At 46.1% G+C, this 128,578-nt stretch overlaps 8 protein-coding genes, 4 long non-coding RNA genes and 1 pseudogene across 25 annotated transcripts; 11 read left to right on the top strand and 2 right to left on the bottom strand.

Moving 5' to 3' along the window:
- Positions 1-2,689: 2,689 nt before the first annotated feature.
- On the bottom strand, positions 2,690-8,255 carry LOC146762212 (uncharacterized). Its single transcript, XR_014943282.1, has 5 exons — positions 8,162-8,255; positions 6,791-7,801; positions 5,386-5,487; positions 3,972-4,077; positions 2,690-3,019 (listed from the first exon to the last, which is right to left on the bottom strand). It is a non-coding gene; the product is annotated as an uncharacterized LOC146762212 (long non-coding RNA).
- Positions 8,256-8,697: 442 nt separating this feature from the next.
- Positions 8,698-18,430, top strand: LOC146762211 (uncharacterized). Of its 5 annotated transcripts, none has more exons than XM_085539206.1 (8): positions 8,698-9,031; positions 11,476-11,701; positions 14,199-14,447; positions 15,130-15,332; positions 15,799-15,891; positions 17,146-17,252; positions 18,176-18,248; positions 18,374-18,430. In XM_085539206.1, the coding sequence occupies exons 3-7, from the start codon at positions 14,416-14,418 to the stop codon at positions 18,224-18,226; spliced, it is 486 nt and encodes a 161-aa protein (XP_085395332.1). In that variant the 5' UTR covers positions 8,698-9,031; positions 11,476-11,701; positions 14,199-14,415; the 3' UTR covers positions 18,227-18,248; positions 18,374-18,430. The 5 variants fall into 5 exon arrangements, 3 of the variants coding, with proteins under 3 accessions (XP_085395332.1, XP_085395333.1, XP_085395334.1); XM_085539207.1 differs by having other exon boundaries at positions 11,414-11,701; XM_085539208.1 differs by lacking the exons at positions 8,698-9,031; positions 11,476-11,701 and adding an exon at positions 12,466-12,827.
- Positions 18,431-18,800: 370 nt separating this feature from the next.
- On the top strand, positions 18,801-21,497 carry LOC146762210 (rho GTPase-activating protein 32-like). The gene is made up of 6 exons (XM_085539273.1): positions 18,801-18,866; positions 19,368-19,449; positions 19,918-20,061; positions 20,496-20,598; positions 20,756-20,888; positions 21,390-21,497. The coding sequence occupies exons 1-6, from the start codon at positions 18,801-18,803 to the stop codon at positions 21,495-21,497; spliced, it is 636 nt and encodes a 211-aa protein (XP_085395399.1).
- Positions 21,498-22,836: 1,339 nt separating this feature from the next.
- Positions 22,837-24,301, top strand: LOC146762209 (rho GTPase-activating protein 32-like). The gene is made up of 3 exons (XM_085539205.1): positions 22,837-23,033; positions 23,395-23,543; positions 23,794-24,301. The coding sequence occupies exons 2-3, from the start codon at positions 23,417-23,419 to the stop codon at positions 24,210-24,212; spliced, it is 546 nt and encodes a 181-aa protein (XP_085395331.1). The 5' UTR covers positions 22,837-23,033; positions 23,395-23,416; the 3' UTR covers positions 24,213-24,301.
- A 980-nt stretch (positions 24,302-25,281) lies between these two features.
- Positions 25,282-26,200, top strand: LOC146762208 (uncharacterized). The gene is made up of 2 exons (XR_014943281.1): positions 25,282-25,361; positions 26,100-26,200. It is a non-coding gene; the product is annotated as an uncharacterized LOC146762208 (long non-coding RNA).
- Positions 26,201-31,014: 4,814 nt separating this feature from the next.
- Positions 31,015-33,728, top strand: LOC146762207 (rho GTPase-activating protein 32-like). Its single transcript, XM_085539272.1, has 6 exons — positions 31,015-31,080; positions 31,599-31,680; positions 32,149-32,292; positions 32,727-32,829; positions 32,987-33,119; positions 33,621-33,728. Exons 1-6 carry the CDS (start codon positions 31,015-31,017, stop codon positions 33,726-33,728), a joined length of 636 nt encoding a protein of 211 aa, XP_085395398.1.
- A 1,339-nt stretch (positions 33,729-35,067) lies between these two features.
- On the top strand, positions 35,068-36,532 carry LOC146762206 (rho GTPase-activating protein 32-like). Its single transcript, XM_085540844.1, has 3 exons — positions 35,068-35,264; positions 35,626-35,774; positions 36,025-36,532. Exons 2-3 carry the CDS (start codon positions 35,648-35,650, stop codon positions 36,441-36,443), a joined length of 546 nt encoding a protein of 181 aa, XP_085396970.1. The 5' UTR covers positions 35,068-35,264; positions 35,626-35,647; the 3' UTR covers positions 36,444-36,532.
- Positions 36,533-37,512: 980 nt separating this feature from the next.
- On the top strand, positions 37,513-38,431 carry LOC146762205 (uncharacterized). The gene is made up of 2 exons (XR_014943686.1): positions 37,513-37,592; positions 38,331-38,431. It is a non-coding gene; the product is annotated as an uncharacterized LOC146762205 (long non-coding RNA).
- A 4,814-nt stretch (positions 38,432-43,245) lies between these two features.
- Positions 43,246-45,959, top strand: LOC146762204 (rho GTPase-activating protein 32-like). The gene is made up of 6 exons (XM_085539271.1): positions 43,246-43,311; positions 43,830-43,911; positions 44,380-44,523; positions 44,958-45,060; positions 45,218-45,350; positions 45,852-45,959. The coding sequence occupies exons 1-6, from the start codon at positions 43,246-43,248 to the stop codon at positions 45,957-45,959; spliced, it is 636 nt and encodes a 211-aa protein (XP_085395397.1).
- Positions 45,960-48,146: 2,187 nt separating this feature from the next.
- LOC107308721 (rho GTPase-activating protein 32-like) lies at positions 48,147-51,067 on the top strand. Its single transcript, XM_085540843.1, has 4 exons — positions 48,147-48,566; positions 49,127-49,328; positions 49,688-49,833; positions 50,154-51,067. The coding sequence occupies exons 1-4, from the start codon at positions 48,533-48,535 to the stop codon at positions 50,600-50,602; spliced, it is 831 nt and encodes a 276-aa protein (XP_085396969.1). The 5' UTR covers positions 48,147-48,532; the 3' UTR covers positions 50,603-51,067.
- Positions 51,068-62,771: 11,704 nt separating this feature from the next.
- On the bottom strand, positions 62,772-121,295 carry SMARCD3 (SWI/SNF related BAF chromatin remodeling complex subunit D3). 9 transcript variants are annotated; one of them, XM_085540838.1, is made up of 13 exons: positions 121,167-121,295; positions 108,526-108,743; positions 105,446-105,488; positions 93,526-93,648; positions 90,465-90,587; positions 89,434-89,529; positions 88,834-88,935; positions 86,671-86,832; positions 85,740-85,837; positions 76,838-76,973; positions 68,350-68,472; positions 66,890-66,991; positions 62,772-66,791 (listed from the first exon to the last, which is right to left on the bottom strand). In XM_085540838.1, the coding sequence occupies exons 2-13, from the start codon at positions 108,732-108,734 to the stop codon at positions 66,738-66,740; spliced, it is 1,371 nt and encodes a 456-aa protein (XP_085396964.1). In that variant the 5' UTR covers positions 108,735-108,743; positions 121,167-121,295; the 3' UTR covers positions 62,772-66,737. The 9 variants fall into 9 exon arrangements, 8 of the variants coding, with proteins under 8 accessions (XP_085396964.1, XP_015708285.2, XP_085396966.1 ...); XM_015852799.3 differs by lacking the exon at positions 121,167-121,295 and adding an exon at positions 120,990-121,146; XM_085540840.1 differs by lacking the exon at positions 121,167-121,295 and adding an exon at positions 120,679-120,850.
- On the top strand, positions 79,575-82,286 carry LOC146762203 (uncharacterized; annotated as a pseudogene).
- Positions 121,293-128,002, top strand: LOC107308716 (uncharacterized). 2 transcript variants are annotated; one of them, XR_004306249.2, is made up of 2 exons: positions 121,293-121,433; positions 124,125-128,002. It is a non-coding gene; the product is annotated as an uncharacterized LOC107308716 (long non-coding RNA). The 2 variants fall into 2 exon arrangements; XR_001552876.3 differs by lacking the exon at positions 121,293-121,433 and adding an exon at positions 122,629-123,465.
- The last annotated feature ends 576 nt before the right edge of the window (positions 128,003-128,578 follow it).

The raw sequence follows: 128,578 nt of genomic DNA, 5'->3' as shown, positions 1-128,578 counted from the left end.
TAACCCTAACCCTAACCCTAACCCTAACCCTAACCCTAACCCTAACCCTAACCCTAACCCTAACCCTAACCCTAACCCTAACCCTAACCCTAACCCTAACCCTAACCCTAACCCTAACCCTAACCCTAACCCTAACCCTAACCCTAACCCTAACCCTAACCCTAACCCTAACCCTAACCCTAACCCTAACCCTAACCCTAACCCTAACCCTAACCCTAACCCTAACCCTAACCCTAACCCTAACCCTAACCCTAACCCTAACCCTAACCCTAACCCTAACCCTAACCCTAACCCTAACCCTAACCCTAACCCTAACCCTAACCCTAACCCTAACCCTAACCCTAACCCTAACCCTAACCCTAACCCTAACCCTAACCCTACATCACCACTTTCTGGACCAGCTACACTCACAAACAACATTCAGCACAAAACTGAGCTACTCTGCCATAGTTCACACACAACATGACCAACTACAACAACAAGGCAACCAGCTCCAACAAACTAAGTTCACCAACAACTGCACTGACCATGTGACCAACTACACACACAATCTGACTTACTGCAGCTACAACCAAACTCAGAATCAACCTGAACAACTACAACAACTACATACACTGAACTAACAGCCCTTCTAGTGCTACCATGCCCCACTTACCTGTCACACTTACCTTAGATTCTGCTCCATCGCCTGCAGATGACAATTAACGACACACCACAACTGTTTCTTTATTACAGCTCCATCAACACAATATACAACTCATACAATAGTACAAACACAATACAGCAACAACATCATATTTACAAGCACAAAGTGGATACAGCAGTTCAGTACATGGCACAACATCCAGATATACAGTACAAATAGCACAAGATCCCAGTATTGAGTACAAACATCAGCACAGTCAATACAGAGCACAACACAGTTTACAGGCGCAGCATTGATACATTGAGAACATGGCACAGCACAATGTTCAACCATCACATCAACACATAGAGCACATTGCACAATACATTTTACATGTACAACATCCATATACACAGCAAATTGTCCATCCCGGGTTACAGGCGCAGCATCGACATGTCGAGTACAGGGCACGGCGCAGTTGACAGACGCAGCATCGAAATATACAGAACATTGCATGGCACAAGGTACAATTACAGCATCAGCACATTACATACACAGCAAGGCAAAATTGAAATCAATAATACTGAGTCCATTCATGTTTGTGTTAAAGCCGATTTGATTAACAATAATTGACTGCAAAGCTAAAGCCAATGTGGCACATTCAAAATAACAGCACAGCGCTGAAACCAGCGTAACTCAAAATGGCCGCAAGTCAAAGAGTGGCCGGGAAGCAACTCAGCTCCCTCAGGCCTTAAATGTTGGTTACGGGGCTGGGTTAGCCCGGATAGAAAAAAAATGGGCTAGCCCAGCCCCGTAAGCTTGGATAAATAAAGCCAATTTGGCTAAAATAATTTGATTTCAAAAATATAGCCAATTAAATTTGAGTTAAATTTGAGTTAAATTTAGTTTATATTAATTGATTACAAAACTTAAGCCAATTAGAATTAGATAATTAGATTGCAAAGCAAAATCCAATTTGGTTGACAATAATTGAATGCAAAGCTAAAGCCAATTTGGTTGACAAAAAATAATTGCACACACTGAAATCAGTGTAAATATCATAATGGCCACAAATGGGCGCAAGTCAAAGAGTGGCCACAAATGGGCATGAGTCAAAGAGTGGCCGGGAAGCAACTCAGCTCCCTCAGGCCATAGATATTGGTTACGGGGCTGGGTTAGCCCGGATAGAAAAAAAATGGGCTAGCCCAGCCCCGTAAGCTTGGATAAATAAAGCCAATTTGGCTAAAATAATTTGATTTCAAAAATATAGCCAATTAAATTGAGTTAATTTGAGTTAATTTGAGTTAATTTGAAGCCAAATTTAAAGCCAATTTAGTCGATATTAATTGAATGCAAAACTTAAGCCAATTTGGATTAGAAATTTAGATTCCAAAACAAAATCCAATTTGGTTGACAATGACTGAATAGAAAGCTGAAGCCAATCTGGGTTGAAATTAATTGACTCCAGAACAAAAGCTAATTTGGTTGACAAAAAATAATTGCACATGCTGAAATCAGCGTAAATCTTATAATGGCCGCAAATGGGCACAAGTCAAAGAGTGGCCGCAAATGGGCACGAGTCAAAGAGTGGCCGGGAAGCAACTCAGCTCCCTCAGGCCGTGGGCGTTGGTTACGGGGCTGGGATAGCCCTAATAGAAAAAAAATGGGCTACCCAGCCCCGTAAGCAAGGATAAATAAAGCCAATTTGGCTGATATTAATTGAAATCAAACCTTAAACCAATTTGGTTAAGGTTAAATAATAGCAAAGTTAAAGCCAATTAGTTTAAGATTAAATGATTGCAAAGCTAAAGCCAATTCAATGAAGGTAGATAGATTGCAAAGCTACAGCCAATTAGATTAAACTTAAATGGTTGTAAAGCTACAACCAATTTAAGTAACATTAAATGATTGCAAACCTAAAGTCAATTTGATTAAAAATAATGGCAAAACTAAAGCCAATTTGATTAACAATGACTGATAGAAAGCTAAAGCCAATTTTGTTAAAATAATTAATTGAAAAGCTATAACCAACTTGATTAAGATTTATTAACAGCATATCAAAAACCAATTTAGTTGCAGTTAAATGATTACAAAACAAAACCCAATGTGGGTGAAGTTAATAGATTACTAAGCTAAAACCAATTTGTTTAAGTGTGATGTCAAATCTAAAACCAATTTGGATAAGGTTAACTGAACGCAAACCTTAAACCAATTTGGTTAAGAGAACTTAACTCAAAAGCTAATTCCAATTAAATAGAGGTTAATTGACTAACATGTAGCTGATGTGCTGTTGTGATGGATCGTCAGCCCCACAAAGCTTTATTGAACGCCTGCATGGCAGCATGGAGCGCTGCATCAAAGGGGAACATCCATCAGCCAGGGAATATAAGGGCCCTGAGGAAGAAAAAGAGATAGTTAGATCGATGGGCTGAAGCCAGTGGGACATGAAAATGTAAAATAGTGGGCAAGGCCCAATAATCTGCTACAAAAAACACCAAAATGGAGCAAAAAGTGCAAAAGAAGAACACAGACAATGCCAAAATGAACAGCAAGACCCAAAAGAGCAGCACAAAACACATCAAAACAGAACATAATACAACACAAAACACTGCAGAGAACAGCAATAGGGACATAAAGGCGCAACAAAATGATGCAGGAAACTGCAAAATGGAAGAAAGCACCCAAGAGAATATCAAAATATTGGGCAAGGCCCTACAAAAGGATGCAGGGAACACTGAAAAGGAGGGCAAAGCCCAAGAGAACAAGAAAAGGAGCAGCAAAATGGACTGCAAAGCCCAAAAGAATGATGCAATGGATGCCTAAATGGACAGCAAAGTCCAAAAGAAGGATGCAATGGATGCCTAAATGGACAGCAAAGTCCAAAAGAAGGATGCAATGGATGCCTAAATGGACAGCAAAGCCCAAAAGAAGGATGCAATGGATGCCTAAATGGACTGCAAAGCCCAAAAGAATGATGCAATGGATGCCTAAATGGACGGCAAAGTCCAAAAGAATGATGCAATGGATACCTAAATGGATGGCAAAGTCCAAAAGAATGATGCAATGGATGCCTAAATGGACAGCAAAGTCCAAAAGAATGACGCAAGGAACGCCAAAATGGAGGGCAAGGCCCAAGAGAATGCCTCAAAGAATGTCAAAATGGAGAGCAAGAAAAACACTGCAAGAAACAACTGAGCAACAGCAAAGACCAAACACAAAGACAACACAGTAGGACAAGCACAGACAGCCCATAGGACACCACGGAGTGCAAAAATGAAGTCAAAACCACTAACCTCGCATCTCAGTACATAACAAGTAAAAACCAATTGCTGTGTGCTGCCCTTACCTGCTGGGCTGAGAGTTACCATCAGCAAAGCTGGGTCCAAGCAATGCAGGTTTCTGTTCCTCGCTGCTCTCATCAGGAGCCGCACATCTCTGTGCTCTGCTGGAACCTGTTGGACACAACATGACAATGAAGGCACTGGGATACAATTAATGTTATTAGGGATATAATTAATGCTATTATGGATATAATTAATGCTACTTTTAAGTCTAAATTTGCAGTAAGTTTAACAATTGTATCGCACACTACGATCATAATTAAAGTAACTTTCACATAAAGCACTGAGCATCACTTTTATGACTGCATTTATCATAACAGACACCTTTAGTACTGGGTAAATATTAGGTAAATATCAGTTCCATTAACAAATACAGGTTACAGTCATTATCATTACAACCCGCATTAAGCCGGGGGAGCAGATCAACATTAACACAAACAAAACATTAACACAAATCCCAAAGACAAGCAGAACAACCACAGAAAGGCAGCCAAGGGTAAGGCAAGTGCAAAAGAAAGAAGGAAAGCCAAGGGAAACCAAAGCAAAAGCAACAGCAAACAGACCATTATAGGAAACACCAAGAACAAAGGCCAAAGGGAAAACAGCGTGGAGAGCCAAGAGAAGAACAAAGGGAACAATGAAACAGAGGGCAAGGCCCAAAAGAATGCTGCATAGAACTGCAAAATAGAGCAAGGCCATAAAGAACACTGCAGGGAACATCAAGATGGAGAACAAGGCCCAAAAGGGCACATACAACATCAAGATGTAGGGCAAGGCCTAAAAGAACGCTGCATGGAACTGCAAAACAGAGGGCAAGGCCCAAAACAGCACTGCTGAAACATCAAGATGGAGGGCAAGGGCCAAAAAAAGATCACGTAAAACATCAAGATGGATGGCAAGGCCTAAGAGAACATCACACAGAACATCAAGATGAGGACAAGGCCCAAAAGAACACTGCAAGGAACATCAAGATAGAGGGCAAAGCTAAAGAGAAAACTGCAGCAAACACCAAGATGGAGGGCAAGGCCCAAAAGGGCACTACAAGAAACATGGAGATGGGGGGCGAGGCCCAAAAGGGCACTACAAGAAACATGGAGATGGGGGGCAAGGCCCAAAAGGGCACTACAAGAAACATCAAGATGGGGGGCAAGGCCGCAGAGAAAACTGCTTGGAACTCCAACACGGAATGAAAGGCTGAAGGGAATGAAGCACCAAAATGAACAACAAGGCCCAAAGAATGAACAGAACAGCAAAATGAGAACAAAGGAAACACTGCAGGAAATGCTGGAGAAACAGCAGAGAACACAGGAAAAGAGAATGCAGAAGGATGAGAGCAGACATTATCATTATAATAATGGAACATTACCTTCAATTTCAGTATGGAACAGGTAAAAACCAATTGCTATGTGCTGCCCTTACCTGCTGGGCTGAGAGTTACCATCAGCAAAGCTGGTTCTGGAGCATTTCAGGCAATGCAGGTTTCTGTTCCTCGCTGCTCTCAGCAGTAGGATAGAATCCATGCTATTAGGGAAAGAATAAATACTATTAGAAATAGAAGAAATGCTATTTCTAAGGTTAAAGGTGCAGTTACTTTAAAATGATATTTTGCACTATCATTAGAATGAAGGTTACTTAAAAACAAAGGGTTAGATTTACAGATACTCTACAGAAAACTGCAATTATCACTAAATTTCCCATTAAGGCCATAAAGTTCCTGCAATTATCCCATAAAGGTCCCTTCAGGTCAACATTACCATGAATGCTGCCTCCCACCAAACCCCATAGAGCCAAAGGCAGCAGAACAAGCACAGAAAGCCCCAACAAAAGAAAAGCAAAGCAAACACCAACAGTAAGGCAAGGGCAACAGTAAGAGAACAGCCAAGGGAAAGCACAAGGGAAAGCAACAGCAGGGAGAGTGGTATGAAACACCAAGAACAGAGGGAAAAGGGAAGGCAGCGTAGGAGGCCAAATGGAAACAGCAAAAGAACACTGCAGGAACAACAAAAAGGAGGGCACGGCCCAAGAGAACATGGCAGGGAACAGCAAGATGGAGAACAAGGCCCAAAAGGGCATTAAAGGAGCATCAAGATGGAGAGCAAGGCCCAAAAGGGCACATACAACATCAAGATGTAGGGCAAGGCCTAAAAGAACGCTGCATGGAACTGCAAAACAGAGGGCAAGGCCCAAAACAGCACTGCTGAAACATCAAGATGGAGGGCAAGGCCAAAAAAAGATCATGTAAAACATCAAGATGGAGGGCAAGGCCCAAGGGAACATCACACAGAACATCAAGATGAGGACAAGGCCCAAAAGAACACTGCAAGGAACATCAAGATGGAGGGCAACGCTGAAGAGAAAACTGCAGCAAACACCAAGATGGATGGCAAGGCCCAAAAGGGCACTACAAGAAACATCGAGATGGGGGGCGAGGCCCAAAAGGGCACTACAAGAAACATGGAGATGGGGGGCAAGGCCCAAAAGGGCACTACAAGAAACATCAAGATGGGGGGCAAGGCCCAATAGAACATTGCAAAGATGATCAAGATGGAGGGCAAGGCAGCAGAGGAAACTGCTTGGAACTCCAACATGGAATGAAAGGCGGAAGGGAATGAAGCAACAAAATGAACAACAAGGCCCATAGAATGAACAGAACAGCAAAATGAGAACAAAGGAAACACTGCAGGAAATGCTGGAGAAACAGCAGAGAACAGAGGAAAAGAGAATGCAGAAGGATGAGAGCAGATATTATCATTATAATAATGGAACATTACCTTCAATTTCAGTATGAATCAGGTAAAAACCAATTGCTATGTGCTGCCCTTACCTGCTGGGCTGAGAGTTACCATCAGCAAAGCTGGGTCCAGGCAATGCAGGTTTCTGTTCCTCACTGCTCTCAACAGGAGCCGCACATCTCTGTGCTCTGCTGGAACCTGTAGGACACAACACGGCAATGAAGGCACTGCCCACATCTGCAGGGAGCTCATAGACACAGCACTCACCTTGGGTTTGGTAGGGAGGGATGTTGGAACCACTGGGGCCCCATGAGACCCCACTGGAACCAATAGGGCCCCACATAAGACCCCATTGGACCTTATAAGGTCAACAACCCAGTGCAAGACCAACCAAGGTCCTGAAATCAAACAGTCTATGAGTCCAGATGAGATGCATCGCAGACTGAGAAGTGGTGACAATGGGGTGCAGTCCGGTGAGCAGAAACACGGCCAACATGGCACTCCTTTGTAGGAAGGTAGAAGGGATGAGCCCAGGAACGGCTGACCCGTCGGTCCCACTGCTGTGCTGGGAATGACCACAAAGAAGATCCTCATAGAAGGACCCAGGGCTCACGGAAGGTAGGAGGTGATGATGGAGATACTCATAGAAGGACCCAGGGCTCACGGAAGGCAGGAGGTGATGATGGAGATCCTCATAGAAGGACCCAGGGCTCACGGAAGGCAGGAGGTGATGATGGAGATCCTCATAGAAGGACCCAGGGCTCATGGAAGGCAGGAAGGGATGATGGAGAACCAACACGGCCTCACCAAGGGCAAATCCTCCTTGACTGACCTCATAGACTTCTATGATGGCACTGATGCATCAGTAGACGAAGGAAGAGCTGCTGATATCAACTACTTAGACTTCAACAAGGCCTCTGATGCAGGACCCCACACCGTCCTCATGTCCAAGTGATGAAGACACCAACTGGATGGGAAGATGATGAGATGGATGAAGAACTGGCTGTAGAAACGAGTCCAGAGAGCAGCAGCCAATGGCTCCGAATCCAGATGGAGATAATGATGAACAACGTCCCATAGCAGCCAGCATTGGGGCTGATACTCTGCAATATATGAGCATAGAATCAAATGATGATCAGCACTGAAGACCATCACGACCATCTCCATTCAACCCTCCTGCTATGGGGACATTACCCAACCACCACACCAAGGTCCCACAGCCTCAAACTCCTCTAGGGATGGAGCATCCCAAAGTGACCCATTCCACCCCCAAACCCTGCAATAAAGAAGGGATTGATCACCCCATTGTGAAGGCTGAGCCCTCCATCCAAAGGAAGGAGGCTCTAGATACAGCTCCTTCTCATACCGATCCATAAGTGCTGTTAGGAGCAATCTAAAGGACAAGACATCAGTCCAGTAATAAAGAAGAAATTCCTTACCCCATTGCAAAGCCAAAGACTCACCACTGACCCCAAAGGAAAGGATCTCCAAGCAGAGTCGCATCCCATATGGTATCCAGAGCTCAAAAGCAGAAGGAAGGAGAATCCTCTCCCTCAATGCTCCCATAGGAGCACTGAGCTGGAACTGATGCTGACCCCTGCCCTTCCCAGCCCTTAAATACGAATCAAGGAGGGGAGGAGCCAGGCTCCAACCAATCACAATCCACCCCTCAACGGCCCCCACCTGTGCCCATGGGGTGGGCCCCTCTCCTCAGCAGGTGCCCAATCAGGATGTTACATAACAGCTCCAATCAAAAACAAACACAAAAACAAAGCAATAACAGGTTAATAATTATATTTATTTGTTCTTAAAGGGGAGGGTTATGGATAGAGGAGAAACGACAGCACAGTATATGGACACGGGGGTGCAGATCTCAGTGTCGCAATGGGGTGACACTGTGGGCACCGCTCTGGGGTTGATGCTGGGGGGACGTTGGGAAGATGGGGGGTTATGGGGGGGGGACATTGGAATGATGGGGGGTGATGGGGGGGATGATATCATTATATAATTAGGGTGATATAATAGAAATGCTTAGTCATGGTTGGAAGCCATGATGGGGCGGAGACACAGCAGTACAGCCCAAGTGCAGGCAACGCATCCGATTGGCTGAAGGGCTGGCTCCGCCCCCTCCTGGTGCTCATATAAGGTCTGGCACTGGGGGGGGCAGCAGTTATTTGCTGGAGCTCCTTGCTGAGGTCACATCTACCCACATGAACCCACATGAAGAAGCTCTTCTGCTCTGTAGCTGCCTTGGACCAAGAGCTGCTGGATGGAGCTCCAGGACTTGGCTTCTCTGCCATCACATTGCTCCACCTAGAACAGCACTACAGGAGGTCAGTTCTGGTTCTGATACTACAGTAATGCTGAGATGATGGGGGGCAGAGATGGTTGGGGGGCAGAAATGGTTGGGGGGGGATGTTGAGGTGTCTGGGGGGGGGGACACGGAGCTGATGTTTGACAGTTAAGCTGTATGTAGATGTGGAGGTATCAGTGGAGTTACACAAGGAGCCATGTTGGAAGGTGACAATGAGTAGATGAGGGACTGAATAATGAAAAAGGGATGTAGTGACCATGAGATGGTGGAGTTTGAGATCCTGAGTGGAGGAAGCAAAGCAAAAAGTAGGATTGCTACCCTGGACTTTAGGACAGCCAACTTTGATCTCCTTCGGGACCTACTTGGGGCTATCCTGTGGGCCAGGGTGCTGGAAGGCAAGGGGGCCTGTGAGAGCTGGATAGCGTTTAAACGGCTCTTCTTCCAAGCTCAGGATCAGTGTGTCCCTGTGACTTAGAAATCAGGAAAATGTGCAAGGAGAACTGCATGGATGAGTAAGGAGCTCATGCGCAAGCTCCGCAGAAAGAAGAAAGTACATGATATGTGGAAAAAGGGTCTGACCACTTGGGAACAATACAAGAATGTAGTCAGGGACTGCAGAGATGCAAACAGGAAGGTGAAAGCCCACCTGGAGTTGAATCTAGCTAAGGAGATAAAGAATAATAAAAAAAGCTTTATTAAATACGTTAACAGCAAAAGGAAGGCTAGGGAGAATGTGGGCCCCATACTAAGTGATGGGGTGCATCCACGGGTGCTGAGAGAGCTGGCAGAGCTCATTGCTGAGCCGCTCTCTGTAATCTATCAGAGGTCTTGGAGAACTGGGGAGGTGCCTGAAGACTGGAGGACGGCCAATGTCACTCCAGTCTTCAAAAAGGGCAAGAAGGAAGACCCGGGTAACTATAGGCCAGTCAGCCTCACCTCTGTCCCAGGGAAGGTGATGGATCAGCTTGTGCTGGATGCCATCTCCAGACAACTGGGAGAAAAGGAGGTTATCAGGAGTACCCAGCATGGGGAGGTCGTGCTTGACCAACCTGGTGGCCTTTTATGAAGATGTCACTAGCTGGGTGGACGGGGGGAGGGCAGTAGATGTAGTCTATCTTTATTTCAGTAAGGCTTTTGATACTGTCCCCCATGACATCCTTATAACAAAGCTGAGGAAGTATGGGATAGATGAGTGGACGGTGAAGTGGGTCGAGAATTGGCTGACTGGCAGAGTGCAGAGGGTTGTCGTTGGCGGTGCAGTGTCTGGCTGGAGGCCTGTAACTAGCGGCGTGCCCCAGGGGTATGTACTGGATCCGGTATTGTTCAACATCTTCATCAACGACCTTGATGAGGGGATAGTGACCACCCTCAGCAAGTTTGTGATGACACGAAGTTGGGAGGATGGGCTGACACGCCTGAAGGCTGGGCTGCCATTCAACGAGACCTGGACAGGCTGGAGAGCTGGGCAGTAAGAAATCGGATGAGGTTTAACAAAAGCAAGTGTAGAGTCTTGCACCTAGGTAGAAATAATTGCATACACCAGTACAGGCTGGGGGAAGACCTGCTGGAGAGGAGATCTGCTGAGAGGGACCTGGACGTCCTGGTGGACTATAGATTAACCATGAGCCAGCAGTGTGCCCTTGTAGCCAAAAAAGCCAATGGCATCCTGGGGTGTATTAAAAAGAGCATGTCCAGCAGGTCGAAGGAGGTGATCCTCCCCCTCTACTCTACCCTGGTGAGGCCTCATCTGGAATATTGTATCCAGTTCTGGGCTCCCCAGTACAAAAAAGACAGGGATCTCTTGGAAAGAGTCCAGTGGAGGGCCACTAAGATGGTGAAGGGCCTGGAGCATCTCCCCTATGAGGAGAGACTTAGGGAACTGGGTCTGTTTAGCCTTGAGAAAAGAAGGCTGAGAGGGGACTTGATCCAGGTTTATAAATACCTGAGTTGTGGGAGCCATAGTGGTGAGTCTGGTCTCTTTTCAGTAGTGCGTGGGGATAGGACTAGGGGTAATGGGATGAAAGTACAGCATAGGAAGTTCCGCACAAATGTGCGGAAGAACTTCTTTACAGTGAGGGTGACGGAGCACTGGAACAGGCTGCCCAGGGAGGTGGTGGAGTCTCCTTCTCTGGAGATATTTAAGACCTGCCTGGACGCCTACCTCTGTGACATGGTGTAGGGAGCCTGCTTTGGCAGGGGGGTTGGACTCGATGATCTCTAGAGGTCCCTTCCAACCCCTGCAATTCTGTGATTCTGTGATTCTGTGAAAACATGGCATTTGAGAGTCTATAAGAAACGAACTTATTCTAGGAGAGAATCAGAGGTTTAAACTCTTTTGTTCAAAAGACAAGTAGTGCATGATATTTTTATAAGCATTGTGTCTGACCTTCTCAGCTGTTAGAATTTCCTTGACAGTAATTTCTCCGGATGTGATCAGAAAACCTTTTGTTCTGTCTATGGCAGCATTCGAGGCATGATACTCAACTGGGTGATATGGAATTCACACTGTCAACTCCAGTGACAAGAAAAGTGGCATCTAAGAAGCGTGCAAACACAGAGAATGTTGATGCAGAGTCAGCGTTAAGAAATGAGCTGCCCTTTGCACTTCCTGCTCCAAAGGCCTTCTTTTCAAAGAGCCAGGCAGAGAAGCAAGTAGAAGGCATACCCTTTCAGGCGCCTGCTTCCAAAGGTATGTTGTATCTAACAAATGGAAACCTAGAACATGTGTAGCTTAGGAATTTTTTATTTTAAATATGAATGCAATGCTTGCAGGTCCTAAAGTTCTGAAAGATTTCAGTGTTTGGTTTATTTGGTGACTGCACATACAGCCACCAGCCTGTGCATCTGACAGTGCACTGCAAGCGGTTTAACCATCTATCAGGGCACGGTGCTCGTCTGTTAATGATAGAAGTTCTGGCAGTGTCACAAGGAGCATGCCTTGAGATGCATTCAGATCATGAGACAAGTGCTGTGTTCCTAAAACTACCATGTGGTTCCACTTTCCATCGAGATCTAGTAGATAATTTCTTTAACATTCATCATGAGGGTTTTGGTTTGTTTTTATTTTTTTTCTGGGCTATTATATTGAGTGAAAGAAAAGGGTGTGCTTTTATTTAAGCATGCTTTTAATTGCATCTTGCTTCTAAATTAAATGTAACTACTGGATTCCTCATGATAGCATCCCAGTACTTGCGTGTATCTGTTCAGCATGGCAATGGCAATATGTGACTAACAATGCAGACACCTCCATCCATGTGCTGTACCATAAACGTGTCCGTGCCATCAGCACTTCCAAGTTCAACCCCAACCTCCAGCCCCAGCCCGGCCACCATCGCACTGCGGCACGAGGAGCTCACCCTGACCGGTGTCTGCCCCTCCCCCGGCCTCCCATTGGGCAGCGGCAGCTCCGCCGGCTCCGATTGGCTGAGCCGCAGTGCGCGGGAGTGGCCGTTGTGTGCCGGCCGTTGGAGGAAACCGCGGCACAACGGGAGCGAGTGCTGAGGACAGCTCCGCCGGAGGAGTGCGGCACAACGGCACTGGGACGGGGAGAGGAGCCCTGCGCAGCTCCGAGCACACTGCCCTGCCCTCCCCCGTGGCAAGGGCGGTTGGGATGTGGAGTGTAGGACTGGGATGGGGGATGTGGCTGTGCGAAGGGCCGTGGCCTTGGGATGGATCGAGGACTTGGGTCCCACACGGCCACAGCACTACTGCCAGCGTCCAGGCTGTGCCCCCCCAGCCCAGCACTGCTCCCAGTGCCCCCGGGCCCTTTCAACACCCAGACGCAGCACTGAGGTGGGCCTGTGACTGATGGGCAGGTATGAAGCTTTAAGGGGTGGTGTATAGAGTGATAGAGGGTTGTGGGGGCCTTAGGGTGATATGGGGCTACTAGGTGCTCTCAGGGGACATGGGGTGGAATATGTAGTTGTAGGAGATTGTGGGGGTGTAGGTGTGGTATATATATGTTCATCTATGGGATTGTACATATGAAAAAAATAGATCCATGCGTGTTCTGGACTGCACTGAAAAATGGGTGGCCAGCAGGGAGAGGGAGGTGATCGTCCCCTCCTGCTCAGCTCTTGTGAGGCCCTATTTGCATCACTGTGTCCAGGCCTGGGAGGGATGTGGAGCTGTTGGGGTGGGTCCAGAGGAGGGCCACTGTGATGATCAGAGGGCTGGAGCAGCTCTCCTATGAGGAAAGGTGGAGGGACCTGGGCTTGTTTAGCTTAGAGAAGAGAAGGCTGCAGGGAGACCTCATTGTGGCCTTTCAGTACCTGAAGGGAGCATATAAACAGGAGGGGGAATGGCTGTTTACGAGGCTGGATAGTGATAGGACAAGGGGGAATGGTTTTAAACTGAGACGGGGGAGGTATAGGTTGGATCTTAGGAACATGTTTTTTGCTCAGAGGGTGGTGACGACCTGGAACAGGCTGCCCAAAGAGGTTGTGGATGCCCCATCACTGGAGGCATTCAAGGCCAGGCTGGATGTGGCTCTGGGCAGCCAGGTATGGTGGTTGGCATCCCTGCACCTAGCAGGGGAGTTGAAACTAGGTGATGGCTGCGGTCCTTTGCAACCTGGGCCATTCTATGATTCTCTGATTTGGGGGGATATGAGTCTATAGGGTGGACAATAGGGGGATGTGCTCTCAGACACTCGTGCAGCCCTGTGTACACACACACGCGTGTGCAGTTCCATCCAAGCTTTATTCAATCCTGTGTGCACTCACATGTGTTTTGTATTGATTTCCTGCTGAATCCTCCTGTCGACTTGTAGTTAGGCTGGGAGTGAAGGGGAGCACTGGGTAGCTGTTTGTGTTCCTTGCTGTGTGCTGCAGGGTTGTGCTGGCAGCGGTGCGGTTGGTTTGCTTTTCCTTGGGAGGGTGGGATGGAGCTTAGCAGGCCCGGTTCTTTTCTCAAAGGATTCTGATCCTCCAGTGTCACTACACCAGGGAGTGCACGATCTAAAGGACTTCTGGGTTGTGATAAACTCGTATCTTGGCAGCTTCTATTATTTCTGGTTGGGTGTTCTAGTGCAAGCCATCTGGGAGACATGATTTATCGTCCCCGTAGCTAACACTGTGTGGGAAATTTTGACCTGCTTTGGCTTGCCAGTGCTATCTCCTGTCTCCACTTGTCTGGAGCCTCCTTGAAATGTCTGCCTAATGTGGAAATATTTTCTTCTTTCCTAGCTTTTGTGGTATAAAGAAGCACAGAAAGGTGCTGGAACAGCTTGTTCTAGATGGCATCTCCAAGCAATTGGAGAAGAGGAAGATGTTCAGGAATAGTCAGCATGGACTGACCAAGGGCAAATTGTACTTGACCAACCTGTTAGCCTTCTACAATGGCATCAGCAGCTGGGCAGATGGCGGGAGAGCAGTGGAGGTGTCATCTACCTTGCCTTGAGCAATGCTTTTGATACAGTCTCCCACAAGATCCTGGTAATGAAGCTGAGAAAGTGTGGGATAGATGAGTGGCCGGTGAGGTGGGCTCAGAGCAGGCTGATTGGCCAAGCTCAGAGGGTGGTGATCGGCGGTGCAGAGTGCGGCTGGAGAACTGTAAGTGGCGGTGCTGGGTCTGGTCTTGTTCAACGCCTTTGTCAGCGACCTTGATGAGGGGGTAGTGTCCACCCTTGGTAAGTATGCCAGTGAGTCAAAGCTGGGAGCAGTGGCTGGCACACTGGAAGGCTGTGCTGCCATTCAGCAAGACGTGGGCAGGTTGGAGAGCTGGGCCAACAGGAAACTAATGAGGTTTAGCAAGAGCAAGTGTGGAGTCTTTCAGCTGGGAAGGAATAACTGCAAGTATCAGTGGAGGCTGGGTTGTGATGTGAAGAAGCATCATTGCTTTTTGCAGCAGGACAGTATTACAGAAGAGGGAAAAAGGTGCCGAGTGTAAACTGGATTTCTGTGATTAGTAAAGTTGTGCTGAGAACTGGGCAGACTGTTGCACCTGTGAATGTGTGCAAAGCCTGCCGACAGAGAGAAATAACTTTTCCCTGCATGTTGAGCTTGTTTGACGTAGGTCATTGCTGGGTGAGCTTCTGCTTTAAAGCATCAAACTGTATAAACAATTCAGTTTTAAAAGCAAGCTTGCCAGTTCTTTTTTTACCAGTGAATTTTTCAGGAAGGAAAGCTTTGAGATGCTGTTTGCTAATGGAAGATGGAGAGAGGAAAAGCAAGAGAAAGGCATGCTGTGCATAGCTACCACATCCCATCTGCAGTGTTCTCCCCCTGTGCAAATGAGGAGCAGCACTTCAAGCTTGGCCTGGACCATGGGAAGGGAGCTTGCAAACATCCGGGCCAACCCCAAACGAGTTAGTTCTGCAGGTTGGTTGTTTTCTGCTGTTTGTCTCACATCCTGTTGCTCAGCGGTAGATTTGTTCATGTTCAGTGCCAACAGGAAACTCTCACAGCATTTTTGTTTCTGCTGTCCCAGCGCTTTGATCCCTTGCTGCTGGGATGGGGTGTTTGAAGAATGATGCATGTGTTGATGTCCAGCCTGGCTTTGAGGATGAGTTTGCATCCCTGGTGTGACTGAGGGTCGGAGCGGGCCAGGTTGAATCCGGTGCACTTTGTTCTTGTTATTAGTGCTTAGTTCTTAGTGCTTGCTCAACTTGTTCTTGAGTTGGGGTGAGAGGATGAGGCGTAGGAACAGGAACTTCTTTGGTCCATATTAACTCCTCCCTTTTTTAATTAGGAATAGGTGTGGGTTATTTTGTATAAAGAAACAGACTCATTGCGAAGCCTGTGAATGAGTTCGTTCACGCCTGCTGATTGGTGCTGCTCCCTACAGGGAGCTGCAGTGGAAATGGTCACCTGTGGTCCGATGTGTGGCCCCTCCCACGTGCTCAGATCAGCCAAGTTGTCAAGGCCTGGCTGTTGGTCGGTAAGTTGTGCCGAGGTCAGAGAGTTGGATTTTCCGGGTTTTGAGACATGTCTTCCAGTTGCACATTGTGTTATTTCTGATTTGTTGACCAGTTGAGCACCAGCCCAAACTGGGGATCTAAGTATTAACTCAGAAGGAATGGTTTAGATGCTTGAGCTTGGATTGGAAACGCAGTGCCAAGGGCTGCACACAGTTGTGGCAGTTGTGAGAGTAAGGAAATGGCATCTGCTGGGTGAGTGCTTTGCTGGGTGGGCATCCCCCTGCTTACGAGGAGGCTCCACCAAGGGATGTGGATGCATGAGTGTGTGTGAGCACACGGGGGGTGCGTGGACACAGTGGCACAAGTGTGTGCTTGCACAGGGCTGTGCTGAGGAGTTGGGTTGCACACAGGTGCACACAAAGGGATGTTTTCTGGTAGGTGTTGGCTTGTATGTGTTCCCAGGGATGGTTTGCACACGTCTGTGAATGGAAATGAGCACACACGTTGCGGTGCATGCACATGGGTTTGCAAAGCAGGCAGGGTGGCGCACAGGTGTGTGTGTGCACGTGGATGGGTAGAAGTCTAGGGTTGCAGGTTGACCTCTGCTGAGGTGAGTGGGGTCTCAGGGTGTTGCTCAGTGGTAGATTTGTTCACACTGAATGGAAGGCCCTGCAGAAGTCTGGGTAGGTGATGTCAGTTGATGTTCCTTTCCTCACCCGTGCTGGGAAAAGCAGGGAATGGGACTGGGGGACATCCCAACGCTGGGATCCTGCCTCAGCAGAACTGAATGGCTGTTCTAATCCACGTATTTTAACCTGAGTGAATCTGACACTAACGAGACGGGGAGGGGCCTGTGGGAAGAAAATGTATGTACCACAGTTTGTGGTGCAAGTTGTTCTAGGAGCAGCTTGTAACAGTGCCCAGAAGGCTTCCTTTTTGATGGGGAGAGGATTAAGTAGGTTATTTGAATGAATCTATTTCCTTTCTGTTCATCTTTCATACTACCTCTCAAAAACTGTCTGTGGATTCTGTCATGGTTTTGTGCTGTTGCTGTCAATATTCTACATCATAACATCATGTGCAGTATGAATCATTAATTGAGGGTATAAATAGTGGAATCATGTACAAAGGAAAAGGGTTAAAGAGAAAGTAAGTTTATGTGTGGATTCTGTGAATTCTCAAGTAGTATTTCTTGCTAAAGAGAATTAGTGTGCACCCTGAGCTTTCATATGTGCAAAGGATCTTGTAATCATCACTGTCTGTGTTTCTTTTAGACCCAGAGATGGAGCAGAGTGGAACACAGACTTGGGTGAATCTTCATTCAGGAGCAGGGACACGTAGTGCTCATCTTAGGTGTCTGGCTAACAACAAGAGCAGAGAGGTAAGTTTCACAAGGTCACGTGCCCATTTTATTTTATTTTTCATTCATGATGCATAGAGGCGTTCCCCAGACAAAGTGAGCATTTGTCGGCTGGACTTTCTAGAAATGACCTAGGCAATGAAAATGGGATTGAAGCATCCCAAAGAGCCCTGCAAGAGACTGCTGAGAGTTATTCTGGCACCCTCCTTTGGAAACATCCGGTGTCTGTCAGTTCTTCAGCTGTGCCCTAACACCTCCCATTGCGCTGCCACACCAGGATAGAATTCCAAGCCCACACTGAGTTCTGGAATGTTGTGGTGTTGTGTTGGAATCAGAGGTGACCACGTGGTGTTGCCTCCCCGCCTTGTGGGGGGTCATGGTGGACCAGGCTGTTGGCCCTTGGTGATGTCATAAGCGTCTGGAATGAGGGGAGGAGCGGTGCGTTCTGTGCTCCTTTGTGGGTGAGCTAGTGGTCGGAGTAGTTGGTTGGTTTGTTGCTCTTGTGCCTTTAGTGCCTTTAGTGCCTTTAGTGCCTTTTTCTTCACACCATCGTGCGCAGCATCTTGTAGGTAAGCTGAGCCAACGTGGGATGGACGGGTGGGCAGTGAGGTGTTGAGAACTGCTGGCTGTCGGAGCTCACAGCACCATATTACTTACTCTTGACCATCAGACGTAATTTTCCCCCGGTACACACGTTCCAAAGGGGGTATTCGTAAAGGTGGCACCCGTTCGGTGCTTCTTCCGTCGTCGTCTTTACTCAGTTGTGGAAGCATCGTAAAGTTGCTGGGAGGACAGGCATCACGTAGCCTGAGACTCAGCATGTCTTGCAGCAAGGGGATGGGACGGTTGTGCTGTGTGCGTTATTCCATGGCTGTCTTAGCCCTGCTCGCTGACCTGCTCTTTCTCTCTCCTCTCTTCACCATCCGCCCACTGCCTCGGTGCAGCTTTTGCTCTCATTACATCTGAGCAAAGCGACAAGGAACTGCTGCAGGTAGCTTGAGGTGATCTCACTGCCAGGTACGTGCCATGTTTTGTCCCCCTTCATGGTTTTGCCGCAGGGCATGCGAGGGTAGTTCTGAAGAAGTGTCCCCATACTGTGCTGTGTGAACAGAGAAAACAGAAGTGTTTCTGCTCTGTTCCAGCTCTTCACACTTGCTGTGATGGGTGTCGCGTGCAGTGGGATCAGCCGCGAGCCTGAGGTGGCGGCGACGGAGGTACAGTATGAAGCTCTGGCTGGTCTTTGTTCCCTGTGTTGAGCCAGCAGAGGGAGCTGCAGATGTACTCTCCTGCAGGAAAGAATGGGCCAAAAAGGGCCTGGCCACCTGTCTGCACCAGTGCCACTGCTGATTAGTCTGGGTAGAGAGAGATGCATCTTTGCATGGCCTGGCAATGCACGCCAGGAAGAGAAACAACTGTGATGAGATGTGCAGCTCCTTCTGAAGTGCTCCCGACAAGGATGGAGCGCATTTGCTGCAGCTTTCTCTGCAGATGTGCTCCTCACCTTGAAATCCTCCTGGTTTGTCCTCAGCTCCTGACCAAGGCTTGTGCTCTGTTTTGCAGGCTGATAACATGCGGAAGCCGCAGCTGGAGCGTGCGGTGTCATCTCTTAACGTTCCGGCGATTGCGGCAGCCCATGTTATTAAGAGCCACGTCACCCAGGGGCCGGATGAGCTCTCCCTGGAGGTAAGCAGTTCCAGGCGTTCCTTGTTGTCATGCACGGGAGAGTAGTATAGGGTGTGAACGCCTTTCGAATACTCTCAAGACTCCTTCAAAATGTCTCCCTTGCTGTCAAGCTTGAGGATATTCTGCAGCAAAGAATCAGGCAGTTATTTGAGCTGTGCTGAAGCTGGGATTGATGTTTCAATCTCTTGCAGGTTGGAGACTTGGTGTGCATAGTTGCTATGCCACCAAAGGAGCTGAGCCCCTGGTGGAGAGGCAAGCGTGGCTTTGAGGTAGGCACACGTTTCCGACTAGAGAGCACAACTTGAGTAGAGTCAGGAATCTCAGACTGGAGCTGCTCTGCCTGCACAGGACGGCTTCTAGACGCAAGCAGTTGCCCTGTGTCGGTGTCAGAGGACCTTCCCTTTGGTGCTGAGCTTGGGCTAATGCCCACCTGTCTTTTTGTTCTTGTTCCAGGTCGGGTTTTTCCCTGGTGAGTGCGTGGAACTCATCAGCGGAAAAGTTCCCGAGTCCCTCGTCAATTCCTTGCCAAAGCCAGGTACGTGTTTTACATTTGACAATGCGGATTAATAAAATGGGGACACAACTTGGCTTTCAGGGGTTTTGTTAATGCCCGAGATGAGCAAGCTTAGCAAGAGGACTGCATTAAGCGGAACACGCAGAGATCTGGCCCAATCTCACTGTGTTTATTCTTGGGCATGGGGAAGTCACAGAATCCTCCTTGAATGGCTTGGGATTGGAAGGGGCCTAAAGGATCCTCAGGCTCCAAGGCCCCTGCCTCAGTCTGGGTCGCCAGCCTGTGCATTTAGCTGGAGATGAGAGCAGGCTGTATGGGGCCCCTTCTGACCTGGCCTTGGGCAGTTGCAGGGATGGGGAAAACCGTTCTTGCGTGTCCTTGTTCAGAATGTTCTTCCTGTTGTTACGTGCTCGGTCGAATGTGTTATGATCGGCCTCGTCCAACCGATCCAAGCCTGAAATGAACTGGTTTCTTTGTTTTGTTGTGCAGTGCTGAAGAAACGGGGCAAGCTCAGTACCTTCCTTCGTTCCTTGGTGAAGGCCCGCCCCAGGAGAGCAACGGAGCCGGAGCCAACGAAGGAAGGGGTGTTTGGCTGTGACCTGGGGGAGCACCTTCTCCGCTCTGGCCGTGATGGTAAGGAACAACCCATTCCTGAGATCTTTCTCCGTTGGGCATCTAAAGTTGAAAGGGAGATCATATCCAGAAATTGTTTCAGCCTGAAAACGTAGGAAGGCTTCTAGCCACAGAGAGCATCCTGCATCCTTTCCCTAGCTCTTCTGGATGTGAGATTGGATTCTTCCATTCCCCAGGGAGCTGTGATGGGACTTGCAGTGTCTGTGGCTTTGCCAGAATTACTTTCTCCAGGCTGTTGATAGGTCATGGCATTTCTGGAAAGCCAAGAACGCGTCTCTGTGCACTATCCTCACAGCTGTCTCTGCCAGCTTTCTCCTGTAAGGAGGAAGCAAGCGGTAGCCCGGCTGGGCTTAGAGGATGGGATGTGAGAAGAGCACGGCCTGAACCAGGACTTAAGTAAGAAGCTGAGCTAACCGCTGGCTCTTGTTCTGTAGTCCCCCAGGTCCTCCTGAGCTGCGCTCAATTCATTGAGGAACATGGTGTGGTGCGGGGGATATACCGCCTGTCCGGCGTGGCATCCAGGATCCAGCAACTACGGTAAGAGTGCTGCAACTGACACAGCTGTCAGTAGGGGCCCGTGCCATGCTGCAGGCGTTCAGAGGAACCTCTTCCTTTTCTTGACTGTATGTGTGTCTTTGGACTTGTTTTCCTCTTTCTCAAAGCCCTCTGCCCAATTCTGTGTCCTTCTCTGCAGCCATGAATTCGATACGGAGCAGGTTCCCGAGCTAAGCGTCCGAGAACTTCACAGCGTGAGCTCCCTGTGCAAGTTGTACTTCAGGGAGCTCCCGAACCCTCTCCTGACCGACCAACTGTATGACAAGTTCTCGGTAAGCTCAGGGCAATGTCTTGGAAATGACACATACCTGTTCCCTGGGCGTCCTGGCTAGTGGTTGCAGCAGTGCCCCAGTTCTGAGGTCTTCTTTCTGTTAGCCCCATGAGGCATGCCTTTGCCACATCCTGCCTCTCACTGATGCCACTTGTGGTGGTGCCAGGAGGTGCTTATTTAAGCTATTCACAATGCTTGTGAGAATTCCCTTTCCTTTGCTGTTCCCCAGCTATTGGTAGAATGGGGTTAATAGCAAAGTGGACTTGGAGAGGAATGCCTGCTGCGAGGAGCTGTGCTGTGCAATCAGGCAGTAAAGCCCCCAGAGCTTGCACTGCTTGACCTCAATGACACAGGCTGTGTGCCGCTGTGTTCCCCTGATGCCTCTTGGAAGGCATCGAGTCTGCCTCGGTGCTGACCACCAGCGCGCTGTCCCCATGGTTCCCAAACCTGTGGCAGCTCTCCAGCCTGACTGGTGTCTGAATCCCTTCCTGCCTTTTTCCAGGACGCTGTTTGTGCTGCCACAGAGGAGGAGCGGATGCACAGAATGCAGGAAGCCATCCAGCAGCTGCCCGCTCCTCACTACAGGTCAGTGCTGCGCTCGGTCTGCTGAGCTCAGCCCTGCTGCCTTTCAGAGGGCAATGATGCGATTCCAGGTGTTGCCTCACACCTGCAACATCATGCCTGTGCACGCTGAAGCGGCTGAAGGCTGCATTGGGTCAATGGATTGGGTCAGTTCCTTGGCACGGGGGTACGATTGGTGCAGCCAATGGCTGCGGCTGTGCTTTGCAGGGCTTGGTACTGCAGCGTGGTGCCATTGGAAACGTTTTATCTACTTCATATTCAGGGACAGTAGCAATGACAACCACTAGCATGAAGTGAGGTTTGTTTTGTGCACTGCAGCACCGCTTGCTTTTTGGTGCTGAACATCTGCCTCTCTTGTTTTCCAGGACGCTGGAATACCTGATGAGACACTTGGCGTCTCTAGCCGGGAACAGCTCCGTCACCAACATGGACGCTAAGAATTTAGCGATAGTGTGGGCTCCAAACCTTTTAAGGTAAACTTCTTTTTCCGTTTCAACACCATGCTTACTTCTGCTCTCTCCCAACCCCAGGGGCACAATTTCTAGATGACAGTTTCTGCTCTCATGTTTAGATGGGTCTATTGTGTCCTTGAACTTCCTTGAGAATTTTGTCAGTGGCATTGCTGATGGCCCACTGCGGAAGTCTCCAGAGCCCAGTCTGACAGTTTTTCTCTGCAAAAATTCATACTTGGGGAAATGATCTTGGGGAAATGATTTGTAAGATCTGCCTTTTCTTCAGATCCCAGCAGAGCCAGTCTGCCTGCGCCAGCGGAGAAGTTGCCTGTATGGAGCTGCAGACGCAGTCGGCTGTTGTTGAGTTCATCATAAGCCACACAGACGTCATCTTCTGCTCCAAATCCACACCAGCCGTGGGAGAGGGTGAGCATCTTCCTCCATTAGCTTGATCTTGATCTGACATCTTGATCCAATCCAGGCCTTCTCTAAGACCTCTGAGAATGCTCTAACTGTCGAGGAGACAACAGGCTTCTGGGCTTAGATTAGAATATGGCAGCCTGTTGCTATGTCCTTAGTGTGTCCAAACCCAAACCTTACATGGAGAAAACTGTCACAGCTGTTAAGATGTTTTGCCAGCAGGTGATGCATGATTGAAGTGTGGCAGCGAACCTTTCTGAGTTCCCTGCCCACTAGTTTTAATAGGGTTTTCGTTTGCCTATTTTGACACATTGAGCTGCTCTTAATTGTGGCTGTGTCCTTTGCCACGAGCATACCTCTAAGCACATGGTTAGTTTGAGCTCCTCGTCTTCCAGTGTCTCGGATAAGCAAGTCTGAGAGAAATGCAGAACTGGGATGGCTGTGCTGCTGCTGTCTGATCCTCCCTCTTACCTGTGGTTTTCCCTTGCAGGGCACAGTTCTCTGGCCGGGCTAAAGTCTGTGTGGGTGTCTCCTCCTGCCACGAAGCTGCTCACCGTGCAGGAGGCACAGGCTGAGAGAAACGGCCAGAGCAGCTCTCCCACTGTGACACAGAGCAGCGAGATAGAAGAGGAGGAAGCCCCCGCAGTTGTACAGGGGAACTTCCACACAGTAATTGATTTTCCATCTAAAAGGTAAAGAGGACTTCCCTTTCCAGCCCCTATCATCATTGGTCGGTTGGGCTTTATTGGTTTAATTTTTGTCCATTATATATATATGAGCCTGCCAGCTCCTGTCCTGTCCTGCTGTGGAGCCTTTGCTCACATGCTCCACATCTTGCTTGACATGGTTGAGAGAAATGTAGCCAGCAGGACTTGAGGGCGGAGCTGTAGGAATGGAAGCGTCCTCTGCTGTTTGAAACAGAGCGCGTTTCTAAGCTGTGTTTCAGCAGAAAGCAGGCAGTGCCAGGAACGGGCAACTGTTGTCAAGGGCTCGGAGCAGCTCTTCCTTCACCCTACACCACGACTGACAGCATGCTCTGTTTTCTCTCTCCAGAGCAAGTTCTCCCAGAAAGAGGATGGAGTCATCGCGCTGCGGCAGTTGGTGTTCCTGCCTCTGCCTGCAAAGACCATCACCTGTGGCCGAACACCAACTGCAGCGCAGTGCCAGGGAGCCATCAGAAGCAGAAGTCGTGGTCCTGGCAGGTAAGAGTGCAAATCCAGCTTTCAAAACACTGCTTGTGAGCAACACAGCTAGAATTCATGCTTTCAGTGGGCTTGTACCTCCTTCACGAGGAGGATCCTGCACGAGGATCACTTTCAAGACAGTGACACTGTTGTTAGAAGCCTATTTGCTTCTGCCCACCACCCATACATAGCCAAATGTCAAGAACCTCTTCCATGATTCATCTTGCGAATGTTCGACACTAACCGCTGTGCATCTACTCCTTCCTAGGTGACTCCAGCCCTCATGTACCCCAAAGACTCAGGGCATGTGACGATGATGCATCCTGTGCTTCCATCAATGGAGAACTCATGGGAAGCACAGGATGCTGCAGTTCCAATGAAAGCCTTCCATATGACAGCAGTGATCAAGAGAAGAACGTCATCGAAGTTCAAGCCCTCATTCATCCCATCCCTGCTGAAGCTGCTGACCTGAGCCTGCCAGACACCACAGGCACCAGCCTGGACCCAGTGCTTCTGCAGTGCAGCCCAGCCCAAGCACAGCCTGAATGCCCCGACAGCAGCAGCACCATGCAGGCTCAGGTCAGCGACACAGAGGAGGTGACGAGCCCCTTGGAGGGGGGCATAGAATCAGGCCACCAGGCCCAGGCTCCAAGTAACAGCAGGAGCTCTGAGCCACTCCCTCCTTAACAACAGAGGATGAGTCCCATCTTAAAGCCTGGACCTCTCACGCCCTCCTTTGTCCCATTGAATAAAGGCACGCTCGTGCTCAATCAACACTTTGGCTGCATTCCGAGTCTTCATTCACAGGGACTGGGAAGAGTGCAAGAAACAGCAAGGCAGCTCAGCTTGCAACGCTCTGGCTGTGGGGTGCATGCAGCAGAGCTCTGGATGTGTTCACATTTTGCCTGACTTTGGGATGCCTGCAGTGAGAGCTCTGCTACCATTTTTTATGGCAGCAAATAGTCTCTAGCATCCTGGATACTGCTCATGAAAACTGCAAGCCTCCTGGCTGTGGCTTTGTGATGCTTTTCAGTGCTTTTTTTTATTGCTTTTTGGATGCTCTTCAACGCCGTGGCTGCTCCCTGACACCTCTGTCCTCCCACCGTGTCCATTCCTGGCTCCCACCTGTGAGCTGTCCCTGCAGATCATCTCCAGCCCTGCCATCATCGCGCTGCGGCAGGAGGAGCTCACCCTGACCAACATCAGGCAGTGCTGCCTGCCTCTCTCACTCTCTCGACCAAGTGTAACTACACTGTCGTGGAGACAAATGCTTTCTGTCACATCCTCTATCTCTGCAGACATTTACTGGTAGGCGGCTCTTGCAGAAGAAGATTCAAGCAGCACAACCTTTTGCTCAGCTACAGCACATGAATGCTACCAAAGCAGAAACAACCCACAAGCTCTGGGTCTGTTTTTCTTACGAAGGCATGCACCGACAGCGTTTGATGGTACCCACCATCCTTGATTTCCTTCCCTGCTTCTTGTCTGATGGCACTGCTGAGCCAGGAACAAGCTGCCCAGTGTGGCAGAGAATGGTGCAGAGCTGTGCTGGAACCTCCTCCCCTTCCTCTGCTGCAGCTTGGTGTGCAACCTCACCCACTTCTCTGACAGACCTGCTGATCCCACGCATGCCATTGGGATGCTCTGGCACGGGATGTGCCTCCAACCCAAAGCTCATTCCCACCTCCCAAGGAAAAGCAAAGCAACCCAAGCATCTCCAGAAAAACTGCCCAGCAGACAGCAGGGAATGCAGACAGCTTCTGGCTGCTCCCCTGCACTCCCGTCCTAAGTAAGAGGCCCCACGAGGACTGGCTGGGAAATCAGTGCATGACACACGTGAGTGTGCACAGCATTGCACAAAGCAGTGGGGTTCCATGAGTTTGTGTGTTTGTGTGTATTTGTGCACCAATGGTGTTGCACACACATTTGTGTCCATGAGTGTACAAATCAGTGGGGTTGCTCAGGTGTGTGTAGGTCAGTGGGTATGTGTGTAAGGACGAGCCTGCACGTATATGTGCGTGCACAGGGGTGTGCAGAGTGTTGGAGCTGCGCAAGGACATTGTGGTACCGGTGTGTGTGTGCACTTTGGGAGTGAAAGGAAGGGGATGCACATGTGTCTGTGTGTGTGCGCACAGGGCTGCACCAAGGGATGTGGTTGCATGAGTGTGTGTGAGCACACGGATAGTGCGTGGATGCGGTGGCACAATTGTGTGTTTGCACAGGGGTGTGTGAGGAGTTGGGTTGCACACAGGTGGAGACAAAGGGATGTTTTGTGGTATTTGTTGGCACATATGTGTTCCCAGGGATGGTTTGCACGTTTGTGAATGCTAAGGAGGGTACAAGATGCGTTGCGTGCATGAGGGTGTGTAGAAGGGGCAGAGCATTGCACATGTGTGCATGTGCACGTGGATAGGCGGAAGGCTGGGGTGCGGGCTGACCTCTGCTGAGGTGAGTGAGGATTCACGGTGTTGCTCATTGGTAGATTTGTTCACACTGAGTGCTAACAGGGAACTCGCACACCCTTTATGTTTCAGCTGTGCCAGCACTGTGATCCCTTACTGTGATCTCTTGCAGGAATCAAGCGTAGAGCAAAAGGGATGTTTGGGCCAGGTGACCGCAGGAAGGCTGGCTGTTTTAGATGGTGGCAGCTGATGGAAACAGGTGCTCTGGAGACAGTTCAGCTTTTAACAGAAGTCGGGGGACCTGCAGCAAGAACGACTAGGTTCTTGAATGGCTTCTAACATGCACTCTGAGTAGGTCTGTCCTGCTGTGCCATCTCTGCTTCGTTTTGATGAAAGCATTGTATACAACCGCGTGTTGGGCCTGTTTTCCTCTGGAAGGAAGAATTTTAGGTGCAGTTCTCAGTGAGAACGTCTGCTAGGATTTCTGTGTAAGTTAAATCTGAACTACCAGAAGGAGTGCTGCAGGGAAGGGCCCTGCCTCTGCCAGTAAGTTCCTTCTCAGCTCTCCACGACGGACCCCACTGTGGAGATGAGTGTAAACGAGGGCAGTTCAGAATCATCTCTTGCCAGCTTGATGTGCTGGATTTTGAGCTTGTGAAGCCTGCTCTGTCTTTCTGTGGTGTTTCCTTCTGTTCTAAAGGAGAAGGGCAGCATGGTGACTTTTCTCCTGCGGCTTGCAGCTGCACTCCTTGGCACAGCGCTTTGCTTCCAAGCAGCAGATTATTTTGCAGACTGGGGGTGTCTCAGATTCAGCCTTCTATTCCTCTAGTCTGAGAATCATTTTATTTTGAGGAGGAAAGAAAGAATGTGGTTTAATCATAATGACAGTTGAGTGTTAGCACAGTGAGGTGAAGGAGGGCCCCAGAAGCAAATTTGGTGCTGTTGAAGCACTGTGCGATGAGAAGGTGGGAGGTAACACGTGCTGGCAGATGTGGGAACTACTTTGGGATTGAGGTGTGGAGGAAAAGAAAGGCGATGACGGAGCTGATGGCAAAGAGTTTCCTGGGGAGGCTTGGTGCTTGCTTGGGGATGGATCTGATCAATTTCTTGTGTGCTGGTGTCCAGTTGGGCTTTGGAGAGCAGTCTGCATCCCAGGGTCTATCTGGTTAACTCATGCTAACGGCATGAGTTTCATGAGGGCCAAGTGTCGGGTCCTGCATTTTGGTCACAACAACCCCAGGCAACCCTACAGGCTTGGGGAGGTGTGGCTGGAAAGCTCCCAGAAGAAAAGAGACCTTGGTGTGCTGATGGACACTCGGCTGAATATGAGCCAGCAGTGTGCCCAGGTGGCCAAGAGGGCCAATGGAATCCTGGCTTGTATCAGGAATGGTGTGGTGAGCAGGACTAGGGAAGTCATCCTGCCTCTGTACTCGGCATTGGTGACTGGAATAGGCTCCCAAGGGAGGTGGTTGAATCGCCATCCCTGGTTGTATTTAAGAGCCATTTGGATGTGGTACTCAGGGATATGATTTAGTGTAGGGCTTTTAGAGTTAGGGTACTGGTTAGGCTGCGGTTGGACTTGATCATCTTCAAGGTCTTTTCCAACCTGAGTAATTCTACAATCCTATGGTAGGACCGGGGCTTGGGCCAGACCAGGGCAAATCCAGAGACAGGAGTCCAATGGATTTGAGACCTGACTTGAAGCCTGTGGGCATCACCCAGGACTTGGGGTGAGAGGATGAGGCGTAGGAACAAGAACCTCTTTGGTCCGTATTAGCTCCTGCCGTTCCCTTTTTTGTGGGGATCAATGTGGGGTATTTTTGTGTAAAGAACTGACTCATTGTGCAGCCTGTGAATGAATTCATTCTCACCTGCTGATTGGTGCTCTTCTCTAGATGGAGCTGCAGTGGAAATGGACACTTGTGGTCTGATGTCCGGCCCCCTCCCACATGCTCTGATCAGTTGAATTAGCAAGACCTGGCTCTTGGTTGGTGAGTTGGCTTTTGTTGGCTTGGAGACACGTCTTCCAGTTGCACCTCGTGTCATATCTGTTGTGTTGAGCTCTCGAGCTCCAACTGCAACTGGGAATCTAAGTATTAACACAGAAGGAGTAGCTTAGATCTATGTTTACCTTGATTGGAAATGCAGTGCCAAGGGCTGCACACTGTTATGACAGCTCTGAGAGTATGGAAAAGGTATCTGCTGGGTGAGCGCTTTGCTGGGTGAGCATCCCCCTGCTGAAGAGCAGGCAGCTGTTGTGTTTGTAGACAGAATCATCCGTGGGGATTGGAGGCGTTTCCAGCCTTCCAGCTCTTGGCTGTTGCTGTGAGAGTAGAGCTTCCTGCCCAGAGAGAACGAGCAGCAGAAGGGATCCAATGAGAGCAGCTTTAGAAGCTTTTCAGACAAAGCAGGTGGATCAGGCTGTGGCCTGTGCCTGTGCTTTGGAGTGAAGCCAGCAGGCTTTACTTCAAGCAGAATGATCTGTGGGTGCAGTGTCCAGCAGTGCAAGTGGCCAACAGCTGGAGACAGCATCACCTTGAGCAGCACTCTTGAGGGAAATGCTCAGTGTGAACGAAGGCCACGAAGAAGAGAGTAGCTTGTGGCTGTGTTCACAGGGTAAGGTTTTCCTTCCTGAGCTGTTACCTCTCAGGTGCTGTGTGAGTCTTCTGCAGTGTGCCTACAGCTGTGCGATGTGCTCTGCAGGAAGCGCTGATGTTGCGCTTGCAGCCCTGTCTTTCATGTCTCGTGTCCAATTACACATGTTGTTTGAAGCACCACCTTAGAGGCAGCCTTGATTTCTGCAGCCCCGAGCTTTGTGCAACGAGAGCTCTCCTGCTTCTCGCTGTGATGTGAGACTGAATGGAAGGCCCTGCAGAAGTCTGGGTAGGTGATGTCAGTTGCTGTTCCCTTCACCACCCGTGCTGGGAAAAGCAGGAAATGGGACTGGGGGACATCCCGGCAGTGGGATCCTGCCTCAGCAGAACTGAATGGCTGTTCTGATCCACGTATTTTAACCTGAGTGAATCTGACACTAACCAGAGAGGGGAGGGTGCTGTGGGAAGAAGATGTATGTGCCGCAGTTTGTGGTGCAAGTTGTTCTAGGAGCAGCTTGTAACAGTGCCCAGAAGGCTTCCTTTTTGATGGGGAGAGGATTAAGTAGGTTATTTGAATGAATCTATTTCCTTTCTGTTCATCTTTCATACTACCTCTCAAAAAACTGTCTGTGGATTCTGTCATGGTTTTGTGCTGTTGCTGTCAATATTCTACATCATAACATCATGTGCAGTATGAATCATTAATTGAGGGTATAAATAGTGGAATCATGTACAAAGGAAAAGGGTTAAAGAGAAAGTAAGTTTATGTGTGGATTCTGTGAATTCTCAAGTAGTATTTCTTGCTAAAGAGAATTAGTGTGCACCCTGAGCTTTCATATGTGCAAAGGATCTTGTAATCATCTCTGTCTGTGTTTCTTTTAGACCCAGAGATGGAGCAGAGTGGAACACAGACTTGGGTGAATCTTCATTCAGGAGCACGAACACGTAATGCTCATCTTAGGTGTCTGGCTGACAACAAGAGCAGAGAGGTCACAAGGTCACGTGCCCATTTTATTTTATTTTTCATTCATGATGCATAGAGGCGTTCCCCAGACAAAGTGAGCATTTGTCGGCTGGACTTTCTAGAAATGACCTATGCAGTGAAAATGGGTTTGAAGCATCCCAAAGAGCCCTGCAAGAGACTGCTGAGAGTTATTCTGGCACCCTCCTTTGGAAACATCCGGTGTCTGTCTGCTCTTCAGCTGTGCCCTAACACCTCCCATTGCGCTGCCACACCAGGATAGAATTGTTGGAAATAGACGTGACCACGTGGTGTTGCCTCCCCGCCTTGTGGGGGGTCATGGTGGACCAGGCTGTTGGCCCTTGGTGATGTCATAAGCGTCTGGAATGAGGGGAGGAGCGGTGCGTTCTGTGCTCCTTTGTGGGTGAGCTAGTGGTCGGAGTAGTTGGTTGGTTTGTTGCTCTTGTGCCTTTAGTGCCTTTAGTGCCTTTAGTGCCTTTTTCTTCACACCATCGTGCGCAGCATCTTGTAGGTAAGCTGAGCCAACGTGGGATGGACGGGTGGGCAGTGAGGTGTTGAGAACTGCTGGCTGTCGGAGCTCACAGCACCATATTACTTACTCTTGACCATCAGACGTAATTTTCCCCCGGTACACACGTTCCAAAGGGGGTATTCGTAAAGGTGGCACCCGTTCGGTGCTTCTTCCGTCGTCGTCTTTACTCAGTTGTGGAAGCATCGTAAAGTTGCTGGGAGGACAGGCATCACGTAGCCTGAGACTCAGCATGTCTTGCAGCAAGGGGATGGGACGGTTGTGCTGTGTGCGTTATTCCATGGCTGTCTTAGCCCTGCTCGCTGACCTGCTCTTTCTCTCTCCTCTCTTCACCATCCGCCCACTGCCTCGGTGCAGCTTTTGCTCTCATTACATCTGAGCAAAGCGACAAGGAACTGCTGCAGGTAGCTTGAGGTGATCTCACTGCCAGGTACGTGCCATGTTTTGTCCCCCTTCATGGTTTTGCCGCAGGGCATGCGAGGGTAGTTCTGAAGAAGTGTCCCCATACTGTGCTGTGTGAACAGAGAAAACAGAAGTGTTTCTGCTCTGTTCCAGCTCTTCACACTTGCTGTGATGGGTGTCGCGTGCAGTGGGATCAGCCGCGAGCCTGAGGTGGCGGCGACGGAGGTACAGTATGAAGCTCTGGCTGGTCTTTGTTCCCTGTGTTGAGCCAGCAGAGGGAGCTGCAGATGTACTCTCCTGCAGGAAAGAATGGGCCAAAAAGGGCCTGGCCACCTGTCTGCACCAGTGCCACTGCTGATTAGTCTGGGTAGAGAGAGATGCATCTTTGCATGGCCTGGCAATGCACGCCAGGAAGAGAAACAACTGTGATGAGATGTGCAGCTCCTTCTGAAGTGCTCCCGACAAGGATGGAGCGCATTTGCTGCAGCTTTCTCTGCAGATGTGCTCCTCACCTTGAAATCCTCCTGGTTTGTCCTCAGCTCCTGACCAAGGCTTGTGCTCTGTTTTGCAGGCTGATAACATGCGGAAGCCGCAGCTGGAGCGTGCGGTGTCATCTCTTAACGTTCCGGCGATTGCGGCAGCCCATGTTATTAAGAGCCACGTCGCCCAGGGGCCGGATGAGCTCTCCCTGGAGGTAAGCAGTTCCAGGCGTTCCTTGTTGTCATGCACGGGAGAGTAGTATAGGGTGTGAACGCCTTTCGAATACTCTCAAGACTCCTTCAAAATGTCTCCCTTGCTGTCAAGCTTGAGGATATTCTGCAGCAAAGAATCAGGCAGTTATTTGAGCTGTGCTTTCCTGCCAGCTGTGCTGAAGCTGGGATTGATGTTTCAATCTCTTGCAGGTTGGAGACTTGGTGTGCATAGTTGCTATGCCACCAAAGGAGCTGAGCCCCTGGTGGAGAGGCAAGCGTGGCTTTGAGGTAGGCACACGTTTCCGACTAGAGAGCACAACTTGAGTAGAGTCAGGAATCTCAGACTGGAGCTGCTCTGCCTGCACAGGACGGCTTCTAGACGCAAGCAGTTGCCCTGTGTCGGTGTCAGAGGACCTTCCCTTTGGTGCTGAGCTTGGGCTAATGCCCACCTGTCTTTTTGTTCTTGTTCCAGGTCGGGTTTTTCCCTGGTGAGTGCGTGGAACTCATCAGCGGAAAAGTTCCCGAGTCCCTCGTCAATTCCTTGCCAAAGCCAGGTACGTGTTTTACATTTGACAATGCGGATTAATAAAATGGGGACACAACTTGGCTTTCAGGGGTTTTGTTAATGCCCGAGATGAGCAAGCTTAGCAAGAGGACTGCATTAAGCGGAACATGCAGAGATCTGGCCCAATCTCACTGTGTTTATTCTTGGGCATGGGGAAGTCACAGAATCCTCCTTGAATGGCTTGGGATTGGAAGGGGCCTAAAGGATCCTCAGGCTCCAAGGCCCCTGCCTCAGTCTGGGTCGCCAGCCTGTGCATTTAGCTGGAGATGAGAGCAGGCTGTATGGGGCCCCTTCTGACCTGGCCTTGGGCAGTTGCAGGGATGGGGAAAACCGTTCTTGCGTGTCCTTGTTCAGAATGTTCTTCCTGTTGTTACGTGCTCGGTCGAATGTGTTATGATCGGCCTCGTCCAACCGATCCAAGCCTGAAATGAACTGGTTTCTTTGTTTTGTTGTGCAGTGCTGAAGAAACGGGGCAAGCTCAGTACCTTCCTTCGTTCCTTGGTGAAGGCCCGCCCCAGGAGAGCAACGGAGCCGGAGCCAACGAAGGAAGGGGTGTTTGGCTGTGACCTGGGGGAGCACCTTCTCCGCTCTGGCCGTGATGGTAAGGAACAACCCATTCCTGAGATCTTTCTCCGTTGGGCATCTAAAGTTGAAAGGGAGATCATATCCAGAAATTGTTTCAGCCTGAAAACGTAGGAAGGCTTCTAGCCACAGAGAGCATCCTGCATCCTTTCCCTAGCTCTTCTGGATGTGAGATTGGATTCTTCCATTCCCCAGGGAGCTGTGATGGGACTTGCAGTGTCTGTGGCTTTGCCAGAATTACTTTCTCCAGGCTGTTGATAGGTCATGGCATTTCTGGAAAGCCAAGAACGCGTCTCTGTGCACTATCCTCACAGCTGTCTCTGCCAGCTTTCTCCTGTAAGGAGGAAGCAAGCGGTAGCCCGGCTGGGCTTAGAGGATGGGATGTGAGAAGAGCACGGCCTGAACCAGGACTTAAGTAAGAAGCTGAGCTAACCGCTGGCTCTTGTTCTGTAGTCCCCCAGGTCCTCCTGAGCTGCGCTCAATTCATTGAGGAACATGGTGTGGTGCGGGGGATATACCGCCTGTCCGGCGTGGCATCCAGGATCCAGCAACTACGGTAAGAGTGCTGCAACTGACACAGCTGTCAGTAGGGGCCCGTGCCATGCTGCAGGCGTTCAGAGGAACCTCTTCCTTTTCTTGACTGTATGTGTGTCTTTGGACTTGTTTTCCTCTTTCTCAAAGCCCTCTGCCCAATTCTGTGTCCTTCTCTGCAGCCATGAATTCGATACGGAGCAGGTTCCCGAGCTAAGCGTCCGAGAACTTCACAGCGTGAGCTCCCTGTGCAAGTTGTACTTCAGGGAGCTCCCGAACCCTCTCCTGACCGACCAACTGTATGACAAGTTCTCGGTAAGCTCAGGGCAATGTCTTGGAAATGACACATACCTGTTCCCTGGGCGTCCTGGCTAGTGGTTGCAGCAGTGCCCCAGTTCTGAGGTCTTCTTTCTGTTAGCCCCATGAGGCATGCCTTTGCCACATCCTGCCTCTCACTGATGCCACTTGTGGTGGTGCCAGGAGGTGCTTATTTAAGCTATTCACAATGCTTGTGAGAATTCCCTTTCCTTTGCTGTTCCCCAGCTATTGGTAGAATGGGGTTAATAGCAAAGTGGACTTGGAGAGGAATGCCTGCTGCGAGGAGCTGTGCTGTGCAATCAGGCAGTAAAGCCCCCAGAGCTTGCACTGCTTGACCTCAATGACACAGGCTGTGTGCCGCTGTGTTCCCCTGATGCCTCTTGGAAGGCATCGAGTCTGCCTCGGTGCTGACCACCAGCGCGCTGTCCCCATGGTTCCCAAACCTGTGGCAGCTCTCCAGCCTGACTGGTGTCTGAATCCCTTCCTGCCTTTTTCCAGGACGCTGTTTGTGCTGCCACAGAGGAGGAGCGGATGCACAGAATGCAGGAAGCCATCCAGCAGCTGCCCGCTCCTCACTACAGGTCAGTGCTGCGCTCGGTCTGCTGAGCTCAGCCCTGCTGCCTTTCAGAGGGCAATGATGCGATTCCAGGTGTTGCCTCACACCTGCAACATCATGCCTGTGCACGCTGAAGCGGCTGAAGGCTGCATTGGGTCAATGGATTGGGTCAGTTCCTTGGCACGGGGGTACGATTGGTGCAGCCAATGGCTGCGGCTGTGCTTTGCAGGGCTTGGTACTGCAGCGTGGTGCCATTGGAAACGTTTTATCTACTTCATATTCAGGGACAGTAGCAATGACAACCACTAGCATGAAGTGAGGTTTGTTTTGTGCACTGCAGCACCGCTTGCTTTTTGGTGCTGAACATCTGCCTCTCTTGTTTTCCAGGACGCTGGAATACCTGATGAGACACTTGGCGTCTCTAGCCGGGAACAGCTCCGTCACCAACATGGACGCTAAGAATTTAGCGATAGTGTGGGCTCCAAACCTTTTAAGGTAAACTTCTTTTTCCGTTTCAACACCATGCTTACTTCTGCTCTCTCCCAACCCCAGGGGCACAATTTCTAGATGACAGTTTCTGCTCTCATGTTTAGATGGGTCTATTGTGTCCTTGAACTTCCTTGAGAATTTTGTCAGTGGCATTGCTGATGGCCCACTGCGGAAGTCTCCAGAGCCCAGTCTGACAGTTTTTCTCTGCAAAAATTCATACTTGGGGAAATGATCTTGGGGAAATGATTTGTAAGATCTGCCTTTTCTTCAGATCCCAGCAGAGCCAGTCTGCCTGCGCCAGCGGAGAAGTTGCCTGTATGGAGCTGCAGACGCAGTCGGCTGTTGTTGAGTTCATCATAAGCCACACAGACGTCATCTTCTGCTCCAAATCCACACCAGCCGTGGGAGAGGGTGAGCATCTTCCTCCATTAGCTTGATCTTGATCTGACATCTTGATCCAATCCAGGCCTTCTCTAAGACCTCTGAGAATGCTCTAACTGTCGAGGAGACAACAGGCTTCTGGGCTTAGATTAGAATATGGCAGCCTGTTGCTATGTCCTTAGTGTGTCCAAACCCAAACCTTACATGGAGAAAACTGTCACAGCTGTTAAGATGTTTTGCCAGCAGGTGATGCATGATTGAAGTGTGGCAGCGAACCTTTCTGAGTTCCCTGCCCACTAGTTTTAATAGGGTTTTCGTTTGCCTATTTTGACACATTGAGCTGCTCTTAATTGTGGCTGTGTCCTTTGCCACGAGCATACCTCTAAGCACATGGTTAGTTTGAGCTCCTCGTCTTCCAGTGTCTCGGATAAGCAAGTCTGAGAGAAATGCAGAACTGGGATGGCTGTGCTGCTGCTGTCTGATCCTCCCTCTTACCTGTGGTTTTCCCTTGCAGGGCACAGTTCTCTGGCCGGGCTAAAGTCTGTGTGGGTGTCTCCTCCTGCCACGAAGCTGCTCACCGTGCAGGAGGCACAGGCTGAGAGAAACGGCCAGAGCAGCTCTCCCACTGTGACACAGAGCAGCGAGATAGAAGAGGAGGAAGCCCCCGCAGTTGTACAGGGGAACTTCCACACAGTAATTGATTTTCCATCTAAAAGGTAAAGAGGACTTCCCTTTCCAGCCCCTATCATCATTGGTCGGTTGGGCTTTATTGGTTTAATTTTTGTCCATTATATATATATGAGCCTGCCAGCTCCTGTCCTGTCCTGCTGTGGAGCCTTTGCTCACATGCTCCACATCTTGCTTGACATGGTTGAGAGAAATGTAGCCAGCAGGACTTGAGGGCGGAGCTGTAGGAATGGAAGCGTCCTCTGCTGTTTGAAACAGAGCGCGTTTCTAAGCTGTGTTTCAGCAGAAAGCAGGCAGTGCCAGGAACGGGCAACTGTTGTCAAGGGCTCGGAGCAGCTCTTCCTTCACCCTACACCACGACTGACAGCATGCTCTGTTTTCTCTCTCCAGAGCAAGTTCTCCCAGAAAGAGGATGGAGTCATCGCGCTGCGGCAGTTGGTGTTCCTGCCTCTGCCTGCAAAGACCATCACCTGTGGCCGAACACCAACTGCAGCGCAGTGCCAGGGAGCCATCAGAAGCAGAAGTCGTGGTCCTGGCAGGTAAGAGTGCAAATCCAGCTTTCAAAACACTGCTTGTGAGCAACACAGCTAGAATTCATGCTTTCAGTGGGCTTGTACCTCCTTCACGAGGAGGATCCTGCACGAGGATCACTTTCAAGACAGTGACACTGTTGTTAGAAGCCTATTTGCTTCTGCCCACCACCCATACATAGCCAAATGTCAAGAACCTCTTCCATGATTCATCTTGCGAATGTTCGACACTAACCGCTGTGCATCTACTCCTTCCTAGGTGACTCCAGCCCTCATGTACCCCAAAGACTCAGGGCATGTGACGATGATGCATCCTGTGCTTCCATCAATGGAGAACTCATGGGAAGCACAGGATGCTGCAGTTCCAATGAAAGCCTTCCATATGACAGCAGTGATCAAGAGAAGAACGTCATCGAAGTTCAAGCCCTCATTCATCCCATCCCTGCTGAAGCTGCTGACCTGAGCCTGCCAGACACCACAGGCACCAGCCTGGACCCAGTGCTTCTGCAGTGCAGCCCAGCCCAAGCACAGCCTGAATGCCCCGACAGCAGCAGCACCATGCAGGCTCAGGTCAGCGACACAGAGGAGGTGACGAGCCCCTTGGAGGGGGGCATAGAATCAGGCCACCAGGCCCAGGCTCCAAGTAACAGCAGGAGCTCTGAGCCACTCCCTCCTTAACAACAGAGGATGAGTCCCATCTTAAAGCCTGGACCTCTCACGCCCTCCTTTGTCCCATTGAATAAAGGCACGCTCGTGCTCAATCAACACTTTGGCTGCATTCCGAGTCTTCATTCACAGGGACTGGGAAGAGTGCAAGAAACAGCAAGGCAGCTCAGCTTGCAACGCTCTGGCTGTGGGGTGCATGCAGCAGAGCTCTGGATGTGTTCACATTTTGCCTGACTTTGGGATGCCTGCAGTGAGAGCTCTGCTACCATTTTTTATGGCAGCAAATAGTCTCTAGCATCCTGGATACTGCTCATGAAAACTGCAAGCCTCCTGGCTGTGGCTTTGTGATGCTTTTCAGTGCTTTTTTTTATTGCTTTTTGGATGCTCTTCAACGCCGTGGCTGCTCCCTGACACCTCTGTCCTCCCACCGTGTCCATTCCTGGCTCCCACCTGTGAGCTGTCCCTGCAGATCATCTCCAGCCCTGCCATCATCGCGCTGCGGCAGGAGGAGCTCACCCTGACCAACATCAGGCAGTGCTGCCTGCCTCTCTCACTCTCTCGACCAAGTGTAACTACACTGTCGTGGAGACAAATGCTTTCTGTCACATCCTCTATCTCTGCAGACATTTACTGGTAGGCGGCTCTTGCAGAAGAAGATTCAAGCAGCACAACCTTTTGCTCAGCTACAGCACATGAATGCTACCAAAGCAGAAACAACCCACAAGCTCTGGGTCTGTTTTTCTTACGAAGGCATGCACCGACAGCGTTTGATGGTACCCACCATCCTTGATTTCCTTCCCTGCTTCTTGTCTGATGGCACTGCTGAGCCAGGAACAAGCTGCCCAGTGTGGCAGAGAATGGTGCAGAGCTGTGCTGGAACCTCCTCCCCTTCCTCTGCTGCAGCTTGGTGTGCAACCTCACCCACTTCTCTGACAGACCTGCTGATCCCACGCATGCCATTGGGATGCTCTGGCACGGGATGTGCCTCCAACCCAAAGCTCATTCCCACCTCCCAAGGAAAAGCAAAGCAACCCAAGCATCTCCAGAAAAACTGCCCAGCAGACAGCAGGGAATGCAGACAGCTTCTGGCTGCTCCCCTGCACTCCCGTCCTAAGTAAGAGGCCCCACGAGGACTGGCTGGGAAATCAGTGCATGACACACGTGAGTGTGCACAGCATTGCACAAAGCAGTGGGGTTCCATGAGTTTGTGTGTTTGTGTGTATTTGTGCACCAATGGTGTTGCACACACATTTGTGTCCATGAGTGTACAAATCAGTGGGGTTGCTCAGGTGTGTGTAGGTCAGTGGGTATGTGTGTAAGGACGAGCCTGCACGTATATGTGCGTGCACAGGGGTGTGCAGAGTGTTGGAGCTGCGCAAGGACATTGTGGTACCGGTGTGTGTGTGCACTTTGGGAGTGAAAGGAAGGGGATGCACATGTGTCTGTGTGTGTGCGCACAGGGCTGCACCAAGGGATGTGGTTGCATGAGTGTGTGTGAGCACACGGATAGTGCGTGGATGCGGTGGCACAATTGTGTGTTTGCACAGGGGTGTGTGAGGAGTTGGGTTGCACACAGGTGGAGACAAAGGGATGTTTTGTGGTATTTGTTGGCACATATGTGTTCCCAGGGATGGTTTGCACGTTTGTGAATGCTAAGGAGGGTACAAGATGCGTTGCGTGCATGAGGGTGTGTAGAAGGGGCAGAGCATTGCACATGTGTGCATGTGCACGTGGATAGGCGGAAGGCTGGGGTGCGGGCTGACCTCTGCTGAGGTGAGTGAGGATTCACGGTGTTGCTCATTGGTAGATTTGTTCACACTGAGTGCTAACAGGGAACTCGCACACCCTTTATGTTTCAGCTGTGCCAGCACTGTGATCCCTTACTGTGATCTCTTGCAGGAATCAAGCGTAGAGCAAAAGGGATGTTTGGGCCAGGTGACCGCAGGAAGGCTGGCTGTTTTAGATGGTGGCAGCTGATGGAAACAGGTGCTCTGGAGACAGTTCAGCTTTTAACAGAAGTCGGGGGACCTGCAGCAAGAACGACTAGGTTCTTGAATGGCTTCTAACATGCACTCTGAGTAGGTCTGTCCTGCTGTGCCATCTCTGCTTCGTTTTGATGAAAGCATTGTATACAACCGCGTGTTGGGCCTGTTTTCCTCTGGAAGGAAGAATTTTAGGTGCAGTTCTCAGTGAGAACGTCTGCTAGGATTTCTGTGTAAGTTAAATCTGAACTACCAGAAGGAGTGCTGCAGGGAAGGGCCCTGCCTCTGCCAGTAAGTTCCTTCTCAGCTCTCCACGACGGACCCCACTGTGGAGATGAGTGTAAACGAGGGCAGTTCAGAATCATCTCTTGCCAGCTTGATGTGCTGGATTTTGAGCTTGTGAAGCCTGCTCTGTCTTTCTGTGGTGTTTCCTTCTGTTCTAAAGGAGAAGGGCAGCATGGTGACTTTTCTCCTGCGGCTTGCAGCTGCACTCCTTGGCACAGCGCTTTGCTTCCAAGCAGCAGATTATTTTGCAGACTGGGGGTGTCTCAGATTCAGCCTTCTATTCCTCTAGTCTGAGAATCATTTTATTTTGAGGAGGAAAGAAAGAATGTGGTTTAATCATAATGACAGTTGAGTGTTAGCACAGTGAGGTGAAGGAGGGCCCCAGAAGCAAATTTGGTGCTGTTGAAGCACTGTGCGATGAGAAGGTGGGAGGTAACACGTGCTGGCAGATGTGGGAACTACTTTGGGATTGAGGTGTGGAGGAAAAGAAAGGCGATGACGGAGCTGATGGCAAAGAGTTTCCTGGGGAGGCTTGGTGCTTGCTTGGGGATGGATCTGATCAACTTCTTGTGTGCTGGTGTCCAGTTGGGCTTTGGAGAGCAGTCTGCATCCCAGGGTCTATCTGGTTAACTCATGCTAACGGCATGAGTTTCATGAGGGCCAAGTGTCGGGTCCTGCATTTTGGTCACAACAACCCCAGGCAACCCTACAGGCTTGGGGAGGTGTGGCTGGAAAGCTCCCAGAAGAAAAGAGACCTTGGTGTGCTGATGGACACTCGGCTGAATATGAGCCAGCAGTGTGCCCAGGTGGCCAAGAGGGCCAATGGAATCCTGGCTTGTATCAGGAATGGTGTGGTGAGCAGGACTAGGGAAGTCATCCTGCCTCTGTACTCGGCATTGGTGACTGGAATAGGCTCCCAAGGGAGGTGGTTGAATCGCCATCCCTGGTTGTATTTAAGAGCCATTTGGATGTGGTACTCAGCGATATGATTTAGTGTAGGGCTTTTAGAGTTAGGGTACTGGTTAGGCTGCGGTTGGACTTGATCATCTTCAAGGTCTTTTCCAACCTGAGTAATTCTACAATCCTATGGTAGGACCGGGGCTTGGGCCAGACCAGGGCAAATCCAGAGACAGGAGTCCAATGGATTTGAGACCTGACTTGAAGCCTGTGGGCATCACCCAGGACTTGGGGTGAGAGGATGAGGCGTAGGAACAAGAACCTCTTTGGTCCGTATTAGCTCCTGCCGTTCCCTTTTTTGTGGGGATCAATGTGGGGTATTTTTGTGTAAAGAACTGACTCATTGTGCAGCCTGTGAATGAATTCATTCTCACCTGCTGATTGGTGCTCTTCTCTAGATGGAGCTGCAGTGGAAATGGACACTTGTGGTCTGATGTCCGGCCCCCTCCCACATGCTCTGATCAGTTGAATTAGCAAGACCTGGCTCTTGGTTGGTGAGTTGGCTTTTGTTGGCTTGGAGACACGTCTTCCAGTTGCACCTCGTGTCATATCTGTTGTGTTGAGCTCTCGAGCTCCAACTGCAACTGGGAATCTAAGTATTAACACAGAAGGAGTAGCTTAGATCTATGTTTACCTTGATTGGAAATGCAGTGCCAAGGGCTGCACACTGTTATGACAGCTCTGAGAGTATGGAAAAGGTATCTGCTGGGTGAGCGCTTTGCTGGGTGAGCATCCCCCTGCTGAAGAGCAGGCAGCTGTTGTGTTTGTAGACAGAATCATCCGTGGGGATTGGAGGCGTTTCCAGCCTTCCAGCTCTTGGCTGTTGCTGTGAGAGTAGAGCTTCCTGCCCAGAGAGAACGAGCAGCAGAAGGGATCCAATGAGAGCAGCTTTAGAAGCTTTTCAGACAAAGCAGGTGGATCAGGCTGTGGCCTGTGCCTGTGCTTTGGAGTGAAGCCAGCAGGCTTTACTTCAAGCAGAATGATCTGTGGGTGCAGCGTCCAGCAGTGCAAGTGGCCAACAGCTGGAGACAGCATCACCTTGAGCAGCACTCTTGAGGGAAATGCTCAGTGTGAACGAAGGCCACGAAGAAGAGAGTAGCTTGTGGCTGTGTTCACAGGGTAAGGTTTTCCTTCCTGAGCTGTTACCTCTCAGGTGCTGTGTGAGTCTTCTGCAGTGTGCCTACAGCTGTGCGATGTGCTCTGCAGGAAGCGCTGATGTTGCGCTTGCAGCCCTGTCTTTCATGTCTCGTGTCCAATTACACATGTTGTTTGAAGCACCACCTTAGAGGCAGCCTTGATTTCTGCAGCCCCGAGCTTTGTGCAACGAGAGCTCTCCTGCTTCTCGCTGTGATGTGAGACTGAATGGAAGGCCCTGCAGAAGTCTGGGTAGGTGATGTCAGTTGCTGTTCCCTTCACCACCCGTGCTGGGAAAAGCAGGAAATGGGACTGGGGGACATCCCGGCAGTGGGATCCTGCCTCAGCAGAACTGAATGGCTGTTCTGATCCATGTATTTTAACCTGAGTGAATCTGACACTAACCAGAGAGGGGAGGGTGCTGTGGGAAGAAGATGTATGTACCGCAGTTTGTGGTGCAAGTTGTTCTAGGAGCAGCTTGTAACAGTGCCCAGAAGGCTTCCTTTTTGATGGGGAGAGGATTAAGTAGGTTATTTGAATGAATCTATTTCCTTTCTGTTCATCTTTCATACTACCTCTCAAAAAACTGTCTGTGGATTCTGTCATGGTTTTGTGCTGTTGCTGTCAATATTCTACATCATAACATCATGTGCAGTATGAATCATTAATTGAGGGTATAAATAGTGGAATCATGTACAAAGGAAAAGGGTTAAAGAGAAAGTAAGTTTATGTGTGGATTCTGTGAATTCTCAAGTAGTATTTCTTGCTAAAGAGAATTAGTGTGCACCCTGAGCTTTCATATGTGCAAAGGATCTTGTAATCATCTCTGTCTGTGTTTCTTTTAGACCCAGAGATGGAGCAGAGTGGAACACAGACTTGGGTGAATCTTCATTCAGGAGCACGAACACGTAATGCTCATCTTAGGTGTCTGGCTGACAACAAGAGCAGAGAGGTCACAAGGTCACGTGCCCATTTTATTTTATTTTTCATTCATGATGCATAGAGGCGTTCCCCAGACAAAGTGAGCATTTGTCGGCTGGACTTTCTAGAAATGACCTATGCAGTGAAAATGGGTTTGAAGCATCCCAAAGAGCCCTGCAAGAGACTGCTGAGAGTTATTCTGGCACCCTCCTTTGGAAACATCCGGTGTCTGTCTGCTCTTCAGCTGTGCCCTAACACCTCCCATTGCGCTGCCACACCAGGATAGAATTGTTGGAAATAGACGTGACCACGTGGTGTTGCCTCCCCGCCTTGTGGGGGGTCATGGTGGACCAGGCTGTTGGCCCTTGGTGATGTCATAAGCGTCTGGAATGAGGGGAGGAGCGGTGCGTTCTGTGCTCCTTTGTGGGTGAGCTAGTGGTCGGAGTAGTTGGTTGGTTTGTTGCTCTTGTGCCTTTAGTGCCTTTAGTGCCTTTAGTGCCTTTTTCTTCACACCATCGTGCGCAGCATCTTGTAGGTAAGCTGAGCCAACGTGGGATGGACGGGTGGGCAGTGAGGTGTTGAGAACTGCTGGCTGTCGGAGCTCACAGCACCATATTACTTACTCTTGACCATCAGACGTAATTTTCCCCCGGTACACACGTTCCAAAGGGGGTATTCGTAAAGGTGGCACCCGTTCGGTGCTTCTTCCGTCGTCGTCTTTACTCAGTTGTGGAAGCATCGTAAAGTTGCTGGGAGGACAGGCATCACGTAGCCTGAGACTCAGCATGTCTTGCAGCAAGGGGATGGGACGGTTGTGCTGTGTGCGTTATTCCATGGCTGTCTTAGCCCTGCTCGCTGACCTGCTCTTTCTCTCTCCTCTCTTCACCATCCGCCCACTGCCTCGGTGCAGCTTTTGCTCTCATTACATCTGAGCAAAGCGACAAGGAACTGCTGCAGGTAGCTTGAGGTGATCTCACTGCCAGGTACGTGCCATGTTTTGTCCCCCTTCATGGTTTTGCCGCAGGGCATGCGAGGGTAGTTCTGAAGAAGTGTCCCCATACTGTGCTGTGTGAACAGAGAAAACAGAAGTGTTTCTGCTCTGTTCCAGCTCTTCACACTTGCTGTGATGGGTGTCGCGTGCAGTGGGATCAGCCGCGAGCCTGAGGTGGCGGCGACGGAGGTACAGTATGAAGCTCTGGCTGGTCTTTGTTCCCTGTGTTGAGCCAGCAGAGGGAGCTGCAGATGTACTCTCCTGCAGGAAAGAATGGGCCAAAAAGGGCCTGGCCACCTGTCTGCACCAGTGCCACTGCTGATTAGTCTGGGTAGAGAGAGATGCATCTTTGCATGGCCTGGCAATGCACGCCAGGAAGAGAAACAACTGTGATGAGATGTGCAGCTCCTTCTGAAGTGCTCCCGACAAGGATGGAGCGCATTTGCTGCAGCTTTCTCTGCAGATGTGCTCCTCACCTTGAAATCCTCCTGGTTTGTCCTCAGCTCCTGACCAAGGCTTGTGCTCTGTTTTGCAGGCTGATAACATGCGGAAGCCGCAGCTGGAGCGTGCGGTGTCATCTCTTAACGTTCCGGCGATTGCGGCAGCCCATGTTATTAAGAGCCACGTCGCCCAGGGGCCGGATGAGCTCTCCCTGGAGGTAAGCAGTTCCAGGCGTTCCTTGTTGTCATGCACGGGAGAGTAGTATAGGGTGTGAACGCCTTTCGAATACTCTCAAGACTCCTTCAAAATGTCTCCCTTGCTGTCAAGCTTGAGGATATTCTGCAGCAAAGAATCAGGCAGTTATTTGAGCTGTGCTTTCCTGCCAGCTGTGCTGAAGCTGGGATTGATGTTTCAATCTCTTGCAGGTTGGAGACTTGGTGTGCATAGTTGCTATGCCACCAAAGGAGCTGAGCCCCTGGTGGAGAGGCAAGCGTGGCTTTGAGGTAGGCACACGTTTCCGACTAGAGAGCACAACTTGAGTAGAGTCAGGAATCTCAGACTGGAGCTGCTCTGCCTGCACAGGACGGCTTCTAGACGCAAGCAGTTGCCCTGTGTCGGTGTCAGAGGACCTTCCCTTTGGTGCTGAGCTTGGGCTAATGCCCACCTGTCTTTTTGTTCTTGTTCCAGGTCGGGTTTTTCCCTGGTGAGTGCGTGGAACTCATCAGCGGAAAAGTTCCCGAGTCCCTCGTCAATTCCTTGCCAAAGCCAGGTACGTGTTTTACATTTGACAATGCGGATTAATAAAATGGGGACACAACTTGGCTTTCAGGGGTTTTGTTAATGCCCGAGATGAGCAAGCTTAGCAAGAGGACTGCATTAAGCGGAACACGCAGAGATCTGGCCCAATCTCACTGTGTTTATTCTTGGGCATGGGGAAGTCACAGAATCCTCCTTGAATGGCTTGGGATTGGAAGGGGCCTAAAGGATCCTCAGGCTCCAAGGCCCCTGCCTCAGTCTGGGTCGCCAGCCTGTGCATTTAGCTGGAGATGAGAGCAGGCTGTATGGGGCCCCTTCTGACCTGGCCTTGGGCAGTTGCAGGGATGGGGAAAACCGTTCTTGCGTGTCCTTGTTCAGAATGTTCTTCCTGTTGTTACGTGCTCGGTCGAATGTGTTATGATCGGCCTCGTCCAACCGATCCAAGCCTGAAATGAACTGGTTTCTTTGTTTTGTTGTGCAGTGCTGAAGAAACGGGGCAAGCTCAGTACCTTCCTTCGTTCCTTGGTGAAGGCCCGCCCCAGGAGAGCAACGGAGCCGGAGCCAACGAAGGAAGGGGTGTTTGGCTGTGACCTGGGGGAGCACCTTCTCCGCTCTGGCCGTGATGGTAAGGAACAACCCATTCCTGAGATCTTTCTCCGTTGGGCATCTAAAGTTGAAAGGGAGATCATATCCAGAAATTGTTTCAGCCTGAAAACGTAGGAAGGCTTCTAGCCACAGAGAGCATCCTGCATCCTTTCCCTAGCTCTTCTGGATGTGAGATTGGATTCTTCCATTCCCCAGGGAGCTGTGATGGGACTTGCAGTGTCTGTGGCTTTGCCAGAATTACTTTCTCCAGGCTGTTGATAGGTCATGGCATTTCTGGAAAGCCAAGAACGCGTCTCTGTGCACTATCCTCACAGCTGTCTCTGCCAGCTTTCTCCTGTAAGGAGGAAGCAAGCGGTAGCCCGGCTGGGCTTAGAGGATGGGATGTGAGAAGAGCACGGCCTGAACCAGGACTTAAGTAAGAAGCTGAGCTAACCGCTGGCTCTTGTTCTGTAGTCCCCCAGGTCCTCCTGAGCTGCGCTCAATTCATTGAGGAACATGGTGTGGTGCGGGGGATATACCGCCTGTCCGGCGTGGCATCCAGGATCCAGCAACTACGGTAAGAGTGCTGCAACTGACACAGCTGTCAGTAGGGGCCCGTGCCATGCTGCAGGCGTTCAGAGGAACCTCTTCCTTTTCTTGACTGTATGTGTGTCTTTGGACTTGTTTTCCTCTTTCTCAAAGCCCTCTGCCCAATTCTGTGTCCTTCTCTGCAGCCATGAATTCGATACGGAGCAGGTTCCCGAGCTAAGCGTCCGAGAACTTCACAGCGTGAGCTCCCTGTGCAAGTTGTACTTCAGGGAGCTCCCGAACCCTCTCCTGACCGACCAACTGTATGACAAGTTCTCGGTAAGCTCAGGGCAATGTCTTGGAAATGACACATACCTGTTCCCTGGGCGTCCTGGCTAGTGGTTGCAGCAGTGCCCCAGTTCTGAGGTCTTCTTTCTGTTAGCCCCATGAGGCATGCCTTTGCCACATCCTGCCTCTCACTGATGCCACTTGTGGTGGTGCCAGGAGGTGCTTATTTAAGCTATTCACAATGCTTGTGAGAATTCCCTTTCCTTTGCTGTTCCCCAGCTATTGGTAGAATGGGGTTAATAGCAAAGTGGACTTGGAGAGGAATGCCTGCTGCGAGGAGCTGTGCTGTGCAATCAGGCAGTAAAGCCCCCAGAGCTTGCACTGCTTGACCTCAATGACACAGGCTGTGTGCCGCTGTGTTCCCCTGATGCCTCTTGGAAGGCATCGAGTCTGCCTCGGTGCTGACCACCAGCGCGCTGTCCCCATGGTTCCCAAACCTGTGGCAGCTCTCCAGCCTGACTGGTGTCTGAATCCCTTCCTGCCTTTTTCCAGGACGCTGTTTGTGCTGCCACAGAGGAGGAGCGGATGCACAGAATGCAGGAAGCCATCCAGCAGCTGCCCGCTCCTCACTACAGGTCAGTGCTGCGCTCGGTCTGCTGAGCTCAGCCCTGCTGCCTTTCAGAGGGCAATGATGCGATTCCAGGTGTTGCCTCACACCTGCAACATCATGCCTGTGCACGCTGAAGCGGCTGAAGGCTGCATTGGGTCAATGGATTGGGTCAGTTCCTTGGCACGGGGGTACGATTGGTGCAGCCAATGGCTGCGGCTGTGCTTTGCAGGGCTTGGTACTGCAGCGTGGTGCCATTGGAAACGTTTTATCTACTTCATATTCAGGGACAGTAGCAATGACAACCACTAGCATGAAGTGAGGTTTGTTTTGTGCACTGCAGCACCGCTTGCTTTTTGGTGCTGAACATCTGCCTCTCTTGTTTTCCAGGACGCTGGAATACCTGATGAGACACTTGGCGTCTCTAGCCGGGAACAGCTCCGTCACCAACATGGACGCTAAGAATTTAGCGATAGTGTGGGCTCCAAACCTTTTAAGGTAAACTTCTTTTTCCGTTTCAACACCATGCTTACTTCTGCTCTCTCCCAACCCCAGGGGCACAATTTCTAGATGACAGTTTCTGCTCTCATGTTTAGATGGGTCTATTGTGTCCTTGAACTTCCTTGAGAATTTTGTCAGTGGCATTGCTGATGGCCCACTGCGGAAGTCTCCAGAGCCCAGTCTGACAGTTTTTCTCTGCAAAAATTCATACTTGGGGAAATGATCTTGGGGAAATGATTTGTAAGATCTGCCTTTTCTTCAGATCCCAGCAGAGCCAGTCTGCCTGCGCCAGCGGAGAAGTTGCCTGTATGGAGCTGCAGACGCAGTCGGCTGTTGTTGAGTTCATCATAAGCCACACAGACGTCATCTTCTGCTCCAAATCCACACCAGCCGTGGGAGAGGGTGAGCATCTTCCTCCATTAGCTTGATCTTGATCTGACATCTTGATCCAGTCCAGGCCTTCTCTAAGACCTCTGAGAATGCTCTAACTGTCGAGGAGACAACAGGCTTCTGGGCTTAGATTAGAATATGGCAGCCTGTTGCTATGTCCTTAGTGTGTCCAAACCCAAACCTTACATGGAGAAAACTGTCACAGCTGTTAAGATGTTTTGCCAGCAGGTGATGCATGATTGAAGTGTGGCAGCGAACCTTTCTGAGTTCCCTGCCCACTAGTTTTAATAGGGTTTTCGTTTGCCTATTTTGACACATTGAGCTGCTCTTAATTGTGGCTGTGTCCTTTGCCACGAGCATACCTCTAAGCACATGGTTAGTTTGAGCTCCTCGTCTTCCAGTGTCTCGGATAAGCAAGTCTGAGAGAAATGCAGAACTGGGATGGCTGTGCTGCTGCTGTCTGATCCTCCCTCTTACCTGTGGTTTTCCCTTGCAGGGCACAGTTCTCTGGCCGGGCTAAAGTCTGTGTGGGTGTCTCCTCCTGCCACGAAGCTGCTCACCGTGCAGGAGGCACAGGCTGAGAGAAACGGCCAGAGCAGCTCTCCCACTGTGACACAGAGCAGCGAGATAGAAGAGGAGGAAGCCCCCGCAGTTGTACAGGGGAACTTCCACACAGTAATTGATTTTCCATCTAAAAGGTAAAGAGGACTTCCCTTTCCAGCCCCTATCATCATTGGTCGGTTGGGTTTTATTGGTTTAATTTTTGTCCATTATATATATATGAGCCTGCCAGCTCCTGTCCTGTCCTGCTGTGGAGCCTTTGCTCACATGCTCCACATCTTGCTTGACATGGTTGAGAGAAATGTAGCCAGCAGGACTTGAGGGCAGAGCTGTAGGAATGGAAGCGTCCTCTGCTGTTTGAAACAGAGCGCGTTTCTAAGCTGTGTTTCAGCAGAAAGCAGGCAGTGCCAGGAACGGGCAACTGTTGGCAAGGGCTCGGAGCAGCTCTTCCTTCACCCTACACCACGACTGACAGCATGCTCTGTTTTCTCTCTCCAGAGCAAGTTCTCCCAGAAAGAGGATGGAGTCATCGCGCTGCGGCAGTTGGTGTTCCTGCCTCTGCCTGCAAAGACCATCACCTGTGGCTGAACACCAACTGCAGCACAGTGCCAGGGAGCCATCAGAAGCAGAAGTCGTGGTCCTGGCAGGTAAGGGTGCAAATCCAGCTTTCAAAACACTGCTTGTGAGCAACACAGCTAGAATTCATGCTTTCAGTGGGCTTGTACCTCCTTCACGAGGAGGATCCTGCACGAGGATCACTTTCAAGACAGTGACACTGTTGTTAGAAGCCTATTTGCTTCTGCCCACCACCCATACATAGCCAAATGTCAAGAACCTCTTCCATGATTCATCTTGCGAATGTTCGACACTAACCGCTGTGCATCTACTCCTTCCTAGGTGACTCCAGCCCTCATGTACCCCAAAGACTCAGGGCATGTGACGATGATGCATCCTGTGCTTCCATCAATGGAGAACTCATGGGAAGCACAGGATGCTGCAGTTCCAATGAAAGCCTTCCATATGACAGCAGTGATCAAGAGAAGAACGTCATCGAAGTTCAAGCCCTCATTCATCCCATCCCTGCTGAAGCTGCTGACCTGAGCCTGCCAGACACCACAGGCACCAGCCTGGACCCAGTGCTTCTGCAGTGCAGCCCAGCCCAAGCACAGCCTGAATGCCCCGACAGCAGCAGCACCATGCAGGCTCAGGTCAGCGACACAGAGGAGATGACGAGCCCCTTGGAGGGGGGCATAGAATCAGGCCACCAGGCCCAGGCTCCAAGTAACAGCAGGAGCTCTGAGCCACTCCCTCCTTAACAACAGAGGATGAGTCCCATCTTAAAGCCTGGACCTCTCACGCCCTCCTTTGTCCCACTGAATAAAGGCACGCTCGTGCTCAATCAACACTTTGGCTGCATTCCGAGTCTTCATTCACAGGGACTGGGAAGAGTGCAAGAAACAGCAAGGCAGCTCAGCTTGCAACGCTCTGGCTGTGGGGTGCATGCAGCAGAGCTCTGGATGTGTTCACATTTTGCCTGACTTTTCCCTGCCCCCTAGTTTTCCTAGGCTTTTTGTTTGCCTGTTTTGATACAGTGAGCTGCTCTTAATTATGGCTGCCCTTTGCCACAAGCATACCTCTGAGCACATGGTTATTTTGAGCTCCTCTTCTTCCAGTGGCTTGGATAAGCAAGTCTGAGAGAAATGCAGAACTGGGGTGGCAGTGCTGCTGCTTTCTTATCCTCCCTCTTACCTGTGGTTTTCCCTTGCAGGGCACTGTTCTCTGGCCAGGACCAAGTCTGTGTGGGTGTCTCCTCCTGCCACAAAGCTACTCACCGTGCAGGAGGCACAGGCTCAGAGGAGAGGCCAGAGCAGCTCTCCCACTGAGGCATGGAGCAGTGAGATAGAAGTGGAGGAAGCCCCCGCAGTTGTACAGGGGAACTTCCACACAGTCATTGATTTTCCATCTAAAAGGTAAAGAGGACTTCCCTTTCCAGCCCTTATCATCATTGGTTGGATGGGTTTTATTGGTTATATTTTGTCCATTATATATATATGAGCCTGCCAGCTCCTGTCCTGTCTGACTGAGGAGCCTTTGCTCACATGCTCTGTGTCTTGATTGACATGGTTGAGAGGAATTTAGTCAGCAGGACTTGAGGCGGAGCTGTAGGAATGGAAGCGTCCTCTGCTGTTTGAAACAGAGCGCGTTTCTAAGCTGTGTTTCAGCAGAAAGCAGGCAATGCCACGAACGGGCAACTGTTGGCAAGGGCTCAGAGCAGCTCTTCCCTCACCCTACACCACGACTGACAACATGCTCTGTTTTCTCTCTCCAGACCAAGAGCTCCCAGAAAGAGGACGGAGTCACCAGCTGGCAATTGGTGTTCTTGCCTCTGCCTGCACAGACCATCCCCCGTGGCTGAACACCAACTGCAGCACAGTGCCAGGGAGCCATCAGAAGCAGAAGTCGTGGTCCTGGCAGGTAAGGGTGCAAATCCAGCTTTCAAAACACTGCTTGTGAGCAACACAGCGAGAATTCATGCTTTCAGTGGGCTTGTACCTCCTTCTGGTGTTCAAGCCTGTGCCTGACTTCTTCAGTTGACCCCTGTCTTTCCCAAATGAGTCTCTTGTCAACACACGAGCTTGGACCTGAACGAGGATCACTTTCAAGACAGTGGCTCTGTTGCTTGAAGCCTATTTGCTTCTTCCTGCCGCCACTCTATAACCAAATATCAACAACCTCTTTCATGATTCAACTTGCAAACGTTTGACACTAACCCTTGTGTTTCTATGCCTTCCTAGGTGATTCGAGCCCTTGTCAACCCCAAAGATCCAAACCAAGTAGTGATGTGCAGTGTGTTTCCATCAATGGAGAGTTCTTATTAAGCATGAATCACTGCAATTCGGATGACAGCCTTCCACATGGTAATAGTGATGGACACAAGGGGCTCATCCACGTTCATGCTCTCATATCTCCTGGCTCTGCTGAAGATGCTGACCTGAGCCTGCCAGACACAACAGTCACCTGCCTGGATTGTGACCCAGCGCCTTTGCAGTGCTGCCCATCCCAAGCACAGCCCGAGTGCCCCAACAGCAGCACCACCATGCAGGAGCTGGTCAGCATCAGTGAGGTGAAGCTGAACATCTTAGATGGGGACTTAGAGCCAGGCTGCCAATCCCAGGCACCAGGCAGCAACACCAGCTCTGAGCCACTCTCACCTTGCCAAGGGGAGTCCCATCTTCACCCTTGACCTCTCAAGCCCTCCTGTCTTTTATTGAATAAAGTCACTCTCATGCTCAGTCATCGCCTTGACTGCATTCCGAGTCTTCATTCACAGGGATTGGGATGAATGCAACAAACAGCAAGGTAGCTCAGCTTGCAATACTATGGCTGTGGGGTTCATGAAGGCAGAGCTCTGGGTTCCCATTTTGCCTGGCTTTGGGATGTCTGCAGCAAGATCTCTACCATTTTGTATGGGAGTAAATAATCTCTAGCATCCAGGTTGCTGCTCATGATAATTCCAGTCTTCCTGGCTTTCGCTTTGTGATGCTTTTCAAAGCCTTTTGATACTCTTTGATGCCTTGGCTGCTCCCTAACACCTCTGTCCTTCTGCCATGTTGACTCATGTCTCCCACTTTTAAGCTGGCTTTGCAGATCATCTCCAGCCCAGTCATCATCACGCTGCAGCAGGAGGTGCTCACCTGGCCCAATGTCTGGCAGTACTGCTTGTTCTGCAGATGAGCAGCTGCCTCCTCATCTCTTCAGCTGCAGTAGCTTTTCTCAGGGAAGTTAGATGCAGTCATGCTCCTCTGGATTTGGTGTGTTAAATCCATGCTGCATGGCAGCAGTCAGTGCAATACAGAGGTGTTCTGTGTGCCACAGCATTTCTCCAGGGGCTGCCAAAGGTAGAAGCACAACACAGCACCATCCTTCTGACAGTAATGTCTGTGAGTTTTAGACATGTGAGCACTGCATCATCCCCAGCGTGTCAGTGCTTTTCCACACCAACCTGAATCTCACACTCTGCACTGAATGTAACTCTGCTCTTGTGGAGACAAATGCTTTCTGTCACATCCTCCATCCCTGCAACCATTTGCCGGTAGGCAGCTCTTGCAGAAGAATCAAGCAGCAGAACCTTTTGCTCACCCTACAGCATGCAAATGCTATGAAAGCAGAAATAACCTGGCATGCTCTGGGTCTGCAAGGCTGCACAGATGGGAGAGGTAGATTGTGTTTTTGCAGTGGAAGTTTCCAGTATTTTCAGTACATAGTGTAGGCCCTAACTGAATGTATAACCCTCTTGTAAAACAGCTGTATAAGTAGTTTTTCCATCAAGAAAGTTGCTGAACAGAGTTAAGTTCAGACTGGGGGCGTTCTGACATGGGTAGAATAGAGACAAGCACAAGATAAATACAGGGTGGGTAGAGCCCAGCACAGGACAGAATGAATGTACTAACTTTTGGAAACATTTTCCTTCTCTCTCTGCAGAAAAGTACAAGGCAGACCTAAAAACAAGAGGTTCGTAATTGACCTTATATGGAAATTAATCCTAGCAACAGTCTTGATGAGTCTGTGAGCCTGAGATGCTCAACCAATGAGAGCCATGAGAGCATTACCTGCATTGGGTTTAGGGCATAGAACAGAATTAATTTCACTGACTGGTGTGCAATTTCTCCCTTGCCAATAGGAGATGTGCGCACAGTATTGCAATAATGAATAAGCACTGCTGCTATCGCTGCCATCTTTGCCTAACTAGAAATCTTTGACTTTGAGAGTTTCTCACACAAGGACAAGGGGCATCCTGGGTTGGAAGTGGGGGGAATATTGCTGGAGCTGGCGGTCCAAGAATTGACGACTTGCCTGCTCCTCAGTGGGTTGTGCAAACGGGTCCTATTTGTCTTCTGGCACATGTGCAATGCTGCCTGGAGGTCTAAGAAGGGCTGGCAGATTAGCTGCACGTAGCGACGAGAACATACACAGGCACTCAACGCGGCTGTTTGTGTGCGTCCTGCTGCCTGCAGCACCGAACACAGGCGGCCGCACTTCCTCAGACTGGACACGCGGTGACAGCAGAGACCGAAGAATCAGCTGCTCCGACAGGAGCGATGCGGCCCTGCGGTGCAGCCCCCGGCCAGCTGTTCTCTTTTTTCCCGACAGGAGGAAAACAGAAAGATAGAAGGGGGGAGAGGGTAAGAAAGTAAAGAGACACAGAAAACTAAGGAAAACTGCTCTTCTTTATCTTATCTATAAAAACTGATACAATTGATGCTGTCGTGCATTTTTTTTTATTTTTAATTTTTTGCCAATGTCAGTTAGATTGTTTTAAAATATCCACACACCAAAATCTGACTACCAAGCAAATTTAATGAAAATGAAATGAAGGTGAGTTAGCAGAAAGCACAAGGCCACATTATATTAGGCTCTAGCAAATTTACAGGCAGTCACTGCACGAAGAGGTAAATTTGAATTTCACATTATATGATTTCCACAAAGATTAAGGAAATCTGAAGCTTTCAATATATTTTTTTATTCTTTTTTTCATTTAATTTTTTAAACACCTGACCCAGACCACAACCCTCACAGGAGCTGTAAAGATAACAGCATTAACCCACAATGTAGCTCTAATCCTAACCCTTACCCTGATTCTAAAATCATCTCTAACTCCAGATGTAACAATAAAAATGATGCTAGAAGTTTGTAGCAAAAGGAACCTTAACCCTGATCATAATCCAAAAAACAAACATTAAGGTAACAATAATCTTTACCTTAAAAGTAATATTAATCAGAGCCCTGATGATGCCTGCATCCAATCAGAAGCATGCTTTGTATTATTTAAGAGTTGTATTTTTTCAATGAACTCTCTCTATTATCACTTTTATAAAGTAACAGAGTCTGTTTTTCTCCTGACACTATGCCTTACTCCTGACATCCCCTGAAAATGACCCAGATAGGGCACCATCAAAGTAATGCTAATAGTAATGTCAATCCTAAGGGTATCTCTAGCCTCAGTGTTAATGGGATGCTAACAATCCCAGCAGCCTTAAAAATTCTGGTCGTGTGAAAGAGGTGCTGCCTTGCACATGCTGGGCAGTCCCATTGCCTGATAAACACAGGCAGCAGCCTGGAAACAAGATGCTCGTGGTCAGAATGCCCTGTGGCAGATCCTGGCACTGGAGAACTGACTGAAGAACCATGAGAGAACTGACAACAAATCACTCACATCAAAACTGACCCAGACAGGGTGACCCAGACAGGGTCTCAGAGTGGTGAAACCAGGTACAGAAGTTGTTACTACTCTATTTTCTTCTAAAAGCTGCTCAGCTGCTTTGCATTTCAGACCATCCCTGGCTTCACTGTGTGCATCTGTCCAATTGATACCAGGTTTTTTTTCATCTTGGAAGTTGGGGGGGGAGGGGGGAGGGAGGGGAAACAGACATCAATTCAATTACTCTTATTTATTTATTGACAGACATTCACGTTTGCTACGTTTGGAGAAGTTTTTATTTGTTTGCTGTGGTTCGATTTTTTCTTTTTTTCTTTTTTTCCCCCTTCCCTCCTCTTCCATCTTTGTGTTCTTCCCCTATAATCAAGAGGACGGATCCCGCCGGCCTGCAGCGATGCCGCAGACGTTCTTCCCGTGGTCTCTGCTGCCACCTCCTGGTTAACACACGGAACTGCCGCTGTCAGGCGTTTAGTGCCGCAGGAAGCACAACGCATGCGCACAGAAATACAGACTGAGTTCTGACCGATCTACGGAGCAAATCTGCCAATCTTTATTGCGATAAGCCCTCCACATGGCATTGCGCATGCACTCGAACACGTAACAGGCGTAGATTTCTCCTAACTCCTTGAGGAGCAGGCAAGCAGAACAACTGAGTGCGCCACTGCTTGTGATTGGGCCACCCCCATCATAGAGATGTGTGTTAGATCTTTTACCCACCCCTGGACTGGCCTAGTTGTTTTAACGATAGCCTCTGAAATCTGAGTTACTGGTTCTACCACCTGTAGTGTAGAATAGGTAGCCAATAAATGCTTTTCAACTGTGATGTATCTTTATTCTGCTCCATGCCAAACCTGTGACCAAAACCTCATAGGGGTTCACAAAGAACTCTGGCTCTGCCAGAGCTCCCATCCAGACCCTTCTTGAGTTACATTCACATCTAGTTTGGCTGAAAAGGTTGGACTGAAAATACTCAGTGCTTGGGCCTGTTTAACAGATATTTTTTCCTGATTATGCTGTCCATCGATCTTTTTAAACTGAACTCCTGCTCTAATCTGGTCTTTAAACATTTGTTTAATACAGATTCCCTTGTACAGGGTCCCCATGGTCTTCCAGAGAGATGTTCCTGATCTTCCATAGGAGAATGATTGAATTAGGTTTTTTCCCCATCAAAACTGCCACCTGTCTTTCCAGTTTTTCAACACTGTCACTCAACAGCTGATTTGCATCAGCCTGAGCCTCTTCAGTTATGTTCAGACAGTTCAAGGCCATCAACAGTGGCCATGCCACCATGAACGCAGCTAACTGTCATTCTCAAGTTGTAAGTATGTCTTTGCTAAGACCATGGAAATACTCAGTCAGTTGGGCCAGGGACTCATGGACCCTCCCTCTGTCCCACACAGGGCCCCATTTTTCAGTGACAGAAGCAATGCTGCATTTTGAGGATCCTAGGAATCCCAGGACATGCTCCTGCCCTGGTCTCAAGGAAGGCATCAATTGGGATCCTCACTATTTGTAAACGAATGTCACTATAAGATTCTTTTTTTATATACTGAGCCACCACTCTCTACATAGCTAATTATCTATAAGCTGTGCATATCTTACTTAACTTTACAATTAATTAACAGAAGTTTTGAATTCAGTATTTAACAGAACATAACTGCTGGCATAGAAATTTTGTTCAGCAGCATGGGACTGAACGAAAGCCTCTTGTAAATCTGAGAAGGGCTGTGACTAATTTCAGTACTGCAAAATTAAATCCAACAATACAGGCTTGCTTGGCACAACCATATTCTACAATATTTATTTCAACAATGACCAACAAATGTCCAGCCAAATTCCACAGTCTCTATGCAGACAACAGAAATTTGTCAATATAAAGAGAATGGTTTTAATATGCTGATATGTCACAGAACAATAATGTCTGATCTCACATGTTACACATGAAGATAGTGGTAGGAAAATAAATGCACGCACATTAGAGAGTATTAAAAGAAAATGATTTAGAAAATGAGGCTGCATACCAGGAACCTAGTCTTTCCTGTAGGAAAATATCACAGGAATTTCCTCCTACATTTTAGATCTCACTATGACAAGCTGAACAGGATGGAAATAATTTTAAAATATACAGTTATGACATCTGTTCTAAATAATAAATGTTATGCGTAACACTATTTTCTCCTGGATAAAGACATAATGAGTAAAAATACACAGAAAGAAAAGCACTGCCAAAACAGGAAAAAGTGGAAAAGAGATTATTAAAGAGTTTATTAAATAACTCCACTATTTGGAAATAAGGCAGTTTTCCTACATTGGTCAGGAAAAAAAGAAATAAAGGACCACCACAGAATCATAGAATGTCCTGAGTGGGAAGGGACCCCATTGGTCTAGCAGTCAAACCTTCCTCATGCTTTGCATGTTTTTTTCTTCTGCACGTTTTATGAGCAGTGCACATACACTGTGACTGAGTATGTGTCACCCTGTGTTTGCACTTCAACTTGTGGGATCACTTTCAAGACAAATTAACAGAAAATACTTGGTTCTCCACATATTTGCACCTTTTCCTGATTCCTGGAGAGGATGTTAGTGTTTATTGATGGGCAGGATGGACAGAAAGAGAAGAAAATAGGGAATAGGGATGGGCACTAGGGCAGAAAGGGGATCAGAAAAAAGCAGGGACATGAGACAGGACAGAGGCAGAGCAAGAGAGAGGAAAATGACAGGCAAAACAGAGGGAAAAGGAAAGAGAGAGTGATGAGGAGCAGCAGGACAGAGGGACAGGGGTATAAAAAGCAGAGATGGGCTACAGGATCAAGACAGAGGAATTTAAAAATAACAACAAAGAACAACAAAACATCAACGACACACACAAAAAATTAAATTTTAAAAAACAGAGTGACTGAATGCTACAGATTTTGGTTAGTTTACGGGGAGGGGTCTTACGTTAATTAGTTCTAAGAAAACATTAATGAGTTTGAGAAAATATTTAGCATATGCATGAAATTCTGGGGAAAAATATGTGTATGTATGAGCACGACCAATAAATGTAATATGCACATGAAGTGCATATATTGGGCAGATATCCTGTATATACCCAGTGCTGCAATAAAGGAATACCTGCTTGACACAACTCCTTGGAGTGTAAGGTGAGTCTACAAATGTTCTTGGCATCAGAGGGAATGGGACAGAGGAGGGAGAGCTAAAACCAGAGACAGGTTAGTGGGCAATACAGACAAAGAGATAGACGTGCAACAGAAAATGGAGAACAGCAGCAGCAAGAGACAAAAATGGGTGTAAGTTGAAAAAGAAGAAAAGAAGCAGACAGGAAACAATAGATAGGCAGAAAGAGGGAGAACTGAGAGAGACTGGGACTGGCAGTGGGCAGATAGAAAAAGCATGCCGAAGAGCTGACAAAGGGTTTGATCAGGCAGTATGTAAGAGAGATGTGCAGCTCAGGGCAAAGAGAAGGGAGAAGGGAAAAAGCAGAGGTGGGATGCAGGACTGACACAGGAGAAATAAAAAATGGGACAGGGAGCAGGCTCCACCAGCACCACAGTGCAGCATCAGGGGCAAACCCCTTACCCAGGGAGGTAGTCCATCCTCATCAGTACCCTCACTGCTGCAGCAGGGGTTCCTCCAGCCCAGACCGCAGGAGGCTCCAGCCCCCAGCACACAAGAGTGCAGACTCCTTCAGATACACAGGGCCACCACTTCACAGCATTGTCCCCTCCATACACACAGACCCCAGTATGGATCCTGTGCCCCTGGATACAGTGTGCAGTGGTTTCACACTGAGGGGTAGGCTAAGCACTACCATACTGCTTTCCCTCCCCAAAAAGACAGGGATAGAAAATATGATGGAAAAAGTCTCAAAGATTGAGATGAGGACAGGAAAACTACTTACCAATTACACAGTCAAATCAGAGTCAGATCAGGGAGATAATATAATTTATTGCCTACAAGTAACAGACTAGAGTAGGAATGACCAGAGGGAAACTAAAAACAATAAGCACCATTTACCTTTTCCTACTTCCTCCCTCCATGCCGCACAGGGAAATGGGGAGCAGATGTTGCAATCAGTTCATAATGGCTGGTCTGTGGTACTTCCTTCACTCTCCTTACCTAATCCTTCGTGGGGTCTCTCCCATGGGTTGCCATCCTTCCCACAGACTGCAGTTCTTCAAGAACTCTTCAGTATGGGTGTGTACCACAGAGCTCTCCAGCATGGATTATCCCACAGTGGGCAGCTTTCACCAAACCTCCTGCTCCAAAGGATCCTCTCCAAGGGCTGATGTTCTAGTCCAGAGTCTGTTCCTGTGGAGGCTCTCCATTGGCTGCACCATGGTCTTCTCCGCAGGCTTGCAGCACGGAGATCTGCTCTGATCTGTAGAGAGATGGCCTGTTCCACCATCCACCTCTCCACACACTGCAAGGGATCTTCTGCTCTGGTGCCTGGGGCACCTCTTTCCCCTTCTTCTTCATCATGTTGTTTCTCCCCTCATTTTCTCACTCCTGTTTCCCAGCTGCTGCTGTGCAGTACTTCCTTCCCTTCTTCAGTACACTCTCCTGAAGTGTGACCAGCATCACTTGTCATTTAAGCACTGCCCAACAGCAGGTCCCTTTCAGAGTTGCCCAGAGCTGACTCTTACCTAGCATGGGGCAGCTTCTGAATCCATTATAAGGGCCACTCCTGCAGCACCCCCTTACCAAAATTTTGCTATAAAAACTTGATACAAATGATTGCTGCTCACTCAGTGCAAAAGGACTACAAACACAACCAGTAGTGCAGGCAAAAATGCAACTCTGCATTAACTCATGCATGTAATCCCAGGAGGGACACTGCCCATATGCTTTGCCTTCCTCTGGGGCACTGCAGCACTCAGTCCTGGATTAGCCTTCTTCTGTCCAGCTCATGGAGAGCAGTCGCCTCCTGCAGCTACGAGCTGCAGAGCAGAAGAGGAAAAAAACAAATGCAGTGGAAAAGAGTGTGGGTCAGAAGCAGAGAGAAAAGAAATGGATAGCTGGTGAGTGTCATGGCTGTATGATTTTTGGTTATCAGTATTCCATATCATAACATCATGTAGTCCACTGGGAGCTAAAGAGTTAATGCTCCAGCTCTGGGTACCTGTTGCAGAAGAGAACTACATACCACAGAGGACTTTGCGCTATTTGTGTTACTGTTCCTTCTTAGAGAAGAGATAAAACTCCTGGCAAAGTCACAAGACCTCCCCAACCCCCTTTTGCTTTCAGCAGCATGTGAGCTCCCTCAGTCATCTTGTCTCACCATTAGAGTAAGGCCTTTGGATTTTGGACATTCTCTCTCATTTAATTTATTAGCTTCAACTCTAATTGTAATGTATTATATTGTATTATCATGTGTTATCTTGCATTCTGATATCTTATTTAGTAAATTTGTTTGTTTATCCTCAGATTGTTGTTGCTGTTTTGTTTCTAGGCCAATCTCTCTACCCTTTTCCTTTTTTTTTCCCTTTTCCCTTTTGAGGCATGGGTCTGTGGGTTCCCCTGCCCCGGTAGTCATGGAACCGGGCCGAACCAGGCTGTAAACTCTTGACAGTGGGTCAGAGGCAGAAAGAAAGAATCCATGGTGCACTGAGCAGGACGGAGAATATTAAAGGGCAGGATAGGAACAGGGATTGGAACAGAGGGACGGGAATGAGGCCAACACTGGAGGAAAAACTGTCACAGGGAGTGGGATTGTGAGAGGGAAAAAGGTAAAAAAGTGATACTGAAGAAAAAAGAGAAGAGAAAGACAGGATTACAGGGCTAGACCAGTCTTACCACTGGGACTGACGGAATATCAGCCATTCCGATTGGCCATCTTCTGCCCTCTATGGATAGTCCACTGATGGCAAGCTTCTGTTCTTCCTGCTGGCGGTCCACAGGAGTCTTGGACTATTATTTGGCTAGTGCATGCTGTCTTGGGCCAGAAGATACCTGGCATCCCCTCACTTGGGAACTGGGCAGGAGGCAAAATTTTCCCATGGTCCTTCAGGAGCAGACTTTTCCAACACTGGGTTCTTCCACTTTTGATTTTATGGTGACCATGGAGAGAAGGACACGGATAGAAGGGTGCCTGAGGAGGAATAAAACCACAAAAGCTCCTGGGTTGCTCCTTACTACACTCAGTTGTAGTTATCCTGTAGGGGAAGGTAATGAGCATGTAACAAGGCACAACTCTGACTGACAACAAAGACAGGAGGTCTACTCCCTCACAATCATCCATCTTTGCCCAAATGGCAGCATTAGCCACCCTACAGTGAAAGCCTTTGTCAGTGCCACAAGGCTGCACTCTCTACTGCATTTCCACAGACAGGATGCTCAGGAACTGCTCCAGCATCAGAAATAACTTGGTGTGACACGGGGAGTGATGACATTGGCACAGTGTCTGCCATGTACCTTTTTTGATACCTTGGGCTTCCAAAGCTCTATTCCTTGCTTTCTCAATTCAAATCCTAAATAAACCCTGACTCTTATCTTTAATATGAATTCTTAACTAAACTTAACTCCTAATATGAAGCTTAACTCGAGCCCTAGTCCAACTCCTAATCCCAACTCTTTTCCTAAATTTAACGTCCTTATCCCTTTATCTTTGGCACAAAATATCCATTTCTGCAGTAATCCTCGTCCATTTTTATCTCATTCTGGAAACTGCCTTGCAGAGATTATGGGAAATTGTTTTTCAAGGAATTATCAGATACACGTTTGCTTCACCACTTCCTTCCCACTATCACTTCTTGTCCCGCTTATAAAAAGTCGCTTAATCCTAGATTACAGAAGTAGGAAAGTACTGAATCGCTTAATGCTGTCCCAGGTGACTAAAGGCTAAGCATCTGCACAAAAGAAAAAAGGAAGAAAAAAAAAAGCTGACTAGACAGGATCTACAGAAACAGCATAAATGCATGGAGGGAGAAGAATAGTGTTCAAAGTGTTTCAAAGTTCAGCTGAGTGTTTGAAATGGTGGGTGATAAAGACAGCATCCAGGTAGAATAGGTACAACATTTGGAAAGGTAGAATACTATTTAAAAACTATATAGACATATGAAATGCATGGGGGGGGGGGAAATGCCTGCAAATGACACAGCACACGTAAGACAGGAGGATATAGACACAGTGGCTGTCAGGTAGCAGTAAGAGGTGGCTGCTCCCTAAGGACAGGCAACCAGCAGCAGAGTGTGACAGTGTGCCTGACAGGGAAGAGGCTCCCCAACCAAGATCCAGCCCAGTAGTATGTGAACAAGGCAAGCAATGCAGACTGGGAGGTGGTAGTCATGCTCAGAGTCCAGCTTGTCAGAAAGACTCATGGTTATGAGGAGCATTTAAAGTCAAATATCAAAGTCAGTCTACCATACAAAAACAACAGGCCCCACAGCAAAGTATAATTATAGCCAAGTAGGAAACAGTCACACCAGCAATATAACCTGTACAGAGACCAAATGACCAGGCCTGATTTTATATTGAGCCCCTGTGGAGGTCAAAGATACATTTGATGCTGGTGAGTCATGAAGACCCATCAGTACAATAATGGCAGTGACAAGTACGCTGTGCTGGGGGAGGGAAGACCAAAACAGTGGGTAATGATCAGTCTCAAATTTTAGAAGGCATATAGCATAAGTCTCTGCTTAAAAAGACAAAAAAGAAAAGTTGTAGACGTACATGAACCATGTGTCTAAGCTTGCAGCCTGGTCAGTGGAGTGCGGACAGCCAAGTACCTTAACCTGAAGTAGTTATGTTCAGCTGCTCAACTGTCTCATGATCTAAAATTTGGCTGCTCTGATTAGCTCTCCCTTGACCATGTCTTAAGCTTGAGCTGAACCCCACCACAGTTTTTATAACAGATTTACTCTATTTAAATTTGTGTAACTTCTACCTTCCAGCTCCCCTTGCAAAGAGAGCTACCTATGATCATCCTAATCTCTTTCTGAATTTATCTACATTCTTTGCATTGTACTCACCAATGGCTTTTTCCCCTGAGAAAGTGAAGAATTGACAGGAAATTAAACAGTAAATGTGCATTTCTCCTCTCAGATACCTGGAAAAACAGCATGCATTTTGCTGCTCCAAGATGAAAGGGGTAAGATGCATGGGATTTGTTATTACCACAAGATATGACTGCTATTATTGCTACTTGCTTTTCCCTCCATTAGGAAGCGTGTAGACATATTCTTTTCAAAATCAAAATTAATTTTTTTCTCATCTGCTGAGATTTCCTAGATAACCTTCCAGGTAGAACTTCTCTATTCCAGGTCCGTATCGACTTTATTTATTTATTTATTTATTTATTTTTAATACATCCTGTTTGCTTTTTTTTCAAATTAAAGTTGCTACTTCTGCTCCCAATTTCACTGATTTGCTGAAATAATTCTAGGTCTTCCTTTCCTCTTTCACCTTTTTTCTTCTTTCTGCTCTCCGTGCACTCCACTTCTTTCTGTTGTTCTTTCTTGACAGTCTTCTGGGCTCTGACACTTTAACCCTGAAACAAAACCTCCTTCATTGAGCTGGTGAATTGAAGCTTGTTCATCTTCTTAAGTATTTCTAATGTTTGTGTAGAGGAAGGCTGGCTGTTGGCACAGCTTATTACAGTCTCCTCTCAGCTTCCAAGCTGTAAATTTTTGTTCACTGATTGTAACTAATAGCAATAGCAAAGTATACATCAAAGGACCAAGCACGAAAGACAGATTTCTCCAACATTAAGGATTTCTCATTGATACTTTGACATCTTGCAGCTGGCAGCAGATCATCAGATTCCTACGTATACATAAGAAAGACCTTAAGAGTAACAATTCTCACTGTTGTCAAGTCCAATTAAAAGCCTGTGTTTGTACGCCCTCTTTGTGTGTGTGTACATACAAGTAAGCAGAAATCTGAAAACCTGAGAATGTTAGAGTCTTTTATCAGGAGCAGAAAGAAACCCATTATACTGAGTTAACCCTTTTAGCAGAGCCTGAGATCATCACCTCATGCATTGTTTCTTCACCATGGACTGGGGTAAATGGCCCCACATTGCTCAGTAATCTCCAGGTCTCTGAGCAGTTTCACACAGAAAGTGATCTCTTCCCAGTCCTTAGATAAAATTTTCTATAGAGGAAATGTATGAAAAAGCTCCTACAGCACTACTTTTACACAAAAGAAGTTTGCAAAGGAGTTTTCTTTGTTAAGAAGCATAAGGTAAGTGCAAGAGTTACAAAAAAAACAAAGCATTTATTGTTAAAAGCTTTTCTACCACTCACTCATCATCATACAGTGAAGATACGGTGGCTACAGAATTGATGGAGTCTCTCTTCCATCTCCCCTTATGAATATATTTGCTCACTCACAAACTCACAGCTGTATTTTTTAAATGGAGTACTTTTCTTCAATGAGATCGGAAAAGGAGTTAATCATACAGGATCTGGTAGAACAGATACATCCTATTAAACAACAGAGCAGTTACAGAGAGGAGACCTATTTCTTCAGGAAAATAAAAAGAGCTTTTGTTTCCCCTTCATCTCTTCGTGCTGCCATAAAAATGGTTCTCAACACAGACAGGAAAAAAAAAAAGCAAAAAACCAACACCTCACTACTGTTTTAGAAAAAATGTGGATTTGTAACGTATAATACTAATACTCTCACCAGCTTCAGCAGAATAAATTCTATACAGTGTGATATAAAAAGCTGTCAACTGAAGCCATGCATGCACTAGAACAACCAGTGCTGGTAAGTGGAGCAGCTAAATCCCTGTTGATAATAGTGGGAAAAGTTTTGACAATGAGTCTCCAAAGTGATATGCAGAACACACGGCTGTGCCCTGCAAGCCCATTCTGCAAACTATATACCAGTTGAGAATGACACTCACACCTGACCTCTACATGTATACATATTCACATGCACACAAAATATACAAAACCACATCAGCTGTGCTATTTCCAGCAGTACTCTGCACATTATCCTGTGCTATGTCTTAATGGCACTTCATTGGCACTCTGCTCCCATTTTTTCCTTTCTTTTACAATTGTAGTATTCTCTCTACCCTGATATTTTTCTTCCACAATCAGATATTTGTTTTTCCTTTAGCTCTTGTGCCAACATTTCAGATTCAAGATATATTTCCCTTTTATTGCATTCCAGAAATTGTTTTAACTCTGTCCTAATTTTGTGCTATGTTTTCTAACAATCTATATTATCACCTATAAATTAACTACATCTGTGCACAGATTTTGTTTGTTCTACTTATTTTTGCAGTATGCACATGTTTGTATTGTACTCTGGTAGAAACCAAAGAAACTTAAAAATTTTTTTACCTTTTTTTTCAGCCAAAAACTACGATCATCTTGAGACTAAGATGGATTTATTATTCAAAATTTGCTGCAATTGTATGCCTGCTCAGTACCATTAACTTTCATTTTCACATGCCTAAGCTACATTTGCTCCAGTTCCTACTAGAATTGTTCCACTGCTTCTCCTCAAATATAATGTCACATTATTCCAAAAACCAAGCCCCTGGCTACACCCCTGGGATGGATGACAAAGGCCCAAACTGCTTCTGAGCCCAGGAGAAAAATATCAAAGTCTCAGATGCATTTCAACCAAAAGGAAGACACCTGACAACTATTCCTAAGACTCATCATTGGTGAACAGTCTTTTTATGTGCAGTAGGAACATGCACAGTAGAACATAAGAATTTGGATTTTGGATTGCCCTGTACAGCGGCTGACTCATGCACAAGCATGCATATGCATGCTCACACACACACTTCATTATGGCACTGGTATTTAACACAGCTTCAACTTCCAGTGGTGCTGTTCTGACTCCACTTGGCAGTAGTAACACATTACTTACATTAATTTGCTCTGAAAACCCATCCAATTAATTAATTCCAAAGAGAGATTCTACAAATAGATTAGACTCAGTTATTTTGCCAGCTGTGGCATGGAACTGGAATTTCTCTGAAGAAATATTTGCCACTCAAATGGCAATGTGCTCAAAACCAAAAGCCCCTGGCAGATGGCATCTATCCCAGCTTCATGCCCTTCTCACACCCCCACTTATCTTCTTCCGAATTTATAATTCCTGGAGATCAAATGCATCCCCTGATTGTAGCTGCTCTGTTTACCACATACAGAAAAGAATTTATACACTGGACAGCATGCACACAACTGACACAGCAGCATAACAAATATGGAAGCACAGTAGCAGATGATCCCCACTGTTTTCCTTCATAATTTTTGCTTGTAGTGCAATTAGCAGAGTCCTACAGCAAATAAGATTTAAAGTCATTAACTGTCTGGCAACCTCTCAGCCCCTAGCTAGACTCAGTTTTAGACTGCAGGATTTCAGATTTTAGTGTAAAAAGAGGGTTTTAACTAAAATAAAATAAAACAAAACAAAATAAAATAATTTTTAAAAGCCATAAGAGATACAGCTGTGCTTTTTCTCACACTTATGTTTTTACACAGTGGTACTGCCAACAAATGACTGTAATCAAGCATAAGTTTTCTGAGACACCTCTAAACACAGTGGACAGAGTGAAAGCTATGGCACTGGTAACACGTATGCAGATGTATTCAACAAAGCAGTGGGAGGGAAGACTTATGTTTTCTGTGACTGAGCAGAAGAAACTTTTACATTCAAATACGAAAAAAATTGGCAAAGACAGCAAAAAAGGATTTTACTGTAGCAAAATTAAATACTTATAAGAGCTGTCTCCATTCCTTACCACATGTGAACTTTCATCCCAGGAAAGTGAAAGGAGATGGAGAGGAGCAGTCTAAAAGATTTTGAGTGCTACATCACCAAGACCCAGTTACACTTTGGCAGCTGCTTTTTGGACTAGAAATCGTGTTGGTTCATTAATGACAAACTAATATATGCACTACAAAAAGCAGGATGGCAGAAGGACTTAATGAAGATGCCTCTGCTTCCAAGTCAATGTGGTATAATTCCCGTTGTCTGAATTTGTCATGTATTTGCAAAGAAGGTTGTTTCCAAGGGGTATCTAAGGCTTATAGTGCTTCATAATTCAACAGCATCCTATGTAACCAACACATAGAGTGAATGGGGGAACTGAATGATCCATAAGGAAAAGGCATTTTGTCTATGATTGAAGAAGACCAGTCCAGGGACTCTGTTAAGACTGTGAAGAGAAAACTGCCACATTACATGAAGTTAAGCTTCTTGAATTCTGAACCAACTTTACAATTAGAGAACTTCTTTACAGTCTTGATCTCCAGTGGCACACAAAGAAAGAAATATTTAACCTATCTCCTATTTTACCCATAGGCTTATTGTTAATCATCTGCTGTGTTCAAGGCAGGTATCAGCAAAGCACCATTAAGTTATTTGCATTTTCTCAGATTGCCTTATTTCTTGCTTCAACTTCTGCTTTACTAACCCACCAATACATGAGAATGCTTAAGAGGCTTTCATTCTGGAAAAAAAAAAATCTTCCTCTCAGTATAGCACATTGATCATACTCATGTGATATATAAATCTGTTTCCCTTTCATTGCAGGGGCAGGAGAAAGGGAGAGTGTCACTGTTTGCAAAATAAATGTCCCAAATGTACTTTATTCTTCCGGAAGAGCTTTTCATTTCAGGAATGACAACTCTCCTAGTTTATTATTTTACATGGCATGGTGGCTCCTTGCACTATAATGAACATTCTATTCTGAAATATAAAGCATTCCTTAACTATCAGGGCTATCTTGTCTAGTTCCAGAGAAGTTACTATTTGCAACTCCTAGGTAACACAGGATGAGCATTACCTTTATTTCTCTAAATCTGTAGTCTTTTATAACACTCAGCTCAACCCCCCCCATCAATACTATCCATGATTCTATGCATAGCCCATAAGGATTTGCTGCATAGTGTCTGAACTTTCCACTAGAAGTCAATGGTGCAAGTTGATGAATTAATCTTTAATCTTCTTTATCACTGACACCTGTATAAAGCATGGCAATCTTCTGCTATCTATGGCCTGGAATGATCTGAGACACCTCCCATGGGCGCTGTTTTCAAGGGTCACTCTAAAGCTGGTGTTCTGACTGGTTTGTTGATGGTACATTCCCATCCAGTTAGGAAGCAGGTCCATGTGTAACAGTGAGCAAAGTAACACTGGGAAGTCCACTTGTTCTGTGGTCATGATGCCAATGTGATGTTTTGAGCAATATTTATGTGTTGCGCACTCCCAGAGACTGTTCCAGTTCCTGTCGGCGCTGCTGAATCTGAAAGAAAAAGAAAAACTGTACAGTTCGGCAGATTCAATTGTTCAGTGACAGGAAGATTCACTTATGAGTTATTAGTGTGGCTAACTCCATCATACCTTGCAGTAGAAATATCTGCTCACAGCCTCTTGAGACCATGGCTCATGATAAAATTCAGCTCTGCGTTCTTCTTCTGGATTTCCAACTACATCAGTCATCACCTGTGACAAAAATAAAAATACTTTTCACTACAGCTACTTTAACATGTAGAGAAATATTAGATTTACCTGGGATCAAAATTTATCTGCACTGCTAGTTTAAAAATATTCCAGACTGACCTCTAAGCCCAAGGCAAATGGAAAATGAATGGCATGAATGGCATGTGTGGTTACCGCCAGTACATGACAGTAATATGCAAATTGTGAACAGCTCCTAACCTCTGCTCCAGAGCTATGCTAAGGAGTAATTCAGCTGCCCAAGCTAAGTACTATAGATCTCTGATGTCTTAACAGCAGGGAGAACACTGAACAAATGCTCTATGTATGCAGCTACAGAAGCTCCACAATACCTTAGTTCATAAGCTCTTCAAGCTGAAGGTATATTTGAACATTCCCTTATATATCTATTCCCCTCTTGAATATAAATAATAATCAGAATATTAACAATAGATCTTTGGAAGATTATTGATTAACAAAGTAGATGTTTATATTTGAAGGACAATCCATTAAAATAATTTCACCGCTTTATTGATATAACTGGTTTTGAGGTGTCTGATTTAAAGATTCAAAGTGCGAAACATTGTGAGAAACAAACTCTTATTTTGCTGGCAAGCACCTGAACTTCCTTACATTCCATTTCTTGGAAATTTAAATGCTTAGCTAAAAGGCAGATGATATTTAATCTGCTAATTCTTAAACAAGATTTAATTATGAAAAATAACAAAGCACTCAAATTGTGTTATTGTGCTACAGAATCCTCCTATTAAGTTTCATATACCTTTAATTTTATTGAGTACTGTATGGGAAACTGGTAATCACAGCCTGAACCTCTTATTAATCAGCTGAGGCAAGTGTCGGGTCAGCTGTGGGAGCACAGGTGAGGGTAATTCAGAAGGGGTGGTGGTTGACTCCACCTCTCCTAGACTTCATTTAAGGGCTGACCACCACTAAGGCAGTATATCTTTGAGATTGTTCCTCCATTGTCAGCCTCAGCATTTTTCCAGCTGGACTGTAGGCATCTGTGTTGGTGAGTCTTTCCTGTATATAACCTTTTGGATATCTATCACCATCCTTCTTGTATTATTACTATCTTTTGTATTATTCCGCCTTACAAGTACATCAACATATCCTTGCACCTCCGTTTTGCTTTCTAATAAAAAATTCACCTAGTCCCTATTCTGGGAGTGTAATATAACCTAACTGGTCTTTCCTGTATATTTTCTGCTCTAGGATAGCAGTGTTACACTTGTCTGTCTTCTTCTTTTCTACCAATTTTCTATCCTGGACATTTTAGCAATACATGCTATACACATTTAACTGTAGTTATTATACTCTCGCCCACTCTTCAAATCGTAGCTCACCTTAAGATCCCTGCTTTGGGACCGGAGAAGGTCTTGGATGTATCCTTTGGGATCTTTGGAGAAACTCAGCATGAAATCACGTTGTATTTTTAGCTGATTTATGGATTCGATTGTCTCATGAATCTAACAGAAAAAAATAAGCTAGATGTTACTTAATTCCTCCCAGACTTCCACGGTCCTGAGGCCAGCCTCATTAGTATCTTTGCAGTTCTTGTAACATGCAAAGGTGACAGTTGTACACCAAAGACCCATGAAAGATCCCACTGAATTTTCCCTTCAAAGTAGGAGTTAACCCTCATCTTGAAATTACATCTTGATTTCACGTGTATTTCTGCAATACGAGCATATTCTTCACTTCCTGCATTGAACTGTTGGATGGCACATATATACAATACTGAAGAGCCAAGTCTTGCCCTAATATAATGATTTCTTGTGTATAAGCAGTCTTTTCACCAAGTCAGGGATTTTTCAGTTAAGGTACTGTATGTTTTTAAACAGTACAATGCTGTATGTTTCCATATGCATATCATCCAATGCAAGAAAGCAGTTATTTCTCAGGTTAGTTATCATTATGTATGTACCTGTTAGCCAGCTCTAACTGCTGTGCTTGTGCATAATTCTCATCTAATAAAACAGGATACAATTCTGCCAAACAGTTCCAAGTTATTTTTCTGCCATTCATTTTCTACTGTTGCTCTCAGCGCATCAAGCTGCTCTGCAATCGTGCATATACAGCACACATAAGAAATATGGGATTATCTTAGCTTTCCTACATAGAAATTTAGCAATACTTCATGACATCTCAATAAAAGTTTATAGATTCTTGAATACACTAAAAAAGAGCAGTGCTGAGCAGGAATTCTGAGTTTATTATCTCTGCAAATTTTATTGGAGGCACTCATTCTGGAAAATTACCTAGGGCAGAACAACTATATCTGGACTTCTAAATATTTCTGCATTTATAAGTTCTCTCTACAGTCAAAAGAGATCGTGACAATACAGTCACACAGAAGAGACCATAGAATATTTCATCTCATCCAAGAGCAGACATTTGCTATCTGATCAGTTGTATCTTGTGTATACGGTGTAAAAGAGATTTAAAATTGTTCAAAAACTAAATGTAATGCAGAATATCTATTTACCCAGACAGTCCCAACATTTTAGCTTTTTTTTTTTTTTTTTTCTTCCACAGTAAAAAGTGGAGTGCAGTGTTCAAGAGGTGTCTGGATGAGGAGCTACAAGATATGGTTTAGTGGCTTGCAGTAGTAATGGTAGTGGGAGTATGGTTGGACTTGGATGATCTTGGTCCTTTCCAACCTTGTGATTCTATGATTCTCTGAAAATATAAGCACCCTGGTCAACTCACTTGGAAGTTGTGTCAGTGTTACCAGCCCAGCTGTTCCTAAAGTCTTTGGTTCACTCATCTCTGTTCATACTCTGCAAAAGACTGCTTCCTTCAACCTATCCAAGTGTTAACTCAGCTCCTTGCCTCCTTCTCATGTGGTGCTCGGTGATATGATTTAGCAGAGGGTAGTTAGAGCTAGGGTACTATGGTTAGGCTGTGGTTGGACTTGATGATCTTCGAGGTCTTTTCCAACCTGGGTAATTCTATGATTCTCTTTTTCATTAGCATAAATCTAAAGCAAATTATTTTTCCTTCCCAATTTATTTATCACCACTATTAACGACTCAATAAATGTCTGTCCTTGAGACTCTTATAGCTCAAAACATGCCATCCATCATTTAAACTACAGTATTAATCTTTCTTTATCTGGGGAACTACAGGCCTGTCAGCCTGACCTCAGTACCAGGGAAAGTTATGGAGCAAATCATCTTGGGTGAGATCATACGGCATGTGCACGAAGTCCAGGGAATCAGGACCAGCCAGCACAGGTTCATGAAAGGTAGGTCACGCTTGACCAACTTCATCTCCTTCTACAAATGGGTTACCAGTTTGGTAGATGAGAGAAAGGCTGTTGATGTAGTATGTGTAGACTTACGCAAAACCTTTGACATGGTCTCTCACAGTATTCTCCTGGGGAAATTGGCTGCTGTGTCCTGGACAGGCATACTCTTCTTTGGGTAAGGAACTGGCTAGAGAGCTGTACCCAGTGGGTAGTGGTTAATGGAGTTAAGTCCAGCTGGCAACTTGTTTCAAGTGGTGTCCCCCACGGGTTGGTACTGGGACCCATCTTGTTTAATATCTTTATTGATGACCTAGATGCGGGGGTTGAGTGTAACCTCAGTAAGTTTGCAGATTACACTAAGTTGGGAGGAGGTGTTGATCTGCCTGAGGGTAGGAAGGCCCTTTAGAGGGATCTAGATAAGCTGGATCGCTGGGCTGAGGTGAATGGGATGAGGTTCAACAATGGCAAGTGCCAGGTTCTGCACTTTAGTCACTGTAACCCCATGCAGTGCTATAGGCTTGGGATTGAGTGGCTGGATGACTGTGAAGAGGAAAGGGACCTCGGGGTGTTGGTCGATGCTTTTCTGAACATGAGCTGACAGTGTGCCCAGGTGGCCAAGAAGGCCAACGGCATCCTGGCCTGCATTAGAAATAGTGTGACTAGCAGGAGCAGGGAGGTACTGTACTCAACAGTGATGAGGCCACACCTCAAGTATTGTGTTCAGTTTTGGGCCCCTCACTACAAGAAAGACACTGAGGCCCTGGAATGTGTCCAGAGGAGGGCAACAAAACTGATGAGGTGTCTGGAGTGCAAGCCTTATGAGGAGCAGCTGAGGGAGCTGGGACTGTTTAGTCTGGAGAAGAGGAGGCTCAGGGGAGACCTCACTGCACTCTACAATTCCTGCAGAGAGGTTGTTGTGAGAAGGACTTTGGCCAACCCCCCTGCTATAGACAGAGACACCTCCTACTAGACTGGTTGCTCAGACAGGCCATCCAGCCTGGCCTTGTGGGCATCCACAACCCCACTAGGCAATCTGCTTCAGTCCCTCACCGCCCTCACAGTAAGGAATTTCTTCCTAATATCTAGTCTAAATTTAACCTCTTCCAGTTTAAAGCCATTTCTCCTTATCCTGTCACTACCTGCCCTTTTAAAAAGTCCCTCCCCATCTTTTCTGTAGGCCCCCTTCAGGTACTGGAAGCCTTCTCTTCTCCAGGCTGAAGAGCTCCAACTTTCTCAGCCTGTCTCATAAGGGAGGTGGATTAGATGGCCTGGCACATCAGAACCACAGAAATATAAGCCACTGGTGCACAGTGCATTCTAATGCCCTCAAGTCACGAAGGGACAAAATCAGTTTATATTTCTGGGGTGACTGGGGGTTCCCAAGAGTTGACTGTGTTGGAGGCCTCACTGGTAAAGACTGGCAAAAACATCCTACTGTGACTGGCCCAGGTGCTCCCTGTATACTTGGTACTGATTATCTCAGAAGGGGACGTTTTAAGGATCCCAAGGGGTATCGATGGGCCTTTGGAATAGCTGCTGTAGACACAGAAGGTGTTAAGCAGCTGCCTGTTTTGCCTGGTCTATCAGAAGATCTGTCTGTTGTGAGGCTACCTGTATCATCATTTGGAGTGCAGCCTGGGGTTCTGTATGACTAGGCAAATATCAGCAAATGGGGAGAGTTGGATCAAGAGACAGCCAGAAGACAGTGTACAAGCCCAGCTGTCTGTGGAACATATCTGAAAATTCACACTAGCTGACTTCCATTCTTCTCAGCTGGAGAGGGACTGCAATGAGATTATTCATGATCTTTGTGTTCATAAAAGAGCTCTTCGTAATTGCCTCTGTTGATCTGTGTTGCTGGCCATGTATATAACATGGAATCATAGACTCATTAATGGTAGAAGATCCTCTGAGATCTTCAAGTCCAACCCCAACCCATCCCCACCATACCCACTAACCAAGTCCCCATGTGCCACATCTCCATGGTTCTTGAACATTTTCAGGGACAGTGACTCCACCGCTTCCCCAGGCAGCCTGTTCCAATGCCTGACCACTCTTTCAGAGAATATCCAAACAGAACCTCCTCTGGCAAACCTTGAGGTCATCACTTATCATCCTATTGCTATTAACTGGGAGCAGAGGCTTATCCCTACCTCACTCTAACCTCCTTTCTAGAGTTGGAGAGAGCAATGAGGTCTTCCCAACCTCAGCCACTCCTCATAAGACCTGTATTTCAGATCCTCCACCAGCTCTGTTGCCCTTCTTTGAATGTGCTCCAAGGCCTCAGTGTCTTTCTTGCAGTGAGGGGTTCAAAACTAACGAGAAGTGATTGCTAAACCACTCTTTATCATCTTTGAAAGGTCTTTGTTAATGGGAGAAGTGCCTGAAGACTGAAGGATAGCCAACATCACTCCAGACATCATGCCTTCAAAGAGAGCAAGAAGAAGGATCCAGGAAACAACAGGCCAGTCAGCTTCACCTCTGTCCCTGGAGAGGTGATGGAACAACCTGTTCTGGATGCCATCTCCAAGCAATTGGAAGAGAAGTTTATCAGGAGTAGTCAACATGGATTCACCGAAGAGAAATCATTCTTGACCAACCTGATAGTCTTCTATGATCTCATCACTGGCTAGGTAGATGGGGGGAGAGCAGTGGATCTTGTCTACTTTGACTTCAGCAAGGCATTTGACAGCATCTCCCACAAAATCCTTGTTATGAAATTTAGAATATGTGGGATAGATGAGCAGACACTGAGGTGAATCAAGAACTGGCTGACTGGTGCAGCTCAGGAGGTTGTCATCAGCAGTGAAGAGTCTGGCTGTAGGTCTGTAACTAGCAGTGTTCCTCAGGGTCACTGCTGGGTCCAGTCTTACTCAGCATCTTCATCAATGACCTGGACGAAGAGATAGAGTGAACCCTCAGCAAATTCGCTGATGATACAACACCGGGAGGATTGGCTGACAGACCTCAAGGCTGTGGTACTGTTCAGCAAGAGCTGGACAGACTGGAGAGTTGGGCAGGAAAGAACCTGATGAGGTTTAACAAAATTAAGTATAGAGTCTGACACTTGGGGAGGAATAACTACATGCATCAGTACCGGTTAGGGGATGACCTGCTGGAGAGGAGCTCTGCAGAGAAGGACCTGAGGGTCCTGGTGGGCAACATGCTGGCCATGAGCCAGCAGTGTACTCTTGTGGCCAAGAAGGCCAATGGGATCCTGGGATGCATTAAAAAGAGTGTGGCCAGCAGGTTGAGGAAGATGATCCCTCCCCTCTACTCTGCCCTGGTGAGGCCACATTTAGACTACTGTGCCCAGTTCTGGGCTATCCAGTTAAAAAAAGACAGAAATTTCCTAGAAGGAGTCCAGCAGAGAACCACAAGGATGATAAAGGGCCTGGAGCATCTCCCCTATGAGGAAAAGGTGAGTGACCTGGGTCAGTTCAGTCTGGGGAAAAGAAGACTGAGAGGGGATCCGATTAATGTTTACCAGTTTGTAAAGGAAAGAGGAAGGCAAATGGATGATTCCAGGCTCTTCTCCATGGTGTGTAGCAAAAGGACAAGGAGTAAGACCTAAAGGCCTAAAACTTGATCATAGGAAAGTTCAGTATTAACAAACAGAACTTCTTTAAGATAAGGGTGATGGATAAATGGAACAGGTTGTCCATAGTGGTTGTGGAGTCTCCATCCATGCAGAGATTCAAGACTCATCTGAATACCCACCTGTGAGGTGTACTTGTTACAGCAGGGGCGTTGGATTCAATGGTCTCTTCAGGTCCCTTCCAACCCCTGCGATCCTACTGTATCTACCTACACAGTATCAAGGTACAGCCTCACCAGTGCTGAGAACAGAGATGATCACCTCTCTACTCCTGCTGATTGCACCATTTCTGATACAAGCCAGGATGCCAGCGGCCTTCTTGGACACTTGGGCACACTGTTAGCTTGTGTTCAGCTGGCTGTAAACCAGCACCCCCATGTCACTTTCCTCTGTACAGTTTGCCAGTCACTTTGCTCCAAGCTTGTAACGATGCTTGGGGTTGTTGTAACTAAACTGAAGGACCTAACACTTGGTCTTGCTGAACTTCATTCCTTTGGCCTCAGTCCACTGATCCAGCATATAATCATTCCTTTGTAGGGCCTTCCTAGCCTCAGGCAAATCGACAGTTCCTTTGAACTTGGTGTCACCTGCAGACTTACTGAAGGTGTACTCAATGTACTAATCCAGATCATCAATAAATATATTAAACAGGATGGGCCCCAGTACAGATGCCTAGGGAACACACCTTGTTACCAGTTGCCAGCTGGATTTAACTCCATTCACCAAAACTCTCTGAGCCTGGCAATCCAGCCAGTTCTTTTCTCAGCAAAGAGTGTATCTGTCCAAGCCACAGGCTGCCAGCTTATCCAGCAGAATACTGTAGGAGAATTTATTGGTTTCAGCTGGTAAAGAGTTGATTTTCTTCATAGTAGCTGGTATAATGATGTGTTTTGGCTTCAGGAGAACAACAATGTTGATAATACACAGATGTTTCTAGTTGTTGCTGAGCAGTGCTGTACAGAGCCAAGGACATTTCAGTTTTTCATCTTCTCTTACTGCTCTGCCAGCAAGGAGGCTGGGGAACACAAGTAGCTGGGAGAGAACAAAACCAGGACAGCTGATCTAAACTGGCCAAAGAGATATTCATAGAATCATAATCATAAAATCATAGAATGGCCAGGTTGCAAAGGACCACAATGACCACAATGCTTGTTCCAACCCTCTGATATGTGCAGGGTCACCAACCACCAAACCAGGCCGCCCAGAGCCACATCCATCCTGGCCTTGAATGCCTGCAGGGATGGGGCTGTGGATACAGCTTCCTTGTTCCAGTGCATCACCACCCTCTGGGTGAAAAACATCCTCCTGATATCTAACATAAATCTCCCCTGTCTCAGTTTAAAAATACCATAATACATAATGTAAGAAAATGATAAAGCTGAGAAGAGTTGGCTGGGGGGAGACCAGCTAGGCATCAGTCAACGGGTTGCAAGTTATTTGTGTGTGCATCACTTGTTTTGTGTATAGAGATATATGAAATTATTCAATTATTATCATTACTGTTAATTCTCTCTTCCCTTTCTGCCCCAGTATCTCACAGTATCTCAACCTATCAGTTGTTTTTTTTTTTTTTTTTTTTTTTTTTCTTCCAATTCTCTCTCTCCATCCTACTGGGGAGGGGAGGGAGTGTGAGCAAAAGGCTGTGTAATATTTATCTGTTTGCCAGGTTAAACCACAACAGAGACAGAGTCAAAGGCTTTACTGAACTCTAGGTTAGACTACATCAAGAGCCTTTTCCTCATTCATCAGGGGGATCACCTGGTCATAGAAGGAGATGAAGATCATCAAGCAGGACCTGCCTTTCATGAACACATTCTGGCTAGGCCTGATCCCTTGGTTGCCCCACACATGCCATGTGATCTCCCTCAAGATGATCTACTCCATAACCTTACCTGGCACTGAGATCAGGATGACAGGCCTGTAGTCCCCCAGATCCTCCTTATGACCCTTCTTGTAAATGGGCATTACATTAGCAAGACCTTCCTGGTTGACCAGGACTGCTGATAAATGATAGAAAGCAGTTCAGCAATCATCTCTGCCAGCTCCTTCAGCACCCTTGGGTGGGTCCCATCCAGCCCAAATGGACTTCTGACAGCCCAGGTGGAGCAGCAGGTCACTAACTGAATTGCAAGGGGTTTATTCTGCTCTTTATCTCTGCATTATAGCTCAGGAAACTGAGTATCCTGAGGACAACTGGTCTGATATTAAAAAAATAAGTAAAGAAAGCACTGAGAACCTCAGCCATTTATTTCCTCATCCTCAGTGATAATGTTCCCTGCCACATCCAATGAAGGGTGGAGATTCTCCTTGGTCCTCTTCTTGCTGCTTATATATTTGTAAGAACACTTTTTATTATCTTTAACAATGGTGGCTGAGTATTTTTCTTTCTAATTTTCTCTCTGTAAATATGTGTATTTGTAGTGTATATGGATGCACGTGCATCTATGTGCACTTACTAGGAATACATGCTCAGCCCTGTTGCTGGTTGGATCTGAGGTAAAGGAGCTGTGGCTGCTTTGTCTCTCTCAGCCATTCAGATCCAGACTAATTCCCTTAACACACACCTTGGGAGACCATAATTGATCCACCTCATGTGCTTTAAAGTGTTCTGAGCTGTAAACAAGCCATGTTAGTTTCCCACAGAACACAACAGATCTGCTAAATAGTTCAGAGGGTTCTGAAATTCTACAACATGTAGAGTGGCCCACACTTTATGCCACCTGCCAGGGGATTCATTATACTGCCTGTGAAACTCTGCTTCTATCACTCTGACAATGATATCAGGCCCTGAATCAAATCCTAACATCAAGGTCCACTTACTTCACTGTATTTCTATTGCATGTGACTTACTCAGCCCTTGAAAGCATATCCAAATGAGAAATCCCTTTCTCATATTACTCTCTTTGATGTGTAGCACCAAAGCCACATGGAAGATACACAATATATATATATACCATGTGATACTTTACTCCTGAACCAGTACCTTGTTGTCCAGTGCTGTAATCTCCTGTTGGTTAGCTGTTGAGAGAAGAAAACTACTCATCTGTCCCTTTAATGGGTCTTCAACTTCTACATCTATGTCATAACAAGCCGTCTTCTTCTGATCATTGGGGTCAACACTACAGAGAGGATAATAGAATATCGTAAGAACTGCTGTAATGAATCAGAGTAAATACCTATCCAGACCAGAATATATTTTCTGCAAAGGACTGTTGCAGATGCTGTAAGAAGAGTTTAAGAACTGGTTACCTATATATGTGTGTGTATCCTAGCATATTGTTTTATCTTTCATCAGTTTGAATTCAGACGTTTGAGTCTGAGGTTTTGTCCAAACTATCAACTTTACAGCTACTAATGCTCAGTCTTCATTAAGTTGTCTAACATTTTCTGAGAACAGTTATAACTCTGGCCTGCAAAGTAATTTTCAGTTGTAAATAACATTTTAATATTGTTTCTATTCCATTGCATCTGTCTGGGGTAAGCAGAACCATACACTACCATTCTGGATGTGATAATAATAATATTAATAATAATAATAATGTTATAATGACCTACAAGAAAGTCAAGAGAGAAGACCTAGAAAATCAACATAAACTAAATCTAATCTCAGTACATGAAAAAAAAAATAGAGAGAAGAGTTTCCTGGGTACTATCAGAGGATACTTAAAGAACAAAGATGTTATCAGGCATAGTCAGCGTGGATTAACAGTGGGAAAAGCCTGTCTCAGTAATGTGATCTACTTCTACAATCACATCACCCACTCAGTGGGTTAAGGTTGAAATCCTATTGGATTTTATTAAGGTCTTTGATATGGTCCCTCACAAAATCCTTCTGAACAAATTTTCTAACCATTACCTGAATAGGGTCACATTGGCTGATGAAGTAGCTGAATGGTAGAGTTCAAAGAGTTGTAGTTATGTGTGGCTACGTCTGACTGGCAATCAGTCACTAGCAGTGTTCCCTAGGAGTCAACTCTAAAGTCAGTCTTGTTCACCACATTCATCAGTGATTCTGATCAGGAGTTGAATGCATCCTCAGGAATTCCAGTAACAGTACTAAACTGGGAGGTGCTTTTGACTCCCTTGAGGGACAAGAAACCTTGCAGAGGGATCTAAATAGATTGGATAATTGAGCAATTGTTAACTGCATTAAATTCAGTAAGGACAAATGCTGGTTTCTGCATCTGGAATGGAGGAATGCCAAACAAATGCAGATTGGAAGATGAATCACCAAGAATCACACAATTGTAGGGTCTGGAAGGGACCTCCAGAGATCATCTAGTCCAGCAAAGTGCAAAGCAGGCCCCTTAGAGCAGGCTGCACAGGCAGGTGTCCAAGCAGTTCTTGAATATCTCCAGAGAAGGAAAATCCACAACCTCCCTGGGCAGCCTGTTCCAGTGCTCTATCACCCCTTCGCATATTGATGTGGAACTTCCTGTGCTCCACTTCTCCTCATCTTGTCCCCACAGATCACTGAAAAGAGGTTGGCCATGTGTCCTTGGCTCCCACACTTAAGTTATTTATAAATATTAATCAGATAATCAGATGATTCCTTGGTGTTTCCTCCTAGAAGATTTGTTCTAGACCCTTCATCACATATGTGGCTCTTTGCTAGATGTGCTGGGGAGCTGGGAATAGGACAAAGTACTCCAGATGAGGCATCACCAGGTCTGTGTAGAGAGGAAGGATTACCTCCCTTGTCCTGCTAGCCATGCTCTTTTTAATGTACCCCATGATACCAATGGTCTTCTTGGCCACAAGAACATACTGATGGTTCACAGTCAAGCTGCTGTTTTCCAGGGCTCCCAGGTACTTCTCTGCAGAGCTGCTTTCCAGGATAGGATTCACAAGAATGCCACGAAGCTGCACCAGGGCAGGTTCAGACTAGGAGACAGACATCTCCTGGCTAACCACAAATATGCTGGTGGACTAGAGACTGCCAAATGTGACATCCATCTTCAAAAAGGGCCAAAAAGATTATCCTGGTTGCTACAGACCTATCAGTCTCACCTTGGTGAAAGGGAAAGCTGTGGAACAGATAGTCTCAGGAGCCATCATGGACCAATTAAAGATCAACCAGAGGATCGTGTCTAGCCAGCATGGGTGTATGAATGGTAGATCCTGTCTGACAAACGTGATTTCATTCTATGACAAGGTGACCTGCTCAGTGGATGAAGGTAAGGCTGTCAATGTGGTCTACCTGGACTTCAGTAAAGCCTTTGACACTGTCCCCCACAACATCCTTGTGGAGAAGCTGGTTGCCCACGATTTGGATGTGTATATACTCCACTGAGTGAAACACTGTCTGGATGGCCAGGACCAAATAGTTGTGGTCAGTGGAGTTAAATCAGTCTGGTGGCCGGTCACTGGGCCCCAGGGCTCAGTACTGGGGCCGCTTCTATTTAACATTTTTACTAATGATCTTGGTGAGGGGATTGAGTGCACCCTCAGTAAGTTTATAGACAACGCTGAGCTGGGAGGGAGTGCTGACCTGCCAGAGGAGAGAAAGGCACTACAGAGGGACCTGGATAGGGCTGGATCGATGGGCCAGGGTAAACTGTATGAGTTACAAGTGTCAGGTCCTGCATTTTGGTCAAAACAACCCCAGGCAACCCTACAGGCTTAAGGAGGAGTGTCTGGAAAGCTGCCTGACAGGAAGGAACCTTGGTGTACTGATGGTCAGTTGGCTGAATATAAGCCAGCAGTGTGCCCAGTTGGCCATGAAGGCCAATGGCATCCTGGCTTGGATCAGGAATGGTGAGGTGAGCAGGAGTAGGGAAGTCATCCTGCCCCTGTACTTGGCACTAGTGAGGCCTCACCTCAAGTACTGTGTTCAGTTTTGGGCACCTTAGTACAGAAAGGACATTGAGGTTCTGGAGCCAGTCCAAAGAAGGGCAGCAAGGCTGGGGAAGGGCTTGGAGAACATGCCCTATGAGGAGGAACTGAAGGAACCGGGGCTGTGTTCAAAGAAGGGCAACAAAGGTGGTGAGAGATCTGTAGCACAGCCCTTATGAGGAACAGCTGAGGGAGCTGGGATTGTTCAGTCTGCTCTCTATAACTACCTGAAAGGAGGTTGTTGCGAGCTGGGAGTCGGCCTCTTCCCTCTGGTGATAGGTCTAGATTGAATGGCTTCAAGCTGCACCACGGGAGGTTCAGGCTGGACATTCGGAAATACTACTTCTCTGAAAGAGTAATCAGGCAGTGGAATGGGCTGCCTGGAGAGGTGGTGGAGTCACCCTGGAGATGCTCAAAGAATGTTTGGACATTGTGTTGAGCAACATGGTCTCGTGAGAATTAATGGCGACAGGTGGATGGTTGGACTGGATGATCTTCCAGCCTTGGTGATTCTGTGATTCTGTGTTCAATCAAGGAAAGAGGAGTCTGATTGGACACCTTATTGCTCTCTTCCAGTACCTGAAAGGTGACTGCAGCAGAGCGGGGTTGGTCTTTTCTTACTGATGACAGGATGAGGTGGAATGGCCTCAAGTTGCACCAGGGTAAGCTTGGATATCAGGAAAACCTTCTTTACAGAAAGGATTGCTAAGCACTGGAATGGGCTCCCCAGGGAGGTGGTTGAGACACCATCCCTGAATGTGTATAAAAACCATTTGGATGTGGTACTCAGGGACATGATTTAGCAGAGGCTTGTTAGAGTTAGGGCAGTATGGTTAGGCTGCGGTTGGAGTTGATGATCTTTAAGGTCTTTTCCAACCTGAGCAATTATATGATTCTATGACTGGAAAATTTTCTTCACTGTCAAGGTGGTTAAAGACTGGAATGGGCTTCCTAGTGAGGACACTGATGTCCCGTGTCTGTCATTTGAATAATGCCCTCATTAATATGCTTTTATTTCTGGTTAGCTGTAAAGTGGTCAGGCAGTTGGATTAAAATCTTTCTAAGTCTCTCCAACTGAACTATTCTAATTTCTTAATTCTATTATGAAGCAAATCACCCTTATCCAGATGCCTGATAAATTCTTCTAAAAATGCAACCAGTCATGCCTTCCTGTCACAGAAGGTATACTGATTTTTCCCAGATATAACATATTTATCACACATCTGTTAACTCGGCTTTCTTATAGTTAGTATAAATTGGCTTCCAGTATCCAAGACTGATCTTGGTATGCTTTTTTGGCACCACATTAGTTACTTATCACTCCTCTGGCACTGACGGAGATTTCGTTAATAAGTAACACATTGCAGTTGATAGTTAAGCAATTTCTGCATGAAAAACCATTAGCAACTATTAATCTCTTTTGCATTTTACCTTTCTTTCTATTTGACATCTAATGGTGATAAAGTTTCCCAGATACATTTTTTCCATCTGCTCTCTACAATGCATACTGCATAGGTAAGGGACCTTCCCTAACCTCTAAGTTAAAACTGATCAAAATAATGAATTCTAGTTTCACGATCTAACTTTAAGTGGAAGACTTTGAAGAACAGTTTCTTTAAACCTTCTTAATAATTTCTCAGTTTAAATTATTCTAATAGGCCTATTTCTAGCACATTTGAACGAATCTTATTTATTTTTTCATCTTTAACTTGTTAAATGACAGCATAATTCTTTGGCTTGCCATATCCGAACTTTATACCTAATTTGTTGAGGTCTAAAGTTTCTTAATTAGAAGCCTGTTTTTCAACCAAGTCACTGATAAAGTTCAGTCATTGTTTGTAATATAAAAAAGCTGGCTTCTGAACACTTTTTTGAAATGTCTACATTGTGTGCACCTGCTGCAGGTACTGAAAAAAAAACAAACCACAAAATCAAAACTCATCTCAGGAACTGAGTTTTCTAGAGTTTTGGGAGCAGGAAGTCTTGGAGAGGAGCTCTGCTGAGAGGGACCTGGGTGTCCTGGTGGACGACAGATTAACCATGAGCCAGCAGTGTGCCCTTGTAGCCAAAAAAGCCAATAGCATACTGGGGTGTATTAAAAAGAGCGTGTCCAGCAGGTCGAAGGAGGTGATCCTCCCCCTCTACTCTGCCCTGGTGAGGCCTCATCTGGAATACTGTGTCCAGTTCTGGGCTCCCCAGTACAAAAAAGACAGGGATCTCTTGGAAAGAGTCCAGCGGAGGGCCACTAAGATGGTGAAGGGTCTGGAGCATCTCCCCTATGAGGAGAGACTTAGGGAACTGGGTCTGTTTAGCCTTGAGAAAAGAAGGCTGAGAGGGGACTTGATCCAGGTTTATAAATACCTGAGGTGTGGGAGCCATAGTGGTGAGTCTGGTCTCTTTTCAGTAGTGCGTGGGGATAGGACTAGGGGTAATGGGATGAAAGTACAGCATAGGAAGTTCCACACAAATGTGCGCAAGAACTTCTTTACAGTGAGGGTGACGGAGCACTGGAACAGGCTGCCCAGGGAGGTGGTGGAGTCTCCTTCTCTGGAGATATTTAAGACCCGCCTGGATGCCTTCCTGTGTGACATGGTGTAGGGAGCCTGCTTTGGCAGGGTGGTTGGACTCGATGATCTCTAGAGGTCCCTTCCAACCCCTACAATTCTGTGATTCTGTGATTCTGTGATTTGTATTGGGAGAAGTGATGCCAGCAGGTGGAGAGAGGTGATAGAAGTATGTTAGGAGGAAGAAAGAGGCAGAAGTATCTATTCTGTGGAAGAAAGACGTGGACATACTGGAGAGAGTCCAGTGACAGGCCATGATAAAGTGACTGAAGCACCTATCCAACAAGGAGAAGCTGAGAGAGCTGGGGATGTTCAGTCTGGATAAGAGAAAGATCGGGGGATGTGTCACGATCATCCTTTACAGGATCTCATAAATGTCTGAAAATATCTGCAGGGAGGATGCAAAGAAGATGGAACCAGGCTTTTCTCAATGGAGTGTTCAGTATCAGGACAAGAGACAACAGACACAAAAGAGGACACAAAGTTTTCTACCTGAACATCAGGAAACCCTTCTTCATTGTGAGGGTAACTGAACACTGGCACAAATTCCTCATAGAGGTTGTGGACTTTCCCTCTTTGGAAATCTTCAAAAGCCACAGTGGCCATCTGGGAAATCCACTTTCAGGGCTCCCCCTGCTTCAGCTGGGAGGGGGTTGGAAGATCACTTCCAGGGGTATCTCTCTCCTAATCTCAACCATTCTGTGATGCTATGGCATTTTACAAGTGAATCAGCAGCAGAAGGAAGACAAAGGAAAATTCAGTCTAAGGTCTGCCGCTTAGTAGGTCAGGGGATTCAGTGGTAGAAGATGTGAAAAAGAACAAGGTGTTCAATGCTGTTTTCACCTCCGTTTCTCCCGGTAAGAGAATCCTCAGGCTTCTCAGACTCCTAAACCTGGGTTAGAGTTGTAGGAGAAGGGCTTTTGAGAGGGATCTTGACAGGCTGCACAAACAGCATGGCAGTTCAACATCAGTAAACAGTTCTGCTCGTGGGACAGGATAATCTTATGTACTGGCACAGATGCTTATCAACAGAGTAGAAAGCAGCTCCAGAAAGGAAGGAAGCTATTCCCTGTCATGCCACACTCGTGCATCTGGATTTCTGGGCACAGGACTAGAAAGATGTGACATTGCAGAGTTAAGGCTCACAGTGACCCACAAGGACAATAGGAGGCTGAAAAACATGCCTACCCAGAGAAGCTGCCAGAGTTGGGTTCATCCAGCCCTGAACAAGAGAGTTGGGATACTGACTTGATGGATGAAACTTTTAAAATTTTTGTATATGTCATGATTGTAATTAAAGAGATAAATAAACATCGAACAGGTTTATGATACAAGAATATTGGAGAACTAGACTTGGTAGTATATTTGTATACTGTTAAATAGGGTAAGAGATGGCTTGCTTCTTTGCAGAAATGGAAAATGCTACCTCTAATTTCGGATATGACAACAACAAAGAAGAATGGCTCCAGTTCCAGTTTAGGCTTATGTAAGATTTTACTTCTGTGAGTTTTAAATCTGATGCACTCAGTTTTGCATAGTTCAGAAACTATTATGTGCTACGTATTTTTTTATGGCATCTTTCAGGATACATACAATATAAAAGTATTTACTCAGATTATAAGCTTTCTGTTTATTTATACTTAATTTATTCTTTTTCTTTATTCTTTTGTTGCTTTCTATCTCAAAAAGTGGGGATGATTTGCATCAGTTCTAAAATGCTACAGTGAGATTAGAATAGCTCCTGTTTTCACCTCTGTGTACATCCTAAAAACCTAAAATGAATAACTAATCTAGGTGAACCTCTTGTACAAGATAGGCCTAAGGATTAATCTGAAGAGCATATATATTTAAAATTACCAGCAATTAAAAATCTCTGGTAGTGGCTGACAAATTGTTTCCGTGATTGACCACATTCACTGTTATCAATTTAACATAGTGGAACAGGAGAAAGGGTCTGTGAGACTCTGTTCAAAGACAAACTGGACAAAGCCAGGATAAACCTGATATGATTTGAATCTGACTTGAGTTTGTAGTGGGGAAGCCTTAGATGACCAATGTTAGCTTCTACCCTACTTTATTCTGTGTTTTTAGTAATCTAAGTCTACTTATTCTCATTAAATTCAGTGCCAAACTTCCAGATTTTTTTTATTTTTATTTTTTTTGCCTGAGACTACAAACATTACATTACCCCTCCAACAAACTTTCTATCTCCCCTTATCAGTAAATTAATACTTCCCCTATGCACAGCCTTATCTCACTATAGCATAATACTGCCCAGGTCTGTGTGGTGCACACAGTATGTCAGAGAATACTACTATAAACAGCATCCTCCATCCTTACAGCTGAAAGAAATGATCTTGCCCTCAGGACTTCTTTGCCATGTCTCCAAAAAATGTCAGTTAATTCCTTGTCTTTTTTTTTTTTTTTCCCCTAGATAATGACTGCGTGCCTCTAATGACCACAGCTTTCTCTTTTTGCTTCATCAAACAGGTCAAAATCATCTTCAGTGACAGCATATACACAGTTATCAACTAATACAGTGGTCAAAAGCCACTTCTAGAGTACTCTGTTTTATGCAGTCAAATGAACTCAAAAACAAGTTTTATTTTTACAGCCTTTGTAACTTTAAAATTTCTTATCACATATATAAATATGTGATATATACATCACATATTCAGGAACATTTGTTGTCAATATTCTGTAGGAAATCAATTTCCTAAACTCAGTTAATGGTAACATTTAAATACTCCAAGTTTTGATTAAGACTACAAAGGAATTAGAAAAGACTGAAATAGCCAACAGCAAGTTTGCAGTCCTCAAGAATCTCTTCCCCCCCTCCCAAGTTGTCACTTAAATATGGAATGTGCTGGATGTGCCCTACATATACGTAAAGCTGTATATTAACCATGCCCAAAATATGCCTCTTTTGGCAAGGATTCCAGGAAGCTCATTGCCCTGGCTGTAATAACCTTCTCTAAATGTTGGCATTCTTTAGATTAACTCCTTAGAAATTCCCTGAATAGCTTATATTCTTAGAGTAGGACTAGCACCCATACCGGCTGATCCAATCCCCACCAAACATGCAGGGACTGGCCACTGTATTTGAAACCATTACACTGTTCCACATTTTACATAATAATTGCATGGTTAGAATGAATGTCCATGATATTACAACCCCTTTTTTTCCCACCAGTGGATTCAAATTTGTTCTTCTCCCATTAGGAAAGAAATCTGGTCAACTCTTAACATTACTTCAGTATGGATAAAAAGAGTGAGAAGATTTGCACTGTCCTATAGAAATGGTGCCACTCCACCGAAAATAATTCATTATTATATAGACCAGAATGTCAAAGAGAATTAACTCATGAAGTCCAAGGCACTGACTAGGACGTCAGAAAACCTGAATTCTGGTCTGTGCTACAGTAGCTGTTTCTGTATTTATGTACGTTTTGCACATGACAGTGCTGAGCTGACTGACCAGCTTACCTGATGATATGGTTTATCACGATAGGATCTGGTGGCAGCAGCAGGTTAGTCAGTCTCTGAGGAATTTCAGAAAACTTTAGCCGTGGACAGTCAAAAATCTGGAATACAAAGAAGTCTGTTATCCTTGTCCAAAATCTAATTTGTAGTTAAGGAAGAAAATAAACCACTGGCTCAAAAGTAATGGCATTCTGCAAGCTACAGTTCTGCCAAATGCCAGATGTTACACTTTGCTTGCAAACCTTCCCCTTAAAAACTTTCAAAGTAAGGGTATTCTGGAAGCTACAGAAAAACAAAGTCAGGTAAGATAATGATAGCCCATATAATATCACTTCTATTTAATAAATGTAATCTTATTTACAGAAAGGGTGGGGATCCTTTGTGATTAATTCCAGAGGTTTTTGTGAAAGACAAAAAATCTTAGTGCGTGATTTTGAAAACATCACGCAGATCATTGACAGTATCATGAAATCTGAAGCAGATTTAAGAAAAAGTTAGCTTTTCTAATCATCTTTCATGTCTTCTGCCTTTCATAGATGGAGGAAAAGAAGGGACAAAAAAGGCTCTACACATGATCTGGTATTCAGAAGCAGCAGATTTTATCACATTACTGAGATACCATCTTACTCAAAGGAAAAACAAAACAAAGCAAACAAACAAAAAAATATATATAAATCAATACATTGAAAAAGAGTTTTTCTACCTGGAAAGGCTACAACGTTTGTGCAGGTCATAAATCATCAGATTCTTGACAACACTGGCAAATGGGAAAGTTGCTTACTTTTATTATGAGTTGTAATGTCTGTTGAAAGTCATTCAGTACTGAAGACTGCGAATTATTAAGAGGAAATTCAGAAATTCTGTTCCATCCAAAATTTACAGATGAATATTATAGATTGCCTTGAAAGAGATGCCGTGTCTAAAGAGGAATTACCTGTTGGAAGTACTTGTCACAGTTAATGTATTCCTTATCATGCGAATCTTGCAGCTTATTTGTTTTGATGTACTGCCAGAGAGCCTGGATGATAGCTGATCGGGTCTGCGTGTGTATCCCCAGCAAACGGGCTAATCGTGGGTCCAGCTTAAACTGTGGAGGCTGCAACCAAATGAAAAGGAGAGAGATGGCAACAGAGAGAATAATAGACACCTGCATAGATAAGAGTTTTACCTTTAATTTTCTGGGCACTTTGTTCCACAGGTGAAGTACCCCTTTCAGCAGTGGAAGTCACATAAATAGAAATTGCTCAGATGTGCACCACCACCATAGAAAAACTATGTCTAGTGTTGGCAAAGAAAGAGGGACACTGCACATGTGCTATGCTAACAGGCTATCTGGATCATGTGCTTTAGGTAATGAGTTGCACGCAGTGTCAGAAAAGAGTTTTCCTCTTTACTTCTTATGCACAATTTGGCTTTAGGGAGTAGAAGACAAAGAGGAATGATCCTGCCTCAGAACTACTGGAGGTGAGCCACAAATTGGGAGCACGAATTCAAGACAATTTTTCTGCTATTTCTAATAATTGATCAACTGCCTCCCATCAAGAAACTCCCTTGGCACTCTTTTGTTTCACACGTTTCCAAAATTTTGCTGCATATTAAAAAACGCACCTGATTACAACTTGTCAATGGAATCTATTTCTTCTCCTGACTTCTGTGGTACAACTCTTCAATTACCCTGCTTGACATTTTCAATAATATACATTCCTTAAGTATGCTGGTGCCTCTACAAGTGCACACATATTCATAATTGTACACTCTTCAGCAAGGATTATATTGTTGGGTTTCAGGTCACCCAAAATCAGACTTACAACAAGACAAAACTTCAGGGTAAGAAAACATACTTAAAGGCACAAATTTTTATGCTAATGGTGATCATAACAAACCTAACAATAAGGACTGCCACTAAACCAGCACCTCAGTTAGGTCATACACTCTCTAAAATTAATAAAATTTTCTATTCTAGGAAGACTATCCTAACTTTTCTTTCTTTCTTTCTTTCTTTCTTTCTTTCTTTCTTTCTTTCTTTCTTTCTTTCTTTCTTTCTTTCTTTCTTTCTTTCTTTCTTTCTTTCTTTCTTTCTTTCTTTCTTTCTTTCTTTCTTTCTTTCTTTCTTTCTTTCTTTCTTTTCTTTCTTTCTTTTCTTTCTTTTCTTTCTTTCTTTCTTTCTTTCTTTCTTTCTTTCTTTCTTTCTTTCTTTCTTTCTTTCTTTCTTTCTTTCTTTCTTTCTTTCTTTCTTTCTTTCCTTCTTTCCTTCTTTCCTTCTTTCTTTCCTTCTTTCCTTCTTTCCTTCTTTCCTTCTTTCTTTCTTTCTTTCTTTCTTTCTTTCTTTCTTTCTTTCTTTCTTTCTTTCTTTCTTTCTTTCTTTCTTTCTTTCTTTCTTTCTTTCTTTCTTTCTTTCTTTCTTTCTTTCTTTCTTGTTTGTTTTGTTGTTTTGTTTTGTTTGTTTCCTGTGACTGGAATCAGGAAACAAGACTACAAAGGAATTAAGCTTTGCTAGCTCTGAAGTGGATCTCTTACTTTGCATGTGTGTTCAGTACAGACACTTCAAATATAGAACTACTACTGATAAAAGAGAGGAAGCAGGAATGCTGAACCAGTCTTGAGAGCAACGATAAGCCTATTCCACAGCAGGCAATGTTTTACGCCAGATTAGAGTGATGGTGTAACCAAAACTTAACAACCACTGAAAACTGTGAGGTCTGCTCTGACGATACACAATACAGCTGCACAGCTGGTTCCAGTACCTCCAGCAACATCCATTCCTTTGAAATGCAGCATACAGGAAACCTCCCCTTCACATGCATCTTACCTTACTATTGAGCAAGAAGTCTCTAGTGGCAATTTATATTCTTTCTGCAGGTGATACTAATCATCATCGTGCCAAGAAGAGTATTTTGACAGACTATAATAGAAACTCATTTCATGTGTCCTCTTAATATTTTAAATAATCTGTCAGTTTGGTATAATTATCATCTCTTTGAGCAATGTGACATTCTGTGTCCACGTTTATTGTTTCTTGATGAATGTATGGGATAATTTTATTCTGTTGCAGTATGCCCTAACAGGTGTATTTTCCATGACAAAAGCATTCACTGACCTGGTAATCCAACATTAGGAGTAACGTGCATCGCACACTGACATCACCAGGTCTTTTCACCTGGAAGCCATCGGTCTCCTGAGTTGTGGGAGTTCTGTGCCACTGCCAAAAACAAATAAATCAATAAATAAAGTGAATTAACAAGGTTAGTCTTTTTTTCACTGGTGCAGAAAACTCTGTGTGCCCATCAGTGGTGCACCTTGCACAGAGCTTCAAACGAAAACAAGACAAGCAGTAAGCCCTCAGAAATCCTGCAATTGAAAATCAAACCAAACCAAACCAAACATCTACATCATTTCTTGCTCTGCCCTCATAAGGCTGCTTTGGCACACAGTCTGTCAGGAGAAATGTGCACACTTTTTTTTCATTACATGCATTCTTTTTCTAAGAGGCAAACTACATCACTACTACACCTATGTTTTCATACTATATAGATTCTGTTAGTAAACATTCCAAAAAAGAGTGACATTTTGAAACCTCTGATAACACCACAATTGAAATAATAAATTCAATGTAACATAAGCAAGGTGGGTAACAGACACATAGCTGTTTATCTGTGTTAATACAGCATATGTATGAAAAGGTGCATGACTTTCCTACCTCCACAAGATGGTTGTCAGGTCCGTAAAGGTCTTTGTCCAGTTCAATGACTAAACTCTTAAAAAAAGATGAAAACTTCCGTTTCTGTTTGCTGAGCTGTATAATCAGAAGATACATAAATGTTTTAGACTGCATATAATAGTCTGTGTTATGTGCTTTCTTCTCAGGCTCTTTTCTCATACAGATCAGTGTGACCAGTCTAAACGAGTTTTCCCTCTGAGAAATGCGGAGAAACGTAAAAATCTAGCAGTGATAGAAGAGTACATGGCAAGGGAAAAAATTTCCTTGACTCTCTTAATCTTACGTTAATGAAGTCTTGCAATGTGACCAAGGTCACTGCATGCCTTTTAAATTTGCATTTTTTCATAAATGCCAAATTCTCTGTTTAAATTCTCAAATAACAGCAGGTCTTACAGATTTGTATACACTAAGTATCTCCTTTTACATTTTACCTTTCATCTAATTAGTAGTATTTGCTGTTTACTCTACAGTTCATATTGTCTAATTAAAAGCTGGGAGGTCTATGATTACATAATCTCACTTTCTGGACAATACACTCCACAGTGTTTCTTTCATTCATAGAATCATTTGAGTTGAAAGAGACCTCTAAAGGCCATCAGGTCCAACTCTCCTGCTGTGAACAGAGAAACCTACAGCTCAGTCAGGTGCTCAGAGACCCATCCAGTCTGACCTTAAATACTTCCAGGGACAGGGCATCCACTTTCTCTCTGGGCAACCTGTGCCAGTGCCTCACTACCCTTATTGTGAACAACTTCCTAATATCCAGTCTAAATCTCCCCTCCTTTAGTACCTGTTCTGTCCTTAAGTCTGCTCTGTTTCCTGCTGCGTCCCCCAACATTACCCTTATGGTTGTATCACTCGTTCCTTCTGGACATACTGCTTTTCTAGCAGCAATAAACCAATACTGCCATTTAGAGATGTCTTGACCAAGTGAATGTTCTCTGTAAAGCCCATCACCCTGCAAGACAATCTCTCTTTGCTGGCCCCACTGAAGCACAAGTAAGTCATACATCATCCAGGAGCTTCCCCTCCACTCGAAGCTCCCATGATGCGATGCTGCCATCAGAGTCATCAGCGTCAGATTTTGCAGGATTAAATGTGTTGGAGATATAAAGTCTCAGCTTCCGCTTTTGCTGTTACACAAAAAGAGAAAAGGACATATCTAGATTAAGTCCAGCATTCAAGGTAGCCACAGGAAAGGCTTTCAGTAGAGAACTGGCATGTATACGAATATGTTGTAAACAGAGAAAGAGAGGAGGCTGCAGGGAAAAACCTATGAGGGCTACAGATCCTGTACTTCTGGATTAGTTATTTGAGATGTCATTCTAAGAAAAGCACCATATAATGCTCTTCCTTTCTAGATACTAGCTATATTGCTAGAATTCAATTGTACATCTCCTGCTACATTAACATCTTTCATAGTTGAATCAGTTCAGATTTGTAAATAGCATTAAAAGATCCAGCTACTGCTGTGAATTACATGCCCTGAGCCCCTCTTACCTCCACCAGTCTGGTACAGTCTGGTATAATCCTCAGCACCCTCCTGCCCTGACATCCACACTGGCACATCCCTGCTTCCTAGGGATTTATTCCATTTCACTTCAATCTAACACACTGCAATTCCAGTTCTATCTATGTATATAAGCAGTCTTTTTTCTTAATAGCTCCTTCTGGATGCTCTACTGATATTTCACTTCTATTCTCCTTTGATTTCCAATGGCATTATCCCCATTCTTCTTTTTATCCTGGCAACTCCTCTCCTCACATTTGCCCATATGTTGTGGAATTGTGTCTGTTTTCTCCAAAATCTGACACATCAACACTAAGATATCACTACTCTGTAATAGAAGGAGGCCTTGCTCTCATATGAATATTTGATATATCTTCCTTTCTCTTAGCTTTCAGTTTCTAGCTTCCTTGTAAAGTCCTCCTAAAACTGAGTTAATAACAATGACAAATTCCACTGTGAAATACAAAAGATCTCTCCCTCATACTGTCCTGTTTCCCTTTGCTCACCCCTTAAGATATTTTTCTTTCTTTCAATTCACACACAAGTCGGATGCAGTTTACATTTCATGACTGGCCTCCTGCTGGTCCCTATACTTTTCCTGCCCAGTCAAAGCCAGAGTCTGGATATAATTTGTTTCTCCTGCACCTCTCCCTTTGATGTACAGTCTTCAATACTACACAATGAGTTGTCTTTCTCAAGTTTAACAACATAATCTTCTCCTCGCTGTAACCCCTACGATTCAGCCCTCTTCTTATACATTCACATCAGAAAGGAACTTAGAACAATTAGTAATAAAAATTCTAAGCAATGGCTGTCTTTAAAGCTGCAGATATCACTGACATCTGTAAGTATGGCAGAAATCTGAGCCTTTAATCTCTGCCAAAGGAAGACATTCAAAATGATAAGCAAAATAGGTTGTCTTTAGATATTGATCCAAAAGATACTAAAAAATAACAACTTTCCATGAAGAATCATTAAAAAACTTTGCTCAAGTTAGGGTAAATGACACCTACTGCATTTGTTGATTGAAGCGAGTGCAGGCTTGATCCCCAAGCCTTGATACCCAAGTATCCCTTGGGTGCTCTATCTTTAGAATCCAGCAGAAGGAACAATGGAAGTTTCTTAGAATGAATGAATGGCAAAGCTCAGAGATTAAGTGCTGTGGACACAAGTCATTCTGAGCAGAAACAACAACTAAAACAATCAAAAAATCTTGTCAGAGAGATCACTGAACTGCATAGAAAACTCAGCATTTCATAAAAACTGCAAATTCCTTTCTGTCAACAATCTGATAACAATTCCTCAGCCATCTCAAAACTTGAAAATGGAAAGAATCTAAATCTACAAAACCAGGGAGAGACAGTTAGAAACCGTGACTATATTCAGATACCAGGTTCTTTCCGAAAATACAAGTGGAGAACCTGGGAGTGAATTGCTTAGTGTGAGGCACTGCAGCTGCACACAAGTGTTATAAACTTGCTGCAAGCAGCTGTAGGACTGGAAAAATTGGCTGCTGGGAGTGACTGCTGACAGTGGTAAAGTGTGTGGCAGGTGGCTGATGCCATCACCCTGCACCCTCAACCAGCCTCAGAGAAAATCAAAGCCTCCTTGCTTCTGAGTAACACCACAGATGTCACCCATCTCAGCAATGCAGCTGTTCACAGAAGATCAAAGAAATACAAACAGGCTCAGTGTATTCTATGCACTGTCTCCAATCAACAATGTTTGAACCATCTCCCTCAAGACTCTCTCCAGAATAATTAATCTTCCAACATGGAAAAAACAAACAAACAAAATACAACAACAAACCAATGAAACAAAGCCTGAACAACACTAGGCTCTAAGTCTGTGGCTCTAAAGAGCCTGTGAAACTTCCATCTTCAGAGATTTTCAAAACTCAGTGCGGCCTTGAGCAGGAAGTTGAACTGGACACAGTCCACAATTCTTCCTTAACCCAATCTTTTCTGTGATTCAGTGAAACAGTATTAGAGAACTGATGAAAGTATCATTTCAGTAGGATAAATTAATAGGGAATTGCTGAACTTGATCTGGTAAAAATCATAAAAAAATTCACTTATCCTTTTCTTACGAGTCATCCTTTTAAAAGCGATTTGAATGTATATATTTTTGCAAGATCTTTAACATTTTTCCATGATTAATTTTTCCCATTACATGTTTTGTAATTCCACAATTTTAGATTTTGACTGAAAACTAATAGGAAATGTCATATATTTCTTCATTATTCCACTCTGAACTCTTACTTTCCTCTTTCTAGTCAATCTAATACAAAGTTATTCAAGCAGTATTTCTTTTCCATAAGCTATATTCCATTTATTAAAGACTTTCAGAAGATATAGCTAGTAATATCCACAGAATTTCCTCCAACGTTTTTCCATACACATTGTTCCCCGTGTGCTTATTCTTAGGAGCTTTGTGTGATTCCTTTCAAAATATCTTTGTTAACAGGGCCTTTACTAGAAAAATCATTCCGGCACTTAAATCAAGGAGGGTTTTGGTTTTTTTTTTCCTTTACATCAGTCCAGGAATTTTTCTTGACATACCTTCATTGGCCTCTTCAGTGCTTCCTGAATATCCACGCGCTTCCGCATAATGGTCTGGTCTAGTTTGCGTTCAAAAGCCAACAGATCCATGTAGGCCTGGGACTCAGGAACCAGCTCCCGGATCTGAGAAGGAAGGAAGGAATACCCAAGCGTTGGAAGCAAGAACATGCTATGTTCCAGAGCAGTAATACCCTTTCTCAGCCACTAGACAAATGTGCCCAGAAGTTGTTATCCCAGTGATGGTAAGTTTCTAGAGGGGCAGGTTTCAGTGGCATAGTACAGAATGACTGAAAAGCTGGAACATGGAATTAGAGCTAATGAGCTTTGGATCCACAAGGCTGGAGCCCCTGATAAACTCTTCAAGAGAGCCTCAACCACAAGTAGCCTGGCAGCCACTGTTCTTGGAAATGCTAAGTACTTCAGATTTGTTCTGCTTAAGTTAAAATGTTCTCTCTAGACTGCAAGTAAAGGCTAGGCATTCATGTTGTTTTTTGTTTTTTTCTTAATAAAAAGAAGTGATATTCAAGCGTTGCTTCAGTGGGGCATGGAGCCCCTCTTTATGAGGAAAGAGACCTAGAACTGCTCAGCCTGGAGAGAAGACCTGGGGGAGGAGGTGGAAAGGGGTGAGCACATTCTTATCCTTACAAATATTTAATGGTCAGTAGTTGATGAGGCCAGGCTCTTTTCAGTGGTGCCCAGCAACAGGACAAGGGGCAGTGGGTACAAACTGGAACACAGGAAGTTACATATAAACATGAGGAAAAACTTTGAGTGTTACACAGCGCTGAAAAAAGGCTGCCCAGAGAGGTGGGGGGAGTCTCCTTCTCTGGAGATATTTGAGTCCACCTGGATGCTTTCTATGCAGTCTGCTGTTGGGAACCTGCTTTACTAGGGGAGCTGGACTGGTAGATCCCTTCCAACTTCCACAGTTCTGGGATCCTACAGTCCTGTGATAAGTCAAAACTACAATTTAGGAAGGCAACCACTGTTACCATATCTTCTTGGCTGATGTAAAATTGACCTAAATATTTAAGTTTTGATATGACCAGAGATGCGGAGTCAACTTACGTTCTTGCTAATTTTTTTTCTGGTATTTTATATATTAGCTAAACCATATTAGCTGTAAGAAGAAAATCCCTTCTTATTCACCTTATTTTAGAAAGGTCAGCAGAGAATGTGACAGAAGTAGGTTAGGAGGGAAAAAAAGAAACAAAAGTCGCCTACTCGGTACAAGAGAGACTTGGTCATCCTGCAGAGAGTCCAGTGAAGAATCATGAAGGTGACAAAGTGACTGGAGCACCTATTCTACAAGGAGAGGTAGAGAGAACTGGGACTATTCAGCCTGGAGAAGAGAAAGATCAGGGGGATCTCATCAATGTCTGTAAACACCTGAAAGGAGGGTGCCAAGAGGATGGAGCCAGGCTCTTCTCAGGAGGGTACCCAGTGACGGGACTGGAGGCAACCAGCACAAACTGGAATACAGGAATCTCACTGAACAGCAGCAAACATTCTTTATGCTAAGAGTAAACGAGCACAGGTTTTTTGTAGGTATTGTGGAGATACTCTCCTTCTTGGAGATACTCAAAAGCTACGCTGACATGGCTCTGGGTTACCTGCTCTCAGGGCTCCTGCTTGAACAGGGGAAGGAGTTGGACCAGGTGACCTCTAAGATCCTTTCTAACCCAAACCATTCCGTGATTCTGTGTAAAGAGAAAATACTTAAGATCTGTGTGCCCTGGTGGCGCAGTGGTAGGAATGCCGCGTTGCAACACCGGTGGCCCTGGGTTCAAATCCCCCCTGTGGCGCAAATGGTAGAAGTGCCGCTACACAGAGGCTCGAATCCCAGCGGGTTGGACTCGATGATCTCTAAGGTCCCTTCCAACCCGCACGAGACTATGAGACTATGATACTATGATCTCAGTCTTGAAATAGACAAGTATACCCTTGCAATAAAAAGTCAGTTCTTAACTGAGAATAAGTTAAGCAAGCAAGCCACAAAAAAAAGGAAACTCTAATTAGTATAAAAATACCCTATTGGACTGCCACGTCAATTTTTATGGTACTTCAGCTTCCAGCTATATAATTAAAATATTCAACTGTTAGAGTATCTGTTCTATAAGAATTAAGAGCAAATTGGTACTCCTGTTTTGCTTTAAAATGAGAAGTCTGAATTTGTTTTAAGACACGAGCATGTATGTGAGAAATACCTGGCAAAGATGAACAGGCCGAGGCAAGAGAGCTTCCCAAGTGTGGGTACAACTTCAGCACTTTGTGCATATTGTGTACAAAGCTATTTCACTTCACAAGATAAAACTCCAGGCTTCTTCTGGATCAATATCAGTAGTTTTTCTTTCATATGAAGAGCTACTAATGACAATTGCTCCATGGTGTTGACACAGGGCCAGTTGACATCAAACCTTCAAGCAGTGGGGAAGCTACTCACAGTGCTGACCGTAACTAGCCTATTCACCTAGCCTGCTGGTATTAGGGAGCCTAACAGGTTCCTAGTCAAATCATCCTGTTTTATAATCATACCTTGTCCATATACACGTTAACTATGCATTGCAAGGACATAAGGACTACTGCAATGAGTCATCCCAGGTATCATTCTCTCCCAGTATTGAACCCCTGACAGCATTTGAAAGTTTATCCTTTATCACCTACAACAGCCTAAGGTATGGCGTTTCAGAACCTCTAGGTTCAGTCTGCAAACTAATTCATTTTATTCATTTCGAACCTGCCATTGGTTTGTTTCATTTGAGGTCATCTTCTTATATGGTTGGAGCAGCAGTGGACAGGATCTCCCTGAGCACCTTCTCCACACTGCTCATACATTTTTCAGAAGTTGATGGTTCTCTGTCATCCCTTTCTTTTCCAAGATGAACAATCGCTCCCTACTGTATTTACACTGATGAAGACTATCAAATAAATGTCTCTTTCAATATTATTTGTTTATTCCATTTGAAATGCTAGAACACCTGTACTATTTGCAGCTAGACTGATGCTTTTGAAAAGAAACCATGGAGCCAAATAAATGTTTTGCTTTTATTGCACGAAATTCTGTTCAGCTTTAGCTGAACCATTATATTTTTAACTGCTTGTATTCTACTCAGTGTTACTATCAGCTGAATAATAGAAGAACGTGAATATTTTTAGGAGCAAAGCACAAGGAGCAAGCATTGCTCTGAAAGCATCAAAGAGTTGCCAGACAGCTTGCAGAATAAGAACAACCAGGAAATACTTCCTCCCTGTAGTGAATATAAACCTTGGCAGGTGAGAAAATACCCCCATGCCACTATCTCATCCCACAGAGGGCAAAGGCTTCCTCAGATCCTTCAATGCAGAGCAAATGAATCATGTTGTACTTGTTTAAAAAATTGTGGACACAGTTTCAGACTTTTACCTCTGAGTCACAGCACAGTCAATTCATGAACTCCCAGGCACACGATGAAGCAGGGAGCTCACCTACACAGCCCTCCAGTACGAGCATATCCTACAGCTGTGGTACAGCCACTCCTGTTGGTTCTCAAACTACTGGAGATGGGACATAATGAAATTTCTAATAAGTTTGTAGAAACGGTAATTATCAATAAATATTTCTATTCCACACTTCTACATCTCTTACCACGTGAAAGGGAAAATGCATTTCTTACTTCCTATTTCCTATTTCCTATTCCATCTATAACCATCATTTAAGAAAGCATACACTCCAAAATTAGCCAACAAAGATAATACTGCATATAATTCCCTGAATGCAAGTGGCTGCAGCTTGAGAAAACATTTGGGAGAATTATATGTACTTTCCTCTGTTTGCATTCTTTTGTGGGCACATGCTACAGCTGCAGGGATGGCAGGATACTGAGCTAAAACAAAGGTCCACTCAGCTCAATTTTGACTGCTCTTATGGTCTTTTGCTTTCTCAATGTAGTATTGGAATATTTGGGGGGAAGCATTATAATGATCCAATCCCATACTCTTTCCCAATTTTGCCTCAAGAATGAGAGAATAATCGAAGGTAAGCCCCAGCAGTAGAACATCACAACAAATAATTTGATCTGTTTCTCTAACATAATAGCTTAAAAAGAGAAAGTTACTTTTGAACTGCAACCAATAGTACATAATTCATTTTTCTGTTTTCTTCATAGGTAACTGAGACTCAGTTCTCTTGGTGTATATGTGATACGGGTCTGCACAACCTACAGACTTCCTTCTTGCACTTTCTCCTTACTGAAAAGCTCACAACTTTTCATGCAAGCTTCCTCTCTTCTACAAGAGTTTCAAGTATAAACACGTGAAGAGTACTTCAAGACCCAAATTATCTACTCTGCTCTTTTTCTATTTCAAGAAGCTACAAAAATTACCTAGCAGCAACTCATCATCTGATATTTTGAAGCATGTATGCTAAATCCTCTCTTCTAATTATATAGATAACTGAAACAAATTAACATTTACATTAGTAAGGCAGGGTTTTTCTAGGGGCTGAGGCTCTTTTTCTTTCTATCGTGAAAATTCAAATATTTCAAAAATTTTAGAATAAGAAAATAGTTATTAATTTCTGCTTTTATTCTAGATTTCCATGGACTTATTTTGTATTGATTGTCACCAAAGAATGCAAAAAAGTAGAACTGGGGCAGTGGGGACAGTAAGCAGGAATAGCATAATGAGGAAGGCTTACAGCTTCCCTGTAAAAGCTGCACGGTATGAATGTGCTTGTAAACAGCTACAGCTTATGAAACAAATAGATGGAATCCAAAGTCAGTGAACAGTTGCAGCACTACTATTGGTTGGACAGTGTTGTGGTTTTGTGATTTCTCTCGTCGGTATTCCACATCAGAACATCATGCAGAACAGTGGCAGTTAAAGAGTTCATGTCATGGTTCTGAGTTACCACCATTTTGTGCATTTTGGGTTCCTGGAGGGGAGGGGCGGCATCCCTGCAGGACTTGGCGCAAGGAGGAAGAGGGGTGGGACTCCAGACCCGACCCCAGCCGCTCTCTGCCTCTGGCCATCTCAGTTTGCCATAGAGCAAAGCATGTGCTGCCCTCTCACTGCCGTGGTTTGACTCCTACTTTGGGTGCTCTCGTCTTTATCATTTTGTTTGATTTGGTTACATGTAGTCCATTCCCATTCCTCCTCAGATCATTGCTGTTGTGCTTTCTCTTTGTGAGAATGTTCTGCTGGCTCTTTTCCCGGGCCTGTGTCCCCGTCACAGACTGACATCTAGGTACAACCCCATGACAGATAACCAAAACATCATGGGATAGCTTCTATGACTGGCAGAGCGTGATGTCTTGGAAGGCAGTGAGGACCAGTTGTACACTACACAAAGGCCTCACCTAAGAGATGAGCGTTGTGCTAGAACAGCTGAGACTGTGGGATGCATCTCCTACAAGCTACACGATCAAGGAGGAGACAGATCCTTTGAGGCATCTTAAAAATGCTCCATTGTATCAGACCTCCATACTTACTGAGGACTTTAACCGCCTTGACATCTGCCTAAGGAAAGCACAAGGCATAAGCACTAAGGAGATTTCTGGATTGGATTGATGGCAATTTCTTAACACAGGTGACTGTGTGCTTTGCTGAACCTACTACAAAAAGGGAAGGAAGAACTGGTTGAGGATATGATGATAAAAGGCAGCCCTGGCTGCAGAAGAAGAATGAGACAGTGGAGTTCGGGATGCTGTTCAAAAAGAGCAAGATCAGGAACTCAGAAGAGCAGGTTTTGGCGTATTAAGGTATTTGCTCAGAAGGATTCCATGGGATGACAGGGATCCCTAAAGGACAAAGGAGCTCACGGAAGGCGAGCTGACCTTCAAGGACAGTCTTTTCAAAGCAAAGGGGAACAATCCAGACCAGTGTGCAAAGTTGAGAAGGCCTGGCAAAAGATGAGCAGTAGTAAGAAATCAGTAGTAGGGAATTCCTGAATGGCTTCAAATGCAGGGAAAAAAGAAAACAAACAAACAAAAAAAAAAAGTGCATGGAGATGGGAGCCAGATCTTGCAGCTTCTTTTGCAGTTTCTTTTGGTATAAATGTGCTTCATCCTTGTGGCCCACTGTGGGCTTCACTCCAGTACATCATGTTTCTTTCTGGAAGTCCAGGTGTAGTTTCACAAGTATGGCATAGCAGGGAATAGCCTCTTTCCTTGACTGGGCTAATACAGTCCAGCATAATACAGCAGGCATATCAACTGCATCCTCCAGGTCAGTGATAAAGGTGCTAAACAGAACAGCTGACAAGACAGATCCCTGTGGTACTAGGCTTATCCCTGTCTTCCACAATGGGTTGTGTGACCCATTGGACACTATTCTCTAAACACAATCATCCAAATATATTTCAACTAGTATGGTTGTTGACCTGACTAGACCAGAATGTACCCACTTGAATATAATATAATGGGAGAAAGTGCTGAAAAATCTGCAAAAGCTAAGATAAATGAAATCCATCCACTGCTGTCCCTTGGTCACAGATCCAGTCATCTTATCAGAGGAGGCAATCAAGTTGCTCAGGCAACTTGATTTACCCTTCTCCTTCACATGCTTGGAAATGTATTTCAAAGGGGACATGATCAACAATTTCCCAAGGATCAAGGTGAGCTTGATTAGCCTGCAGTTCTTTGGATTGTTTTTTTTCCCCCTTTTGTGAGGATGGGCACAACAATTGCTTTTCTCTAGTCATCAGATACGTGTCCTGCTTTCTACAGCGCTTCAGAGATGATAGAGACTGGCCTTGCAAACACCTAGGCCAATACCATCAACAACACAGATCCAGTCTGTTGAGTTTCATGGGCTTGTATGGGAGAAGTTCCCTCAAGTAATCCCTGGCTTAATCCCTGTTCACTCTTGGCTGCTCCTCTTGAATGTGTTCTCTGATCATAGTGGTATGGCAGACATTGTTAGTGCAGGCTGGGACAAAGTAGGCTTTGAGTACTTCAGTCTTAATTGTTTCCATTATCCCTGTATCACCTAGTTCACTCAGCATCAGGCCCACCTTTTCTTTGGCCAGCCTTTTATTAATAACGTGCCAGTAAAAACTCTTCTTGTTGCTCCAATGATTCTTGCAAGTCTCAACTACAGCTGAACTTTGATATCCACAGAATAGTAGAGGTTGGAAGGGACCTCAGGAGATTCTCCAGTCCAACCCCACAAAACAGGTTCCCTAGAGGAGGTTGCACAGCATCCAGAGGGGTTTGGAATATCTCCAAAGAAGACAACTTCCCCACCTCCTTGGGTTCTGTCCCAGGGCTCTGCCACCCTCACAGCACAGAAATTCCTCATGTTCAGATGAAACTCACTGGGCTCCAGTTTGTGCCTGCTGTCACTTGTCCTGGTGCTGGTCACCACTGAACAGACACAGGCCCCATCCTCCTGATCCCCACTCTTCAGATATTGATCAGCGCTTATCAGATCCCTCTCAGCCTTCTCCAAGTGAACAGCCAAGGGCTCCCAGCCTTTCCCCATCAGGAGGTGCTACAGGCCCCCACCATCTCTGCAGCCCTCCACTGGGCTCTCTCCAGCAGTTGCCCGTCTACCTGGAACTGGGGAGCCCAGCACTGGTTGTACTGCTCTAGATATGGCCACCCCAGGGCAGAGCAGAGTGGAAGATCCTCTCCCTCTGTGCAGCATATCCCAGATGCCATTGGCCTTCTTGGCTCCTAGATCACAACACTGGCTCATTACCAACCTTCTGTCCACCACGACACTCAGGCCTTCTCTGCAGAGCTCCTTTCCAGAAAGTCAGCCTCTAACCTGATGCATGTGGCTGTTCCTACTCATCTGTAGGACTCTATACTCACCCTTGCTGAACCTCGTAAATGTTCGGCATTTCCTGGTACTACCCCCTACATGCCCAAGCAATATATCTAAATTCCTCCTTTGTAGCCTATCTCTCCTTCCACCTCCTGTGTGCTACCTCTTGATGGTGGAAGTTCCACTCTGAGTTTCCAACTTAGTCCAGCTGGGCTTCTCAAAAATCTTAGCATTTTTCTTGGTATCTGGATGAACTGCTCTTGCACATGAAGGAAGCTGTCTTGAAATACTTGCCAGATTCCCTGTGCCACTCTTCAGAGTTGCCTCCCAATGGGATTGCACATACCTGTTCCCTGAATAAGACAAACTCTGCTCGTTTACAGTCCATGGTTCATACATCACCTCTCCCCTTTCTTATTCCCTTCAGGATCTGGAACTTCATTATTTCATCTTTGCTACTGCTAAGATTGCCATTTCTTCCTTACGAACAATTAGTAGATCCGGACATGTTTCACTTCATCCTGGCACAGATGGAGAAGAAGGTGGACAACAGCCATGCAGCAACCAAAAAACAACAGGAGAGCTATCACAGTATGAGAGTAGAGCAGAGTAATCCCTTATGGTGGTCAGTGAACGGCAGCAGGAGTCGACTGTTTATAAGGAGAATGAAGAGAGGATAAAAAAGAAAGGACAGCTGTATGAAAACCCATCAACACAGCTAGACAAGAAGTCCTCTGAAGAATCTGGGAAGCACTGAGAAAGACAGTAACTAACAGTGAGAGGCAAGCCTGCCACCAAAGGAGGCATAGTTTCCTGTTCTAAAGTTGCACTCCACTCAGCACGCTAAATAGGGAAAAGAGATGCACAGCTGTGGAGACAGAAGAATTTTCAGTAGAGCTTGTTGCATTAGAATGAGTAGGCATAAAAGCTGAAGAAACAGAACAGTGAATCACAGTCACAGTGTCTGGAAAAATACATAATGACTCAGAACTAAGAAAAAGATTAACAGTGACCAGAAGTAATGAGAAGCCACAGCCTGAAGAAAGAAGAACAGTCGGATGTGCAGTCATGTTTCCCAAAGGGCAGTTTGTGGCCTGAGGTCAAAACTGAAGCACACCTTATAGACTCAGGTCACAATGGCCATGTCAGCTGATGATATCTGTATAACCAACTATGAATGAAAATGCCTATGAACTTTTCTGTAATTTAATGAGGGCATTAATGACCTGAGAAAAAAGAAAGGATCCAGAGGTAAAGAAAGCAGGGTATAGCTTGTCCTGTGGCTCAAAACTGTAATTAACGTTGAACATACTACAGAAATCTCTAAACCTTGTTATGATACAGTATGTCAGCCTAGACTTAATGAAGTCTCTTTCTGTTCGTTAAAACTGCATTTAAGACAAAAGATATTCAGCAGATCCAGTCTACTTCATTTAAGTAAAGCATTTAGCATACAGTCATGAATGGAAGCGCTTTCTAAGACTGAAAAAGTGGGGATAAGAACATAAATGATGTGGCAAAGAGAAAAAAAAAAAAAAAAAAAAGAAGCAGAAAGTACCTCATGGAGTGATCTTGAAAACGATTTTATTCAGAAAATTTTATTAAGAGATCTAGCATTAAAAAAAAAAAATTAAAAAAAAATGGAGAGGTAGGCTAACAAAACCTAATGGTAAGTTTGGGTTATATTGTGAATACATGGCAGAAGATAGTACAAAGAATATAAGAAAGCTGAGAAACGTAAAACAGAAATGGGATGAAATATAGCATTACAAAGCACAAGATCGTGGTCCTCAAAGTCTATACCAATAGTTCCTGCTGTGGCACAGGAATTCATCACTTGCAATAAACTGAAATACTTATAAGTATTAATCAGTCATAGAATGATTACATGTTATATCACTGTGGTAAGGCCTTAAAAAAAAAAATAAATAAAATCTAATTCTAATGGGCATCACTTGCTCTTTTCAGTGGACATAAAAATGCCCCAGTGCTTTTCAAGTATTGGTGATACAGGTGATCTGGAACACCATGTATAGACAGAGTGAACAGGACTGGATGTGACACTGGATGGACTTCCTCTACGGTTCCGTAATATTTTCCTATGTGCAACAGTTTGGTAGGCTGGACTGTTCTTATACAATTATATCTACATAAAATTAAGTTCATGTCAAACAGCTGAACTGCAGTAGAAAAGCAGCTCCATCCAACTGGCGACATGCTCCAGCACAGTCTTGGTTATGGAACCTGGAAGTCCCGCAGCTGGTTAGCTTTGCAGCTGCCCGACTATCACAGCAAATAACCCTGAGAACTCTCCTCTTTTTCTATTATAATAAGATCATTCTCAGGAGTAAAATGTGTTCAGTGTAACACCTCTCCCCTTCACAATTCCCAGGAAACACAAGGAAGAGTCTGCAGAATGCCTGTGGCAACAAATGCTGACTGGCTGAACATCACTCAGGAAGTAGCTTTGGGAAGTTCTTCTTCTACCCCATGTTTCATTTCATTCCTTATCCACAGTGCAAATCTTCCACTTGACAGGACACTGATTTGCACAGCATTTCACTATGTCCTGAGTGGTGAGAATAAGGAGGTTCTGATACACTCGACTGTGCCTAATGAAGTACTTTAATCCAGACACAAACTCATACTACTGATATCATCACATCAGCTGCACTGATATAAACTCCATTACAGACAGGACTCTAGAAATTTGTGTTGTCTTATTATTGCATTAGTTAAAATTACTGGCTGACGGTAACAAAGGCAATGAAAGATGGGAAGACTTGGTGACACCATGGCTCTGAATGGTGCAAGCACCAGTGTAGCTTTTTGGCTTATGTGAAGGTAGGCTCCATCTACTGAAATTTATCACAGATTTGATAAAGAGGTATTAAGTCTTCTATTGCCAGAGAAGTTTGTTTACCCCTGTTTGAGACCTTTGCATCTTGTAAAGTCACCAAATAATGGGAAAGAAAAAAAAAATACAAGCTTTTAAATAGACATATGTTTAAAGTATCATCCATAAAGGATGATCGCATCTGAAAAACAATTTGTGAGACAGACAAGAATTGTAGCTTTCATTCTAAGAATGTACAGACTCTAAGAAGGAATGAGGCTTTAACACACCATGAAGACTGCAAGTAGTTCAAAGCTTTGGACTGCATGGTAGCCTACTCCTTTCAAGATAGCAGCATGAGAAAATGAATGGCTAACTCATGAGAGACTGTACTATCAGAGAGCGGCAGTGACAGGAAGTGAAAATTTGCTATTAGGTGTATCAAAAAGGGCTCATTTCTTCAATTGGTTGTAACTAGGTACTTTCAGAATGTCACAGAAGAGAACCTGGAGGTTGCTGTAGACTTTGGGTTTACACTAGTAGTTGAAAGACAGGCTTGAAGAGGAGAGCTACGCACCTATGGAAAGAATTCTGAGCCCAGAAAGAGCAACAGAAGCCAAAGAAACTGGGACTACCTTATGATGAGTGTATGTGCTTTGAAGACTCAAGGGTCTTGTCCTTTGGGACCACAAAGGTTTTAGGGGAACTATGCTAAGGAGGGGACAGAAACAGAGAAGCCTGGGAATAATGAAAGAGTAATTCTTGTGTTTAAAAGGGAAGTGGAAGATTTAAGCACTGAGGATCAAGCATAGTCAGCAACTAAAAGATAGACATATCTGCAGAGATAAGAGAATTAATAACTGTCTGAATAACACAGGCCTATTGAACTCTGCTGTTTATATAGATTCTAAGATGCACCTGCAAAAATTAGAATCTGTCAGGTCTACTGGGCCAGGGAGAACTAAGAACAAGTCCACCTCCTACAAGCACAACTGCACTCTGAACCAGCCTCAAAAATTGATCAAAAACATCTTTAAGCCTCAAAGGGCCCCAGCATCAAGTAATGTACTTCGCAGTCCAGCACCACTGTCCATCCAGCAAGTGGCAGTGCTGGCACAGCTAACCCAGCACAAGAGGATGACACAGGCCAGGCTGCACCCCACACTCCCAGCCCCCAGCCCCAGCCCCAGCCTGGCTCTCTTGACTTTCACCCACTGCCTACTTACTTTTTAATTAGATTTTTAAACAAAAAGTGAAAGTCTTTTCTAAAATCCCTCTAATTACGCTAAGATGCTGAACTGATTGTGAAGGGAATAGGAAATGAAAGCGACTCACCCTCTGAGGGAGAATTTTGTCAGCCATCTTCCTCCTCTTGGCACTGTACATTTTTTAAAGAAAAAAACACGTTACCATGGTGACAGATCTAGGAGTAACGAGGCCACCTGCTAAATTATCCTGACATCTCCACATGCTGGTGCACAGCTGTGCATGCATCAGCAAAAGGGTCTCACCCATGCCCAGGACCTAGGACCCTTTCTCTCAGCAACCTGGGGAGGTAGTTAGCTAAGAACAAATCAGGGCAGTCTGTTATGCATCTTGGAAAGAAGTATGTAAGTTCTTTGATCACAGCATCTTCTACAGTGCAGAGCAGCAATGCATGCAAGTACATGTGCACATGCCATCCAAGGATGCAGAAAGAGCATGTTGAAGGACAGCACGTGTGTGGAAGTGTGCACAGACACACCTATGTCCATGCACAAGGAAGAGGTGAATGCCTGTAAGCTGAATGTGAACCTGTTCAAATGCATCTGAGTATGCATTCGTTTATGCTCAGAATTGAGTGGCAGTGTTCATTTGTGTTCAAAAACACACATATTTATGCACCCTTACGTATATACTCTCATTTTAGTGAAATGAGTGACTTACAACGCTGTCAGTTTATGTTTCCATGCTTGTTCATCATTCATGTTATGAATGTCAATGCAAGAAGATAAACATGTGCCTGCAGTGCATATGCATAATGTGTCCATGCCCATACACAAGCACATTTATAGATGTATGCTTTTAAACACACTCCTGTGTTCGTATGCATGCAGCCAAATTTGTATACGCCTCAGAAATGGTACTGCTGGGAAGACTGCCAAATACACTGTATTTTGAATCTTCACATTCTGAAAAGCTTTTGCTCCCATCAAACTGTCACCTCGCTTTCTCTAGCAAGGCCAAGGGGAAATTCAAGCCTCCCTCTTCACCTCCGTAAGTTGTGAGGCCTTTATCTTAAGCAGATTAATCACTCCATCTGTGACACAGACAAATGAGGTAAAGACAACTGCCTGCTGCTGATCTGCTACGTCACAGGGATGCCCTTCCTCACAGCTTTCATCCAGGAATTCTGTCATCAGCCACGTCCACATCAAAGCTGCTTCCACACACACCAGTGTGGCAAACTCCATTCTTACATTTGCTAATAATAAGCCTGGCCTGAAATACCAGATTCTTCCCCTAACTCGGAGGAACTCTTTGTGCTTGGAGGTGAACACTACATCCTTCCTCGGGCAGAAAATTTATGCACACAGTCACACACAATTTCACAGATGAACAATGGCCCTTTTTCAAAAGTACAGAAATAATGGGACCAGAACGTGACACGGGTTTAAACCTCCAGCACCTTCTGCGACTGATCAAAATCAAAACTGCACTGCAACTTTTCACAGGTTCTGGAGCAAACTCCATTCTCCTGGAGAGAAGTGGGATACGCACTCGCAGCAACCCCAAAGGCTTTCAGCTAACTACCAAAAACAAACAAGGTGACAAAACCCCAACAGCCTGGCTCTGAAAAGTTTTCCACGAATCTGTTACAAAAAGAGATTTACCTGCTTTCTGTCCCGCAAACCTGTCAAGAAAGCAAAATTAGACTTTCTTGTCCCTTTTTTCCCATAGAACACAGGGTTCAATTAATCCCAGAACGGGACCCAACATTCCAGAAAAGTTTGCCTGAAAAAATAGGAAAGTTTCAATGGAAATGACAGGGAGGTGGGAGCAAACAATGGGAAAACACTGAAAACATTATCTGGAGTGACAGAATGGCAGAAGAAAAAGAAACTTCCCTGAGTACCTAACATGCATTGGTGTAAACTAGACTCACAACAGTAGTGATAATTGCTACAAGTGTTGAAATTAAGAGCGGAGAGGGAGGGAGGAACTGCTTCCTTTTGCAATTTATGACATTGACTTTTAGGAAACAAACTATTCTTCTTTAATTATCCCTGGAAACTGGTTAGTGACTGAAGTTTAACTTCGTCATCCAGCTGTGGCAGTATTTCAGGTTGTATCTATCCCATTTATTTGAGGGCCGGGCGTTCTTGCATGCAGTTTCCTGGAGGATCTCCTGGGAGGTGCTGTGGAATGCACATTTTTGCTAGTGCACAGGCAAGGCCTTCATGACGCACATGCATCTCATGCTGCACCCACACACATTCCTTCTATATTTAATTCTGTTGAACCTTAATATATTAATACTCTCACGACTTGTGTCCTTTCCAGATGCATCCAAGACATAAGCATTCTCAAGTATGGATTGCTGACCCAAGGTTTGTACACTAGACAGAGCAGGGCTTCCAAAGCACTGATCTTAGGAAATCATGTTTTACCTAAAACTGGGTATGATGACACCACTAGAACACTGTATGATCCTATACCCATAAGAACCTTGCAAAAGGCAGTCAAACCTTGGTGACTGCACCCTATCAGGAACTGGCTCACACCTCTTAACACAAGTATCATGCAGTCTAATAAGCTGCAGAAATAAATTAGAAAAATATTTTTTAAAGACAGAATGCAATCAGCACTGTACAAAGTAGACGTATACATGAAAGAAAGTTCCTTAAAAAAAAAGAAATCCTCAGATTCTAGGACAGATCTCGTGTCTTTCTCCTTACATGCTGCAATGCCTACAAAAATCCCAAGTTTTATCACCGCTCATCTCAGTGGCCACAGTACAAGTATTCACATTACCAACAAAAAAAAAATCTCTTCCACTTGTCTCTTGTTTACAAACAAATTTGTTAGCCAGTCAGAGAAGCTATAGAGAACAGATAACAATACAATAGTTGCATTATACTGGAAAAGTCATTAACCTTATGGGCTAAACACGATGGCCAGCTCTATATCCTGATATACCTGCACAGTGAAAGCATTTTATCTGCAGAAACAGACTGTAGTAAAGGTTGTCATCTTTAAAGACCATTCCTAAACAAAGTATGGAGTAAAATTTACCATACTTTTTCCTGCCTTAAGAAACTGATGCTATATAAATCTTCTTGTTTGTCTCATTCGATCTTAAAGCTCTTACTTATTGCCAAATAAAGATTTTTTTCCTCAATTTTTTCCCCACCCTTCCTTTCTGGAATACTCACCTCCTAGTTCGGCTCTGAGTAGCTTGCTGCTGCTGCTGCACTTGCTGCTGCACCTGCTGTTGTTGGACCTGCTGTGGTACAGTACGTTTTCTTGTTGTTTCCATCACAGTCTGGGGCATCCCAGGTCTCACAGAGGGGCTTCCAACATATGGAGGGCCTGGGGGACCCATGGGAGCCCCCTGATGGGGCATTCGAGCTCCTGATGGCATCCCAGGTCGCTGGGGAAGAAGCAAAACAGAAGAAAAAAAAAACAACAGTTTGTCCCCTGCTTCTCCAGCTGCAACAATATTTGTCCACAATCAGATTCTAGCTCCCACAAGTTCCCCATTTTTACCAACCTTACATATAAGCAGCAACACAGAGCACAAGAGATCTGAATTGGAACTCCCTGGACATCATAAAGTGGAACACAGTGATAATGGAGACGGGGAACAGATGAAAAATACTGGACATGGGAAAGCACTCAGTGGTCAGTAACAGTCAGGCCAGCTTACAGCAGAGAGCTCTAACTCCTTACCAAAGCTGACATGGCATGCAATACACAGTTCACATGCAGTCCACATGCAAATCAAAGCAAAAGCAAAGTGACTTCCACAGTACTCTAGATTTTGAATGGACCAACTGGATGCTTTGATCAGTAGGGACACTGTAACATGCAGAGCTGAACTAAGGAAGCACCGCAGCAAAGCAATCTCCATTGAAAGCCTTTGCCTCCACCTACACTGGAGAGCACCACGAGTTCATGATGTGACCAGAACCCTTCAAGAAAAGGTCACGTCTCTGATCAAGAAGAAAAAGAAAGTGATGCTTTGCCAGCAGCCCCTGAAGGCATCCTAAAGTCCAGACATTTATACTGACTGCAGCATGCTAATGGAATCTCCCTTTAGGTGAGACTGCAAACTTAATGCTGAACATGGCACTCAGCAAAGTTGATGCCATACTGAAGATTATATTCCTCAAGGAAAAACACCATTAAAATAATTGCCACCTGGAAAAAAGTAATTCAAAACAGAGGGAAAAGCTTAGTTTCCCTCTAAGAATCGAAATATTTATTACAGATCTTTATGTATCTGTGAAAATACACAATGCACACAAACACATTACATACATTTGAACCAATATGTAAATAAAAACTATCACACATAGAAGTCCTTTAGATTTCTAAACAAGGACAAGTGTAGAGTCCTACACATGACCAGGAATAACTGCAGTATCAGTACAGGTTGGAGGCCAAGCTGCTGGAAAGAAACTCAGCAGAGAAGGACCTGGGGGCTGTGACGGCCAACAGTCAACCAGTGGTTTGACCGCAGGCTGACCATGGGCAGCAGCATGTGCTGGTGGCCAAGGAGGCCAATAGGACCCTGGAATGCACTGCAGAGAGCGAGACCAGCAGGGCGAGGGAGGTGGTCCGGGCTGTGCACATGGAGGAAAGAAGGCTGAGGGGGATCTCTGAGCAGTGCTGATGGGTGTCTGAAGGGAGAGGACCAGGGGGAGGGGGCCGGGCTCAGTTTGGTGCTGCCCAACATCGGGTCAAGGAGCAGCGGGCACAGAGTGCAGCCCAGGGAGTTCCATCTGAATGTGAGGAGCAATTTGTGCTGTGAGGGCGGCAGAGCCCTGGAACGGAGCCCAGAGAGGTGGGGGAGAATTGCCCCTGCAATTCTGTGAATCTGTGTGACTCACTCTACAAATTCTTCTAATGAAACTATGAGGCCATAGCATCTATTATGGATAAATAATTGGTTACAGAATATTAATGAGGTAAAAGTAAATTATGACAATAATCTTAATTGAGCATTTCCAAGAGCTCTGCAAAATCATGAGCAGCCTGGAGAGGGCAGATGGAGACTGACTGTTTGCTGTCCCATCTGGTGCATAAACCGTAGCCAGCAGAGGAATCTACAAGGAGCCAGGTTCATAGACAAAATGGGGTGCTTTGCCACACAGTGGGTAGCGAGTCTGTGGAATTGCTTTTCAAAGAGATGTTAAAGACAGAAAATATTTTTGGCTTAGAAACTTCTCTGAAGTATCAACAGTTGAAGACTGAAAAAATATGTGGGAAAAGTATTCCAGTGGTCACTAAAGTGGGACGTGTGCACCCCCAGGGTAGGCACAGTGGGATGCAGGAAGTAAAGGTTTTTTGTACCATTAAAAGTATTTTTTAAATTGAGATAATTTCATCTTTGTCTAGTTTCTTTTTTAATCTCTGTTCATAGTGATCCATTAGAAATGATAGGAATGCAAGACCAAAATGGTTTGGAGACCGCTGCTTTGTACAGCGCCCTGTCTTTGCCTACAGTAGCCATCTGCTACGGTTGCTGTTAGACGTAGCATTGCAGGCCCAGGAGAGACTTTTCTGAGCCAGAAAAGCTGCTCTCATGTTATGCTCCAACTTACATTTTACAGTAAAAAAAGCACCTACTATGGCTGCAAACCCTGAGCAACAGTGCTTAGCTGCATCTCCAAATTAGTAACCCGTGTCCTCTGTAGTTCCCAAAGCCCCAGCTCAGTGCCCTCCCAGGTCATTACAAGTCTTAGATATTCCCTGTGCCTGGATGCCTAAAGGAAAAGGAAGGAAGAAAGAACGGAAATGATCACTGAAGAACCAATGGTTATAATTGGTTTGAACAGAGAGGGAAGGTTGAGGGAAGACAGTGCAGCACAGCCAGCCAAGCGGGTTCCAGCAAGTATTCACAGAGGGGACTGAGTATGGGTACGGCTGCTGAGAACAGAAGCAGCGGGAGGCAGCAAACACACAAAATGGAGGCTCTGTGCAGAGCTGAAAACATTTTCTCTCATAAACATTGAACTATGAAGACTGCTGGAACACAGAGGCTCCACCCTTTCCCACTTTCTGACCCAGGCAGATGCAGTAGAAACAAATGGCCCAGAACAGGCTTCACACTTGAGCTTGTATTTAAGATCTTTCTGTTGTCTGTCAATCTACAAATTGTGGCCCTCTTCCAAAGAATGGGGCCTGCTGTTGCCTATCGATCATCCTGGGACATCTGACATACATTCAGAAGAGTGAAGATCCTGGGCATGGCCATCTTATGTTTCATTCCCCACGGAGGCTGACTGGCCATAGGGATCACACTGCAGGCACACTGTTCTGATTCCATAAAGAATACTTTAAAGACAGGAGAATGAGATCAGCAAGCCAGGCCTAATCTTGATCAAAGTCTGACATCTGTGAATTTCTTTCATTTTCCTTCGTTAATATATTCAAGTACTGAAAGATCAAAACAGAAGAAGGAGCCAGCTCTAGCAAGTGCTGCAGCATTGTGGACAGCTCATCTGACTCACCCCTTCACGTGCCTCACACCTTCCCTTAACTCCTCATACTCTCAAACCCTACATCATATGTAGATAAAATATTCCTCACTGTGCAGTGTACATTTCCCCACTGAAAACCTACCAGGCACCCAACAGAGATGGAAATGCTTTCTCTATTTAAACCTTCATAAAAAGAGTACTTTATCTTACCTAAAGGTTGGTTTTGCTCTCAAACACACATGCAAGAGAAGGCAGTAGCAGACAACACATGGACTTTTTCACAATGTTGACATATAAAATAAAAAAAAAAAAAAGTTGTCATGATACTAAAGAACATTGCTGTACTATTATGTCTTTTGAAAGAGATCTATGAAGTACCACTGGCTATGGATAAGGATCTGTCTCTTGTCCAAGCTACACTCCATCACATTTGAAAAGTCACAGATGTCAGGTGAAGGTCCCAGTGACTTCCCTCCCATTTTTAAGACGGGGATAAAGAAAGACCTGGGGAACTGCAGGCCAGGGAACTTCATGTCAGAGCTTGGGAAGGTCATGGAGCACGTGCTCCTGGAAGCTACATTAAGGGACATGCAAGACAAGGAGACAATCCACAACAGCCAGCATGGCTTCACCAAGGGCAGATTGGGCCTGACCAGTCTGGTGGCCTTCTGTGATGATATGACAGCATCAGTGGACAAAAGAAGGGTAACTGATGTCATCTCCCAGGACTTCTGCAAGGCTTTTGATTTGGTTCAATACCACACTCATCTCTAAATTGGAGAGAGAGGATTTGAAGAGTTGACTATCTAGTAGATAAAGAATTATTTGGATGTAACTGCAGCCAGAGAGTTGTCGTCAATGGCTCTATGTCCAGGGGAGGCCAGTGACGAGCAGGTGTCTGTCTTGGGATTGGTATTCTTTGAATCATAGAATCCTTAAAAGTTGGAAGGGACCTTTAAAAGCCATTCAGTCCAATTCTCCTGCACTGCACAGGGACACCACAGCTAGATCAGGTTGCCCAGGTCCTGATCCAGCCTTGCCTTGAAAGTCCCCCAGGACAGGGAATCAACCAAACTCTGAGCAGCCTGTCCCAGTGCCTCACCACCATCACTGTAAACAACCTAATATCCAAACTCAATCTGCCCTCCTTAAGCTTGAAGCAATTTCCCTTTGTTCTATCACCACAGACCGTGCTGAAGAGTCGGTCTCCTTCTTTCTGTAGAACCCTCTAGATACTGAATGCTGCCCTCAGGTCACCTTGCAGCCTTCTCTTCCCCAGGCTGCACAGCCCCAGCTCTCTCAGCCTGTCCTCACAGGAGAAGAGTTCAATCCCCGGGAGCATTTTTGTGGCCCTCCTCTGGACGCACTCCAACAGGTTCACATCTCTTCCATACCAATGACTCCACATCTGGACACAGTGCTCCAGGTGAAGCCTCACAGTGCAGAGCAGAGGGGCAGGATCACCTCCCTGACCTGCTGGCCTCACTTCCTTTGATGCAGCCCAGGATATGGTTGGCTTTTGGGGCGACAAGGACACATTGCTGGCTCATATCCAGCCTCCCATCCACCAGTATGCCCAGGTCTTTTTCAGCAGGGCTGTGCTCAATGCTCTCACCCCCCCCCCCAGCTTGTATTGGTAGCGCGGGCTGCCTCAACCCAGGAGCAAGATTTGGCATTTGGATTTGTTGAACCTCATGAGGTTCACATGGGCCTGCTGATCAATTCCATCTAGGTCCCTCTGGACGGCAACCTGTCCCTCTGATGCAGCAACTGCACTGCAAATACTGGTGTCAGCAGCAACGTTGCTGAGAGTGCACTTGACCCCACTGTCAATGGCCTTGTTGAAGATACTAAAGAGTATCAGTCCCAGCACTGACCAGTGGGGGACACAACTCATCATCAATATCTTTATCAATAACATGGATGCTGGGATTGAGTGCACTCTCAGCAAGTTTGTAGATGACACCAGGCTGAGTGGCGCAGCTGATACAACAGAAGGAAGGGATGCCAACCAAAGAGACCTGGACAAGCTTGAAAAGTGAACAGGTTCACCCATGTGAACCTAACAACTTTCAACAAGGTGCTGCTCTTGGGTCAGGGCAATCCTAGACGTGTACAGACTGGGGGAAAAGCTCTTTGAGAGCAGCCCTGCTGAGAAGGACTTGGGACTCTCAATGGAAAAAAAGCTGGACACGAGGCAGCAGTGCGAACTTGCAGCCCAGAAGGTTAACTGCATCCTGAGCTGCACCAACAGAGAAGTGGCACCAGGGCAGGGAGTGGATCATCCCCCCTCTGCTCTGCCCTTGTGAGACCCCAAGCACTGTGTCCAGAGCTGGAGCCCTCAGTACAGAGAAATGTGGGGCTGTGGGAGCAGATCCAGAGGAGGGCACAAAGATGTTCAGAGGGCTGGAGTACCTCTCCTACTGAGAAAGGCTGAGGGAGCAGAGTTTGTTCAGCCTGGAGAAGAGAAGGCTCTGGGGAGACCTCACTGCAGCCTTTCAGTACTTAAAGGAAGAGTATAAACAGGAGGTAGAGCAACTTTGTACACGGTCCAATAGTAATAGGACAAGGGGAAATGGCTTTAAACCAAAAGAGGGGAGATTTAGGTCAGATGTGAGGAAATCATTCTTTATGCAGAGGTGGTGAATCTCTGGCACAGGCTGCCCAGAGAGCTGAGGGTGCCCCATCTCTGGAGGTGTTCAAGGCCAAACTGGAGGGGGCCCTGGCTGACAACACTTCTCACAACAGGGGTTTGGAAGCAGATGATCTTTGGGGTCCCTTCCAACCTAAGCCATTCTTGATGTGAACTTCTCTCTGATGGGAGAAATGGAACAACAGAGAAGAGGAGCTTTTCTGTGAATTTCTACTGCAAAGGCTTTTCTCAAGCAACATCAACATCATAGTGGCCAAAATGTTGATGTAGATAAAAAGAGGGCTGCTGCCTGAAAATAGCAGAGAGAAGACAAAAACATGGAGAACTGATAGGTACAAGGAAAAGAGAATGTCAGGAAAAGCAAAGGCGCCTACAGAAGACTTAGAAAGGGATTGAACAGAGAGTTGGGAGTCACTGCAGTGCAATATAGCACTGAACATACACACAAGAACTTACAGTTCTGAAAAACAAAGACTCTATCCACCTTAATACCATGTAAAAGGATTCTGATGGCAAGCAGTGAAAAACTACAGGCCTCATGTTAACAAAGAAAGTCAAACATTTTCACAAGAACAACAAAAATTACAGAGTAGTTTGGAAACTAAAAATAGGAGCTGCCTTGGGTGGGCAACCTTTCTTTACAACATAACATTACAGCAGCTGCTAATTTATTTAAGGTACACGCAAGAGGAGATATAGGTGATGTCTTGAGCTAAGAACAGGTCACTAGAAGTTTACGTAACAGCTAAGAAATGTAGCTGAGGTGATAACTGTCTCATGACAACAGAATCACGATGACACATGGTTTCCCAACAGAGAACGCTCTACTGAATGTGCCATTTCCAAGTGGACTCATACAACAAAAAAGTTGTAGACAGCTTCTCCCCTGCCCTACGATCATTACAGTTATGACCTCATATAGGTTCCTGTTTTTAATATCAATGAATATTTTACAAATTTAGCAAGCAGAAACTTGTATATTTTCGTTCTTATTGCTCACTGCCATATTCACCTTCCATTTTCCAAAAGCACTCACATCCTAGAAATAGGGTCCAAGTGTTCCACTGCTGTGACTTCCAAGTTCCATCTATTTTGAGAAATGTGCACAGCGATCCAAAAAATCTTTAAATACTTCATTTACAGAACTGTGAACTGTAACTCAGGACAAAGCTCAGTGCACATCTATTTCATGGGTGCCCATTCAAAGCTCAGAACAACTAGATACCGAACCTCAAACAAAGCATTAGGATACAAACAGTTCAAAACCAAACAACAAAAAAACAGCCTTTGGAATTGAAACCAGCAAACCCAAGGTACTGTCTTTGAGTTCAATAAATCAGATCACATCAACTGCAGTGATCTAATGTGCTACGGAATGGATTTGGTGTGAGGAACAACAGACAGAATATGTACATATCTCGATCTGTAAAAGGAGCGGTTTAGGGAGGGGACGGAGTGCAGAGCTCTGCAACGTCATGGAGGAGGAGGAGATTGATCAAGTCCTCGCTGACTCTTCCCTTACAAGAAGCAGACAGCAGCTAACAGCTGGTAGCATCAGCCAAGTCTTCATATAAGATCAACAGAAAAAATTTCCTGACACAGAACACTGTGTCTGCTAGAAGTTTATGTGCATTCAAGAAAATAGCAGCAAACAAATCTCCACAAATAAAACTCACAGAGGTACTAAATATGCAGTACCCCTCTGGGTCAGAAAACTCCAGAGCTCTGAAGTGCAGAGCATTTGGAAGAAGTGTTGCTATTTTTTTGCCTTGCAGCTCCCATGCACCCTTCTGCTGCTCCCCACAGGGCTGGGGGCCTGGGGACTCGGGGCTAAATAACCCACTGTAACTGGATTCATGTTTCTATGGTGTTTCTTTTGGAAGAAAACAGAAGAGCAGCTCAAACATCTCACATACCAGACACATCTGTGTACCTCTGTTTATCAGCATATTGAACTTTTCACAGTGGGCAACAAGCTTATTTTGCATAGTCTCATTAACTACTTATTAAAATCATACCAAGAATTAGGATAATTTGATTTTAATTATGTGTGAAGTTTTCTGCAGCTATCTCAGAGAGAAGAGCAGCCCTCCGGTCCTGCTGGCAGCTTGCTCATGCTTTTCAATGCTGTACAATGTTCTTTCTCTACCAGTCTTCTGCAAGTACCTTCCCAAACAAATGCTGAATTCCCCAGGCTGCCTTAAGCTCAACCCAAACATACCCTTGTTTAATAAAACAGGAAATGCATATGCAGTAAACCAGTGACTGTGTTCCAGAAACGGTGCTCTGACAACGTCCTAGCACAGAGCACCCTGTATTAGGCCAGCGGAACAAACTGTTCAAAAGTGATTGTTCATGAAGCTCTTTTCTACCCCTTCTGGAGTCTGGGCACTGACAAGATAGTATTTACATCCACGATAACATGAAAATTGCAAAGTTTTTGGTTATTTTTTTCAAGCCTAATATTCTCCTCACATCACTACTTCTGCTGTAGTGACTTCCACATCTAAAAGAAACAATTACTTTTATCTACTTAAGACAGATCATCATTCAGTTTGGGGGAAAACACCTCTAGCTCTTCCCATTAAAACAGAATAAACACTACTTCTATGCCATACTGAAACATGAATCCTTGAGATCATCCGGTCCTTCCTTTCCTCATCATCTTTGACAGACATTTACTTCCTTAACCAGTTTCTTAACAGCCTCCAGTGACAGAGACTTTACAGCTTTCCTAATCAGTCTCTATTCCAAGGTATTATGGAAAAAACACATATGTACTATGTTCAACATGAAAAAAAATATATATTCTTGTGAGTATATTCCAACTGATTTACAACACTTTCTGCACTACCCTCTTCTTCATTAAGTCAGCAATTGCTTTCTTAGTAGCAGTGGCTGCAGCCACAAAGACATCCAAGTCTTTCTCCTCATTTAAACCCTGCAGTGTACAAGGAGATGCAAAATTTATTTATGAAATTCATTGCTCATCCCTTTTTCCATAACTCTACTAAACCTATTAAAGACTCTGTATACATCTTTGGGACATCAGACATATCTTTTAACATATTTTTACTTCTTTAATTGCTGTATTAATTATTTGTTTACATCATGGCATGCTTTGAGACCCTTCATGCACTGCACTAAATGCTGTTTCATGTAAGACAGCTCCTCAACTTACTGTCAAACTGTATGAGCAGATTTGAGAGGTGGACAATCACACAATAAGAAGAATGGAGATCAAAAAAGAAGTCACACAAGTGATGTATGTGTTTGTATACATTAACAATAGTGAGGTATAATGACTATTCAAGTGTAGAGATCAGCAGGAACCATAAGAAATCACTTATTAGCAGAACATAAATATGCGTAAGGACTCACATTAAGAGGAAGAGCAACCCACGCACAACACAGAGGGCAAAGAACTAGATCCCTATACACAGAAGGTGATATGAACTAAGAGGTATATGGTAAGTACAGGAAAGTCCCAATAGCTGAGAAAGAGTCCAGGACTTCCATAGGCACAGCTTGTGAACAAAACTCAAACAGATTGGTTTTGGAAGGAAGACAAAGTGGGAACAGAAAAAGGACAGGGATACAGAACAAAAAGGGTCAAAACAACCACACAAGAAAATGAACCGCTCAGCTGCCTCCTGAGTGAAGATAATGCAGCAAAGTCCACAGTACAAGCACCAAAGATGGGAAGATTTCTGCAACTGAGTCGCAAAAGGACACAAGTCTGGACAAGAGCTTTGACAAAATACGTGCTACGGATCTTCTCAAGGTTATACGTGAAGATCACTATTTGAGAAAGAAAAAAAAGACAAAGACAACACCCAGTGAAGGGACACAGACAACAGAGAAACTGACATGGGAGAAACTGAGGAGCACCCTGCAGGAATTAACAATTTGGTTTGGGTCAACAAGTAGATACCCAGAGTGAGATGTCACAAGGGCAGCCTGAAGTGTACTGCAGTAGAAAACACAACAGGAAAAAACATATAGGCATAAAGGTGGTCATTAAAGCTGAATTTATCCATAACAGTTCTGGAAATAGAGCAGAGGGGCGAAAGTGACAGTGAAGGATGATGAAGCCTGTGCAAAAAATCCTTCTTCCCACAGATACAGCGTGTGAGGCCCTGATCAACAGACCAGGAGTTAGAGAAATCTAAGGAATAACTGAAAGAAAGGCGGTCTTTTGAAAAGAACTGCTCAGCAGAGGTGTAACAAACTACTCCAGCAGGGCGAAGTATCACACCTGAGGCTTCTCACCACTGAGATCTGACAGCACAGAGGGATCCTATCTGAACCACACAAAGGGAAGAAGATCTCTTCTGAGCCGGCAGCATGGGAAAGAACAAAGGCAAGATGAAACACACAAGAGCAAAGGGCGAAGTGACCTTAGCAGAGAAACACATGTTTTCAGAAAGATCAAATAAACCCAAAATCTAACAGCTCTCAGTAAATAGTGCAAAATTCTCCTTTCTATTTAATTCTTCAAACAGTACATTTTTTTCTCATGGCATTCTATCCCTGCTTATACACTCCCATTTCTGAAAATGAAACAATAACGATAACAATACCTGCAGTAATCAAGACAGATCATTTTGCCAAAGAGAGAACAAAAAAACCCAGTAATTTGAAGAGGAGATTTTCCCTGGAGTGGAGGCATAACCTGATTCCAAGGCATGCTGGAAAACTTTACTCTTCAACTTGAATCTTCAAGGAATTGATTCAGATGCAGACAGGCCGCGTGCGGTGATGAGGCTGCAATATCTGCACTCGGGGTAACGGCTCGTTCTTTTATTCGATAGGATATGTAAACAGGTAAATGAAGTTGCAACTTTGGGTCTTTTGTAAGCAATGGAAGACTGGCTGCCTCAACCTGTTTTGACCAAAATGAGCCTGAGGTCAGGAAGAAACTAGAAGTGAAGAACAAACACGGAAGCAAAAGCAGAACCAAAGGAAATAATCATGGAGGGGCGCAGAGGGTCCTACAAGAGCAGCTCAGGCAAAGAGTGATGGACAAGAAGTTCTGTTTCCCCTGACAGGCAGTGGAAAGGTAACAACCAGATGCAGGTACTCAGGCAATGCGGATACCAAGTGAGATGCCTCTCATGGAGAAACAGGCAGTGCAGACAAGTCAGACTTTTCTAGCACCCAAATAACTAATGGAAACAAGTTCTGCTGCATTAATTCTGGTATGAATTAACATTTCTCATGCTTAAGAGGCCAGCAGGCTCCTTTCACATCTACATGGGAAAGAAGCAGGGTCATCCAACTGTCTTAGCAACTCTTGGAAATACCAAAGGAAGAGCAGTGTTGTGCCAACAGAAGCCTTGGAAAAAGAAACAGCTACCCACGTGCGCAGCCCTCCCGGGATGCCTGCGGCCCACCCAGCTACAGCCACCCTGAGCCAGACCATCTTAACCAACACATGTGTTCACAGCACAGCTACTGCCACAGATCCGCACACCTGCTTCTGTCATATCTGCCCATCCAGCCACAGACTGCTGATGTACATCGGCACCGCTCTGCCTGCTCACTGCTCTCAGGGAGCAGAATGCCATCTAAAAGTCCTTCACCCTGCAAGCTCATCATAGCCAGGCTCTGCAGTACACAAGAAAGATCCAATACATTTGGAGCAAGCCTGAATTATGGAGACAACCCAGAGGCCTGCAGCGAGCTCCCGAGATTCCTTTGTACAGGAACACGCCGCGGATGTCTTCAAAAAGGTGTCACAGAAGGTGCCAGAACGCTCAGGAGAGAAAACACGCAGGGACTGTCTCCATCTGAGCTATATCTGCGTTTCCTGGGTCTTATTTCCTTAAAAGTGTATCAGCACGAGACATCCGAATGCTATAAATGGTGGTCGCTTTCAACCATCAGTCATTTAAAGAACATCGTTTCTCCTGGCAGCAAAACAAGGTTAGCGTATCCCCTTAAATGGAGATCAAAGACCTGATTCCTTAAACAAAAGCTGGCGATTTTTTAAAGACCTGAGTGATTCCTTTAATTAAGCGCGGCAACCTGACGTTCCCTCGTGGGTGAGCGCCCATCGCCTGGCAGAGATCCGCAGCGCTAATCTCTCCAAGCCCCTGAAAGTCACCTGTTAAGTAGCCAGCGGATACATCAGAGCCAAGGCTGGAGACGAGAACCAGAGGCAGCGCCACACGGCCGCGTCGGACCAGCATCAGGATTGCTTTTCAAAACACAAGTTTGCTTACAGAACAAAGTGTCCTACGAGCCCGTTTGGGTCAGACGCGGTGCAGATCCCGCACCGTGACGAGGCTCGGGAGCACGCTATTCACCAAGCACGGAGAATCAAAGCAGCAATCACAGCACGCAACCCCCCAGACAAAGCCGTATAGCAACGAATCGGTCACATCGTGTGCACCGGCGGCCCCGCGGCTCTCGGGCAAGGCGGGGAGCGGCGCCCCACGGTCGCGCAGCAGGGGCCGCTCCAGCCCGGCGCAGCCTCCGCTCTGCACTCATCCCTCGATCCGGAGCCAGCAGCTCGCTAACTTTCCCGACTCACCACCCCATGGACCAGAAACTCAAAAAGTTTGCTTTTCGTAGCTTTGCGAGCCCCTCCTGTAACTTCGTCTGTAGCCATCGGGGTCTGCTCAGCCTCTCTCACTCTCTCTCTTCCTCTTTCTTTCCCTTTTCTGCCTTTTTCTCCAACTCTCCCCTCTGAGTCCTGCTGGGCTCTCACACTTCTAATAGCGCGGAGTGGGGAGGGGGCCCCTTCAGGGCCTTCCTGACGGCCCACTCGCGCTCGGCCTCAGCTGCTGCATTCCTCCACTGATAAGCCAGAAATAGTTTGCGCTGCCGGGCTCTGCGTGTTTACTCTGCGGGGACAGAAAATCCCGCTTTTTAAACCTCTCTGTCCAAACACCCGAGATAAGAGCCAGGCAGATTGAAAACACGTCCCGGCCTTTCGCGGCGGAGCCGCAGCCGCTCCTCCTCGGCGCAGGGGATGGTAAATTCTGGGGCAAGGGGGAGGGGGCGGCCTCGGCTCCCGGGGAGTTTTCCCATTACAATATGCGGCGGGAGAGCGGGGAGAAACAATGGCTCCCCCCGTTCGCAGCGCTCCGCCCGCGCCGCGCTCCAGGCCCCGTCCCCGGGGACCGCCGGCAGCGGGCAAACATTCGCTGGCGGCGATTCCAGCGCCAGGATGAGAACGGCCCCTGCGGCGAGAAGAGGCGGCGGGAGGCGGAGAGACGGGAGCGGGCAGGGACGGAGCGGGGGAGAAGGGATGGGGGGCGTGCGAGCAGCGGGGGCGGCGGGCAGCGGGCAGCATGGCAGTATGGCAGTATGGATGTATGGCAGTATGGCAGTATGGCAGTATGGCAATATGGATGTATGGCAGTATGGCAGTATGGATGTATGGATGTATGGCAGTATGGCAGCACGGCAGTATGGCAGCATGGATGTATGGCAGTATGGCAGCACGGCAGTATGGCAGCATGGATGTATGGCAGTATGGCAGCACGGCAGTATGGATGTATGGCAGTATGGCAGTATGGCAGCATGGCGGCGGCCCCGCCCGGGGCCATCTCTCCGGGGCTCTCCGGCCCCGCTACGCCCCGTGTGACTGACGGCCGCAGACGCCGCGATCCCCGCAGCTCGCCGTTGTGCTGCCGCAGCTCGCGGCTCCTCGCGCACAGCCCCGCGCGGCACCACGAGACCCCGCGGCCCATCGGGGGGGAAGGGGCCTCTGCAGCGCTTCTCGGCGGCCCCTCCGTGATGGAGAGCGGCAATAACGGCTCTGCGGTGCACAGCGGCAATAACGGCTCTGCGGTGCACAGCGGCGTGGCCGTGGGGCTCTGCTCACCGCGGTGTGTGCGGCTGGAGGGGGCTGCTGCCTCCCGTCCGCCTGATACAGTGATAGAGGTGTTGCCAGAGGGGTTTGTTCTGTTCCTCTCCTTGAGATTGATGTCTATAGACTCTGAATTTCTTGGCAAGGCTGCAAGTAGAAGGGAATCAGAGGGGAACCTGAATTGAATAAAATCGCTGCTCTCACCCAGTGGTTAAAAACAAGCACCAAAAAGACACTGAATCGGGCAGCAGCGAGGAGCAGCCCATGGCGATCACACGGCATCGTGTGCGCGGGGACTGAGGAGCAGCCTCTGCTGATGTTCAAGGTGACCCCGGCCCAGGCAGCGCCGTGTAGGATAGCGCAGCAATGACAGCGTTTGGGCTGTGGGGGCTGCTCTCAGCGCCCTCCCCCTTCCGCTGCCTCGGACACACCCAGCGCAGCAGCGCAGCCTCGTTCGGGACACGGACCGAGCTGCTGCTGCGGCTCCGAACGACCCGACCCGGCCGCACGTGGGATCTGGCACCGAGCTGTGTGTGTGTGTGTGTGTGTGTGTGTGTGTGTGTCAGCACGGCGGCGCTGCCCCGCGCCTGCGAGGCTGCGGTCCCCAAAGCACGCGGTGCCACGAGCCCCATCCGTGAGCCCGTTACTGCTCCCGGCAGCCGACGTGCCGCCTTTCTGCGGGCTGCGCTGCGCAGGGACACATCGCTCCCCCTGCAGCGGCGCTGCCGACACAAACCGCATCCGCCGCTATTCCCGCTCCTAACGGAACGGCACCGAACACGTGCGTGTCACCGGGAAGGCTCCGGGCAAACGCCCGCTAGAAGCGGCGGCATCTCGTGAGCCGCGGCCCCGCCCGCGAAGGGCGCAGTCAGTGTTCGCCGGACGGAGCCCGTCGGCCCCGAGGCCTCGGATCGGGCCCGGCGCTCTAAGGGCGCGGTTCCGGTTCGGCGCGGCGCGCGGTCCCCCCTCGAGTCCCCCCGCGCTGCTCCGCCAGCTCCGCCGGCACCGAATGGCCACGGCGCGCCCGGCACGGGCAGGGAGTGCGCCAGCCGCCAGCACGGGAGGGCGGCGGGACGGGTCGGGACGAGCCGCCTCCGGGTCCGCGCCGAACCCGACTGGGCCGCGGCCGGACCCATCACGGGTCCCGCGAGCCCCGGGCGGCGCTGCGCATGCCCGGCGCGGCTCCGTGAAGGTCAGCGGCGGCCTCGAGGGGACGCGCGGGCGGGGGCGGCCGGGCCGAGGGAGGGAACGGCATTAACCCTTCCCACGGCGTTCATTAACCCTTCCCACGGCATTAACCCTTCCCACGACATTCATTAACCCTTCCCACGCCGCGCCCGGCAGAGCCCCGGGCCCACGACCGCCGTGCGGGCAGAGCCGAGGCGCCGAGGGGCGGCGTGGCCGGGCACGTGGCGGTGATTCCCGCAGCGCCCCGCGGTCCGTTCCTATAATCGCCGGCGCCGTCCGCCGGGTGTCGGGGCGCAGGGTGGGGTTTGTTCGTGGCTTTGATCCGCTCCAGATAAAGCCACGCGAGCAGCTGCTCCCGGCTCAGCCGGAGGCGGCATCCTGCGGGATGGGGGCGAAGCGTCACCGGATTTCAAGTGAATACAACAGAATAAGGATTGTCCTCTATGGGGATGTTCCCAGCTCTATGGGGAGAGGTACGAAGAGCGTCGGAGAAGCAGGTCGGCCTCCAGGAAAGGAGGGAGCTGCGGACACACTGTAGCCTTACACGTAACGAGACTGAAAGGACAACGGTTATGGACCAGTAACACTCTGCGCTTAGTAACTGTAGCTCACAAAGTCCTACAGGAAACACTGTAACTCGCTTTTCTTTTTCCCTTTTCGCAGTCGCAGGCCGCGGTACAGCTGGATGGAACCGACCGGCCCAGCGTCACCTCGATGACAGTTACATTGATTTCTGCGATTCTTCCACTCCCACAATATTGAGAAGGGAGACTCGTGTAAAATGCACTCACACAACAAATGGACGCAGGTTACAGCGCATGTCTTCTCTCCAGAGAAAAACCATACCATTTCACTTGAAATTCATTTTTTCCCCAATTTCCCCCCGTGTATTTTCTTTCAGAAGTGTAGAAAACCAACGTAATTTGCTGCTGTTGTTTTTTAAAGCTGCCTGGCTCAACCCAATTCTCTCCCTTTCCCAGCTGCCACAGCTGCCCTGCAGCTGCCTGCCATGTCTGGCCCTGATGGCAGCGGCACGGACAGACCCTGCAGTGCTTGTGTTCCTCTCCATCCCTCCATCGCTCCCTTCAGCCTCACTTTGTGCCATGTCCTTTACTCACTTTACTCAGGTTTCAAGGAAAGCTGACATTCGTCCTCCTTATCTGGGCTGTAGGAAGCCATCTTTTCTCCCACAAATTTGCTTAGTTTGTTTTTACTTCTTTGCTATTTTCAGCTATGCTGGTCGGGCTAAAAAAGCAGAAACACAAGTTGTGGGAGGGGAGGAATATGTTTGCATCTGCATTTGATTTTTTAATCAATAGTAGTTAAAGAAATACATCAAGATTGCTCTAAAAGGGCTGGTTTCTCTCATCCGATTTTCACTTAGGCTCAGAAACTTAAAGCATAGTCTCATAAAACATCCAGAGTTGGAAGGGACCTGCAGGGGTCACTGAGTGCAACCCCCAGCTCAACACAGAACCGCACACAAATCAGACCCTGTGTTGGAGACCATTGTCCAGAGGCTTCTTGAACTCCTGCCCATCAGGCTGTGGGCACAGCCTTTCCCTCACCTCCACCTGACTCCCATGACAGCTCCATGCTGTTCCCCCAGGCGCTTTCGCTGCCAACAGAGAGCAGAGCTCAGTGCTGCCTGTTTGTGCCCTGTGGGAGCTGCAGGACCACGAGGGGCTGTAGGACCACCATGAAGAGCTGTAGGCTGCCATGATGGCCACCCGGGCACTCTGTTGGCTCATGTTCAACTTGCTGTCAATCAAAACCCCCAAATCTCCTCCAGCAGGGCTGCCACCCAGCATCTCATCTCTGGTATTCTCAACAGTTTTGGGATTTATGCAGTATTGCACAAAAAAAAACAGAGACAGAAAATATCCTGAGCTGGAGGTTCTGCATATTCTAAAGAAATGGTAACCTGTTCCTGAGTTCAGAATTATTCAATATCCCCATTAACAATATAGATAATGAACTAGAGAGCATGCTGGTTAAATTTCCTAGCAAGATATGGTTTGCAGTGGTCACAGGTATGTTGTGAGAGAGAATCAGAACTAAAATCCCAAAAGACTGGGCATGTAGTTTGAAAGAGCAGGACATAATGCAATCAGAAAGAGTGCAGGCTTTCAGACCGAGCCATGAATCAACAGCTGCATAGACAGACAAAGGAGAAACAGCCACAAGGCTGCTGCAAATATGGAGAAGAGCTACTCTGCATATTCACAGTGCAAGAACCAACAGATTGCAATTTCTCCCAGGAAGATTCAGATATGAAAGAAGAGTACAGCAGTAAAAGTAGAAATGTTCTGGGATATTTTTTCCAACAGGGATGGATTTAAACTCAAAGATGGCAGATTTAGGTTGCATACAAGGAAAAAATCTATTGCAGTGAGGGTGGTGAGGCTCTGGAACAGGTTGCCCAGATATATGGTTGATGCCCCATCCCTGGAGACTTTCAGGCTGAGGCTGGATCAGGCCCTGAACAACCTGATTCAGCTGTGGTGTCCCTGTTCATACAGGGGAGCTGTACTGAACGGCCTTTGGAAGTCCCTCCCAACCCTAAGGATTCTATGATTCTATGACCTCTATAACTGAAGGTCTTTAGGAAGATGTCAGACAAGCATCTGCTTTGAGTGATGCAGCTGATGTTGATTCTGATGTGGAGCAGGTCAGGTGATGAGCTGATTCCCACTGGTTTCTTTCACCCCATTTGCCCATTTGCCTCCATAAACTGCATGGAATTTAGTGAGACAAAGATGTGACCTTCTCTACCCAGAGTGGTTTGCCTTGATTAGCTTCACAGTAATGCTTCAAAACAAGTGTAAGGTGATCAAAAAGGGTCCCTTAAAGTTTTGGTTGTAGAAAAAGGACACGTATGTGGCCGCTGCCAGTTCGCCTTGAAACTTACCAGGTACCATACAGCTCTTATACTGCAGCCTTTCACATTTTCCTTGACCTTCAACTACCATTCTGCATTACTGTCTATAGACATATCACTTCACGTTACACCTTTCCACTGGGTTCTAAAATCTATTTGCAATGAAGAAATCCAATGAACAATTTGTAGCAAGCATAAAGAAAAAAAGGCTTGAAGTAGAGGCAGTAAAGAATAAATAAAAGTAAAAAGAAGTTTGTTTTTCTATAGTTTCCAAACGTAACTGCAGAAGTAAGGAGATCATTAAAAACATATGACCTGATTATCGTAAGAGTAATCACAGACAACAGCAGGGAGAAAAAGATCCTTAATAATCTCCATCTACTGCCCCCTAGACCAAAAAAAAAGGCAGGTACTTTATGGCACCTGATGAGAGTGATGTGTTGGGGTGTGTTTGGTGGCAGCACCATGAAGGATTCACTCACAGTCACAGATGGACCAAACACAGAGGAGGGAATTGCTGGGCCAGTAAGGCTGGTGCTGTATAATCAACAGTGGCCACATCATAGACAGACATTTACTGCACTGCACTTTAAGCCTCGGTCTTATTGGACAACTGCTACAAAAAAAGTTCTCAGAATGACTTTTTAAGTCTGTCTGACTATTTGTCATTTGTTCATCAACTTTGGCCTTCCTTAAGCCTAACATTTCCAGCTTGGGGCATTCATTTATGGACAGCAGTCACAACCCACACTGTCGCCCTTTGCCAGGCTAAACAAGGGAGGCCCATAGGTGGTCTCTTCAAACAGAAATGCCCACTTCTATCATTTCATCAAGTTTTCTTAAGTCCTGGTTAATCTACCCAGAGCACAGGTAAACAGCACTGTACCTATATTCTGAAAGGCACACCTATAGTGGTGTGGCATTGATACTCCTCTTACCAGCACAACCCTCTGTGAAACTTTCCATGATCCACAACCACTTTCCACAACATTATGACAGTGACAACTGCAAATTCCGCTGCAGTACATGTGCAGCAATACACAGGGTTGTTTGTCTCACTGCCATTAGGAAAGCCTTCAGCTCGCAGTGCTGACTGCTGCTACCAGCCCTTTAGAGCACAGCTGTGAGCTGCACTCTCATCAGAGACTGATTTCAGCTTGTTGGTCTTCAGAATCATTCAGTTCAGTGTAATAACTGAGTCTCCTGCTTCAACAGTCCCTGTATAGTTTGCATCAACACTTTTCATTGCTACGCTTCCTGTTATTTGTGCCATGGGTTCTAGTGAAAAATATCAAATGCCATTACAGCAAAGATCATTCCTGAATAGCAAGCAATGCCTTTTGCTTCATTTTTCTTACCTGCCTTGCCATTCTTCTATGATTCCCTGCCTCCTGAATCTCAAGGGCTTCACTGAAGTCCCGTTAAATAAGACACACTTATTCCTTTTTGCTGAAAATTAGCCAGAAATCCACTAACTTAGTAAACTTACACAACTCTTTTATCCCATTTACCATTTATGTCCTCCTCATGCTCAGTTATTTTATTTTCCCTTAGGATTACAGCAGTGCAACTGCCCAGAGTGTTTTTGCCCATCTGCAACATAGGAAAACAAACTGGATTTCCTCTTTCCTTATTAGGAAAATATATTTTTTGAAAGCCCCTTCCGATTAATAATGCTTTGATTATATCCTAGCCTTACTGAAATGGTTTGAAAAGAATCTGTAGTTTGAGCAAATCAATAATGAGTAAATACTGAGGGATGCATTCATATACAAAAATATGTGAGACGTGACAATCTTAGGAAGCACAGAGAGACTGCGGGAGGCACATAACCAAAGAAGGAGAACAGAGCAATCTTGGCATACAGTAATAAATTCACCTCTCATTTCAGCTGCACTAACAGAACAGTTATTAGGTGAATAAAATCACAACAGTCTGGGAGCACAATGGAGCTGAGTGGGATAAGTAATAATAGTAATTATTTTTTTAAAAAAATTAAAAAACAACCAGAAACTCTACTGCCAAACAAGCCTGAGTGACTTTTTAAATTATTTTATTTGGCAAAATAATCACAAAAGTATGAAAAGATTTCCCTTGAGAAAAGTAAATCCTAATCTCGAACAGGACATTATCACAGCAGACATCAACGGCTTCCAGAAACGGCAGCCAGTGGTAAAACAGCAAAAGAAACTTAAATGTATTGCAGGGAAATGTGCCTGAAATCCTGACTGTGAAC

The sequence above is a fragment of the Coturnix japonica genome, chromosome 2 (genome assembly GCF_054131305.1).
Source record: "Coturnix japonica strain WE chromosome 2, WE-NBRP24, whole genome shotgun sequence".
In the NCBI taxonomy this organism is placed as follows: Eukaryota; Metazoa; Chordata; class Aves; order Galliformes; family Phasianidae; genus Coturnix; species Coturnix japonica.
This window is presented reverse-complemented; position numbering and strand designations above follow the sequence as displayed.

What these genes read in the sequence shown, in the direction of transcription:
- LOC146762211 (XM_085539206.1), top strand. Translation starts at nt 14,416, where the DNA reads ATGCTTTTGATACAGTCTCCCACAAGATCCTG. An exon ending in CAAACGAGTTAGTTCTGCAG is followed by an intron (nt 15,333 to 15,798) that starts GTTGGTTGTTTT and finishes TGCTCCCTACAG; the next exon opens with GGAGCTGCAGTGGAAATGGT. An exon ending in CTAACAACAAGAGCAGAGAG is followed by an intron (nt 17,253 to 18,175) that starts GTAAGTTTCACA and finishes GCCTCGGTGCAG; the next exon opens with CTTTTGCTCTCATTACATCT.
- LOC146762210 (XM_085539273.1), top strand. Translation starts at nt 18,801, where the DNA reads ATGCGGAAGCCGCAGCTGGAGCGTGCGGTGTCATCTCTTAACGTTCCG. An exon ending in CAATTCCTTGCCAAAGCCAG is followed by an intron (nt 19,450 to 19,917) that starts GTACGTGTTTTA and finishes TTTGTTGTGCAG; the next exon opens with TGCTGAAGAAACGGGGCAAG. An exon ending in TCTCCGCTCTGGCCGTGATG is followed by an intron (nt 20,062 to 20,495) that starts GTAAGGAACAAC and finishes CTTGTTCTGTAG; the next exon opens with TCCCCCAGGTCCTCCTGAGC.
- LOC146762209 (XM_085539205.1), top strand. Translation starts at nt 23,417, where the DNA reads ATGGAGTCATCGCGCTGCGGCAGTTGGTGTTCCTGCCTCTGCCTGCAA. An exon ending in AGAAGTCGTGGTCCTGGCAG is followed by an intron (nt 23,544 to 23,793) that starts GTAAGAGTGCAA and finishes ACTCCTTCCTAG; the next exon opens with GTGACTCCAGCCCTCATGTA.
- LOC146762207 (XM_085539272.1), top strand. Translation starts at nt 31,015, where the DNA reads ATGCGGAAGCCGCAGCTGGAGCGTGCGGTGTCATCTCTTAACGTTCCG. An exon ending in CGGCGATTGCGGCAGCCCAT is followed by an intron (nt 31,081 to 31,598) that starts GTTATTAAGAGC and finishes TTCTTGTTCCAG; the next exon opens with GTCGGGTTTTTCCCTGGTGA. An exon ending in TCCAGGATCCAGCAACTACG is followed by an intron (nt 32,830 to 32,986) that starts GTAAGAGTGCTG and finishes CCTTCTCTGCAG; the next exon opens with CCATGAATTCGATACGGAGC.
- LOC146762206 (XM_085540844.1), top strand. Translation starts at nt 35,648, where the DNA reads ATGGAGTCATCGCGCTGCGGCAGTTGGTGTTCCTGCCTCTGCCTGCAA. An exon ending in AGAAGTCGTGGTCCTGGCAG is followed by an intron (nt 35,775 to 36,024) that starts GTAAGAGTGCAA and finishes ACTCCTTCCTAG; the next exon opens with GTGACTCCAGCCCTCATGTA.
- LOC146762204 (XM_085539271.1), top strand. Translation starts at nt 43,246, where the DNA reads ATGCGGAAGCCGCAGCTGGAGCGTGCGGTGTCATCTCTTAACGTTCCG. An exon ending in TCCAGGATCCAGCAACTACG is followed by an intron (nt 45,061 to 45,217) that starts GTAAGAGTGCTG and finishes CCTTCTCTGCAG; the next exon opens with CCATGAATTCGATACGGAGC. An exon ending in AACTGTATGACAAGTTCTCG is followed by an intron (nt 45,351 to 45,851) that starts GTAAGCTCAGGG and finishes GCCTTTTTCCAG; the next exon opens with GACGCTGTTTGTGCTGCCAC.
- LOC107308721 (XM_085540843.1), top strand. Translation starts at nt 48,533, where the DNA reads ATGCCCCGACAGCAGCAGCACCATGCAGGCTCAG. An exon ending in GCAGCACCATGCAGGCTCAG is followed by an intron (nt 48,567 to 49,126) that starts GTCAGCGACACA and finishes TTTCCCTTGCAG; the next exon opens with GGCACTGTTCTCTGGCCAGG. An exon ending in ATTGATTTTCCATCTAAAAG is followed by an intron (nt 49,329 to 49,687) that starts GTAAAGAGGACT and finishes TTCTCTCTCCAG; the next exon opens with ACCAAGAGCTCCCAGAAAGA.
- SMARCD3 (XM_085540836.1), bottom strand. Translation starts at nt 111,644, where the DNA reads ATGGAATCAGAACAGTGTGCCTGCAGTGTGATCCCTATGGCCAGTCAG. An exon ending in CCCAAAGCAGGGATCTTAAG is followed by an intron (nt 66,992 to 68,349) that starts GTGAGCTACGAT and finishes TTTTTGTCACAG; the next exon opens with GTGATGACTGATGTAGTTGG. An exon ending in GCAGATATTTCTACTGCAAG is followed by an intron (nt 66,792 to 66,889) that starts GTATGATGGAGT and finishes TTTTTCTTTCAG; the next exon opens with ATTCAGCAGCGCCGACAGGA.